Source organism: Sipha flava, unplaced genomic scaffold, assembly GCF_003268045.1.
Source record: "Sipha flava isolate LNK unplaced genomic scaffold, YSA_version1 168_pilon_pilon, whole genome shotgun sequence".
Taxonomy (NCBI): domain Eukaryota; kingdom Metazoa; phylum Arthropoda; class Insecta; order Hemiptera; family Aphididae; genus Sipha; species Sipha flava.
In genome coordinates, this window is record NW_020271871.1 from 365,315 (window position 1) to 509,493 (window position 144,179).

At 27.7% G+C, this 144,179-nt stretch overlaps 6 protein-coding genes across 9 annotated transcripts; 2 read left to right on the forward strand and 4 right to left on the reverse strand.

Annotated features, from left to right (window-relative positions):
- Nucleotides 1-2,009: 2,009 nt before the first annotated feature.
- LOC112679819 (peptidyl-prolyl cis-trans isomerase CYP95-like) lies at nt 2,010-113,345 on the reverse strand. 4 transcript variants are annotated; one of them, XR_003148258.1, is made up of 7 exons: nt 112,855-113,345; nt 76,486-77,492; nt 41,166-41,305; nt 38,773-38,935; nt 20,941-21,000; nt 12,982-14,320; nt 2,010-2,034 (listed from the first exon to the last, which is right to left on the reverse strand). XR_003148258.1 is itself a non-coding variant. In XM_025549739.1 (7 exons), the coding sequence occupies exons 3-7, from the start codon at nt 77,447-77,449 to the stop codon at nt 13,887-13,889; spliced, it is 1,761 nt and encodes a 586-aa protein (XP_025405524.1). In that variant the 5' UTR covers nt 77,450-77,492; nt 112,855-113,009; nt 113,129-113,345; the 3' UTR covers nt 10,102-13,886. The 4 variants fall into 4 exon arrangements, 3 of the variants coding, with proteins under 3 accessions (XP_025405524.1, XP_025405525.1, XP_025405526.1); XM_025549739.1 differs by lacking the exon at nt 2,010-2,034 and having other exon boundaries at nt 10,102-14,320; nt 112,855-113,009; nt 113,129-113,345; XM_025549740.1 differs by lacking the exon at nt 2,010-2,034 and having other exon boundaries at nt 10,102-14,320; nt 112,855-113,009; nt 113,125-113,345.
- LOC112679813 (putative nuclease HARBI1) lies at nt 106,455-106,901 on the forward strand. The gene has a single exon (XM_025549732.1). It carries the CDS (start codon nt 106,455-106,457, stop codon nt 106,899-106,901), a length of 447 nt encoding a protein of 148 aa, XP_025405517.1.
- Nucleotides 113,346-123,823: 10,478 nt separating the features above from the next.
- On the reverse strand, nt 123,824-125,833 carry LOC112679803 (piggyBac transposable element-derived protein 3-like). Its single transcript, XM_025549724.1, has 2 exons — nt 124,005-125,833; nt 123,824-123,929 (listed from the first exon to the last, which is right to left on the reverse strand). Exon 1 carries the CDS (start codon nt 125,603-125,605, stop codon nt 124,592-124,594), a length of 1,014 nt encoding a protein of 337 aa, XP_025405509.1. The 5' UTR covers nt 125,606-125,833; the 3' UTR covers nt 123,824-123,929; nt 124,005-124,591.
- Nucleotides 125,834-126,548: 715 nt separating this feature from the next.
- Nucleotides 126,549-134,947, reverse strand: LOC112679785 (RNA polymerase-associated protein CTR9 homolog). Its single transcript, XM_025549700.1, has 20 exons — nt 134,636-134,947; nt 133,532-133,630; nt 133,206-133,445; nt 132,570-133,142; nt 132,375-132,494; nt 132,156-132,287; nt 131,911-132,089; nt 131,633-131,841; nt 131,385-131,566; nt 131,139-131,319; nt 130,321-130,469; nt 130,127-130,243; nt 129,895-130,040; nt 129,386-129,823; nt 129,190-129,301; nt 128,993-129,120; nt 128,868-128,900; nt 128,361-128,783; nt 127,015-127,102; nt 126,549-126,657 (listed from the first exon to the last, which is right to left on the reverse strand). Exons 1-19 carry the CDS (start codon nt 134,675-134,677, stop codon nt 127,060-127,062), a joined length of 3,546 nt encoding a protein of 1,181 aa, XP_025405485.1. The 5' UTR covers nt 134,678-134,947; the 3' UTR covers nt 126,549-126,657; nt 127,015-127,059.
- Nucleotides 134,948-135,084: 137 nt separating this feature from the next.
- On the forward strand, nt 135,085-135,932 carry LOC112679787 (mitochondrial import inner membrane translocase subunit Tim29). Its single transcript, XM_025549701.1, has one exon. The coding sequence runs from the start codon at nt 135,239-135,241 to the stop codon at nt 135,857-135,859; it is 621 nt and encodes a 206-aa protein (XP_025405486.1). The 5' UTR covers nt 135,085-135,238; the 3' UTR covers nt 135,860-135,932.
- A 1,440-nt stretch (nt 135,933-137,372) lies between these two features.
- On the reverse strand, nt 137,373-138,683 carry LOC112679790 (probable low affinity copper uptake protein 2). The gene is made up of 4 exons (XM_025549705.1): nt 138,207-138,683; nt 137,957-138,131; nt 137,668-137,894; nt 137,373-137,592 (listed from the first exon to the last, which is right to left on the reverse strand). Exons 1-4 carry the CDS (start codon nt 138,277-138,279, stop codon nt 137,495-137,497), a joined length of 573 nt encoding a protein of 190 aa, XP_025405490.1. The 5' UTR covers nt 138,280-138,683; the 3' UTR covers nt 137,373-137,494.
- Nucleotides 138,684-144,179: the final 5,496 nt, after the last annotated feature.

A 144,179-nucleotide genomic window follows, 5' to 3' on the forward strand; every position in this document is an offset into this window, starting at 1 on the left:
GCATCATTACTTCATTCACTTTGCTGGGAAATTGCGAATGACAAAAATAGGGGTTGTGTGCGAATGAACATACTTAAATTTTCACGTCACCCATAAGGAGATCATTTTTTTTAGTATGGAATTAAGAGCTAATTTTTTTTTTTTAATATTTTTTATAAAATTAATCTACTACAAAAGGCTCCCATAGGATTTCTTAAAATTATGTAATGTAGGTTATACATTACATGAACAATTTAAAATTCCGGTCAATAAATACAATTAAGATCCATAAACTACATAATAAATAAATTATAAGTGCAAATCAGTATCTTCATGGTTTTATAATTCATTATTTTAATGAATATGTTCATATGTTTAATAAATATTTATATTTGTGCATATACTCAAGGGATCTTGAAATATTTATTATAAAGCTTATAATAACAAATGTGCATTTAATATTATAAAAATTAACCGTATAATTCATGTATTGTTGTCTATATTTTTTTTTTAATTTCATAATTTTTCCAAAACACTTACTTATTGTTCATACAAAATAGTTATAGGAACTTACCGTAACGAGGTTTGATTTGATTTGATTTTATAATCGATCGTTAACTCATCAATAATGCACCATACATTTACATGCATCAATTATCTTTAGAAGAAATATACACAATATTTCGTAAGTACATATTGTATATAATATTGTATTGAAAAACGATTTTCAATGATTTCATTGAATGAACAGATAAATTATTTCATCCATCGTCTGTAAATATTTAAAAAGGCTTTTTAAATTCTTATAAAAAATGAAAAAGAACTTAATTTATAAATGAAATGCAGTTGATTAAAAATAATGCATTTATTTTATACCGCCATTCTAATATAAGTTTGGAACTCGATTGATATTTTGTTCTACAACTAATTCGGTCAAAAAATTGTATTGTAGTAATATTTTTAATATGAAATTAATATTTGAACCAAAATATTTTGTTCGTATGATATTTAATGAAAATCGATATTTAAATCGATTACCATAGTTTAAAAAACAATTTTATTACCAACACATTGTACTTTTTGGGTTTTGATCTGAAATAAGAACATAAAAGCAGTGAAATAAAACAGTATAATATATTTATTTAACATAAAATACATAACTATTTAAATGTAGTATAATAATATTTCAAACTAAGTATAATAATTTATTTGTATAACATAACTTATTTATCAATAAAATGTCATGAATATATAAACTATATAATACATATTTATTTTTAATAGTAATAGATAAATTTTCGATAAAAATGTAATTTGCTGTGGTCACATTGAATTCTTTAATAGTTCCATAAATTATAAATACATGAATATAATGAATAAATGTATTAATTGTATCCTTTATATTGCATTTGGTGTCATAATAATCATATTACAATCATCTAAGATGAGAATAATTTACTGTTCAAAATATTAATTTACTAGTCTCAACAATAAAAAAAATATATTGTAAAATTTTATCAAGTTAAAAGTTAGAAATTAAAGTTAAAATCTTATCTTACAATAGTTAAATTATTATAAACATGGAATAGAATATAGGTACATATTTTTATATAAAAGTAACTAAATTTAATAATCACAATAATTTATTATTTTGAAATAATAAAAATTCAAAATAATATAATATACAGCTACAATTATTCATACATTTTTTACAAATTAAATATTTAACCCCTTAACATTATTTTTAATATAATAGTAAAATATTTTAGCAAAATTTGACCATTTTAATTGATGAAGTTTAAAATATTTCATTTTCTACTTAATACAGCCAAGAAAGTTTAATTGTTTTAACATCAACTTCTAAATATTATAATCATCAAATTGTACATCGATTACTTAATCAAGTATAATAATATAATTTAACGTAAGACGTTATAAATATAGGTAGGTACAATTTAATATAAATTTAAGATTCAATATTAAAGTCATATAATATATTAATATATAATATAAATATTATTTCCGTGTTTTTTATGATGAATAAAAACGTATGGACTGCAACAAGTAATTTCAATAAATAATAAATTAATAAATTAATATAATGTTTCATTTGATTTTATTTAGAAGGACCAATTATTTTTTATTCGTCCAAAATAGTATTGGCAACCATAATAATATATTTTATTATTACTGTCTATTATAACTGTTATTAGTCTATTATGGCAATGTCATGTAAACAGATGAATACATTATTTTTCTGATTAGTATTTTTTACGAAATATTTTTACACTACGATAATATTAATAAGATAAAACTTTTTTTATATTTTTGAGTATCGGTCGATTTTTTTTTTTTTTTTTTTAAGTATAAATTCTACTGCACTTAACCTAAACGGTACATTTTTCTGTACACAACTTAATTCTACTAATGGTGCAAAAGTTGATTAACGATTATTTCATTTTCTAGTAGCCCGACCTAACCTAACCTGACCTATAACATTCTGTTAAAATAATGTAAATGCAGTCAGTATTGTCTTACCAACCCTCGTTAATATTATAATATACATCATATCGTGGAGTTATTTTGTGAAAATGAATTTGTAGAAAAAAAAATTACCACGTGACGAAAAACAAATGTATCATAACTCTATAACGGCTAAAAATTAAAAACTATTTTACATACTCCGTAGTTCTGCAAATAAGCACAAACTTGACGTAGTGATGCATCAGTTCAAGCTAAAAACAACAACTGTTATCGAACATAATCTTATTATAGTGACGTAGATATAATGCTATGACTATAGTTTAATCGTATATTTCAATTTTTTATTAATTTTTTCAATTTTTTCATATTTTTTTTTCGTAATATGTATATAATTATTAATATGTCATTTTATTAATTATTTTTAATTATTTTTAATTAATTATTATTAATCGGTCATTTTGATATACCACTAAGTGAACGCACGACGCGGGTCATAACGTAGCCATGACGCACAGATACACCCCAAAGTTGGCTCCGTCGCGCTCCGTTTAGAACTACTGCGGACGGTAGCTAGTGTTTGTACGCAAACTGACATTATATGCGCACAGGGAGCAGTTTCGTTTGAAAACTAAAGTTCCCTCCCTCCCATCGGTCGGTGCGCACAGTTAACGTGTACGTTACAATATTACCACGATTACATTTCAACCGAAAGAGGAGGACCGTCTCAAGGATTTTCGGGGCCAGGGGCAAATTAATTTGAGGGGTCTTCGACCATAATAATAAGATATGATAAACATAACACTCACTGAGAATAACAAAATTCTTGCAATCGTATTTTTTTAAACCTTAACCAATCAAACTCATTTAAATTCGTGTACTGTAATTACATACTTACATAATACATAGAATTTAACATTATTTATAATTTAGGCTGAGGTCATACTATGCGTTTTCTGCCGCATGTGTTTTGTCACATGCGTTATTGCCGCACCGTCCATGACTGTCATACTATGGCGTTTTGTAAACTCATGAAAGCATTGATAAGTGATAATAATAAACATTAAACAGCTGTTACAATATTTTTAACCGCCATGATACCATGTTTTAAAATTATTGTTAATTGTATTCTATGTCTATTATACCATATAGGTAAGTACCATCAATACAATTTTCAATTATTATCGTAACATACTTACGGGCTACGAAATTAATATATTATTCATTATAATTTAAAAAATTGTTTGATTTATTTTTATTCTTTAATGATTATTCAAATAAAACCATCAAACAAAATAGTTGGCAAAATATTGGAGAGGTTATGATTGACGGATTTTCCGAATATTCGCCAAATGAAAAGGAAAAACATAGTAAGTTACTCAAACATTCGGTGCACAGCTCTTATCGAGCACACATGTTTATTAAACGTCCGTGATTTTTTTTATGTTTCACTTATACAACTTTGTCGATTTTAACAAAATTAATACCGTTGAAAAGGGGAAAAAAAAGACGAATCACTAGTATTTCAGGTCTTACCCACTACGGGGGTCTGTGCAGCCCCAAGGTAAGAAAAATCACATTTTTAATTACCGTTGCACAAAATGTCTAACCAAAATAATACGCTGCCGCGCTCGTTATCTAACCAAAATAACACGTCACTGTGCTCGCCACCACAAAAGAAGTGGCAATCAAATAATTAAACAAAACGAAATAATAAACACCGACCCGGACGATTTATCATCTGTTGATTGGACATTGGTAATGTCTCCTTACTCCCAAAAACGTCAGCACATTCCATCACCTATTATGTCTCCCAAAACCAAACAAAGCAATACATCAAGTCAGTTTACAACAAAAAATCGTAACGCCTCACTTTCTGAAAACTTATCTACTCAGGAAATGGATACTGATCAAGCGTCTGAATTACCAAATACCAAACCACAATTACCATCTCCAATTTTTATCAAATCTGAATTAAACTACAAAAATTTCTATGACGCTATCAAACTATTAATCGGTCCCGAAGAATTCTTTTGCAAAAGTCTTATCAATAACCTAAAACTTCAAACAAAATCGGCTGATTCATTCCGAAAAGAAACTAAACTGCTCAATGAAAAAGGAGTTGATTTTCACACTTATCAAGTTAAACAAGATAAACCATACAGAGTCGTTTTTCGGAACTTACATCATACCACGCCTATCGATTTTATTATCCAAGAATTAAATGAAAACGGATTCACTGCAAGACAAGTTGTAAATGTAAAAAATAAAATAACAAAACTACCGTTACCCCTATTTTTCATAGACCTTGAACCTGACCAAAATAACAAAGAAATATTTAAATTAACTTCAATATGCTACACCAAAATTAAAGTTGAAGAGCCATACCCCCGACGCCAAATAATACAATGTCTTAGATGTCAAGATTTTGGTCACTCGAGAACATACTGTAATCACGCACCTCGATGCGTGAAATGTGGGGAAAACCACAATACTTCTGCCTGTTTAAAACCCATCGACCAACCACCAAAATGCGCACTATGCGAAGGACAACACCCAGCAAGTTATTGAGGTTGCATTGTGTATAAAAATCTACAACAAAGACACCAGAAAAATAAAAATAAAATTAACCAAGATTTCCAATCTGATATTAAATTATTAAGTAACAATAATCCCATACCTGTTAAAGAGGTCTATTGCACCACCTCAAATGAAAATATTAATACTAATAATCAGCCTCACACTCAATCATACGCAGATGCCTCTCGTCAATTTAATAATACAAAAATCCATGAACAAACCACAAATTATTTTTCCAAACAGCTCACCTCATTCCTAGATGATTTTAAATTAATTATTAATCCACTTATTTCACTTCTCACAACGGTTATCAACAAACTTTTAATAAAAAAAAATAAATAATTCCACCCAATCCCATCCCTCATTAAACATTTTACTCTGGAACGCAAACGGTGCCATTCAACACAAACATGAACTTCATAACTTATTATTCGAAGAAAAAATTGATATATTCCAAACTCGACTCCCATAAAAATCCTCTTATAAAAAAATGTGTCCTCTCACGTTCTACCTGGAAACCCAAAACGACGTTTAAAAAGGAACTGGTCTCGTGACCTATTATAATAAATTGCCAAATTACAAATTATGAGGGTGTTGCCAATGGGCCTCTTACCCAACCATGCTATTCATGCCATTTTTATTCATAATATTTATCATATTTAATTATTGTTTTTGTTTTTATGTACAGATTGTAAATTTCTTTAAAATAAAAAAAAAAAAAAAGTTATTCAAAACTCGTGTTATATTATTTACTTTATTACATTATTTATCAAATTGCTGTAATTATTGTTAAGAAATACAAGACAAAGATTGGTATGAATTAAAAACAAATTCCTAACTATAATCATTGTTCTTTGATAAAAAACAGCGCCACAGCGGGAATAAGCAACACAAAAATTTATTTTGGTGCCAAACTGGAGCGTCAAAACGCATAGTATGACAGCTTTCATTAAAAATAATGTGTTTCGTCTATGTAGCCAAAACGCGTATGATTGCGGTTGAGCGTTTTCGACCGAACCTGCTCTGTCAAATGCGGCAACCGGTCCAACGCAACGCATAGTATGATTGGTATCGAAGAAATGTATGGTTCTGTTTGATGCGGTGACCGCACGCGTTTAAAACAATAAAAACGCTGCGGTAGAAAACGCATAGTATGACCCCGGCCTTAATTGTTCGATGTAATCGGACAAGTCGCTACACGCTCATACGCGCGCGACTTTAATCGTCAACACGCAGCGTGTTTAATTTCTCAGTGTAATCGAGGCTATATTATCAATTATTATACACCAAAACTTTATGGGGGGCCCCCTAAAACATATTCCAACAACGGGGCCTGAAGCGAAATGGTCCCGTTGCATCCCCTCTCTGAACGGTCCTGGAGAGAGGTCAGTTGGAATGCCGAAAACCCTTGACGGAATCATGATCTTACAATACGATACTTTCGATCACGCGTTGTCATTAGCTTGGGAAATCGCAATAACATCGTATCTGTACCGATCGGTACGTGACAAGAATTCCCGGGGAGCGTTTATTCTCTCGCTACATTTTAAATTTTTCGCAGCGATCTGTGTCGCAAAACGACGGTAAACACTGTGACGAACATTGACGTAAACATCGATACTCCGACGTAATAATCGTAATGTCACTGATAACGTCCTGTGTGTAGGCAAAATGTTGACTCACTTTGTAATTTTCGCCAAGTCGAATACTATTCCTAACGCTCAATCGGATATGTTTTACTACGTGTATTTATCTACACGCTCAGTATGCAAACAATTTAATATGAACACGCATGGATAGTATAGCAATGGTACTACTGCAACATTTAGAAACCTAAAGAGATATCGAAATAGATATAAAATAAAGTTTTAAGCGTATCAGTTAATCTTGATTTGATTTTCAGATCACGTTCAGAAACATTTTAAATCGTTGATATATTTAATGTTTAAAAACTTTCAATTATTATGAAACATTAATCAGTGGTAACAGTACCCAAATAACCCTATCAGATATTAAAAATATCTTTCATTATACGATATCCGGAGATTCTTTTCGAGAACGATTTGCAATCAAGATTAATACGTGTTCAACCTTAATCAGCTTAGTTGAACTATATCAGTAGCGACAGTGATAATTACGTTTTTTTTCACTTCAAAATGTGTAAGCTTTTAGGGAAATATTTACTCGTATATCTGGACGATATACATGATTGTGATAATATGAAACCGCAGTAATTAGGTTACGGTCGCATTTCAAATGAAATCGATATGACTTAAATAATAAACATTTAATTTTTTTTATACTCTGATCGTGTGATATAAGCATAGATTATGTTTTAACATTGTTATACACAACACAAAGGTTAAAAGGCCACAAGTTTTATGGGTATGAAAAAGTTATAGAAAAATCACATAACTAAATATAATATGTAATAATTTCTCATTTTAATGAACTTTTAAAGGATAATTTAGTAATAATTATAATAATTACTTGAAACAATATTGTTACCCAATAAAATATGTAAAATATCCATTTATTATATTATGTGTAATTTGTAAAAATATCACATAGTCATTTCATTACAGATAAAATGCATGAACAATGAGTATTATGAAATATTAACCTATACTATGAGTGTATAAAATAATACAATATTATATATATGTATATACGAAATAAATTATGTATGTTTTATGAAGATAAACGGAAAGAAAACAAAATATATTTTATATAATATCTTTACGTGGTTTTAGTACAATATCATATTGAAATAAATATGACTGATATTTATGTTTAATATTTACTTATATGACAAAATATAATATAGAAGTTAAATGGAAAAAACGAACCACAGGAGAATAGTATTGATTAAAAAAATAATCTAGGTATTTTTTGGTGGCATACCTATTTTTATATATATATATATATAAATATATATATATTTTATAATATGATATGGATAAAATTGGTCTAGGAATTTTTATACAAAATATTATATTTCTATAAACGCCATTTAAATAAATATAATATCTACAACTTTGGTCCCAGAGATCAAATAATTATGTAAATTATGTTTTCTATGTTCAACAAACAAAAATATTTAAAATTAAGATATCTAAGTATAGAATTTCAATAAAAATCTAAAAATAATAAGCGCATAATATGGTCAATAAAGACAAAATTTTAAATCAAGTGCATTTTCAACTTTATTTTAGTCTTAGGAAGATCAAAGGATAAATAATAGTAATTAATAATTGTTATAACATTAATACAATAAGTTTTAATTTTACCGAGTTACTATAAGTTAAAAGTTATATGATTCAATCATACATGTTTCATTAACATTATTTATCATAAATACTGGTTAATTTGGCTCTTTAAATCTTAATTTATATTTTCACTTCCATGTTGACGTTTCTGATCAAGTAGTTTTTAATTTTCTAATATTGGTTGTAATGGTTGATAACATTAGTGAGTAAAGTGAAAATAGAAGTGTCCGCAGAAGAAACATTCGAGAGAAAATTGAAACAAATAGTTGAAGATACCTATAAAATTCCGGAGGACGACAAAACAGAAGGATTTACCGATTAAATTCGAACAATAATTCATTGTTAGTGTCCATGACCACCAGAAAGGCGTTAAAGTTAATTGCAAACTTTAAAATCAGTAAAGCGAATAAATAAAATCATTGTCACATCTTATGGATGGCGAGAAGCTTTTGACAGAGGAATTCCGAAAAATAAAAAACTTAGTAAGTATTAACGAATGAACGAGATATTTGTAAAATTGGATTGCCTGGTTGTAAAATGTCAATGTTTAGATCAGGGATACGAGGAAATTTACACAATACTATTAGTGTCGATTTCAAAAGTTTTCCTTCGTGGGTTGAATTCTAATGTTATTTTTTTTTCTTCTTATTTACAGACCATATCCCTTGTCAATTCGTGACATTTCTGTAGTAGGACAATTGAATTATACATTTTACTACCAAAACTAAAACTTTCGAGGATAACAATTTTATTTAAGATAGAGTAAAACAATGTTTGACAAAATAATACACGTTCGAACGAGATTTTTGAATATTATAAAAATACTGATGAATTTTCCCTCGCAATGAGCGTTATGTATTTCAATATCGATAAAATATACAATATTTATATTTGTACATGAAATTGATTTCAATATTTACGTTTCGAATACAATTTTATAACCGAATACATATATTTACATAAATATAAATTATTGGGAACAGTGAGATATTACAAACAACACAGTTTTACTCGTACAATGAACTCGATAAAACGAAATCAATACTGAGAAGGTAAAATCGTTCAACTAAAAATAAAATAAATCATTTGTGATGTTCTGTGAAACCAATTGAAACGAAATTATTATAAAACTACAAAACTAATACACTTTATGAATTAATTTGCGAATCTAGAAAATATCAGCTCGTACCTCGTTTTGCTTTAATACATCTTTAGTAAAAATATTTAGTAGGACTTACATCGTAACTTTATTCTATATGTCGTGGTCGTAACGGTCAAATAATATAATATTCATATTATTAAGTAGCGTTTAAAGGGCCAAACATCGATTGCCGGCGTTTGAATGCATTATTATTTATTAGTTACGCGGTCGTAGTAAATAGCTTGTTCTACTTTATTAAAAATAAAAGTCATATTCCCCGATAGACTTGATAAAAAATATATTTTTGAATGGTGTACACTGAATTCGTTGACGATAATTCGCGAGACCAGTAACTTACGCACTTGAGTGCCAACTGCAACGACTTAATAATACGTACATGTCATTCCAAGACCTTTCAAAAAGCTTTTGGCCACTACGTTTTCATATTGAATGTACAGCTGTTTTTATTACTTTACACCGGACATTGTTGTAATATTTAATACAAGTATTTAATTTAGTAAGTAATTTAGAATATTGTAAATTGATAACCCTGGGCCTCCACACGAGTTTTCTCAGTGAGGCCCAGTAATCTTTTTGATTTCAAATAAAAAAAAAAAAAAAAAAAAAAAAAAAAAAGTATAAAATGCAATGGTGATGATTTTGTAGTAGGTAAATAATCAAAAACATCTATGTTAATAAAGGCTAATTGAAGTTTTTTAAGTAAAACGAACGTAAACGGAACGTAAATTAGTATTACTATGAGACAATAGCGCATGCAAGATATTATTCCCCGGAAGACTTGTGCTCGTGGTAATTTCATTAAGAAAAATCTTAATTTTAGAACGATATATGCAAAAATGTTTATGTAAAAAAAATGTTTAACAGCAACATTTTTAGTGTTGAAAATATTGAAGTCTATGTACGTTTTAATTTGTTTAATTTTAAACAGAATGTTCACGAAGGGAGTTTTTGAGGAGTAGGAATTGAAGGTTGTGGTTTTGGGTGTATGACTGCTACACATAGGTTAATGTTAAAAAGTCATAGTAATAATAAAATAATCATAATCAAAAACCAAAACGTTTCACAACATGCGTCGTAGATAAATTTTGATACATCTGCTTGATTAATTTTAAGACAGAATAATAAATTTTAATTATAGCATACTTTCGTTACTTCAAATCACGCATGACGTGTAGTTATAATTAGTTTTTGAAACTTTCTCAAAATCTACATGTTAAGTGCAATACAAAATAATTCTATACTCGGATAGTTTTAGTGCGTCGTACGGAAAGTTAAAATAAAAATGGGAAACGGTTTCCAATTGAAATTTAACGACAAATTGAAATTATCTATACAAAAATATATACTACATTTGCTTACTTCAATATGCGATCTACGAACAATCATCTATCCAGGTATAGTTGAATCCATAATTAAGAAGTACATATAATTAAATATCATTAATTTAGTTAGATTAACATTAACTCGATTGATGATTCATAATTTAAACCTTTGTATAACCATTTACACACATTAAATACTCGTTTGTTATGTGGGTAGTTTTATTTTAAGTAATAACAATAATTTATAACCAACTCGAAACCCATTCTAATTTATCATGATATATACTTTTATTCATAGACATATATTCATAACACATATACACGTATAAATATATTAAATGCTTATGTATATACATTACAACAATAATTATAAATTCTAAGTAGTATTAAAGCCTCGGGAAGTATACGATATTACAATTTTAAGTGCACAGACACAACGATCGCACCATTCATAGATGGATACATTTAATATGACAATATAAAAAGCTTCAAAATGTGTAATAATAATTAAAATAGAGATTAGATTATAGTATTATTATTTTTTAAACTACTTATTTCAACTACGTACATACGTAGCGTGAATGTAAAACTTATGCTTACAATTTTTTATTTTATTTTTTTTGTGAGCAAAATTGATTATTTTTACGATTTTATGATTTTTTTTTGAAAATTATATCGAAGTATTTTTATGCTATCCTGAAAGTTGTTATTAAGTATTTGTAAGAAAATTAACGTACATTTGACTTCTGATAATTAAATTTCCAAATATTGTGGTTTTAAGCAAATTTGAAAAAAAAAGTAAAGAAATTAAAGTATTAGTACCTACGTATATTTCACTAACTCTAAACTCTTGATTGATTATCAATGAAACTCAGCCCCACATATCATACTTTATCGAATTTAATGATATAACCATGTATAATAACAGTAATATAATACTTGCTTCAATATAAGTATAATCTTTACCTATATTTACATTCAAAGTAATAAAATTTAAATTTAAACCATTTTATTTAATACCACAATCCAATATATAAAATGTAATATAATGTAATTATAATGAAGTTATTAATCAATATGAAAAAATATGAAATGTCATTTTCAGCATAACGCTGAAACGTAATGCAACGTTTTTTTAGTGTTTTGGTTCGTTCGACACGTTTTACGTACCGAACTTCCAAGTGAAATCTCAAGGATTTAAAAATGGGTAAGATCTTTAAGATCTCAACGAATAAAAAGCGAATGTAGACAATAAAAAAAACAGTAATGAAGATAATGGAGCATGACGAATGAGAAAACTAATGAATGGAGATTTGCTTGCACGCAATCTCACAGATAAATACGGTCACACTTGGAGATATTCTACATATAAATTTATATAACTTTGTAATGACGATCAAACTCGAATAGGAATAAGAACTTAGTCCATTAGTGACTCGAGTACCGACGGCGAAACATATATTCGTACTTGTAAAACTGTGGTTCAGAATTTCAAAATTGTCTTTTGTCTCGCCGCACGAACATTTGTCTGCAACCGAGTCTTCATTATGATGTGCACGACGCGCGTAACTTTTATTTCTAGGGTTAAGACTACTTGTATTTGCATGTTTTTTTTTTTTCAGTACGATATTCTACAGGTAAAACACGTATGAATTTCGTATAAATTTCATTCGTTTGACGTAAACGCTATTTTGTAATTCTTAAAAATGCTTAATTTTATTAAATTAATTACGAAAGAAATAAAATATCGATAAATATTTATTTTTCCGATTACAAACGAAGAAATAGCCCGAGAGTTAATTGTGATCGATATGTCTTGTCTTTAATTTTATTCATCTTTAAGAATCTATTTGGCAGTGAATGAGTAACAGTAGAGTTTTTGTCAACTTTTCCCTATTCATATTAACATGTACGAAGAAGACGAAAAAAAAAAAAAAAAAGACGTGATATTCGTTTTACTATTGAGAAAATATGTATTTTTAAATGATATCTTTATCACGTCTCGTTTTCTATACATTCATATCGCACGCTCTTTAAGTATTAAAATTATCAATCAAACCATCTGTTTTTGTTTGCATACCTAAATCTTCGTTCCGATAATGCATATTTAAAACGGTATTACCGTGCAGTGTTAATGCGCAACGGATCTCGAACTGTCACTAAGTTATCATATTGACTGATAGATTACCTGACAATGTTGATATTCGATGTAGATTGCGCGTGGGATGCATCGCGAAACGCATACATGTGTACACGAGTATTGTTATATTTACGGCAATCTGATGGTACACCATTACCTGCATGGCGAATACGGTAAATCGTGTTTCCTGTTGAACAAAAAAACAAAGGGCAAAACAATACGGTATGGCGTTTCGGAGATCGATCGATCACGATGCGATTGCATGACTTAAGCGTGTGGTCGACGTAAGGACGTGGACCGGCGTTCCGCGTGAAACGCGCGATTGGAAATCGAATAGATATGTCGAACTTGACGCTGACGTCGGCACGACCGTCAAACACAAGGAAGATAGAGAGGCGTTTGGATATGAAAACAAAAACGATCGAACACCGAACCGGGGACAAGGGTGAGTCGTATCTTTGGGTCGAGCTACGGAATGTATAGTGAAGCATTAGCGATATGATCCAATTGACACGAACGCGCATGCGCGTTTGTTGTTCGGAACGTTTATGATAGTTCGGGGGTAGGTCCCGGGAACGGGCGACGGAATAGGAGCTTCGCGCACCGATCGCGCATGATATTTGACGGTCTCCGGATCCTGGTGAAAAGGTAACCGTGTCCGGGGGTGGAGGGAAGGGTAGTTGAACCGGTCGGCGGTGGAGCGGACGCACAAACCGGAACCAACGTTCTCCGAAGGGACGACTGCGGAAGAGCGGCAAGGCGGAGGGTGGTGGCGGAAGAGGTTAGTGCGGGCGAGTCGATCACAAGGCCACGTCGCGGCCGAATCGGTATTCGTCGGCGGGCCGGGTGACGCTGATGTGTATGGCGCTGTACGGCATTATGCTGGTGACGGTCATGCGCCGGCCGCCATGGTGTCCGTGCGCGCACCCGCACGCCGCGGTGGTGGCCGTATGCTATTTGAACCGGAGCGCGCACTGCTGGAACACCAGCACGGCCACGACGGCCGCGAGCACGGCCGCAGCGGCCGCGTACACCAGCACCAGGTGTACCAGGCTGGTGACGTACAGCGTGCGGTTGCACCACACGTTCGGCTCGTACAGCGACGACGGCTCCGAGTCGGGCCAGTACACGGACAGGATCCAGTAGTTGCCGAGCGCGAACCAGCCGGCCAGAAACGCGGTGAGCCCGACGGCGGCGATCCGCGAGCCCATCGACGACACCATGTCCTCGCGCGTGCCCATGTCCGGCCGCCGGCGCCTGTTGTACCGCAGCGACTTCACTTGCCGGCACAGCAGCCACACCATCTTGATCGTGCCGAATATGCCGCCCACGATCATGTACACCGGTATATGCGGCTCCCGCGGGCAGTCGCGCACGAACTGGACACCTGCAACATACGCGCGCGCGCGCGCCCCGAAACGGGCACGGCGGCGATCGTTTAGTATCATTAGGGTGGTAACACTTCACGAAATTAATTTTTTTTCAAATATTTAATTGAAAACGTTCACCAACGCTCTTCAACATTGCGTCGGAGGAGGTCGTTATAAATGCATTAAACACAGGTATAGGAGTCAAATCGCAAGAACCTAAGACTGTCAAACTAATAGCATACGCCGATGACGTAGTTTTACAGTCCGAATCTGATAGCGACCTACAGAGTATGGGCAGAATCTCTCATGGACGAAAGCAAACTAATGGGCTTGACCGTGAACGAAGAAAAAACAAAAAAGTACATGGTATTGTCACGGAAAAATAATACACATAATAATTTGATAGTAAGAAATATGGAATTTGAATTGGTCGGAAATTTCAAGTGTCTAGGGCTGGAATTGATCGTGTCGGGCAATAACCACAAGGGAATAAAAAACAGAATAAACTCAGCTAACAAGTGCTTCTTTGGACTAAAAACAATATTAAAATCTAAACTAGTTTCAATCAAATCTAAACTAACCCTATACAAAGTAATGATACGTCCGATAGCGCTATATGCGTGTGAAACGTGGGCCACGACCAAAACAGTCGAGCAAAACCTAGCAAGATTTGAAAGAAAGGTGTTACGGCAAATTTTTGGCCCCAGAAGAAACCAAAACACGGGAGAATATGAACGAAGAAAGAATGAATAGGTGATAAATATGTTAGATGATTCGGACATAATAGCTACTATGAAAATCAAAAGGATAAGCTGGGCAGGGCATATATGGCGAGGCCGAGAGCAGACAATTGGTCAAGTCACCTACTGGAAGCCGAAGAGCGAAAGACCACTCGGCCGCCCAAGACAAAGATGGGTAGATAGGGTCCATAAAGACTTGGATGTGCTGGGAATCTTGAACGGCGAAGAGCTAGCCACGGTTAGAGATAGATGGAGGGAAGTGGTGGTTGCGGCGAAGGACCTGAACGGTCTATATTAAGCCAAGAGAAAAAAAAAAATTTAATTGAAAAATTTCAATGAATAGTAAAAAATAATAAATTCGACTTATAGAGGTTCGAGTTATCGAGGTTCCACTGCATTTCGTTAACCTTGGTTGATACGTATAAATTATAACTGATAAGAAATTCATTATCAATATTTTCTGTGTATAATCAATATAATATTTCTAATCATCTATAACCGAACACGTTTTGAAGAAGAAAAAATATTTTTCAATATTTCAAGAAGAGTGAAATTTTAAATTTTAAAATACTTCACAAGAAATATTTCAAGTGAAAGGTGGACCACCCCTACTTGAGCCGTGTAAAAACTAAAAATATGAATGAGCAAAGAGTTTACTAAAAATCGTTTTGGTGATAGTTTTATGTCAAAAATGTTTATCGTTCACAAAAATGTTTGTTCATATAAGTTTGATTATTAATTAAGTTTGAATAAAAAACAAATTTTTGTTTTAATTTTTTTATCGATACTTATATTTCTATTTTATGCCATTGTGGTATTATGTATATAGAATTTAAAATTACTTCTCGTGTATCAAGTAATAGGAAAAAATAAATGGGATATGTGTGCAAATTGTAAGTATATGCAAAATATTTTCACAACCCCCCACCCCCTCCCGTTGTGGCTTCTCAAAAACCGCCACTGTAGGGTCTGTTCGTTCTCGGCGTCACAAATACGCACTCTCTCAGTCCGTCTCTCACCAGCCCGAATAAGTGTAACAAATGTCAATAACATGTACTGTGTAAACAAACGATTACAAAAGTAGTTACAAAATCATGTAATATAAATTTAAAGATCTGAGTCAAACTTTTTATTCGTTTTCGGTATTTCTAACAACGAGGCTCTGTGTTCGCGGTTGTACGCCTACGATACTGACGTCCAACATTAAATATTACTATGCAGATGAACGTGGCTAACAATAATTGTCATTGATTCATCATGTTTCTTATCGTAATGTTTGAGTATTTATTTGCGCTCTTAGCACAAGGCTGCCAGGTTTCATATATTTTGTTTATTACTCACGAGAACTAGCTTTATAGTTTAAACCTTCGTGGTTTAATATTAATGTTAATTTTTTTTTTTGTTTTATTATTATTTTTTTTTATTTTATTCTTTACGTAAATATCACAAACTAAATGAAAATTTAAGTTCAAAGATGTATCAAAAATATTTATTATTTAAAGAAATTTTCCTTGGATGTCGTTTACATTTTTTATAACTGATCCAATTAATTATTCAATGAAAATATTTTTTTAAATTATTTATTTGTTTTTTTTTTCATGTTTTCATGACAGATTATAAAACTCATTTTAAGATTTTTTCGATCATTAAATACCGCATAATTCAATACTTTAAACGGTATAATATCTGAAACCTAGAGAGTATTAAGTAATATAATATTTTTAGTATTAATTATTGGTACAAGTTCAAATCGGTGACTGTGCTTTAAAATACAGCAAGCCACCATATCCTATTCGGTCATAATTTTTAGGTCATCAGTGAAAAGAAAAAAATGATAACTAAGAATTAGAGTATTTAAATAATTAATGAACGATAAATATTGCAAAGGTAATCTCTTAAGACACTGAATAAAAACGATACGTGGTATAAAATTTGGACTTGCTAAGTGCTATGTTCGTCGGATGAAAATTATGATCGACCAAATTCAATTTTAAGATTATTGTCTACTTGTTTCCTTTTTCCACAATATATAATATTTATTAATATTAAATTTATAATTATTAATTTGTAATCTATATAATTACTATATTGATAAATTAAAAAGTAATTATTATTTGCTGTTCTGTATTATAACCCATAAAAAAATAACAAATGATAAATAAATTATATATTATATGGTAAGTATATACTCGTATAATGTTTGGTATGGTACTCCTTAACCTATTGGTAATGCAATTTAAATTAATTGGTCGCGTTAATGGAAAATTGTGTAAACAAAAAAATAAAATACTGACAAATGCGTTTAAAACGGAAATTAATTTTCTTAAAGGATTAGCGGTTTTTTAACAATTATTGTTCGTAAAATTTTTATTTCCGTGTTATTATTATTAACAAACGTATTTTTCAGAAATAAGGAATTATAAATTTAGAATAGAAATCGAGAAAATGAGTCGTGCATAGTATAGTTACTGAATTTATAGTGTTACGTAATAAAAGATTCAATTGAATTTCAGTTGTTGCTGTTGCAAGGAAATAAGGTAAGGTTAGAGTAAAGCATAACCGCTGCAATACGGAGGCAACAATGGATTGGTATAAAACTGTAATGGTTAGAAAAACTTTTTAATGAAAACACGACGAGTCACTAATGCTAGAGTGGTACATTATAGGGTAAAATATATTACACTAGAAGATTAAATGAATTTCTCTTCAACGACGAGAATTACAACTGCCACCCAATGGCGTCGAGCTGATGTTTCATCGTTAAAATAACAGTAAAAAAAAGCATAATACTCTATATTTTAGTGAATATAACAAGAAAAATCAAACATCGTCACGATATATCTAAAGAAATTATTACAATTATACACGAAAAATTATACATTTAAATTTGAGTATCGAGTTTGACATTTTAATGTGCATTCATACTTTATACACGTGATGCAGCCTATTTCTATTAAACATATACGTATACGGATCATATCGGGTGTGTGTATGTGGTGAGTGTGTTTTTGAAAAATCATTGACAACACTTCGCTTTGATACTTTTAGTGGTGCCCATACAGATTACCTGTACCTCTTGGTAAAAAAAAACTGCATATGCTCTCGTGGGAGTGTGTGCATGGGTGAGTTGGTGGGTATATAGTTGGATAACTTGGATTCCAAACATTATGGAGTATGGTAAGCAAAAATAACAAACATTATATCTATATGCAATTGAGTTTAGGTATCTTAATTATTATTTTAATTTTAAGAGTTAATTACAGTCATAGACAACAATATAAACGAACGATTTTTTTTTAAATAAAAAAAAAAAAAATGTGTGAGCGGGTGGTTAACTTTTGTTTGTTGTATGTGCTCTCATCAAACTACTTCTGTGCACCACTGGATACTTTCGTTTGGAAAAATAAAGTGTTTTTAACATTTGAGTCATCGTTTTTTAGCTGACATTACCGCGAGTTGGAGTTATTGATGTTGAATTGATTATTGAAAGCATCCGGTAATTAATCTACAAACTTGGAAAATATAATTTCACCGAATGTAACAGTGTACGATACACCATTCATTCGATCGTATGCTTGGTTCAATGTTATGATCGGCACAATGTTTCTTAACGGAAAAATACGTTATTTATAAACGTAAATAATGTTGTCATTGTGCGTGAATTTGTGTCAGCACTATCACTGTTGTCGAGTATATTATATTATGGAAGGTAGTTCGGATATCGCTAAAACGACAACCAAAGTCAAAAATATCAAAATCAAGAAGCATAAAAGTTCATAAATCCAAAACAAAAGTGCTTTCATTACCGTTGCGCGATCACTGACAATGCGATAAACGATAAAACTTAGAACGATTATTAGTCATCTCTCCGTGGGTATATATATAGTTTGTTGTTTTTGTCCATAACAGTCGTAACCATAAAAGTGTCAGAAATCTTGGTATTTTTATTCGACGCTTAGTCTTTGTTTGTCAACGTCACGTTAACTTTAAATTGTTGAACCCTCTTAACTTTAATCAATAAGATTAAAATGTCGGCTGATGATGCGATTAAGAATAAACCTCATCCAAAGTCTTCACATATAATTATTGTTCAGTGCGACAAATCATGAGTAAAGGTTTTTTGATTTAATGGAACTGAAAATCAATAATTTCCCTTTGAGGTTTAGTATTACCCAACAAAATACGAGCGAAGAAAAGGTAAACATTTAGAAAACATTTTATGATGATATTATTTTATGTAAATATAAACTAACGGTGGTTTTATTATTTAAAACAATTGACATTTACTTATTAATTCTATAAAATTAGTCTTAACTAATTGATATTCAGCTTCATAGTATATTTCTTATTGTACATTACGTATTTTTGATATAATTTACAGTTTAAAGTAGGGGTCTCCAACCTACAGTCCATCAAATTTTTTAATCAGGGCCGCCAAGTTTACTAGTATTATGTCAATATTATTCCAAATCTGAAAAAATGTGCTAGTGAAATGATTTCAATATTTAACTCCGCTTACTTATGTAAACAGACATTTTCAAAAATGAAATACGTCAAATCAAAGCAGAGAACTCACTTAAAGAACAAAGTATAATCAATTTTTAGATGACTAAAAATAAAATTCTAATTTATTTAAGAAGTAAAATGGTTGGCAATTTTTGATTATGAATTATGGTCCAGCTTGGAATATTTTGAAAACCAACTACACGTATGGTATTATGGATATCGTGTAATAATGATTACCGTAAAAATAATATATTTTTATAACCTATTAACGTGGTTTTTAATTTTTTTTATTAATTTTTTTTTTTTTTTTTTTTTTTTAATTAAACTTCTCTTTTAGAAATATGTTTTAAGCATGTTGAGCTATTACTGTTTTCGTATTAAAAATATTAATAATACAGCTTTGTGCATTGCACTAACAATTCAACTTTTTCCGGTTATGAGTTATATATGTTGCTTAAGAAAATCACAAATAATTATTTAAGTATAGAATTTTAAAATCGACTGAATTAAACAACTGCTATACTTATCTATATATACATTTGCTAACTATGAATCCGTATTTGTATAATTATAAACGCGTAAACGCTTAAGAGTAAATTGTAAATTAAGCAGTAGCCTGTGCGTCGCATATAATATAAATTATACTATATAAACAACCATTAACTAGATATTTGAATTGTATAAGTTCATCGATAAATATTAAAAACTTAAGCAGTTTATAATAACTTTTTCTTACCTTCAGAATTTAAACTACAAACGGTAGATATAACTTAGTAAGTTTATGCAAACATATTATAAAATGTCATGAATTTATTATGTTGCTAAAGTTTTCACAAATAAGCATATACGAGAACAATATTATAAATATATGACACAAAACAATATCACCACATTTAAAGAAACATTGAATATGATTTAAATTCGAGATAAAACCGAATTCTATTATATAACAATATTATTGTATCAAAAAAAGAATTCAGATGTGTTTCATTAGTACTTACGATTGTTTTTATTATTATAATTTATATAAATATTTCTATAAATATTAAAATACCTATCAATAAAAAGTAACGATAAAAATAATGTAGAACATCATTAGTATGATATTATTTTAATTGATAAATCGTAAGATTTCTGTAAATTTTCTTAAGATTTTATTGTGTCAACAAATAATAATCAAAATATTTAATATTCGTAAATTACAGAGTTCAAATTTCAAATTGACTAATTCTTTTATACATAGTCAAATATAGAATAAACTTAAGATTTATAATGATGTATTTGCATATCAAATTGATGTAATGTTAGCATAATGTGATTGTTAACCACAGATTCAGCTCTTACAAAGTTAATTTTATTTAATATTATAAAAAATATAAAACAAAACTTACCAACAACGAACATGATTAAAGGCACCACTGTTAGAATGGACAAAATTACTGTCACTATCACTGAAATCATATAAAAATACAAATCTATAACTATAAATGATTAATTAATAAGATATAAAAAATGTTAACAATAAATATTTAAAATATACATTTCAAAATTAAAATATTATCCGGTTATAATGTACTTAATGTAATCTACCACTTTCATATTAACTAAGATTTTTTTTTCCGTATACTTAACTTTTTTTTATTAAAAGTTAAAGAAATAATTATATTCATCATTATTAGTATTTTATTTTTATTTCTTTATTTTTTTATTTTTATATAATAAATAGGTATATTCTATAGTTCTGTTTTATTTATTTTTAAAAATCTTAAACAAAATTATATTACATTTCAATAAATCATATCTTTGAATATTTACAAGGAATTTATATTCAATTTTTGGCTTCATTTTTAGTTTTTCTCGAGTTTGAGTTTTAATTTTACGACTTACTTCTAACATAAATTTTATTTCGTTTAACATTGAAACACATTTTAAAATAACTACGTTTAAGTCGTTTAATTTGTAGTCAATTGAAATACTTTAAATTCGCTATGTTTATTTTATGGTCAATTGCAACTGGAATAAATCTAAAAGTTCGATAACAATTTAAAAATCATAATAGTACGATCATGTATTAAAAATACTGAGCGAAGAAATTACTTTTACAGTGACAAATTTGTTTCAACTCAGCTAACATTGATTAGAAGCAGTACTATAGACTTTTATAGACCAATGTGTTTCGACTGAACCATATCAACTGGACAGGTAGGTATATAGGAAGCGAAGGAGAATGTTAATACAGAAACTTATTAGTGGAACGTTGAATTAAGTACAGTAAATTTAATATTACAATGATTTGTTTATTTGCCATGATATATTACTAAGTAGTCATTTATAAGTTGTTAGCAAATTTTTGGACTATTTACAATCGACCATTGAAAATTTGATTCAAAAAAAAAAAAGTTACAAACCAAATCAAATCGACTACAATTAGCAACGAATAATAATACACAGAAAATGTACATTACAAATTCTGCTTACGAAACAGTAACCGATTCTGGTATAATATTGAAAGTCACTAGTGAAAGATCAAACGATCAATGGATTTGTCGCAAAGATAATTTTTAAATCACATAAAAGTGTTTAACATGCAGTCAGTTCGCGATCTATTAGAAAATCACAACAATTTTGACTTGAACTGCCAAGGAATGACTGATTTGAATCTGGCCATGGAAGCCAATTGCGAGAAAATGGTGGATCTATTGTTATACAGCCATGGGCTCGAAATTGGAGATTCTTTGATGCATGCTATTCGCGAAAACCAGTATTTTATTACTGTCAAACTTCTCGATATTCTACAATCGGAAAACCGGAAAAACGTCTAATTGGATACGAGTGTTCCACTGAATTCTCACAGCATCTCACGCCTCTTATGTTGGTGACTTAATGTAAACATGTGAAAATTATGAGACTGTTGCTGAAATATAGTCATACAAAATCATTACCTCATAAACCACAGTATTTATCCAAAGAGGTCAGTTCGGTTAACTATATTCATTAATAATTTTATTGTATTTATTTTACGTGTGTAGATCTGCAAGTCGTTGGTTCAACTCGATTACGGTCTTGGGGCAATTGAGTTTAAACTATCCGTGTTCCTAACACTCACCAATCCGTCACAAAAACCAATTTTCACAGCATTCCAGTTTAGCAAGATACTGCAAAATCACGGAAACGTGGACCGAATATTTAAATCCGACGATGAACAGCTGAATTATAGACCCGAACGTTTGCTGTCCAATTGATTGGTTTGTTTCGGTCTTCTAATGAAGTGGAACAAATACTCACCAGGCAAGAGGATATATTATTTTTAGCACTTTTTCATCCCACCGACTAGTAATAGCAATGGACATAAAGAAAAAAAAATATTTTGTGGCTCACGCTTACGTACAAAAAACACTGAAGACATCATGGTCTGATAATTGGTTCGAATGGAGACGATACCAGTGCAGTGCACAAGATTTTTTCATTATACTCCTACGGATGATTTTACTACCGATGATATATTTCATATGCTTGATATCACCGTTATCAAAGAAAGATCGTCACTACATACTACCTGTGAACCGAATGATTAACTATTTATAATCGTATACCTTTTTGCTGATAATTCTAACACATGAAAATAATCTGGACAAGGCAGGATCTATGAAAGATTCATTGGACTTAATTTTAAAAATGCAATCGTTATTAACGTATTTTCGTTTATAGTTCACGCAGTAAAACTGGTAATAGTTCAGGAATCCAAAAGGTATTTCACCTTGTTGTGGAATATTTATGATTGCCTGCAACTATATTGTTCACGACGTTTGTCTGTTGATGGACAATCAATTTAAATTTGCGAGCCGAAGACAATGATCTATATGAAACATTAGAATGCAAATACTGGCAGCCCTTGGATACGAGACTGGTCGCCAAAAGGTTGCTTGTTGTGGCCACTGTCATGTCATACTTACGATTGTTATTCTTGTGCCAGCTTAGTTATGCTCTGGGTCCTATGCAAGTGTCACTAAGAAAAATGACGACTGACTTTGCTCGTTTCACAATACTATTTGGCATCATCGTTTTGGCTTTCACTGCCAAGTTGTTTAGATTTTACGCGTACAACAACGGCATGACGAAAATCAATCCGGTCACCAACTCTAAAATCACGCAAGAAGACTCGTTCATTCACATTTTTTCCTCCTCGAAAACCCTGTTCTAGGACATATTTTGCATGACGTCATTCACCGCCCGATCGGTGGTAATCGAGACAACAATAAACGATGACAACAATGAAGAAATTGTGGCTAATAATTATTATTTCAGCCATTGGAACATTTTTATTTTCGTTGTTTGAAACTATTTCTATCATTTTATGTTGAATATGCTAATAGCTACAATTACCAACACTTTTCATAGGGTAACCGAAAACTCATATATAGAATGGGTGTTCGATAGAACACAAGTATTTTTGTCATTTTCTATGCACACTGAACTATCGCTACCCCTGAATTTTATACCTACCCTTGACTATAGTATAGACGTGTTCAATGTATGCAAAATTGTTGTAAGGCCAATGCAACTGGTATTGTCAATTTAATATTATCAAAAAGATATCACACGAAATCAAATTCTGAAGAATATTGTTATGGAATATTAATGACTAAACTCATCAAAAAATATTTTCGGGATAAACTGACCAGTGATTATGTTAGAAAATACAACCTTATTTTAATTAATACTTTTATATTTTTTTCCTGAATTTATTTTGTTACTAAAATATATATCATATATATTTCATAAATATAATGTGTTGATATATCTTGTTCCGTTTATTATGTTATAATCATATTCATATATTATATTCGCATTTATTACAAATCTGTAAACGTAATATGTAAATCATTCGAGTTTATTTTATTGATTTTTACTGATCAGATTTTGCAATATCTTTCGTACGTATTATTATGATGATTCAACACATTTTATAAGAAATACGAATATAGACAAGCAATATTGTATACTTTGCCGATAGCTTTGAATGAATTACAAATGCTAATTGTATAGTCCTCCGAGAGCGATTTGAATTGTCCTCTAGACAGGTGTGTTTACGGTTTGGTAGTTGAAATCCTTCTTAGGTTAATTTATCGGAGAAACTAATAAAATATGTTCCACAACATCTAATCGTGAGAACAATGTCGTGAAATCACGTGGGATTTCATACTATATTTGTTAGTAGCAATTAATCTCTAGCGCGTAGAAGATTTACGAAAGATGTTGAAATAGTTATTCTGATTACTGTGCGCAGTATATGCGTATTAATAATAATATAGTATTTTAAAGATGCGCCTCTAAATATGACACATGTGTTACAGTGTGTCAATTAAAATAACGCTTACCATCATGGGATTCATATTTTGATTTTTTTAATTATAATAGTTCAATCAGAAAATAATATATACTCGTGTGTATAGATATCTTGTGTTCGAGTATTTTATTTTTAACTACCTACTTAAATTATATTATTATTAAAAAACAAAATTTAAGTAAATAATTCTGTATTAAATTTAATTGCAGCTACAAGTATCATCATAAATATTGAAATTCCATTAGTATGTTTTATTTTCAGAAGTATTAAATCTATTTTTCAACAGTTAATAATAAAAGTATATACTATTATTTAGATTCATGACTGAAGATGATTATATTTTTACTGAATAATTTCAGTATTCCTTAACTACTTTTCCAGTAATTCCTTTTTCCTTATATGTAAAAGTAATGTTTAAATTAAACCATTAAACATAAACGTCAACATTTTTTAATAAGTATTTTGATCCATGATATTTATTAAAATACAAATTATAAATTTGACATTATAATATAAACATATTTTCTGATCATTAAACATGTTTGTTCTCTTGTATACTGATTTTTCAGTGCATTAAATATGTTTATTTCCGTATTATTAAAACTGTTTTTCTTTTCTTGGAATTTGTATTCATCCTGAACGTATACTAGTTAAAAATCTTATTTTTATTTCATATTAAAACCATTTTAGATTCTGATTAAAACGAGTGATGTATTGGCTGTACAATAATGTTTTTGTTTTCCTGTGATTAAACTTTTTGATAGTAAAACTCCTTTTAAAGTTTCGTGCAGTATCTTCTTAGACTGGAAATCGTACAGGAAAAGTTCTTTAAAGAGGACTTTTCGACTTTGTAAGTAGATGGTTTTTTCAAAGCTATGGGAAATTGAATATAAACTTATAAAAACTCATTCGTATACGATTTTTAAAAAAAAAGTAAGAATCTTAAATTTATATTGCTTCAAGTATTTTTGATAAAATAGGTAACTTGTGTTGAATTGTTATACTTATTATACTTTCTTTTATTCAGACATGCTTATTTCACTAACTTTTCCATCGATACCGAATATAATCACGCTACGTAGTAACATTTACTTAGTTAAAATAAAATAGTAAAAGTAACTTATGGTAAAATTGTTTTAATATTTTAAAAGCCTTGAGTTTTTATTTAAATTCTCAACAATATTATATATTTGAATATTAATAAATTATAAAAATAAATAACAATATTTATCTTACAATGAGCCGATTCTACCACTAATAAATAAAGTATTATAACTATTATATTAGTATTAGATATCTATTGGATAAAGTTATCAATGACATTTATCTTATTGATAAATAATATGATTTACAACTTATACTTAGGCAGTGAATTAATTATTGCCCACTGGATAAGTACATTTTATTTGGTCTTTTCATGATATTGTTGTATTATCAATAACTAATATTATTATTTATCGATAACAATCGAAATGTTTTGCACTATCGTCCATTGGTATAATTGTTAACTTCATTTCAGAAAATTATTTTTAAATTATACATTTGAAATACTAATTAATACTAGTTTATAATTTAATTTATTTTATATAGAATTAGATAGTATAATAAAATGTCTAAAATTAAATACTAAGATAAATGGTGTTTAAAAAATTTTGCTAGTCATGGAGTAAATAAATTGATAAGTTTGATTGAAAAGCACAAAAATGTTCTGGAATTATAATACTATAATACAGAGCGGTCTTCGAGCTTCAGTAACCGTTCGAATAATTTTATAATTTTACAAGCCGACGTTTTACTGGCACCTACAAAGTCTCCAGCTGCAAGTCAAATTGTCCTTAATGTATTGAACCGAAGTTTTAATAACAATTTCGTTCTAGGCATTATAACTAAGGTGACCATATGAGTACGTTCCGTTTTGAACGGGACCGTACCGTTTTCCCCTGAAAAACTTTCAGGATACTAAAATGTCCCGTTTTCAGAAAATCGTACAAAGTAACGATAATCGATTTTAATTTGTCGATGAATTATTATTTCTATCATATTTAACTAGGATGTGTGCATAAAAGAGTAATGTGTATATACAGTATTACTGACTGAACGGCCACGGGGTTGTGTGATATATGTTGGAATATAAATACATTTATAAAATATAAAAATACCTATTGCAGTGAATGATGTATCAATATATAGGTTATCAATATCAGGTACGAACCTGATGTGTCTTAATACCACCATACCAGCGATAACAAAAAAAATATTTTTCATAGTTCATAATATCAGTATTACAGTAATCGTCGACCGTTTTCTTTACTTCGACGCTTTTTTCCATAAAAAAAAAATATTGTTTTAATAAAATTTAATTTTTTTGTCCCTTAAAACTATAAGAGTACGTAATTCTGTTAATAATTATTAAATAAAAAATGTATATACAATCAAAATGTATTTATTCTTTTTGTCCTGTTTGGACTAGAAAAATATACAGTCACCTTAGTTATGATACGGCTTCTGAAAAAAAAGAGAAATATTATAGTTGTATAGTTTAGAACATCATAGCCTATAGGCTACAATTACCTGTTCGTTTTTTACTTCAAATTCAATTCTAAATAAAAGTTCTAAAATTATATTTATTTTTAATATAAATCTTATAAAAATTCGTCATCAACCCACATTTCTAAATCCTCCATTCGATTTCAAAATACACGTTATTTTCGTATTTTCGGTACACCGTCAATATTAAATTCATATTCATTCAATATATAAAGACAAAATAACAAAACAATTTTTATTTTGAATTTAAAATAGATTGGTAGGAAAACAACAAAATTCGTAAAATAACTTAATATCTGATAATAATACATTCAGTAGTAAAACACTTTACAAGTTACCAATAACTTTACCAATATCATTAAGGATCAGGCGCGTATCCAAAATTTTATTTCGGTAGGGGCTGATCAAAATTTATAAACATAGTTATATTATATGACTCATATAGTAAAACAAAAAAATAAAATTTTATGATTTAAATGTACTACAATCTATACAATGTATTTAGCTAGTAAGTACTAAATAATAAGTTTTAAACGTTTGGCTCGTCCACTATTAGCAAATTTGTCAAAAACTATAACATCAATTATAAAAATATTTCTATGAATATTTAATAATTCAAAACAACGTGACGATTCTCTGAAGTCAAGTTTCTCAAATATGTTTTTAACCTTCGCAGCGTTGAAAAACTGCGTTCAGCAGATGCAGTTAACACAGCAAGTATGGCAAGTATTTTCAGCGCTTGGTAGAGATAAGGGTAAAATGTTTTATCACAGGAAATTAAAGCGTCTATGGAGGTAGAAGGTCTTGATGATCCATAAATCATGCCATATTATGCATTGAGCTCCAGCCCTTTACTGATCATCGATTGTTATCGACAGGTTTATAAATAGTTTCTATGATTCTCAGTATTACTTCCTGTGGTAAATTTTATCTATGAGCTGTAAGCTTAACAGAATAAAAATACGAATTTAAAATCAATAAAATGAAATCTAAGACTTTTGCAGCGGGTTTCATTGACAATGAAAATAGTTTTTAGATTTTCTTATAATTTCGGGGGGGGGGGGGCTACAGCCCACTAAGCCCCCCCATATATACACCTCTGTTAGAGATATATAGACATTGTAGAATAGTATTAACTTAGATGTCCTACGGATAACTTTAACTATGACTTATTCATAGATGTGTAGAACCAACCTAAAATAGAATCTATCATGTATTCAAAATAATCACATCTACCCTTATGCCAAGAAAGTGTATCTATTTCATCTGCAAATATTTAATTATTATATACCAAATACTTTACTGTACATTACTTCTAAATGTTGTGTAATTATAACAGATATTGTGCAAATAAAAACTATAAGTTTCAATGAGTTTGTTTATTTAAAGTATTATTATTAAGAGTATTATTTAAAACCGATTACAATATATTTTAATTTAACTAGGTCATAGACTATTATATAAGTAGGTACTCTTAAAACTATTTCAATACCGAACTATATAAAATTAATCGTGATTTATTAAAACAAATAATAATATAATTTAATATAATACAAATCTTAATATATTTTTGTACATTATATATTTTTTTAAATTATTTAAAATTCTACATATGGTTTATCTACATGTAAAATCAAACTTTTATTAGAAAATGCTACTTACGGGTGTTTGTTAATATTATACTAGGAATATCAAATATTATATAATTATAACCAAGGCTCATAAGTTTATGCATTTGCATATCAATCTTGCAAAGTTATATTTAATGCTAGATGAGATAGAAATCCATTCCAAGTTACCACGGTTAAATATGTGAAATCTTATTTTGCATGTTTTTGCATATTTGGCATGTTTTTGTATATTTAGCATATTTATGCATATTTCTATTTTATCGGGCATATTATACAACATTCTATTAGAATCTATCAAAAATCTAAATAGAAAATATATATATAATTAAAAATAGAAATTGTATTATTTTTCCTTATCTTATCTTCTTGATACTTATACATTTAATTAATAATGAATAAATTTGTTTCAAATGTTTCAGATTTAAAATTAATTACTGACAAAGACGTACATTATACGCAGTTCATTAAGGCTCATGAATAGTATTAAATAGTATTTAAAATCTATTTTTTAAAATTGTAACTTATAGCTATAAAAAAAATGAATGGATAATTCATATTATTTAAAAAATTATTTAAGATTTTTTTAAGTAAGCATTTTTTTAGGGTATGAACTTACGAACCCTGATTATAATTGTTTTATATTAACTATAAATGATGTGCATGTTATGCCCTAGATATATAAACCATAATGTAATATATTATTATTAAAACCAAATATTTGGGTATTTAGTCATTATACGATTTATACAGAAGCAATTGTAATCAATAATAATTATTGTTTTCAAAAATATATTTTCTTGTGCATAATTTAAAATAAATTAGGATTTAATCATAAACTTAAGTATTTTATATAAAAATGTTAAATCAACTGTATTATTTTTAAAAGTAAGTAGCAAATCCCTAATATATTTTTATAAAAATAATAATAAAATATGTTTCTGAACCCATATTTTACAACTTGGCTTGATTAAATACGTTTTATAAGAAATTAGTTAAATTTATTTGTATATTAATTTTCAGCTAAATCAACATATAAAACTTACAATTGATATCGTGATTTGTTTTTAAAAATATTATTTATATAATTGAGATCATAAAACAAACATATTTCTGTTCTTTGTTAAAGTACTATTTTTACACCACAATACTGAATCATATTTTTGTTATTATTGATATTGTTCCCTTTTTAAACATATTTATCCCTTTAATGTTTATATTCATACAAATTTAAATATCTACGAACGTTGATTTGCATTTCCAGTATTTTTTAATTTTCAATTATTTACCTTCGATGTCAAACGACATATAAAATGTTTGACAGTTAAATGAAATTATTAAAAAAAAAAAATTTAAAATAGATACTATGAAAATTATTAAATGCAATATTTCATCCACCTGTGAATACTTGATGTATGTGTTAAATGGCTTAATTCGTCGATAATTCGTCGACTATTATCTTTTATCAGTCCAAGTGCAATTCGACCATTTATTTATAGGTAATGAGTGCAATTCGACTATCCTGATCAAAACAATCAGTTTTTTTTCACTAGTAATATTAACAATATCAAACCGTTTAAATTGCCGATAGTGAACTGTTTTTTTTTTCACATTAACAGATTTAGCTACTTTAACTTCTCTTAAAAATATATTATATTTTTCCTCAGTTAAATAAAAATTATTTCTGACATATTTTAACTCCACAACACCATTTAAAATTTCATAAAATCGTATTGTAAGTGACATATTGAATACTGTGTATACTCTTAATACTAACCGTGACAATTGTAAAACGAATACTGCTCGTAAAATTACTTCCTGCAATTGGCCTCGTTATCAATTTGTTAAATTAATTTTCTATTAAATCTGTTCCAAATCTTAATAATTGAAGACACAATGATTAAAACTGTTATTATAATTCGTATCACAGTCAAAAATTAAATTAAAACTATTGATATCAACACAAATGCACAAGAATAAATACAAGTAAAAATTATCACAGAATTAGAAAAAATATATAATTTCGGACTTTTATAATCATTGATTGTTAATCCTAAGATTTACCAAAACTCATTGGTAAAAGTCCGAACTGCTAAAATCATTCGGGGTTTGATCATGCAATAATGTATATCCTAGGTTTTACCAATTGTTCGAATTTCGGACATTTACCGATCACAGTAGGTAAAACCTAAAATTTACAGGTAAATCCTAGGTTTCACCAGTATTCGTACTATTACCGTAACATATATATAAAATTTTACTGCACTCGTAAATTATCGTGAAAATCGTAAACAATTTAAATATTCTTTTTTTTTTGGTTTACAAATAATCGTTGTATTATATTTAAGTTGTTCGCATTAATTTAATTAAGTTTTTGGCAGTTTGACAGATTCTTAACTCAAAAATTAAAGTAAATTTTGTAAATTGTAATAATTAAATTTAAACTGATCCAAATCGATATTTTACTTCGTCTTAACTTAAGACTTGACAAGTTAAATGTTATTTTTGTTCAAGATAAACTTTTTAAATTGACGACTTAAATAACTTAGTTAATTTTTTTCCTAAACTCATCCTATTTTGATCAAATATACGACCAATCTAATTTATTTAATTTATAATTTATAATAAAATCAATAAAAAACAAATCACTAACTAAACGAACGCGGTAAATTGTTTATATAAAGTCATATTTTAACAAGTACTTTTTGTACATACAATTCTGCAACATAAATATTTTTATAAATAACTTATTCATAATTAACGATATTATATTTATTACAAAAATTGGTTATTATTGATTTCAGAAAAATAATACTGAAAAAAAACTACATTATGCAAAATTTCAGACCGTATAATATTGAAGACATGGTTTCAAGGTTGAAGCATTTCGCAAATTAAAATTGTAATAATATAAATTTCGAATCGAATTTAGGAAAAATTAATTATTTTAAAAATCCATTGAAACATACAATATATGTTACAAACAACTTTTGTTGGCAACTTTTGAAGAATGGCTGAATTTTGATAAATTTGGTGATGGAAAAATTAATTAATTTTTTTTCCAGGTAAATCAGATTACAAATCCAAATCTGAATCATTTCTATTTTATAATAATTATTTAAATGAAAGGTTTTCTAATGAATGTCAATTTCATAACTACGTTTTAAGTGTTTATTAATTCCACATATATTATTAAAGGAAAATTATACAAGTGATATATTTCCTTTCAAAGACATAATTTCAAGAATATTTTTTTTGCTTTCCAGCTTCAAATTGTTCTGCTAAAAGTTATTTCTCAGTATTAAAATGTATTAAAAATTACTTACGACCTCAATTAACAGAGGATTGTTTAAACAGTTTTTTATTGTAAACATTGAAAATTAATTTACGAAAAAATTGAATATGCAGATATAATTAATGAATTTGCATGTATAAAATCCTGTCCTTTTTTTTTTTTTTTAAGTTTATATTTGATTTTATTGTTCGATTTTTGTAAATTTTAATTTTTCCATGACCAAAGTTATAAATCATAAATATTTGGGATATTTTTATTATAAGTTTTATTATTTTTTTCTCTAATAATGGATATTGTTCATGTCTTATGTTAATTGTGTTTTTTCATAAATTAAGTATCTAAATTTTAACAATAAATGGTACAGAATAAAATTTTAGGGATGAGTGTGGCAAAAAATATTAACCCTGAGCCATAAATATTTGAAATACATTCCTGGGTATAAGGGTACGGTGTTCGCATCGTTATACTAACCAATATTTGATGTTTTGCAGAGTTAGAATTATTTTCTCGAACAGTTCAAGAAAAAATGCAACCTATGAACTTCTATTAGTTCTATTGCTAATGCACGGTATACACAAATCAATAATTTAAGACGCCATGATTGACATATATGAACATTTACCAGACAACCTTTAATATTTTTAGAGGGAACGACGAACGTTAAATAGCGAAAACTTGAATGATTTCGAGTTCAAAACAATTCAACACGCGGTCTGCAAATATTCTAATTCGAACACGTATACGACTCGCGTAAATATTATAAAAATTTTCCCGCGTATAAATAGAAAATAAAATACGGTGAAATACTTTGTTTTGTTGAAAATCGATTGGTATAAACGCGCGGAATTATTATCGCGCCACCGTTTAACGATACTTGAAATGCTCTCACGGTTAACTGTATCAAAATTTACATATAAATCATACATTTTATCATATATACTTTGTGACAATATTGTATGGCTTAGCGAACAGCATATTGTACTTTACGTGCTATTCGATGAACAGTGGTGGTGGCGGCAACTGTATAGCTTAAACGATAATGCAGATAATTCGAGAGTTTCTGTTTGGTTGGTGAACGAATGGAGAGGAATGCATTGAGAACCTTTATTCACGGAAAACTATTGCATTATTATTATTGAATCGAACCGTTGGACGGTTTGCGAGTGTCGGCTCTTCGAAAACTGTATACGTGGTACACATAACACACGAGTATAATGTAAGTGTTACGTTGTACAGGCACTAAACAAGTTACTGTTTCCCCTCCTATTTTTCCAGAAATGTATAAGCACTGTTTGAAATATAATAGGGTATTAAACTTATTCTTTCTTGTATTCCAAAATAGATGGTAGCGATAGATATATTATCTTTTAAATTTAGTAATTATTTTCAATAGTTGATTTTTATCGGTAAAATTTAATTGAATCCTACAATACTTTTGGGTTGTCAGAGTTGAGTCCAACCAATATTTAATATAAATTTTTAGTTCACATCCTAAATAGTTGCTGATAAAAATTTAAATGTTACTAATTTTGAAGATTCAAATCTGCAAATTAGTTTATTTGAATATTTGTTTATGTTTCTATAAAAATTGTTTTTATTCCAATTTTATTTTACATGGTTTTGTTGATTTACTTTGCAATGTATGTACTTTTAGCTGTATTCTTATAAAAGTGTCAATAAGAATAAAAATATTTGGATATCATGACTGAAAATATAAATTTTATTTTGCATGAAAACTTTCGCAACTGTTAGTTAGACCGATTTGTGAAAATTACTTCAAATTTTGGGGAGGAAACTGTGCATCACCATCGTCAACGTAATTATTTAAAATATAAACTTTTAATTTGTTCGTCATCACGTAGTTTTATTGTCATCAAATCTTCTGTGAAGCATTAAACTATGTCATTTTTGTTTAAGATTGGTAATCCAAAATAATACTTGAGATATATAGTTTTCTTAGAATTACTATATACTTGTATTCCTTAGATAGACTCAACTTGTGAATTGTTCGGCACCAACCTTGCTTCAAATTAAATCGATAACATTCTAACGTCGGTTAAAATTTGTTTAATTGCACTGTAAGTTCTAATTTCAAAATGTACGTACTCTTTTAAAGAGAGAAATGTCAAACTTGGCGATGTAAAATAATTAATAATATATTGAAAAGCATTAACACATAACTATTGATCCCTTGACGAATATTATCTTATTAATGAATAACCGATATAAAATGATGTGCGAGGTTTAATATCGTTACTGACTTACGTTATCTTATCCAAACGGACTCAATTCGAAGACATTAAGATAATAAAAATGACTTAATTCAAACATATAAAAGAAATTCAATTCAATGCTATCCGTATTTATTTAGTATGCAGTATAAATACGTTGGCAAGGAATTGTGTGGCAAAACCTTGGCAAGACTTTTATAGAAAATATTTAGTTATATAAACTTTTTTTTATTCAATCGATTAAAATAATAGAGGTTAAACTAGAAACACATGTTCTATTTATTAAACAAAAAAGCATACACTTTTGACCTCCTACCCTTAAAATTAAGTATGCAGTATGTAGATTAAAATGTAGGATTTATAGCTGGAGCTCAAGACATGCGGCAAATACATCAAAATAAGATTATCCAGTTCAACATCAGAAGCATATTCATCTATTGTACTCTGTTGAATTTTATCGTCAAGACGTTAGTCCGAAAAAACTGTGAATTAAAAGCTTTTATAGTTGAAAGCCATTTTTATTCATTATAAACTTTAAAACCGAGGTTAATTTTTAAGTAAAACGGTAAACTCAGTTGTTATTACCGCGGAATACATGCAATAATTTCATGTTAAATTCTAAACTATATTAAGCGTAAAGCATTGGTTATTCATGTAGGAACTACGTTTATATCAACATAACAATAACAACAGCGTAATAACTTGGTCCGTTATTTTAGGGCCCTGTTCCGGAGCCTACGACCAGATTTTTCTAGATTTTTCGGTTGTTTTCGTGAATTATTCGCTGTGGACAAGATTGTCCGCGTGGTCCAACAAGCCGCAAATCAAACGCCTAGTCGGATGTGTATAGGGCGATAGGAGGAAGAGGGTGGATAAAATAAGCGTATTTCAACCCATATAATAATGCGTATAACCACCGATCAAAACCGTACGACGTGCCGCGGGCAAACAGCACATTTCGCCGTGTAGCAATTTTATAGGATTTCGTTCGGACGAGTCTGTGGCGTGAAAACGTTCGCAAGTTCAGGTGTACGTGTCGCAGTGAACGGTACGGTGGGGGACCATCAGTAGTCGCGGTACACAAACGTGACAGGAATGCTGCGCGACGACGCAATCGAAATTATTAATGTCGACATGAACAAACAAATAAACGCGGGAGGCTGGACGTAATGACCGAATTTTTCGTTTGAAAATCTCGCGTTCGCATTTTTCCCGAGAACTCGGCCATTCGGGTCTGACTACCACCGACGGTGACAATGGTAATAATACGCAGTGCATAGCACGACCCTTACGACACGCCGTTCCGTCGGCAGGACCTGCACGCAGGGCCATGGAGAGAGAAATCCGGGCCCAGGGGTAAATTTTTAGGTATATCTTAATTTTTTCTGCAGTGTTCGTTAAATTTTGATCATTAATTGTGTTCAATTTTTGATCATTTGTAGTCCCTAATTTTCGGACCCTCTCAAAAATTCTGGACCGGAGGAAACCATCCCTTTTCCCCTTCTTCTCGTCAGGCCTGCCTGCACGACGGGATCGAATCGTTACGAGAGTGCTTACGGATTTCTCCGGTCGTCGGTTGACGGTTTTTGAACGCCGAGGAACAAAGAAGACGTTCAATAGTTGTTCGAGTGTGAGACGGTACGCGTTTTCCGGGTACATCACGCTGGCAACATCACGCTAACGGGAGTGTCGGACTTCCGAATAATGCTACTCTTCTGTTCGTGTTCCGAATACGCGTTTGAAACGCTTTTCTTACGCTGGATACGCGTTCGAATAAATATAGGACTCGAAATAGAATTCGAATTACTTTTATCCCCGAGCGCACTGTTTTTTTTCGGACGCACTTTACAAATCTACCGGATGACAAGTACCTAATGTTGTTTTTATGAAATCAGTGGATATAAAGTTCTTTCGTTGGTGTTAAATTTAATAATGATAACGACTTTTTTTTAACATTTTTTTTTTTTTTTTGCGAATTTCGGCAACCACTAAATCTGATTTATTAAAACAATCTGACAAATGATTATTATTATTATAGGTACCTGCCATACACTTGATAGAACATCAGTCCTAATTTTTTTTTTATTTTCAAATAAATATTTATAATAAACTTGGTAATGAAGGTAATGAATTTAAAACCAAATTAAAGCAATACAAAATAAACGCTCGCCATTTTTTTTTATTTTTTTTACCACGTTAACCATAAATCTAGCTCAGTACGTAAAATTAAAGGGAATTGTAGATGTGAAAATACGAACACAAAAGTTCATTCTCAATTTAATGTGAAATAGAAAATATTTCGCGGGTAAAAATCCATAAAAGTAAATTTTTCTCGAATAACTTTATACTTGTAAATGGATCCAAGACTCGCGTTTGGTTGCGGGGTAAATATATCAAAGACCGATCGTACGATTCGACGTTAATGATTGAAAAACAACAACAAGGCATAAAATGGATGATTGTTATTAATCATAATAACAACAGTAATAATATGCAAACATTGAATTTACAAGGCGCCTCAGAATAATAATAAATTAACCAGTGTTTATAACATAAATCACCACCAGAAGCTGATCATGGACTTTTTACAATAATAACAATAATAATCTGTCAGTCAATTGTATACAGTACACAGAAATATAGTTTAAGGAGAGCGTGTTATTCTTGTAAAGGTGGGTGCGAGGTCTTATACAATTGTGCCAGGGTCTGAGATTTTGTCACCACGCCACTGACTATATTCCATCTTAAATTAATCTCTTTTGTTTATATTTAATTTCTGAAAATATACAATCAAGGTTCAATGAAGCAAAACAAAATTACATGGATAATTGTTTTATATAAAAATTAAACTTAATGTCTTACTTAATGTAAACTTAATAAATTTCTGTATAAAATTAACTTAAATTAAAACGTTATTACATTAAAAAAATAACTTATTAAATTAAAAGTTAATTCCAAAATAAAGTAACGAATAATAAACTCAGTTTATATTAACTTAACATAATAATTTAATTTTGAATTTAAATTTTTAACTCGTTATTGCTCAACCTTGGTAACTACATAACAAATAAAAAAAAAATGTCGACTTTTTGGGTTTTTAAAGTGGAACATTCAATAACCAGAAAACTTGTGGGAATGGTGCATTATTATTCTAATTCTATTCAAATCCAGATCATGGATATTATCACGTCTGTTACTCGGGTGCGACATTATGATGCATTGAACACTATATCGTTTTAATATATTTTAATATTGATTAAGTCCGACAGTCATTACCAATTGATCTATGAGTGTTTTAATCTTTGCCGAAGCTACTGGACTCTCACCATAATTGTAATTTTTTCCAGACAGTAAATGTCTTATTACCATTACAAACATTTCACATATTCGTTGTGATAATATATACGTTTAAATATTATTCAAAGTCTAGACTCTAAACTATAAACAACGTCGTAATATTATATGACGTGGTGGCTGTAAAATTGTAATACACGAAAACACTTTCGGAATATTGTGTAACTATTCTATACGAATAAAATATAATTTTGAAATGTCAAACACTGTATGTACGGAGTATAGAAAGTAGTAGAATATTTTAAAAATAAAAACTAAATAAAAAAACTTTCCAGGCGTACATTAGGTACATATTGCACAGTACACCCGTAAGAGTAGTAACTTTTTTTCCATATTATTTCAGTACAAACTTATTGTAAACATATTATTTGTATACAAACATATACACGAGATTATTAATTATTTTTGTTCGCTCGTGTGTACGCGCCTTTTAGACGTTGGGCTCGATCGCTTGATGATTCAATATTTTATTATGATTTTTATTTTCGTATTTATAAACGCACGATGGGCATAAATTAAATTTAAAGTTGTTTCAATTTACATCATAACAAAAATCGGTTTTAAGAAGCTACAAAAAAATGAATGACAACATTTAGAATTAAATACTGTTATAAGTCTATATGATACAATTGTTTTTCATACAAAACTTCGAGAGGAAACTAAAAAAAAATCATAAACATTAAATTTATTATCAAGAGTCAATATTCGGTTTAATATCAGTATCGGTTTTAAGATCCCTAAAGGATGGTTCATTTATCGATATAAAAATATTTTCTGTAAATATATTGGTGGTTTGTGTGGGCACATTAAAATTCACTCACCCGTTCTGTGTATGATGCTCAGCGCTTTAATAATAAAATCGAATATGCCTGTCGATTCCATGTTGGCGTGGTTCAATTGATATGTCAACGAACCATAGACGGTTAGGCCACTGTCGCAAGGCTTCACATGCTCGCACAGACGTTTCCTCTCGTCACCGGAAACCTGCGGAAACATGAACTTAAGAATGTATAAACCAATAGAACACATCATTGTCAAATTCCATTTATCATAGAAATATATTATAAAGCGATAAAAGTAAATATTATATTACAATAACGGAGAAAAGTAGGGCATTACATTTATAATATTTCAAGTTCCACACTAGCCACTCCACAATCCAACAAGTTCATACGTTAATTGACAAAATCGCTTCCTCATTCGAAAAGAAAAAATATTGTTCAGGAGTTTTCCTGGATATAGCGCGAGCCCTTTAATACAATTTGGTACAACCACCTGCTATTCAAACTAAATTTTTTTCTCCCTGATATTCTCTACCTAATAATTCGCTCATATCTAGAAAATCGTTCCTTTTCTGTGTGTCAAGGAAATCATTAATTTTCCTTTTTTCATATCCAAACAGAAATACTTCAATGTAGTAATTTACATTAAAAATATGGCTAAATTATCTATATTCTGATATTAGTTTTCAAATGCAAAAATGAAAATTTAACACTAAACTTATCATTATTTTTTTTTATTATTAGTTGTAATGTGTTCCTTAATTTAAATAAATCCATTATTTCTCTTCTTATCGTGTAACATTTGTTTTTAGGATCTTTTTATAATATTAAATATAATTATTAATTTTTATAAATTTAATAATATATAATAAAAATATTTCTTTGTGTTCGTATAAAATTCTATAAAGCTGTCTTAAATTTATAACAAAATAAAAGTAAATATCGTTTAATTTATTCAGACGAAATAATTAAGCATGATTGTTGTACATAAAATCTCAATATTTTTGTACTTATTAAAGTCATAGTTATCAAAACATCAATTTCACGTAGATCTATTCAAATACAAATATTTGGTGTCTTCAAAACGTATGTTCTTTTAATAATTGAAAATTTAAGTTATTCTGATTCAATATGATTATAATTATAAGAATAATACCAAAATAATCACTTATCGGGTACATAAAAATTGTATTAAATTACCAAACTCACCAAGAAAAATTTTAAATTATAATATTTTCATTTTTTTTTTTTTTTTTTTTTTTAATGTAATCATGTAATGATAATGATTACCAATAATTTATCAATAAATATCATTAAAATTATGTTATAAATGAGCGATAACATCGATGACTGGCTAAAGTGAGGGTCACACATTGTTTACAAAGAATAATATTTCACCACCCAACAAGCAAAAAATAAATTGCAAAATACATTTAAGGTTAATGGCATTTTACGGTGACATTAAATAATAATTAAAAAAAAAAAAAAACTGTATTTCTTTGTTAAAAATAAACCTTTATCCATGAGAATTGGATGAATTAATTTTTTGAAGATAATTTTTCTTTGGCGTATAATAATAACATATTTGTAATGAAAATAATGTTAAACTGATATATTTTAACACTCGTTAAATAAATTAAAATAGGAAACAAAAATTTAAATAATTAACCTTATTGATGTTTGAATGAAAACATATTAAAAAATATAATAGTCGTCAACCATAAACCAATTTCTCAACAGCTTCTTCTGAATCATATGATAGATAAAAACTATTACTATTTTTTAAAAGCCATTGATTTACCTCTTAATTCAAGATATTTCCGTCGGTTTCTAACGAAAATGATTTCCATAATTAATAAATAGAATAACTTTTGTTAAATATTTTGTTAATATTCAATTAATTCGTTGTGGTGTTTACACGATTTCTCAATCAGTGCAGTATTCAGGGATAATGGTTTCATACAATTTCAATTCTATTGGTTGTCATTGTGATAGAATATATGTATTATGCCAAAATTAAATCTAAATCGTTTTTCTAAAGATATGATCAAAGGATTTTTCTTGAAAAATGACAGTAAACGGAACGTAGTATAGCCCGTCAAACCTTCCGACAGATCAATTGTTATGCTGTCCAGGAGCAATTGAGCTGAAACCGAAAGAAAATAACTTCTATAAATAATTACAACTGAATATTGGAATGACAAGGTGATTTTATTCTAAATGTTGTTTTATGTGAATGTTTCTCGGAATTAAAATTAACGAAAGTTAAAAGATTATATTATTAAGAAGTAAATTATGAAGTTTCTACTTTGCTTAATATTAATACCCGTAATACTATTCCTACAAAATGTTCTCAATAAATTAAACATAAATATACCATTACATAATAAAATAAAATGATTATTAAAGAACTTAAAATTCAAAAAACCAACCGATATTCTTACTTGGCTCACACTACTGCTAGCTCTCCTTGAATCATCGGGAAACCCCTGTTTTTGTGAATACTGTGCGTTCTTATGTGGTGATGAACTTCTTTGAGTATCTTTCAGAGTGCCTTTTGGAGATCCACTTCCTAAAAAAAATTAGATCAATTATATTAACTTTATTAATGTCTTGAGCTATATTAATATCTAAAATGTATAGAACATAATATTATTTTCTTATATATCTTACAATGTACAATGCAAGTTTAAAAATATAAAATTTATTATATTGTATTCATTTATTTATATTTTTATATTTTTATATTTTTATTTTCTATATGAGTATTAATCTTATAAAAGCAAATAGTATTGTAAAATTAATTTATCTTGATCGATTTGCATTTCAGGTAAAATTTAGTAATCATGAAAACAATTTTTAAATAACTTAATATTTGTTGCTCTAAATCAAAAATTATTATTAGAGTTTGGGAATTTCAATTCTCTTATATAATAATATAGTGAATATGCGTTTTTTTTCATGATTCAAACTGATCATAAAAACTTTTAGATTATTACATAACTAATAACAGCATAAACACTGTAGTAAATATATTTCATAAAAATTTAAATTGAAAATCTATATTAATACTACTACTGTTTATACTGCTACTAATATAATTTAATAAAACAATTATTTTTTGATTGCATTGTCATGTAATTATTAAACATTTGTACTTAGTGCAATACAAGTTATTATTTTGTGTAACTATCATTGATAATAGAACTCAATATGTACCTATCTCTATGAGTCATGTACTCATAAATGATATATTATGTTGATAAAATTAGAATAAAAATCGTTATAATGTATCTACGTGTATACAACGAAACAAAACGCTCAAAATAAGCAAAATAACTCATTTTGCTCGAACTCTTCGTTTTACGGAACGTTTTTATACTAAATCCTATTTCAATGCTTAATGTTATTATAAGTTCGAAATCATTGTTTATGACAGTATAATTATAATATCCTGATAACATTAGATATTATGGATGTAAAATATTTCATGTATAAAAAACACACATAACCATGAAGTTTCCAACAAAAACAGGTAAAAGAGGCCATAATGTTTCATTTATATATAAGTAAATATTCGATTTTAAATTCATAGAATATTTTTGAATTATTATTGTATACTTATGCAGTTTATTATTGTAAATATTTTCGTAAACATTTTATATTTCACATAATTATTACCCGAAAACGTATATAAATCGTAGTATCCATAATTATGCATTATTTATTCCTTCGAATACAACTAAGATGCTGTATTTTTCTTGAAGAATAATTGTCAACATAAAAATATGAAAAATTACGTTTAAACATATCGTATGTAAGGTACACATGGGTACATTTTAGTTTTGATTGATAGGAGGTAAAATATAAATGATACGAGAAAAAACACGTAAATTATGTTCTAGGCGATTTAACAGTTAAAAATGTTGATAATAAATTCAAAGTACATTTTTTAAGACAATAAAAAATATTAAAAAAAAAACTTAAAAAATTATTTCCCTCAGTAAAGGTAATGTTTGTTCAATACTTATCTCAATACCAAATTTTCAGTTTTCTTTGATATTTGACATATTATGATTGATATAAAAAAAAAATAAAAAAAAATAAAAAAAACATAAAAATATTTGAATAAATATTAAATTAATCTTCTATTTAAAAATGTATAAAAATACATAATTAAATTAATAGGTAACTACAAATTTATAAAGTTGAAACAACATAATGATATTATAATTTGAAAGTGACAATAAATTGAAATACAACATTTATCAAGAAAACAGATAATGTTTTAAACATGTTTATGAACTACAGAAATATTTTTTTTAAATATATTTTGTAAAACAATGAAAGATAAATGTATATGTTTATATATTATAATTGATATTATTAAATTATTGTATATCATACATTTAAGGGTCCATTAATAAGAAAAAAATGAAATGTATTGAGTAAGTTGAATATTGATATTGAATTTTGTATTTCCTACTTTTAAAATAACAGTTATATTAATAATTTATTTTTCATTGATCAAAAATGTAAGATCTATTCTTTAATTGATTTAAAACTAAGATAATTAAAAGAATGCCGACTAAAATATTTTAAGTTTAATAGTACTTATATCTACATTATTATTTTGCAGGAAAATTGCTACAAAAGTTTCTCAGAACTTTAAAGATAAACTGTAAATTAAACATAGGATGATACTGTAAAAAATGATATTGACATTTTCAAGCATTTTAATAACTCCTGGTCGGAAAATCACCACATATTTTTTTAATAAAATTGATTTTGGATTTATTTTTGCTATTCAGAAAATAATAAACTTCTTTGATATTTAATTTTTTTTTCCTATTTATAATTATGTACCATTTTTAATATTGATGTTGAAATATATTAATGCAGTAGCGTTAACATTTTTCTTTTATTAAAAAAATTAAAAAATTGAAAAGAAGTAAAGTGGTTTTGATTTTAAGAACCCTTCATAAGTATTTTTTATTTTTTCCTTAGCAAACGAATATTAATTGATTAATATAAAAATAATTTAATAAATATTAGTTATTTTTAATTTTCACAGACAGCAACTATCTTTACTACGTACAAAAAAAATAAATGAGTAGTCAACCGGGTGAATTTGAAATTCACTAATAAATCAGAACCTTCATTATAATTTCAATACAAGATAAAAAATAAAAAAAAACAAAGATCAGGAAACACGCGAATAATTTAATCGATTTTGCTATTCATAATTATTATGTACAGTATGTATTTAAAAAACTTAATATTGGAGTAAAATCAACATGAAATATGATTTTGAGTAAATTTAAAGTTCATTTTTAATTAATTGTTTCCTTTGTAGTACAAGCGATTTAAATATACAATATAATTTACATTTTAATAAGAAAAATTTATCAAAATAACTATTGACAGTAATGAATGTGTTTGATGTCTAATATATTAAATTAATAAAACCAAGTTAAAATAACATTAGTTTAATAAAATAACAAAAGTCTAAAATTGTCAGAAATGTCTAAGACTTTGAATATTAACCGAATGTCAAAGACGAAAATTAGAGACATAGTATAGAAAAGTACATTATTTCCATAAAAATAAATACATTGAATGTATAATATAATACATTGCTGCTTTATATTTGTTATTATATTTTAAAACAAATACTGTGATAAATAAGGTGATAAATAAGGTATTAATAATGCTTACATATTTTATTTTATTATTCTAATGAACTTTTTAGTTTATAATATGTTTAAAATAAATTAAATCATTTATAGCTGATGATGTCTTTAGTTTTTCTTAAGTTTCTGCCTCTATGGTCAATAGCGACAGGTCTGACAGGTGTTTATGTCCCATCAAAGTTCTTAGGTAATTTTTTATCAGTTTCAATTTTGAAAAACTTCTTTCAGCAATTGCGGTTGTAACTGGAAGGGTCAAGAATAAAAAGCATGCTGTTATTACCTCCGGAAAACTTTTTATTTATAAACGGGCATGGTCGGATCGGACTTTTAAAAAAAAACTACACACGGGCCTGATCGTTTCAACCAAAAGTAGACCTTTCCCTTTTTCACCAAAAGTGTATCTTTCCCTTTTCCACCAATATCCGTTTCCACCAAATGAGATAGAATACCTATACTTTTCATGAGTTTTTTCGGATTGATGTAAAACATATATAAATATACACACTATATATAATCAATGTATATTGTACTTTTATGGTATTTAATTGTATGTTAAACCGTTATTGTATTTATGTATGTGCTTTTATGTCGATTAATCATGATAATATCTAAATAATCAAATAATTTATGAACAAGTGAAATTATGGCACAGTTACAACTGGGTTTGTGTTAAAATAAAACGTAAATTTTAAAATTTATAATTCAATGATGGCTTAAGTTATCGAAAGTAAACGTGGAAATAAAACACTAATGCTAAAGAACTTTAAATTTTTCATTTGATCAATTAACAAATATCAACTAATTTTATATATAATTACAATTTACATAACTAAGGTATCTTATACCATAATATATATTTTTTTTCGCATTTTTATATCTGACCATTTTTTTAAATAAAATTTAACGTTTTCCAACCTATGTTGTATATATTAAAATATAATCGAATATAATAATGTATAATATTATATTATATTATAATGCCTTACATTTATTGAATTAATAGTATAAGTTAAATAAAATTATTACTGTGCTATAGCTTTTAATTTAATCGTAGCATACAATTGTTTTGGTAAAAACATGATCAATATCTCATTTGGTAGAAATGGATATTGGTGGAAAAGGGAAGATACACTTTTGGTGGAAACGGGTATTGATGGAAAAGGGAAAGGTTTACTTTAGGTGGAAACGGGAATCAGCCGATCCTATAGGTAAGTAAGAGTTCAGTTTTTTTTGTTTTGAGGTATGGAACCCTAAAAACAATATTCACCCTTCGTTACAGGTAGATAAGATAAATGGGTTGGGTAATACTCACCTTTGCAATCTAAATCACTTACAGGAGCTGGTGTCTGAAAAAATGAAGACATTTTGGGCACTTTTTTTATGACCTCCTCCCTTTTTGTTTACTTTTTCTTTTCGTAACTCCCCTGGGATAATCTCTTTTCCTTTCACTCATTGTTTTTTACAAATCGCTACTAATACTACTAAACCAGAAGAACAATTGTTTGTATTGTATTACAATGTAATGCACAATTAAATAAAACGCGTCAAACACTGCTCTCCGTGGTTTATCATCGTATCGTATGTACATCGAATCAGGGCCGGATTAAAGGGGGGGGGCAGAGGGGCATCTGCACCCGGGCGCAAGATTTTAAAGGCGCAAAGTTTTGAAATATTGTAGGTACCATTTAGAGTGAAAAAACTATTAGCGATTACGACAGTGTACACGGCGCGCAAATTCACATACGCGTTTCCACGAATTTACCGATATCTGAAATACAGTCACAGTGTCCACGCAATAATAATAATAATTATTAAAGGACTATATAATATAGATAACATTTCCACCGACAACTGCGACCGATTATTCAAACGTATAAAAATATATTATAAATTATATTTTTATTTACTTACATAGTTAATCCCAGTATTTTATATATCATTTTTATAAATTAATTAAAATTAAATTAAATCATGATTACAAAATTGTTATTTTAATAAATGTATTTACATTGTTTATTGTTTAGGTATATAGTAATATTAAAAAGATTGTTATCATATAATTTTAATATATTTCTAATATTATTTAATAAATGCCAAATTATAGTAAAACAATGTTATGTTTATGTATTATTAAAAAGTAGTTCTTAATTTTAGGTAGGTTTGCCCCGGGGCGCAGAATATCTTAATCCGGCCCTGCATCGAATATTGTGGGATTCCCCCGTTGAAGTAAATTACTTAAACGAGGAAATCCCGCAGCTCGCGATAACCGATATAGGATGTTGCCAACTTTTGAACGCACGCTTTATGGGGGAAAAAAAGAAATTGCTTTTTTTGACTATTGTCATTTCTGAAATAAAAAAAAATTTGGCAAGTTTTTATTAATTAATACGGCAGATACAGCGGTAGCTACGCCCCTGAATATATGGCTATAATAATGACAGAACTTCTTTAATAGTATTAAACCGAATGATTGTATAATTTATGAAAAATAAGTGTCCTTAATCATTGGATGCTCATTATTTTTATTGAATTATAGACTATGGACATAATTATGTTCTATTTTCAGTAATATACTTCACCGCAGTTTTAACGCTGTTGGTAAATTAAAGTAACTAAAACATCGGTAGTAAAAGTTTGGTTTTATAGACAAATATTATGAAAAGCGTAACTTTGATTAATAGAAACTACTGGACCATCGCCTAATTATTTTAGAAATTTAAAATTTAAGAGAACACACATTTTTTGATTAAATAATTCTAATCACGACGTGATTTCCTCTGAACTTTTATTATTTTTTGTATGAACAGTAATGATCTAATCATCTAATTAATCTATTAATAATCTTAATAATCTCGAACAGTAATCAACATTCTAAAATCAATTTCATATCTGAACATTATTTCACTATGTATCAATAACATTATTCATATTACAAATGGATTCATTGTAATTATATATAATGCAGGATAATGAGTTGAAACAAAAAATTTTATTTATATTGTAATTAAATGCCCTAACTCTTTCCAAAAGAACTATACTGTTAGAATCCATTAAACAAAAATGGTTATTATACATATATGTTACGGCTAGTCAGGACCGGATTTAGGGGAGGGCTGAGTTGGCTGCAGCTCAGGGGTAACCAAGCGATAGCCTAGGGGCCTCCGCAATTTTATATTTAAATTAGGATACAGAAAAAATATTTTATTTATATTTACACATTTTAATTAAATAATATTGAACTTTATTTGGACATTTCAAAAATGTAATTTTACTAACTAATAAATAATAAAAATAACTAAATAATAAATGTATTCGCGTTTATTGATAATGAACGGTGTCTAAAAATCTAGATAAGATAGGTTTTTATGCCGTCCGTGTGCACCTTCGATTGTAAGAATATTAATAAATGTGTTTCTAAATATACATGCGTGGGTCTGGAATTATGCGCCAAAATGTAGTAAACACGATGGTTAATGACAATAATTTACCGTCAGAATTATGAGATTAGTTTTTGGATATAGCATAAAATACACATTACAGACCATCCGTCTATAGGTAAATTATCGTTATTTGTTCGTTACACTTATTGCAATTCAGACGTTTGTTAATATTAGTTGTGTATACCTACAACAGTTACAGACTCCAGTAGTTGTTTCTTATATTATAAGTTATTAACCAATGAATAGTGTTATAATTTAAAAATTGAAGAAGATCGTTATAAATTAAAGCGATTTTATATGAGTGGTGCAGATTTAAACGTAAATTGGCAAAAGAAAAAGTTAAAAAAAAATACAGAAATAATTTCAAAAACTAGGCGAATGACAGTTTTTCATAACACAGCCTAATATAACATCTTCATCTGAGGTTAGTTCAAAGTTTAACAATTACTATGTGAAGAATAAATATTACTTTTAATATTATGTATTTTATATATTTAATATTTAGCCCTTTCAGTCCCCATGTACATTGTAATTAGGGATATGTAGTTCATGAGCTAGTCGACTCAGTACGTCAAATCTTAAAAATAAACTGGACGAGTCGAATCAGTTTTACAAGAGTTGGAAACTCGGTGACTCAGTTAAACTCATAACTTACAACTGTACTACTGTAGTTACACGACTCTCGACTCTTAACTCCCTTGATAACGGTTTGCGAATCCAAACTGAAAATGTAATACCAACTTAAACAATAGTTTCCCTCGGTTTTGGTTTTTAATATTTCTATTGTTTCTTAAAACAAGATTTCTGACTTTCTGAGAAAAATTCGTAACGTTGTACGCTTATAGTCATAATTAGTTTCATATGCGATAAGCTATTCACGAATATGGACTGTGAACTTGTGAGTGGAATCAAGAGTCGAGACTTGAAGAGTTGATTAGAGTAGTGGTAATCTGATTCAAAAAAAGAGTTGAAGAGTTGAGAGTTGACTCTTTGATTCGACTCATTACATTGAACTGAGTTGAAAGATTCAATTTAGCAGAATGAATTGGAATTCACATCCCTAATTGTAATGTACATACATTTTTATATTTAATAGTAAATTAATGATAAGAGCTACACGCTTGTTTGAAATGTCTATAAACTGATAATGTTAAGACACTATTGAAGCAGGTATAATCGTCCGCCATTTTGCGACAAATGATTACCAATTATTGCTATCAAAACATACAGAATACAGATATTACAGATACGTTTTCGTTAGTAAAACTAAAAAATTTATATGATTTACACCGACACATTTTATTTACATTACATTACACTACATTACATTTAAAAACTAATTAAGTTTGATATATATATATATAATTTTTAAATCCTATCGTGAATATAATTTGTATAATATATCACCTAAGATGGGTAGTTGTACAGCAGTAAACTGTTCGAATTTAATTTGTAAAGGTTTTCGTCTTTTTCGGTTACCAAGAGACCCTAAAAGACGAAAACTTGGATACAAAATTATCACCGTGACAAATGGCAGCCTACAAATTCATCTGAGTTGTGTGAAGTAAGTATTAGATTAAACTTAAGAAGCATTAATCATAATGTATTTATACAATTTATTAATGTTAATATTTTTTGTCGTTTTCTCTAGAACATAGTTATTATTTATTATTTTATATTTTTTAGGTATTCCAATAGATCCATTTCGAAGAAGGTCAATTCGAACAACATCGTCTGGATGGTGTTAAAAAACTAAAACCAAATACTTTACCAACATTGTTTGATATACCAAATGCACCTCGCTTATTGGAAACTGAAAAAGACGAAAACCTTTACAAAGTGAAATCGAACAGTTTATCGCTATACAACCACCCATTTCTTATAGAATTTTATGGTTTCACGCACAATATATAAATCAAAATCATATAATAAGACGTTCAGCTGAATGGGCTGAATCTGTTATCACTATGTATCAATTGTCGCAAAATGGTGGACGATCATACTCACCTTTTATAGTGCCTTAGTAATGTTTTAGATCAGGATAAACTATAATATTTCAGACAAGTGTTTCCAACAATACAAAATACAACTAGAAAGGGGAAAAAATTTGATAATCACATCGCAATTATACCTATTTCCATATGTTTTTTCTCACCTAAATGTTTACGATAATGTAAAATCATACGTATTTTTATTATCAATTACGGACATGATTATTGAGACATTCCCACCGGTTTCATTATCTTACATGCAAAATTACAGCATGTGTATGTGGTGGTATGTATGTATATTGGGACGCACCGGTTCAGCGCGACGGTACGCTATGCTTTTGTTGTCCCGCGTTCGGTGCGTTACAGTGTGTGCAGTTTTCTACTGTTTGAATATTTTGTGCGTCATTGTATTGCAATTATTTATTGGCTATCATATTTTTAAAATGAGTAAGCTCACTCGCACAGAGCTTATTGATTTATTGGATGGAAATATCTCTGAACCAAGTGACATAGAAAGTGATACAGTTAGTGTTGAAAAGATAGAAGAAATATTGGCTAATTTCGATGAGAGTGAAAATTTTGAATTGCCTGATTACAATGAAATCGAAAATTGAAATGGCATTCCAGAAGTTGTTGTCCCCGGATAGTTTAACATTGAAAAAAAATATGAAATGGCTATACAAAAACCTTTTTGGCCCTCTAAAGTAAATTTAAATGAAAACTACTAAATATGATTATAAATGTTATTTAATAAGTAAAAAAATATATTTTCTTGTTTATGTGTAAGGGGCTCCCACAATGCATTCCATCCAGAGGCCACTATATACCTTAATCCGCCCCTGCGGATAGTTTTAGGAGTATGGCTAAACTTAAGTTTAGCCAGCTAATCACAAGTTTAGCCACTGCGTTTGGCTAATATCTAAATTTCAAACATTATCCACTAATATTTAACATTATCCAGATGCATATGGCTAATGTCTAAATGACATTATCCATACAAATAATTAAACGGTTTATGTCATATAAAAATTATTTCATCTCTTTTCTTATTCAATAATATTTAATAATATCATAAATTATGGAATATTTTTAATAATAATTTTTAATAATAGAGTACAATTATTATTAAGAATTATTTAGTCAATGATAATATGTACCTATTTTTATTGTATAGATTTACGGCCACTTTTCATGACAATGGTAATGTAATTCATGAGTGACATGACTATTTTTACTCAATAGTCTGAAGACGGTTGAATACTTTTCCCTAGAACGGTGGGACACCTATCAATAGTTAATAACGAGATAAATATTATGATCTCATCTAAAAATTCTTCGAAATTTTTATTTTTATATTTTTTTGAAATTCCATAAACTTATTATCGAATGCGATATTTTACGAAAATATTTTTCTGGTCTTGAAGATCAAAATTAAATTAATTGGGATAAATGAAAAAATACGTTAATTTCAAGTTAATTTATTAGCTATGAAATAAGTTAAGTTAATAAGTTAATTTAACTTAACTTTGAACTTATTAACTCCTAGAATTGAAAACAAGATATACCTACATAGTACTACAAGCTGGTATCTTAACTTCTTACAAACTTGAGTCGGTAATTACGGTAAATCATTACGGACTGTGTCTATTGAGCACACACTATTGTATGCAACTGCATGCATATGAATTTTGCAATCAATATCAATTTTAAAATAATATCAAAATACACACAACTGTGTAAAATATTTATATTATTGAAAATATTTTACTTACAACGTGCATGGCTCACGTCTATACAACTACCCAAAATATCAATATTCATGAAAAATTACAATTTCAAAATATTGTATTATTATTGTAAATAGTTTTAAATTTTTAATTTATCTATGGCTAATGTTATTAAGTCATTAGCCAATAACGATTGGATAATGTTGGTTTTATTGGCTAGTGTTAAGATTATCCATTTGTTTTTGGTGGCTGAAGTCCAAAATTTTGACATTAGCCAAAAGCATTGTTTAAACTTAAGATTAGCCTTCCTTCGGACACTAGCAGTAACATATATACATATATTGATATTTTTTTAATGAAGAAGATGGAACTCATTTTACGCAGTCTGAACATTTAAATAGACATTATGAAGTATAAATTATTCAGGAAAAATGATTAACCTTTTAGCTTTTAAATGGTACGTAATATCGCACCTTTAAGGTAGTGTAACTATCTAGATATCAAGAGTGAACCTGTAAGGCATGCGTGCCGAAAATGACACGTTGGCTGAATTTCAACAGCACGCGAGAGCAGAACAGTTAAAAAGTAGATTGAATTAAAACACCTTGAATTCAAATTTCTGTTGCAAAATAATTTGTTTCAAGAATATTAACATAAATACGCAAACTATGCTAACTCTGACACATTTTGAAAATGTTGATTGCATCATTTTAACAAGTGACAGAAAAAAAGTTTCGCTGCTTTTGTTGAACTAGATGTACTGTATACTATAATATTACGAAATATTTTATATAAAATTAAAATTAAATTACATTGACTTCGATAGTCAAGTTTTAACTACTCACTTACAATTATTAACTTTTCTTGCGTGCAATGCTATCGACCTTTAATTTTAAAACAGGACGTTAGTAGTGTTACATCGTAATGAAAATCATTCAAAAATTTATTGCTACCGTTTTCTTCAAATATTAATATTTCTTGCGCAATACGGGTTGATTGTATGTTCAACAACATGATATACTGTATAACATTATTGGAGAGTTTGTACATTAATTATGTTATTCGATAAACGTGTCGTTTTAATTGAATATTACATATTATATACTTATTGTTGTCAAATGCAATTTAAATATTATGATAAATTCAAATATTCCATTCTAAAGACTATTTCGTATAATTTAAAACATAATAAAATACAATTCTTAAATTTAGTAAGTATAATATAATATGATAAAATGTTTACTAAATTTTAAATATTCCTAATAAAAATAAAGTGTCATATAATCTAAATTCTTTAAGATAAATATGTTTTAAAGCATAAGAAAAAAATACCAAAAAAATATTTTAATACAAACAATAGTCCATATAAATTTTTCTGACGCCCTCCCTGTAACATAATTTCGAACGGGTTTATACGAATCCATTTTTTACAGTCCACAGACAAAGAATATAAAATACGTAGAATCTTAAGAACACTGACTAGTGCAAATTGCAAACATTTAAATAAGTATGATATGAAATATTTCATCCAGAATTTTACTCCTTTAATAACTGTGGTTAAAAAAAAAAATAAACTGAAAAAAATGAACAAAATCTTTAATTACTTAATATAATTATATTATATTATATAATTATCTTAAATTACTATACAATTCTTAGTGCATGGTTTTAAATTTGTACAGGTAGAAAAATTAATGAATATATAATTTTTAAATTTAGATGAAAGTGTTTAAAGCTGAAATTCCACTGGTCCAACAATTATTTAAATATTCATCTTTGTTTAATATTTGGAATTGTAACGAGTGAATTATAATAAATAAACACCATGTTTTACATAGAATTATGCAAACCTATAAATAATTTATTACAGTTTAATGCTGTTAACCAAAAACAATTTTGTGATTGGAATGGGATACACATTTCCCTGTTCATGGCACTGTGTTATAGTATACATATATATATATATATATATATGTATATGTATACATAATATATATATATATATATATACATAAATATAGTTATAATGATATGACGTAGGCATCACGCATTCATGAACAGCACTTTATAAATATGCTGTATTTATACCAAAGAAAAAAAATAACCATTATTTTTAATCTTTCTGTTTTTTTTTATAAATCATCACAATTGATGATAAAAATAACGTAGTCATTCAGTTTAAAGTCTCCGATTTGTTTTTTCTCTCGTCAGCATAAATTAAAAAATAACTAAATTATAAAATCATAAAATTAATTTATACTTTCGGCTATTGAGCAAGAGATATTTTTTTCTCATTTTGGTGACTTCTAGTTATCCTTTGTATGCTTGTCTGTTTTTGTATAACATCAATATTAAATGATTAAATCGCTATCGCACAAATTAAAAAACTATTCTTGATACTTGATATTTTTATTGTTGTTTTATTTTCCTAAAGAATGTTCTGATATCCACTGTTATTTTGTCGGAAATGTATTTGAAAATGAATTTTTGTTAAATTACAAATATAACTAAAATCGTTAATCTAAGTTCAGGATGATTTCCAATAAATGATTTGTAGTATATTTTTTCGATAAAAATTTGACTATCACTGATGAATCCTTATAACTCTAGGACATCCAATCGTTTCAGAACAGTGAACTACAACTTGAACTTTTATAGTTATGAATATTTTATGAGTTTTTAAATGTTATAAACCGTTATTGAAATCTAACCAGTGATTATCTTCTGATGGTAAGTATTTTTGTTTTTCAAAATTAAAATAGGAAACCAAACCTATTTTTTTAAAAATTGATACCTGGTAAATTATATGAACTATAATAATTGAAACACAAAAAATAAGATGGTCCAAATGAGAATTGTTTTTTTATTTTGAAATTCTGTTAGAGGGGGAGGGCTGTATGGTTATACAAATCTTCGTTTAAAAACATTACCTAATAGGAACCGCATAAAAATGCTTTAAGAATATTCATATCAACAAAATTCGAAATATTATTTGTATTACTAATACTATGAACTATTGCCAATAGTGTAAAAAGTATGTCGCGACAATGTTAAAAGTTAGTGCTGCAAGCCTTAAAAATTTAGGATAAAAATAGGAATAAGTGGGATAAAATAAAGTGATTGATTACTCTTATGGTATCTTGGACCTTAGCTCTGGATTTTGAGTCTCCTGTATTTTTTTCTTTCTTTTTTAATAATACTGATATTTAATAGTCTGAAGAGAAATTACCCTAAAAAATAATTTCATAATTTTTTTATGTTCAATAAATAATCAATGAATAAAAAAATGTACATTAACACTGTAATTTATAAATTTCATCAACAAATAATATTATTATATATTTTTGATTGCAACCTCACCCGGTCAATGGCTATCGATTTATTTTGATAGTCCTACTTTTAATATATATATTTGAATATAGTTAAAGCTTTTATGCATAAAAAATATCTGTTTTATGATTGAGCATTTTTATTCATTTTTTTTTTTTTTTTTTTTTTTTGTGAGTTTTATCAGTCACCGTCAATTTCTTAGACGCAAAGTAAATAATTATTATTCAAAGCATAAGTTCAAAACCTCAATTATTGAACTGGATGCTTTAACTTGGCGATCGCCGTTGATGATTCTTGTACAATTTCGGTAAAAGGATTTTCACTCTTTTGATCATAAAGTTTACTAATTCGTGAACATTAACATCGAATCAACGGCATAACAAGGTTAAAATATTGTTAAAAATATATTTATCTACAGTTACTTTTTGACTCACTAGGGGTTAGACTTAAATTGATTCATAATTATTTTAATAATTTAATACTTACTTATACATTTACTTTTACTAAAAATAATTAAAATACTGTAGAATTTGAGTCTTTATAATGAGTTTTAGATGAAGGAATCTATTTAAACAAGCTAAATTACTTGGTTTTATTCATGAAAATTAATTTTTATCTTAAGTTAGATTACTATAGATACTATATAAGTTACCAAAAAAAAAAACTAATCTTAATTTCGTAAATCTCATCGTAAGTTTCATTATATTAGTTTATTGATATTATGAGCAACAAACAAACGCCTTTTTACTACATTATCTGAGCCGTCCATGAAATATATTTATAAAAACTTTGGTTTTTCTGGATCACTGAGCAATAAAGAACCTGCCAAATGTTAAACTTGATCTTAAACTTAAAATGTCTAAGTTTCCATGCTTAATTTCTATTGCACGAAACGATGTAATTTAGAAATTCGAACTATACACATGACTTTTTGAATCGATGAAAACAATTTAAGATAATTTTTAAGAGTGCAGTTAGACTGTATCAGCCATGTCTTCTAAAAAAACGTTTCCTTCTAAACAGTAAAAACAGTAAAGGTTTGATAATTTATAGTTGTCAATTTTTTAACTATGGTGATTTTTTTTTTAAAAAATTGAATAAGTTGATTAAGATTTTCTATAAAATCTTCCAACAATCCTAAAATTGCTTTTTCTTCAGTTTGTTCGATGAAATTATACTATCACCGGGTTGTCACGTGTTCTTTACAACTAGCAATAAAATAGATTTCGAAAATCATCATGTCATTAACAAGTATTGTCATCAACAACCCAATCTTATGATTTCAAAAATACTTCCATCGGATGTAAGATCGCAAATGTTGGTTACCCCAAATTTCGTTATTTGTAATCAAGAAGTATTTTTGTATGTCTTGCACAAAAATAATTTTAAGTCACTGATTGGTCAACAAGAATTTATTATAAACGTCTTGGCAAAGTTAAAAGATGTAACAGTACAACTTTTCTTGATACGTAACACATGACTTGTGTTTCATTGTTGAATTTTAACGCCTGGCAAAATTGGCATAATTTTTCCTTTGTACTAATAGCAAGAATAGGTAGATTAATTAATGCCTGATGTATATTCAAATCCAATACGAACAAATTATGCACATGTTAATGCGCGACTAGTTTACATTCTCTCTCGATCTTGTGCTCATAATATGGCTATGTACTGATCACGTAGTACCCTTGGTCTTAATATTATTTGTGTACGATTCTCTCTCTTATTCTAATTATTTAAGCTGTAATTCTTTTCGTGATTTGATTGAAGTTCTCTTTCAACACATTCACGTCATGCTTTTCTGATAATCCGATAAGCAAAAATTAATTTTTATTGGTGGTATTAAAATAAAATGGGAATCATAGAATGAAAAGCAAAAAAAAAAAAATAATACTTATACGTTTTTGATAGTACAGTTTATTGTTACCGAAATAATAATAAAAGTGTCAATAAATTAATTCCAATACTATCTGTTTTCTTGAATTCGGCGTTTCCATTATTTTCCTATTGACTTCCTAGTGTAATACATACAACTATACCTAAACATACAGATAGTTCTTACAAATGAATATCTAATACAGAGATCAACAAAAACGGTGAATATCGTTTTTGTATAAGAGAGTCGCTTTTAGATATTATTTTCAGTAAAACAGACACATTCACTACTTTCAAAGTGCACACTGAGGTGTGTGACGATTTTGTTCCTTTTGGTTATTTTGGTTGTTATAACAACAACAAAACAACGTTTGCCTGTTCGGGCTTCATCATATGAAGTGATGCTTCCTTTTTCTATTTTTGCAACAAAATATTGCCTATGTCCTTCTCCAAAGTCTAATCTATCACTGTTCAAAATGTCAACAAAATCGGTTAAGTAGTTTTGGAATCCATTGGACACAAACTGTCGAACACATCATATATTATAATATAGTAACAAATGTTTGATTTATTTAGTTGACTTTCTAAAATTTTCTTTTTTACAAATATTGTCCAAAAAATTACGAATACAGAAAAAAAAAATCAGTTTAATCGATCAAGCCGTATTCAAGTTATTATCTTACATACACGGAAATTAATTTATACGGATATATGTTATATTACGGTTCTAAAACCGATTGTGTATGTAAAATGTTGTCTAAAAACTTGATAGTTAGATTTCATAGCATCACGTTATTTATAATTTAAATTATGTACAATTCTTAATGACAACCTTTATAACAGTTAAAAACCGTATTATTAATATATCACTGACTACATAAAAAAAAAAAAAAACAAATAATCTAAATAAAAATATCAGCTATTATTTATTGATGTGTTATTTTATGAACATTTTTCCAGCAACATTTTAAAGTATTGTTTAATTGATTTTAAAAGTAGTTTTACTTATAATATACAGCATACCTAATATAATGACATATTTGAAATAAAAGTTGGTCAAAATTAAATCAATTATATAATTATAATCAACATTTACATTTTCACTTGTGATTCTTTCGTCACATGTTTATTGTGTTTGTTTGATGAATGGTTTATAATTCGATTTCTTTACAATAACATATTGTATTGATCAAAATAATCGTGAAAAAATAATTTTTTTCTATTTTAATCAAATACTTTCATGTACAACTCAGTTATAAGTTACAACAAGCCGTATATAAAAGACCGAATGCAAACAATACTTAGTATAGAATTTTGGACTTATAATTTTTTTGTGTATGGTTAATTATCTACATTTGTGGTAGACAGCATTATAGTAAAAGGTTTTTTTTTTTTTAATTTTATTTTTACTCTCGTCAACATGGGCCTGAAACTGTGAGAGATTTTCGAGTGTCCAATTCTAAGTCTAGTTATTATGATTTTAAATTTTCTGTGAATTTTGATAGGAAACGTCCGATTTTCAATGTTATGCTTCATATAATTTAATTTAGTGTTATAAGATGTCCACTTCTGAGAACATCTTTGTTGAAATTTCTTTGTTATAAGCGTTTGTATGCCACTGAAATAAATAATTTGTGTGGACGATGATAGATTGCAGTTTTGACTGCGAGATCAGCAAGTTCGTTTTCTTTTATGTTAGAATATCCGGGAATTCAGAAAAGTTTGATATTCAAGTTATTATAGTATTGTAAAATATAGATTTTGTTTTGAATATGTAGGCCAATGCCTGATGGGTTCTATGAGTTTTTTATATTATTGATAGCACTAAGGAAGTGAGTAAAGATAATAGTGCCTTGTATGTGATAATCAATTATTATCTCGAGCGCTTTTAATATGGAAATGGACTCTGTTGTGAAAACTGAGTAGGAGCTGGGAAGTTTGTACATGAATTCCGCATTATTCCAAATTATTGCAGCGCCAACCCCGTCTTGGCTTTTGGAAGCATCCGTGTAAATTTTTTCACTTATGTTGTTTTAAATTATGTAAAAATATTGTTTTTTGTAGATAGAAGAGGGTATGTCGTCTTTTTTGAATATAGAAAGTTCAGTGTTGGTTTCGATGAGATTTTTCCATTGGAGGGTCAGAGTAGAAGTAATATTGAGTACTTTAGAAATATCAAGATTGTTCTCCTGGAGTAGTGTTGGCAACATTTGAAATATTGGTTTGAAGTCAAGAGTAGGAAGGGTACTTGGTAGTTTTAATTCGTGATTTAATGTTATTTTAAGTTTTCTTATGTCAAGTGGATGGGTATAAGTAAGGTTATAGATACTGGGTATTGGATTTAATCGATAGGTGCCGATTGAAATGCGAAGTTCTGAGTTGTATTTGATACCTATTAATTTATGTGCCGTTGTCCAAAAGAAAGATCCATAGTCGAGTGGGATGACATTTTTATAATATTGAGACTTGGAGACATTGAGTTTTTCAAGGTGTTGATGGTGATCATGATTCTTGATAACTGGGAATTCTTTAGAGGAAGCTGTGTGGGGCCTAGAAAATAGGGCACAATTAGCCAGTAGGAAGTGATCTTTAGTGCATTCCTTTGACGGATAATCTTCACCAAATTTAACGCAGCGAGGCTTATACACGCAGTTATTCTTTGTACGTCCTAATGATCGACATTTATGACACTGAGAAGGTCCATGGTTCACTTAAAATAATTTTAATAGTTTTTAAATTGAGATATTCACTAAATTTTTTTTAAACATTTCACATGAAACATGAAAACCACATATACTGCTGATAATTAATATGTTCATTACATGAACACTCAGCTTGAAGTAAATATTCCGATTATAAATAGTTCGATTACCCCCTCATAAAATTATTATGTAAAAAAATACGAATACGGACAAACAATAATAATGTAATATCTATTTGGAATAGAATTAATTTATACACACCCATTAGGGTGGTTCTTAAAATTTAACTTTTAAAATATTATTGGGGCACCTTGTCGTTTTGTTCTACATGACATTAATGTACTGTAGAAAAAGTTTTAGATGTATTGATTAAGTTTTAAAGGTCGCTACTAGGAGATAAAATAATGCTTCAATTACGCCAAAAATATGTATAATCGATAATTTCTATAGACTCGTAAAGATAGCAAGAAACATATTTTATTACGGGCATCTTGGTCACAAATTCATAATCAGTTGACATTGTTATTGCATTTATGTTTAATGTTCAAAATTGTTGTAATTTTTATATTTATTTATTTTGTGCTAAATTAATTTTTTTAACGTTAATTTTGCAGTTAATTAAGTTTATTAACACGTGTATTATGCCAACTAGTATTAATACAGTGGTTTTGACGAGACAAACAGCATTTAATTGAAACTAAATTACCTTCAGAAAAAGAGGTAATGAGTTTATTTTTCTATCATAAGAATATTATTAATATAATATTGGGATTCTGCTCGGATTACTGCTGTTGCTGTTATGACAATTTGGGGTAAGGTTAGAATACCCACAATGCTTCAGAAACATATTGTAAATAAAATTAAAATTATATTTAATGAATGGCAAAAACTAAAAAAAAAAATAAAGAAAATAAAGAAAAGCGATCCAAAGGGTTAGAAGAAAAAGAGAACAATTGGCAGAAGAATCTCGATGAACTCTTTGATGTAGCCCATGCTGATGACTTAAATATAATTAGTATTAAGGAAGATAAAAAATTTCTTCTTTTGCAACGGAAAGAAAGGCGTCCAGGTAAAATAGGAAATATTGATAAAAAACTTGCAAAAAAGGAAGCTGAGATTAAGAAGAAAAATGATAATATAAAAAAAAAAGACAAATGAAAGAAGACGAAAAAAATAAATCACTTACTAGGCAATCCCACATGTTTTTATCTTCCAGCTCGAATAATGATGATAGTGACTTATCTGACGGAAATACTCCTACTGTTGACGAATCGTCAATTCATAAATCACCACCGAAAAAGAGAGGTAGAAAAAAACTTATTGACAGGAATTTGGTTGTTAGTTTCGATATTGCAAAATTAAGTGATCGAAAAGCTGCAGTAGTACTCACAAATATTATCAAGCGACTTGGTAATGATTAGACTTAGGGACTTATAGCTTAAAAAAATACACAAATATGCATGAAAATATGCTTCTAAAATCATTATAATATGCATTTATATGCATTAAAAAAAAAAAGAAAAATGACCATATATACACAAAATAAGACGTGTCCATCGGATGTAAATGTATCTTTAAACTCCGAAACAAAACTTCGTAGTCGGCTACTCGTAGGCTGTTGTACTTTCAGCATTACACAATGTTACAAAAAATACGCGTACAACGTTCTACGTTTAATTCGACGTTATGTGATTGCGAGACGCAAAAACAACAATGGATAATAATCGACTGAACTAAACACTAAACAAATAATCTATTATTCTTTATTGACTATTATCTTTATTAACGGGTTATACGGTCGATATGGGTTTATAGTATCATTTATACTTACACAAAAATTATAACGAGATATGAGAGGTAGTTTGCAGATATATATTACATATCATATATATACATATTATTGGAAGTATTAAATTCTCTTAGTACATTTATTTTTTTTCTCGATCGGTTGAAATATGTATATACAGTTATATGTATTTATAGTTTTTAATTTTAAATTTTAAATATTTGCCAAAATATATAAATATAGTATAGACAAGATATAGCTGAAACAATGAAGAATGTTTTTATACCAGAAGTTCCACTAACTATTCACTATTTACACAAAAATTATTGAGGATATAATTGGACATGAAACCGTAGACCGTCTTCCAATTTTAGTATCTGGTAAGAGTGTTGACCAACTTCTTGCTATTCCAAAACTAATATCCGGAACAGGACAATCAAAATCTTCTGCAGTATATGAAACTACATCATCTTGGGGGTTTTGTGATAAAATTAAATGTATGAGCTTTGACACTAGTGCAGATATTACTGGACTGAGAAATGGGGCATGTATTCTACTTGAGCAAAACATGGACAAAGACTTGTTATGGTTGGCCTGTCGTCATCATATCATGAAGATCATGTTAGAAACAGTTGTTGTTCATGCTATTGGGTGTTCATCAGGACCAGATATATTATTGTTTAAAAGATTTAAAAACTGTTGGAATTCAATTCAATCAGAACATTATGAAACTTTCATATCCGATGCTTCTACTTCGAATAAAATCGAAAATATTTCTTCAGATACAATTATTTTTGCTTCAAAACAACTCGATGAGTTTCAACCAAGAGATGATTATTAAGAATTATTAAACCTATGTATTATTTTCTTGGGAGGAGTTTCTAAAAAAGGTATATTTTTTATATCCGCTGGTGGACTTCATCGTGCTCGATGGATGGCAAAAGCCATATATTCCTTAAAAATGTATTTATTTAAAGGATAATTTAAACTGACGAAAAAAGAATATGTAAGAATTTGTGACATTTGTATTTTTACAGTAAAAATATACATAAAATATTGGTTTAAAGCTGCTTTAGCGATTTACTCACCTATAAATGACCTAAAATTATTAAAAGATTTAAAGAAATACGAAGGTTAGTAAAAGTAATGATTTCTAAAAAAACCATGAAAAAATTCCTTGGCCATCTTTGGTACTTATCAGAAAATCTGATCGCATTCGCTTTTTTTGACGAGAATGTTTCTTCCTAATCAAAAAGAAACATCGTTGTTGCTATGCAAAATGAAGGAACGAAGCACCCAATGAAACGCATAAGTTTAGATATTGTTTTAAGAAAACACTTAGAAGATTTTGTGACCGACAACACTCGCAAATTCTTTGACATATTAGGAATTTCGTCTCAGTTTTTTAATAAAGATGTCAACCATTGAGATGAAGACGATGATTATAAAAAAGTAAAGTAATTGTTCAGTTAAAGAGAGTTGTCAACGATATTGCAGAGAAAGGAGTGGCTTTAATAGAAGAATATAACAAATTACACACCACAAATGAAAAACAAAAACAGTTCCTTTTGTTACTTATAAAACAGCTCAGGCAAAAATATCCTTACAGAAAAAAATCTACTTTAATATTATAATAATATAAATTATACTTATATAATCTAATTAAATAAATAGTTAATTAAAATTATAATATTTACATTATATATAAAAAATATACTAGATAATAAAATATATATACAATAATTTTTTTTCGAAATGTATCCATTTTTAACTCCTGGTAGTGATCTTTAAAATAAATTCAAAAAAAAAATCCCATATAATAGTATCTCCTTGGTAGGTATAAAACAATTACGAGGTGTCCTCAAAAAAATTGAATAAAATATTTTTTTGTCCATACAAGCATCACCTTAATGCCCATTATGTTTTAAATAAAATGATATATTGACATACCATCGGAACTTTTTTAAACACTTGAACGTTATTTTTGCATACATAATTAATAAAAGGATGTCCACGGAAATATTTTTAAAATTTGATATGCATACGCATTATTACAATGACTAAATTAATTTTAAAATAATTATTCTTGTTTTTAAACACAAGAAATATTTGAAATATTTGAATATTATAAAAATAGTTTTTGAAGATTAATGAAACTTAAATGTATATCATAATCAAATAATAACATAAAACAGTAATATACCAAATACTTTCTACGTGAATAATATTTTAATATTTTTTTTTATACATTTTGTGAATTGTACATCAAACATTTAATGCAAACATTAAACATAATCATTACATATGTTCTTTTAATGAAGATAAATGCATTTTTTCATGTGTTGTGAATTATAATATAAAATAATAATTAGAATTGAAATGATAAAAAAATTAAAATTTACTCAATACATGTGTTTTTAAAACAATTACTGATATGAAAACTACTATTGATCTTTAATTTATTTAGCAGAACTCGCAAAACTCTAACATCCGCAACTTTATGTTCTACATACAACTTAGTCACGCAAAGTCCCGCAGTGTCTATTTTAAGTTGGTTTTACATTATTTTTCGTAGCTATTTCTTAAATTACATTCTGAAAGGTCAACATACAATTCAATTTTTTAATTTATTAATGAATCGTACTGCAATATTACACGGGTCATCACTCTCCTTATATTTACTTAATCATAATTATTTTTGGGTTCATAATAAACAAACATTTTATTAAAAACCAACGTAAACTAATCATGTTGTCATATTAAATAAGTCCCAAGGGATTTTTGTTGTGTTTCTACACATTCATCTGTGGTCAATGGAATAGTTAACCTCTTGTCAACGGACAAAATATTTTTGGGTATTGTTCTACTATACTAATAAATAGTATAATTTTTTTTGATAAATTCGACAGTTACTCAAATATATAGAATATTCAAAATTTATCGTAGTTCTATAACTCTGTATATGGTCGTCATGTACTTTCTACTATTTTCATGAGACTCTTAATTCAAAATGTAACAGAGTGCAATTATACATTATAGTTTATTTATCACAACAACACTTAAAAATTATTAAACATTCACATTAAAACTGGGAAAAAATGTCAAACAATTAATTATTTAGAACAATTAATAAATAAATTTAAATATATTTAATACTAACCATAAAAAATAAAATAAAGTTATTTAAAACAAATATATATTATATTAGCATATGGCATCGGCATAACACAAAAATAAATAAATAAATTAATAAATACATAGATATTTATGTAACAAATAAAAAGTACAAAAAAGTTCTTCGTAACTAAAAATAACAATCTACAGTTGAACATCTAAGTTGGCCAACCATTCAGCTGCGGCACTTTCACCTAAATGAATTCCAAGCACCCCTACATTATATTTCTTCAGTTGACAGGATTATAAGATATGTCTCACCGTCTGAAGTTCTCCGTAGTCACAAAGTGGGGACTCAATCATCCCCCACTTATGAAGCAAGTAATTGCACCTACCCTGCTCAATTCTAATTCTGTTAGATGTTGTCCAAATTGTGCGTGGAAGTTAAAAACTTGGTAGTTTCTTATGGAGTTTTTTATGAGTACTTATTTGTTGGCTGAGGCTACCATCCACTGCATTAACTATTGTTTCTCCATATCCAATTCAATATCAAGAAATTCCCAGACAGAGTTTTTTGATTTCAATCCTTTAGCTGATTGATTGAAGATATCTGCGTGAGCTAAGACGTTAGATTTTGCTTTAATCTTAAGTATTAGGGAACAGGTTGCTACTTTTCTTCTTTAGTTAATTAGTGCAATGTGCGCTAAGACTAGTAACTAATAAGTTTATGTACTTTTTACAGTACCTGAAATTATCCTCATTGTTTGATTCATCTGTGGGTCGATTTTCTTAGAATACGAGCTTCTTGACCATGTGGGAGCTCAGTACTCGGTTATACTGTAGACTAGAGCCAGAGCTGATGTTCTTAGTGTGTTTGCTTTATATTCCCAACGTGTTCCTGTCAGTTTAGAAATTATATTATTCCGTGTTTTTTATTTATCTTTAAAGGCTTCTACTAAGTGTTGTTTGTAAGTCAAAGTCCTGTTGAGTTTTACTCCCAGATATCTAGGAAAATTATCATTAGGAATGCGGGTTCCATTCGCTATAACTTGTAATTTAGTACTAGCCTCGTGGTTATTAAGGTAAAAGGCAATAGCTGCCGATTTACTGACATTTAAGATAAGGTGCCAGGTTTTGAAATATTTTTGAAGTATCACAATATCCTTTTCAAGAATTCTTTCTACTTCAGCAAGAGTTGTGCAACTAACCTTGTGCAACTAAGCCCACGTCATCCACATAGATAAACTTCCTAGATGTGGCATTGAAAATGTCTGCTGTATAGGACACATTAAAGAAAAGAGGGGATAAGACTGAGTCCTGTGGCAAACCATTTTGTATCACTCTTTTCTTGCCTATTTCACCATTAAAGTGTACTTTGAAATTTCTATCCGATAATATCGGAGACCGTTTTTCCACACCAAATCATAGGCAGATAATAGATCAAGAAAGACCGCCTCTGATTTTAGCTTGTTTTGAAACCCATTCGCAATATGCGTGGTTAGTGACAAAACTTGTTCACTGCAGCTTCTATCTCTGACAAAACCAGCTTGATCCTTTGGCATAATCTTTTCTAGTTTACTGTAAATCTGCTTAAAAAAATTCTTCCAAAGGCCTTGCAGACTACTAAAAGCAGTGATATTGGCCTATGGTTTTTAGGTTCATTGTCTGGTTTGTTAGGTTTAAGGATTGCAATAATTTTAGCCTCATGCCATTTTTTGGGGATTCTACACTTATTAACAATTGAAGTTCATAAATTCGCAAGCCACGTTTTATCTTTATTGCCTAAGTTCTTTAAAAATGCTGGTAAGATGCCACCAGTTCCAGCAGCCTTCCAATTTTTATTTTGAGTAACACTGATACTAATAATTGCTGACGAGTGCTGCATATCTAAAAGATAAATGTGGTACGTCAAATTTATCCGTTGCCTCTGGAAGAATATCATCGTGATTGCTGAGTAATAATTGTGTTTTCGATGTAGCACTACTTTTAGGGTCGTGTTTTTATTATTATTTTTAATATTACTATGACATTACTGTTGACTAAATCCTAATGGAAAAAAACTATTTATTTATTATTATTCTAACGTTTCAACCATTTAGATTATTATCAATATGTCAGCATGTAACTGGACCTATTAAATTTAATATTATTCATGCATTTTAATTTTAATATTAATTACAGTTTAAATTATTCATCATAATATACATATATAATAACCACCTAAATTGATACACACGCAGGTACACTATCGTTGGGTAAACATTTTTTATCTAAGTGAAGGTCAAAATAATTATTTTACCATTATTGTAATTTCGTTATATCGTAAAATGGATATAATCAATACGACGTATGGATAAAATGCAAATATATGATTTCCGTGATACAAATGCGAAAAAAACAAACACTGTGGCTGTGGCTACCTGAATATTGGAGTATAATTATATAATGCACATAATTGTATATGTATTTATTTAGTGGGAAATTGAGAAATGGAATCATACATGTACCAAAATATCTGTAACATAATTTTTTTCAGACCAAAATTCCAAACAGATATAATCACACAAATAAAATTAAACCAGAAAATATATTATTTTTCAAATATATTCACAATTTCTAATTAATTATAAACTTATGTGACTTATTTTTGTGCTGGGCCCAAGGAGATTTTGTATTCATAATACACTTCATATAATTAAATATTAATTAATATACTTTAGATTTTAATAAAAAGATTTAAATTAAAATAATAGTTTCAATAGCTAAAATTAAAAAACACACATTTTGATTTGTATCAAATATTTTTTATGCAACGGAATACAATTTTAAATATTATTGATTTAGTTGTTTTCGTGAATAAACTTTTCGTAGTATTTAAAATATTATTTTTTTCAACAACTTTTAGTATTTATAAGTTCAAGTTATATTAAGAAGAAAAAAAACAGTATTTAATACGTATTTTCTGAATATGAAATAAATCATACAATATACTCATAAATATCTACAATTGATATTGAAAAAAATTTTTTTTCATATAATCTATTTACTATTTAAAATTGAAAATAAATCAAATAAAAGTAAAAAAAGAAAATAGAATCCTTTTTAATTTAATCATTAAAATTATTCAGAGTACATTATTCTTTTAATTGTACTTCAAATTTTAAAAAATATGTATAGTATCAAGCTGATGCATGACGTGATAAGTTTTTACTTACAGTTATTAGTAATAACTTATTAATAAAAAAAGGTTTAAAAAGTGTACACTACATACACATATATTATGTTTCTATTTTGCTCTATTATAAAAAATAATAATTAAACATAATAAGTTAATTTGATCTTTTAAAATATACCTACTGTTAGAAATAGTGTTACCTAAAATATATATAGAAGATAATGCAAAATAATAGTCAAATGGTAAATATTTTATACTATTTAGTTGTTACAAGATGTTTTAATGACAGTATTATAACATCTTATTATACTATCTCTATTATATCTATATTATACTATCTTAAGTAAATAGATAACTATGGGTAAATTACTGAGAGATTACATGCGACATTAAAATAGGTAGTTTTTGGCAGCAAGAAGTTAACAAATGTAAATTCTTGATAAGTAGTGTGTCATTCTTTGGGTTTTATTCTGATAAAGAAGATTTGCATATTCATGAAAATAGAATTAAGGCCATTCTGAAAGTTCAAATTCTTATAGGTTTACAAAGTTAATAGCTTTTTTGGTCTTAGTTAATTACTATGAATATTTATTTGCAAATAATATGTCTAAAGTTTATAGACCATTTTACGGATTTAATGAAAAATAATATTAAATTAATTCAAAGATAAGAACAGAACGAGGCTTTAATATTATTAAAACCTATCCACTTTCTATTACCTTTCTAAATATTTTACATTATGAGTTAGAATTAGAATAAATAAGAGCTTGTGACGTAGTTTAGTACATTTTTTAGATGGACTATCCTGTTCCGTGTAAAACCCTGCACTATCATTTTAATAGCCCATTGCAAATGATAAAAGAACTGTATGTGCCTTAGTATGTGCCGTTAAGCATTTTCATTAACATTCATACGGTAAATACTTAACTTAGAAAATATTTAAAACACACACTAACATTTGATTACAATCTACGAAGAAAACTAAAGTATTTCATTCATGGCTACCTACAACGTTAATATTTTATCCAGAGTATTTGAGAATACCTTATTGTATGTGAAAATGGTAAAAACTATTATGTTGATACATTATTTTTATTCTAGATACAATAGTACTCATAGTTAAAAAAAAATATGTTTTAAACAAATAAATCATTAGTACCACAAATTAAAAATAAAACATTAAATAAGTCGCATGCTATCCATAACATTTTATCAAAGAAAAAAATTTAATAACTCCAGCCATATATTGACTTTAAGGGTAAGGTTAAAAAAAATTAAAACTAATGCTTATAAGAAAACATATAATTTAAATAAAAAGTTCGTCTCTTATTTAAATTCAGTTCTAATAGATAATGTCCTCACAATTAATTTCTACATTAAATATTGTTTTCTTACAGTTGTATAATCAAGTGTAATATTTTAAAAATACAGCATTGAAAATGTCATGTAATTTAATTGTTAATTTATAAAATCTATAATTTACATATTATTCGGTTAAATACTAAAAATTATTTTATATTAAACTATCATTTACTGTCAACATTTATATTAATATTGTGGTCATTCCTAGTTTAAATAATAAATATAATTTTTCTATGATTAATATATAAAATACTCTTAAAACAATAATTATAATAATTATTATAATAAACCGAATTGAATAACCATACTATTTAGTGATAAAGATTTATAATATTTATTATATTATATAATAATGTTTTGAACTTAATTAATATTGATATAATTAGTTAACAATATTCTTATTACGTATAAGATAATGTTTTAATAGCTAACTAATAATACATATATTAAACTGTGTTTATATTACATTAAAACTTGAATTTTTGTACTTTTAATTTTTACTCGTAAATTTGAATTTTAAACAAGCATATTTAAATTAAATCACATAATTTATGTATAATCGACATCAATAGAATGTATAACTAAAAAAACTTTAAAATTTATCCACTTAAACAAGACGTCAAAACCTACAAATAAGTATCTTTAATATGTATATTGAATTTGTGTTAACCTTGCGCGTTATCTTTTAAATATTAAAATGTTTATAATATTTATATATTTTGAACTATTTTTAAATCATTTTATATTATTAATTATTTCAAACTCTGAAAAAAGTAAAAATTTTCTTATTAAAAATAAAAGTATTTTATTAATGAAATAATAAAAAATGTAATTCAAAATTATTTAATGATTAATACTCGTAAATTAATTAATAAATACGTAAATAAATATTTTATAAATAGAATCGCAATTTTATTAACTTTATAGATAGATTCCTGACGATGAATTTTTAATTTGAAACCAGTCTTACTTTACAAATATAATAATACTACAATCTAAGCATTTATTTATTTCTATATATTAACTATTTGTTTAATTATTTATATTTTAAAATATTATTCTTATTATAATTTATTTAAATAATATTTAACTTTCAAATCAATGTTTTTTTAAAAAATAAAAGTTATAATTTTTAAGCTGGATAAAAAGGTTTTACACTTAAAAATCACTCTCCAAAATTTCGGTCGAAAAATACTCTGAGGTGTGTTTATATTGTATTCATTAGTTGGAGCAGTTCATTATTGAGTATTAAATTATAATCAAGAATAAGAATAGAAAATAAACAAAGAATAAAAATTATAAATTTTATAGGAATTATCCGATATTATATTTAATGACACGATTAATAATTATATAGCATTTTATTTTTTTATTTTTGTTTTTATAGTTGCCGTCAAACATTATTATTACTCACCAGATATACTGTTAGATATTTCAAATATAAAATTAATAAAAAAAACAGTTCTATATAAAGACGATTACTATTGATAGTTGAGTTATATAGTATAGCAATTAATAATTAAAGATTAAATAATAATATATCAAGAAACAAATAATGAAGTTGAGATCTAAGAAATATTTTAGAGAAGTATGACGATTAAATAAAGAAAATAAATAAATAAAAAAAAACGAGTAAATAAAGTGTAAATAAATTACAAATTATAAAAAAGTTAAAATGGAACGGTATTTAATAGAATATGGAATAAGGGTTTTGAGGTTTGAAGAATATACGAGTACAGTGGCACATATTTCATTAATAAATTAATTGAAATTCTCACAATGACTATGTGGACAAAATATAAAAAAATTTATCCGTAAATTAAACAAATATGACACTGTTAAGTAGTGCATGAATACTTCTATTTGATTTACCACTTATTATAGATGTGTTAATTCTTAACTTTGAAAGTCTGCAAATAGTAATGCCAATTGAAAAATCAATGTTTTATTTACATTATGTACACAGGTACTTTTTTAGCAAACGTATTAAAAATGATAATATGGCTAAAAGTGGGATTATAAAGTTTTCTATAATCATAACTTAATAATAAAATTGTGGAATTTGTATTTATCCAGCATCTGCCTCATGTTGGATAAGTGTTCCTGTGCTATGATCACAAGTAATGACGATGTTCATTTTTTCATGATAGGTTTTCAGATTAAAGCGTTTAAAAATTCGATAAAAATCATTTGTGCATGTGAATAGTGTGACTTTAATTTAAACACAAATAAGTAAAAAATATTTTATATGATGAATTATATTTCAGATATATTATTAAAAGTAGCTAACGTAAATATCAATTATTCGTAGATAATAATAGTATGAATTAATAAATATGTCAAAGGTATTTTCACTAACATTGTCTACTGTCCTAAACTATAAATATTATATCAAATGGACAATAATATAATGAAACGGTAACACGACATTGACGTTTTTTTTATCTTTTTTTCATCACTAATGTTTTGTTAAGATATTCTCGGTGTGATAATTAGCATATACATACTACATGCTTAAATGAAATCTTTTGCTTGATTTAAAGAAATAGATGAACGCAATTATTTTTGAAGGTTGATATCACCCATCTAAACTAAGATGAAAAATGTATAACTTATTGCCTCGTATAAAATACATTTCATGAGAACAATAACGTTCATAAAACTATGAAATACGTTTGAAAAAACATAAATATATCAATTTAATAAAAATATAGATATGAAGTATCTATATAGTTTAAAATAAATAAATATTTTGTTTACCCCCACAACGTCACACACGTAGGATTCTAAACAACTCGTGAAAATAAAATACTCTTGTAAACTCTACCTCTGCGGGCAATGTAATAATTGTTGTCTTCTGTTAAATAAAAATAAATTGGTATATACGAGTAAATCTTTAGAAATAAGTGCCAAGCTATTTGTAATCACGAATTACATATGATGAAAACTCACTAGGGAGTAAGGTACAAACAAGAGATGAAAAAAATTGGCACAACTGAAAACATTAACAAGATTTTCTTATAGAAAATTTACCATAAAATTCTTTTTAATCAAACTGTGTTTACTAGTATCTATCTGAAATCAAGTGAACAATTATTAAATAGAGTCCGAGTATATATATCTTTATATCTTTTCGAGATGAATTCTTTGCTTCATCTTTAGATTTAAATTTGAAGTAATCAAATACAAAATCATAATCTCATAAGTATTGAATTAAATATTCAAAATCTAATATTATTTAAATAAATTTTATTTTACGTTCAAGATAATAAAAAAAATACTAGAAACCTTAATCTGTTTTGTATATAGTGTTAACTTTTACCTGCAAAAAAATTATACTCAGTGCCTGTTATAAAATGTATAAATTCATTGAGCAATAGTTAACCTACATAAAATCATAATGTATACCATTATAATTCATTATTAATTTCGGCTCTAGACAAGATAAAAAAACTATGCAGGTGTTCAAAAATATTGTATGAAGTCCAATTGTAACGACCTAATAGAATGATTTACACTGTAAATTAAACACCTTTATTTTTTAACCTCTAGTAAAACTAGGAATGTATTGGTTTAACCATAATAAAAAATATTATATAGTTGTTAGTTAAAACTTTAAAGGATCATTTTACGAACTATCCAACATTTTCTTAACAATTACAAAAAACGGTGAAATTGATGATATATTAATTTTCAGAAAATCGAATTTTTATTTTCATTGTAACTCTAACAATAATAATCATAGTGACTTGAAATGTTCAAAGAATTCTTATATTGCAGATTTTTTATTGTAAAATTATATTATTAAAAATTCAATCTACCTTATTAAGAAATTTAATTCTATACTACTATACCAACAATTTTTAGAAGTATAATCTGATCTATCGATCTCTTTCGTTCAAAATCTTTTGGGAGTAATGCCACATTGATTTCAAATTTATAAATCCAGTAAAGTAATATCATTCTTCTGTCCCCGTAATCTCACCCGACCTAAGAGATTCGCATGTTATTAAAATATAAAACTTATTTTTAATGAAAATAATTAATAATCCTTTCTTAAGTCTAATCTTAATGGTACACTAAATTCTAATCAGAATAAATGAAGCGCTCATAAGTATCCAATTTATATGTTACATTTTTTTTTCATTTTTCTAGAAATTCAAAATATTTTTGAAATTTATAGACCATCAGAAATAAGGTTTAACTTATCAAATAGTTAATAATAACAAATACTCTATACGTATCATTTAATATGTATTGTTTTGTAGGAAAATTTTTTGCAAGCGTTAAAAGATACCTTCCGAGATAAATATATGCTTAATTTGATCTAAGTAATCAGAATTCAAATAATTAGGACTTGCATCGATTTACCACCAAAAATATATACAATCGATAACACAATTCGAAAAACACATATTGAACACTATTGAGTACCATGTTTGATCCCCTGATTCGTCAATACCAATTTGCAATTGTGTATAAAGTGAATAAACTCCATTTCAAATTCTAGCTTATATCTAAGTTACAATAGTATATAGATATTGTGTATACTACAATATATGTTATTCTTCCACTGTATACATTATTGTGGTATTGTTGTATAAATCGGTATAATCGTTTTTACTCAAAAAGATAGACCATTAAATATATTTTGACTTAATTTATGTATACAAAGAACAATTATACACCACTAATCATATTGGTAACTAATACGAATTCATATTACTTGTTCCATTTGTAGTCTGTCTTTGTAATGTTTATAATTACGTCATTTTTGACAAATATGTGGATTATGCACAAATTAAGATTATAAAAACAATAAAATTTTCCAACCTATTGTACAAAAGTAATTTAGAACTTATATAAAAACATATATTTTATAACATTGTATACAAAAATTTTGTAGTTATTTACCTAAGTTTTTAATACTTTATTTGTGATACTAATGTAAAAATTTCAAATTATATATATTTATATATATATATATTTGATATAGTATCATAAAATAAATGTAATTTAGAAAATATTTATTTTTCTTGTACGTTATACAAAATCATATACGAGCAACTGTATAACTAACTGTAATTAATATAATTTTTTTTTATATAAATATTTTATACCTCCTATCTTGTAGCGTTTTATATAAACTTAAATGGAAACAATTCGTATAGGATGGATGACAAATAGTCAACGATAAATGATAATCAAACTTGTAATAAGTTATCGATGTCTATAGTTTATAGGAAATGTATTAGGTTATGGTCGTTTAATGCAAAAATCCAAATGGTACGAAAAATATCAAAGAATAAAAAACTTAATGATAAAACAAGGAGTGCACAAATTTAGTGAATTACCTACATTGTCAAAACCTTTCAAAATATTCAACTATACAGGAACATATAATAAATGGTCATTTTCCTATTAGATTTTTGATCATTGTTCATATAACATTTGAACATGTAAAATGACAACTTTTTGTCAATAAACACCGTCCCAACCAGATTTTCACTCCAACATAGTTAAATAATATTGTATGCAAAATACTTAATAATTTTCATACGTTACGTTTTTCTATAAATAGTATTTTCAATGAATATTTTCACCATATATTAAAATTGTATTGAGGAAAAACATATGAAAGCTATATTTCTAAAAAATGCAAGCTTCCTACTTAAAAATAAAATCAATACATTTGAAAATACCTTGCGAAAGCATATCCTCTCCACTCTACCTTATCAAATACGACAGTTATGACGTAAAAATTATTAATTTAAAAACTTCCCATTATAATTATATATATTAAAGTCTAGTATAGTTTGAAATCCAATATTCTGAAAGCAAAAAAATTCAATAGTAGCCACTTATAAGTTAAAAAAAAAAAAATCTATCCAGCTAGTATTATGATATAATTTATATGCTCTTTTATAAATAAAGTGAAAACAACTTTACAGAGATTAACCGATTATAAAATGGCGTGTATTCTTTATATTTGATCATAACTCGTTTCCGGTTTCTTTTTATACTTCGTAGTAAAAGAGCTTATTAACTAATACTAATATCCCCTATAAACGCCCCTTAAGTCATTGCATATAAAAATGCAAACCTGAAGCCACGTGAACGGATATCCTTGCGGTAAAGACTATAATACGAATACACACGTGCGCGTCATTTCCGGAAATCGTTCAACCGTGTAATGGCCATAGGTAATACTGTTACATTGTTATCTACACATAAAATACATTGCAATTTCTTTTAAATGCGATATATTTAATTAATTGAATCGAAAACGAACAAAACGCATTTCATTTAAAACATCACGTACATACTCGGGAATATATAATTATAAATATAATAACTATATATAATATTATACGTCGTGACATTATACCGATGTAATATACTCAATTATATACAAAATAAAATCATAAATTTTATTATTTAGGTAGTAATATAACTTTCTCATAGGCCCCAACGGTTAAAGATTTCTTCCGTTAATTTAGTATTTGTAAAACTATAAATCATACTAATTGACATAAGAAAAATTAAACATGTATCTTAATTTATTAAACGCATTGAGAATTCAAAAATTGATCCTTTCAAAACTCCAAGATCATCAAATTTAATTTAAATATATAAGAAGACTCTCCAAAATATAATACAATTTAATTTATTATTTTAAAATTAGAAAGTTTATTTTAATGTTTTACGTTAATTTGTATTTTCTACTTTAGAATGTTATCAAGGTTGTAAATTTCAAATTAATTTCTACAACTTCAAATAATCTTAATTTATTTTTACTCTATACACCAAAATACAGCTTTAGAAAATATTCATAATTACTAGACTAATGTACAGGGATGGATTAAGAAATATTGTGCTCCGGGGCGTGTTTAAACCTCCTTAAGATTCAGAACTATTTTTTTATAAACATGAAATTATTTTACTATAGTTTGATATTTATTAATTGTATTCTGTAATGGAAGGTAAGTAGATTATTATAAAGCCCCTTTCCCCTTAAAAATTGTTCAATTGTTCTTATCTATACCTCGCTTAGTTAATATTTTAATTGCCATATATTTTATTAAAAGTCATAAGAAAAATAATGAAGTAATATGTTACGAATATTTTTAATTTAACTTTATAGTAAATTTTACTATTCATCAAAATTAAATTTGATACCATATTTTTATAATTAAAATTTATTTTTTTAGACATTTTAAATAATTTGTAAAATTATTCATATTTTCAATTATACAGTAATACTCCTATTTAGCGAATTATTTTTGAGAATTTATGATCATCATTGTTAAACAAAAGATAATTCTCTTTAACAAATTTCACCATAGTATATTTTTTTTCTTTTTTTGTTCCCCGTGATACTTTGTAATTTACAATTAGGTATTGCATTGTTATAAATATTTTGTTTTTCTTTCATTTTTTAAATAATATTTATTTTATATTTATAGTCAAATGGATCATTAATGTTGCGATATATTTAAAAAAAAAAAAAAAAGTGATTTTTGAATATTTATTTTATTTTTATTTAAAATAACTTACCCGGCTCCTTTGAATTTCGAGTAGATTTCAACTGTGGATCAAAATGAACACACGATACTGAACTAATGCTTCCTCTCGGAGTTCTTCCCAAAGAAGCTGAATCAGCCATCGGTATGCTACTCCTAGCTGACCGACTCATATTATATGCACCTTCTGACGCTACGCTACCTCTAGGACTTTTCCCGGGGTCCGGTATCAGGCTACCCCTAGGACTACGGCTTGTGTCAGGTGTTACTGCCAAACTACCTCGAGGACTACGATTTAAATCGTACGCTATGCTTCCTCTGGGTGATCGACTAGGTTCCGGCACTAAGCTATTTTTTGGACTTCTTGCCGTGTCCAAGCCGGCTGTACTCGACCTCGGACTCCGGTTAAAGCTCTCCACGTCTAGCCGCAATCCGGATCTCAATTCTGAATAATCATCTTCTGGCACCATGCTGCCTCTTGGACTCCTCGGACTCCTTGGATCAGGGTGCTCACACGTGAGGCTATGTCTTGGACTCCGGTTGACTTCAACTTCTAGCCTCGACGGACTAGACCGTGTATACGAATCTTGTTGTTCTTCTGGTAACAATCGCGGTGGTTTTCTGTGGTCAGCTGGTACCAAACTGGCTCGCGGGCTTCGTGACATTTCTGGAACCAGACTGTTTCTAGGACTTTTGTCGATGTACTGTACCTTAGTTTCAGATACAAAACTTGGCCTGGGGCTTCGTTTATGCGTATATTCAAAGAATTCTTCCTCAGGTGATATTCTAGTCCGTTGCCGCATTTCGAAACCATCCGATGGTGATGTGGCCGCAATACTAGCTCTTCTGTGTTGCCCACTGTGTTGTGGCGATGACTGCTGTCGTCCGCCTTCCGTAAGCCTCGTCGACTGATTTTCCAGATTGAAAGCGACGCTTGTCCGACGTGTATCATTGTTGATTGCACGTCTTTTTCTAGATGAGGGTGATCTCTGAAGCATTTTGTCATCTAAACCATCAGTAACTAGATGCACGAATAGCCACCTAATTTTTCAAAAACAGAAAAAAAACAATCAAGATTAATATAATACAAATACGTATAAATACATTATGTTAAAACAAACAATGCATTATGTCTTAAGGCCTAGAAGTATACTACTATAATTGCAATAAAATATAAAATACTCAAAATTAAAGAAATAAATCATATAATATGTTTAGAGGTGTCAACAAATATAAGTACTGTTTTTCTATTTATTACATACCAATAGATTTTTTTAAATAACCTGTAATAATATTGCATTTTATGATTAAATTATTTAAAAAGTTAAAATGTGATTACAGCTTCTAACAAAACTATATACCAGGTACATAAGTAGTTATATCGATTAAAAGACACTAAGACGGTAAGACATTTAAAGAAAAATAGTAATAAAATCAAATGTATTTATTAAATTTAAAAAAATAATATGATAATTATATTATACTATTTATTTGTGCTTATGAATGCATACATTCATCATTAAAGCACTCGGATAGTCACTCATCCTAGGTATAGAAACGTCAAACGCAACTAAACCGCAGCATCAATTGCCTATACATGGCTAACAAATATGACACATCATGCCTTGTTCATAGACTTTCAATAAAATCCAACAAATTCATTCAGTTCTTCAAACCAATAAATATAAATAGCTTGCTTTAATAATGATACCTATTAATATCAAAATAACCATTAAACGCAATACTAACAATATTAGCACAGAAAAAACAATGAAATAATCTGTTTCCGAAATAAAATCTGTGTTTTTTCATAAAACTTGATGTAAATCACTAACCGGGAAATCAAAAGAAGGATAATATCAAAGAAAAAATATCCAATTCTTTGAGATAAAAAAATAAGAATACTTCAAAAAGAATACGGTAATATAAATAAATATAAACCGTTTACGAAGATGTTGTTTTACATGACATTTGTACGACCAACAATTTATGCTCCCAGTAGTAGGCTTATAGTTGTATCAGCAAGTACGATAAATTGAATAAAACGATAATTTATTTTATTGATTCTATAAATATAATAAATTTACTATTTATTATTATTTATTATTAATTATTTATTTAATTTATAATAAATTAAATATATATAAATAAAAAAGTTCTTAGCTTAAAAAAATATAAAAACAGATTTAATCATTTAAATTATTAATTATTTAAGATTAAATATTGTTTATTACTTTTAAAAATTGTCAATTTTTATGAATTCATAGAACTCGACTTTATATAGTAAGTGGTCATGTGAGTATTTGTCTTCTTTAACAATACATACTCTCCATGATTTCTATCTCCCATTATAAATATTTACATTTCTACATAAATAATTATCTATACTTTACATTCATAACTCCAATTATCTCAGTTATCATAAAGACTCCCTATGCTCATCTTACTACCATTTTATAGATTTAATTTAAAAAAATTAATGTATTTACTACCCCCAACTACACATTACACTGGTGTGTTATAATTATGTGCTTTTTAAATTAAATTAGTGTGTGTTACTATCAAATACATTTTAGTTATTTATTTTAATACGAGACATGTTTTTTAAATCAAGTGATTAAATTAAAATAATTAATCACACGACTTTTTCTTCTTAATTAATTATTACATAATTAGTTATAAGTTATACTCTTATGTCCTATCATTCAAAATAGTATTAAAAAATATCTATTGGAAAACGATTTAAACTTTAAAATAACAATAATATAATCAGGCAGGTAGGTATAGGTAGTACATTCAATTATAAAATACAAATTGTGTAGGCAAAAATTAGTTACCAAATAATATAAAAATATACTACGCATGGCCACGTAAGAAATTATATCATCACCAACTTAATTATTATCATTTTAATAATTATAATGTTGTAATTAATTATTAATACCACTAAATAATGTAATTTCGTAGAAATGATTCATAGAAAATCATAAAAATGTCTTCAAAAATCGTTTAGTATCAGTATTATATAGTTTAACGTCAATATTTTAAAAAATAACATTTAAATATAGCTTTTATATTTTTGGTTGAAATATTTTTAAAAAATTTAGAAACATAAATAAACATGTTACGATTTTTTTACTATCCAAATCTGAATAAATCAATCAGCTTTATTATTTTTAGAAATAATCATTAAACAAATAATTGTTATTAATTAAATCATGTATTAAGAGTAAAATAATTTAAATTGATTGTCGCCTTAAACAGGGTAAATGACCAAAAAGCTTACAAACGTCGACCTCTAACATCAAATCAACTGTATACTTTCCATACCTATCACGTATTCATCCTTGTCACCAGTGGCATAAGAAAAAAATTTGGGCCCCTCGCAAAAATTAAAAATAAGCCCCTAAAATTTTGTTTAGGTAGGTATATTAATTTAAAAAAATAATCTGATATAGGTAAATCACTTATTTTAATTCAAATGATGTTATGATATGATAAAAAATAACATTATTTATTTAATATTACACAATTATTACTTAATGTATATATAACTAAATTTTACTGAATTATTTTATTTAAATTTCTGCGATCTTCTAGCAGTGGCAGTTCTTGAAAAGCCACAAGGGGGAGGCGAAAATATTTTGCATATATTTACAATTTGCATACATATCCTATTTATTTTTTTCTATTGTTTGATACATGAGAAATAATTTTAAGTTCTATAAACTTTATGCCACAATGGCATAACATAAAAATATAGGTATCAATAAAAAAATTAAAACAAAAATTATTTTTTACTCAAACTTCAAATTCAAACAGTCAAATTTCTATAAGAGCAAACACTTTTCTAAACAGTAAACGGTTTTGGCATAAAATTATCGATAAGACCTTTATATTTTTAGTTTTACATAGCTCAAGAGGGGATGGCGATCCACCTATCCCCCTCCCCCGTAAAACCGTCAGTCTTCTAATATTTTTCCGAGCAAACTTATCAACTAACATATTTATGTCTAAACTGCGCATTCTTTCGTTTTCAATACTTGATACACTTAAATCTGATAAACGTTGTTTTGCCATAATGATTCTTAAATAAATCTTAATAAGTTTTAATTTAGAGAACCAACGTTCTGCTGTAGCTGATGTTATTGGTATAGTAAGAAATAATTTTAAAACGATGGCTACTTCCGGAATACTTGGTAACATGCAATTATTTTGAACAATCAATAATTCAGCTAATTCTTTGATGCTAGAAACTTCTTTTATATTGTTAAATAGCATCCTTCTGAATAAAAGTATTTACTGTAGACAAATCTGATAGCTGATATAGACAAATAATTTGAATACTCTTTCACTAAGTATTAGCAAAATGGGTCAGTTCTGTATCTGAGTATAATGCTACATTTTTGGGAAAAATTAATTTAAACATATCCACAATATTATTCATACTTATAGAATGTGTACGAAGTTGTGAAATTTTAATGTCTATATTTATGTTAAATACATTGATTTTGAAATTATTTTCGGGATCGGTTAATTATTGGTCATTACAGTGTTCGTCAAAAAAATTTTTTGATTGTCTGTTTCTTTTTTCGAAAAGGATGTATTTATGCTCCATTTATCTGCAATCATAATTGCTTCAAATTTTATTTGTATTAAATTTATATTTAAAAGAAAATCCCACCTTTTTATACCTGAACTAAAAAATGTATAAAGTTGTTGTATATTATTAAAAAATATCTGAACCGGTTGAACGCAAACTGCATCTTTCAGTACTAAATTTAAATTGTTAGCGGCACAATGAACACAAACAGCATTCGGTTTTCCTTCACAAATTTATTTTTGCAAGCCATTGTATACGACACTCATTACGTTAGCCCTGTCATATCTTTGACCTCTAGATTTATTTATTTGTATATTGTTTACTTCAAAAGACTTCATTATTGCATCTTCCATTTCTTTAACGCTCTGGTCTGAACATATTTCGTATAATAGATTATTATAAATCTAGATTAACACTAATTAAATTTGAAAAAAAGCAATTATTCAATTTTTTTTTCATGGGAATTAAATTTACTTTAACTAAAGGCCCCAAAATACCGTGGGCTCCCCAGCAATGTGGGGTCTGCGGGCCCCCAATTACACTACTGCTTGTCGCACATTATTCTAAAACTAACCCATGTTCTATGATTTGCTCAATTGTTTATTTAATTTTATTCTAACAACTGTCTAGTAATTTATTTATCATTCTTACGTTGTTCAACTATATTTTTGTGCTTGAATTAACTTGGCATATAAAAAAATTAATAATAAAATACAAAAATTACATCTCGTAATTCACAATTATTTTCATACTTTATAGTTATTCAAAGAAGTATTATACTATTTCTATAATATTTCATGATAAATATAATAATGTTATACTGAAGCCTCATAATTTATAAAATAATTTATTGTTTTTAAAATTAAATTAAAATTATTTTTATTAAGTGTAGGAATAACAAATAATTAAATAAATATGTTTAGGTTTTGAAATAAACATTAATATTACTTTTTCCCATTTATATAAGCTATTCAACTGCTTCACCAAAATTATCATACCTCTTCTTCCTTCTATGTCTCATTATACTTTTTCATTATTTTTATCCTTAGAATTTAAATATCACTTTTGAATCCATCCACCCAATCTCAATAGTTTCTGTTTCTGTTTTCGTAACCGGCCTTCTAGACCATAGTTCCTCCAAGTCTATAGCTAATAAACTCAAAAGTTCAGTTTTTAAGAGAATAAAGGATAATTTTTTTTTTATTTAAAACAAATTAATATATGAAAGATGTAATAGAAATAGACAATAATAATTATAATTGTGTTCAGTAATAAACATGCTTTTATTAACAACACAATAATATTATAAAATTAACATTTATAAGTCTAAATCAACTTTTTAACTAATGAAAATTTCACAAAGAAACAATAAAATCTTGAAAATAAAGTTTTATGTTATTTTTTTGTGTTTACACTGAGGTCACAAGTCCAACATTATTACTTCATTAATTTTTCATTGTATTGTGTCGCTTCCCTGCTGTTAAACAAATTGCTACACCACTCAGCAACTTAGTAATTCAACATTATTATATAAAGGCTGCTGACAGAACCCTCAACAGTTGTTGACATATCAAAAAATCAAAATTAAGTTGCTTACATGTATATTTTTTCAAAGAATTATCATGACTGTATCATTCGCTATACTGTTAAATATTATCATTAATCTACATTTATTAATAATTGGTTCTTTTACAATTAGATATGTAAATTTTAAATATCTTTAAATACAAAAATAAGTCACAAACTAATGAGATTTTCTATTAAGTTTTTATATATTTTAATAGAAAAAATTCAAAAAATATATTAATTTAGGACATTATAAAGAAAACTTACACATACATCTGAATATTTTAAGTATACGAAAGAATCTAATATTTTAATTTTTGTAATTCTCTCTTTACTTCTAAAAATAACCATGTTACTCATAAATAGTTATCATAGGTAGACTTAAAAAATACAGACTATAAATCAAAGGATAAATTTTTTAACAATATTGTGGTTAAATGCTCTGCATTTATATAAAGAAAAAAAACAAAGAATTAATTTTTTCTATTTAACTTGCTCTTCTGAGAAATCGAGAGTAATATGAAACAGAGCAATTTTGATTATCACAAAGGTAGTCAAAATTGTAGTAATCATGACATTGTCTAAAGTAAATCATCAATAAGCCATAATAACGTAAGAGCAATCAATTAAGTCTCAGAAGGAACTCATTATAAAAGCTATTTCTGTGCTGTATACAGTAAACGGTCATATTATGACAATTTTTGTACCAGTAAGTCTTGGTAACCTTTGCTTCAACTATCATTAGTTAACACTTATAAAGTATGTTTCTACTATTTTTATTGATAACGATTAAACTAGTTAGTCTAGACTATAGTATTATTTATATATTTATTCGTAGTTAAAACATATTATACTATGTTTTACTAGAAAATAGAACATTGTTCTAGTGTTCTTTACAGGGACCAGAACCGTAATCGAAAATAATCGTCACTGAAACCAGTTAACCTTTAAAATTTAAAAACCGGAACCTTTATTTCCAAAAATGAAAAATCGTAACCGCAACTGTAACCTTAATTATAAAAGTATTAATTTAGTCAGTTATTTAGACTAGTAAAACTATGGTAATGACTATTTTGTTTGTCCATTTATCGGTTCAAAAAAATAAAAGTCAAATCTTTTTATGTTTTTATTATTTTGGGTTGTAAACTGTAGTAATATAATGCATATAAGTAAATTTGTATTATTATTATTATTATTATTATTATTATTATTGTATGTTTATTAATATATTACAATTTACATTGGTATATCATCTATCTTGTCTATTAAGTATTAAATATAATTAAATTTTATAAAAAAAATTGTAGCTACAACAGTATCCAGTATCAACTTTGATTCCTAATTAAAATTAAATTTTAAATTAAAGATATTTATTTCGTCAAATCATAATATTTCACAATATTACAAAATATTTTACAAATTCTTACTATGAGTTGGAATAAGATAACTTAAGCTAACTCAAAGAAATATAATAGGCTGATATAATATATATATATACATATATATTTAATATGTTTGTAATTATTTTTTTTTCAACTATTTATAGTACCTTCTATTTTCAAGAAATAAAACAATTATAATTTAAATAAGAATAAATAAATAATTTCATATTATTTTTTAATAAATGTCTAATAATTAGGATTTACCAAAACTGACCGGTTATAGCACCTTTACTCTTTTAAAAAACCGAAACCTAAACCGGAACCCTTAAAAAATTAACTCAACAACCAAAACCGAAACCCGAATCGAAAAAACCTATAGGTTCTAGTCCTGGTTCTTTTTATTGATCAAAACTATTGTCCAATAAAGTACAAATAAAAATTAATTAATTTTCAAACATTTTTCTACCAAATCGTTAAGGTTGTATATTCTAAATGCCTGTAAATATCAGTTAATTATTATTAAGTATTGATAAAACTATTTATCTAAATGGGTACATCTTAATTAAAATTATTAAAATCCAGTGCTATACATTTAACCTTTAAAAATGATCATCTTCTATAAATAATTTTTGGTGATCAGTCTTTTAAAGCGTATTAGTTCAGTTTAAAATGTCGACTATAAGAATTAAAATACTAGCAAAGTATAATGTATTCAAAAAAAAATAATACATATATATATAAATATACAAAGGCATAATTATACATGTTTTTATATATAATCATTTATTGTATAATTCATTCATTGTATAATGAAATAAATATATTTTATTTAATTTATATTTGAGATTTCCAAACATGAAGTTTGATATTAACTATTTGACTAAGGACATATAGATAATATAAATAAATAGTTTATAGGTTTTAAACTTTATTGATACTTAGATAATAAAAATAATAGTCTAATAAATAATAAGTCTACAGTATTAATTGAATTTAAATTATAAATATATACAATATATTGAAAAATGTATATTTTATATGTATATGTTACGGTAAATGATGTGGTAAAAGATGTCATTCCCCGGTAAATGACATCATTTACCTAAAAATTGGTAAACGTTGTAAATGCAGACATTCTCCGGTTATTGTCGTCAATCACCAGTTTAATTGGAGAATGATGTTTAATACTTTTATAAACGAAAATCCCAACTAGCAATAACGTCGATAACCCGAGTAATAATGTGAGATATTCTTTTAGTTTATTAGTTAGTATCGATGGATATATTATAGCGAGTTGTCTTTGCTACGAATGTGTGTTTTATAATATTATTTGTAAAAATTTGTGACAGAAATGACAGAATATGGGGTGTTGAAACACAAATATACACGAGCACAAATTTCTCCATGTAAAGAAAAATTTCTAAAGCTAGATGAAGCCATGAAAAAAAATTAAAGACAGGGAAGTAACATAAAGAGAAGCAGCAGGACATGGAATAGCTGGCCATCAAGGATTTAATCGATGCAACTGTAAAACTGGTTGTGGTACAAAAAAATGTGCTTGCAATGCAGTGGAAATGTTGTGCAGTTTAAAATGTCATAGTAACCAAAATTGTACAAATAAATAATTTTTTAATATGCACGTATTTTGTTATTTTATTATTTTTTTATTTTAACAATAAATCATTATTATAAATAGTACCTATTGTAAAAAAAATCAGTGTATTATTTGAGATTTATCATCATTTACCACTAGTTTTGGTAAATGACATCAATGACCGATGAAAGATGTACATTTGAATTTAAAATCTGGTTTTTTACATTATTTACCTACATAATCGAATTATTTTAGTAAAAGACGTCATTCACCGAAGAATGACGACATTCGCCAATATTCATCTTTTACCGTAACATATATACATATATATATATATATATATCCCTTTGGAAATGCTAGCAATCAATAGACTATATTCCTCATTCAATATAAATCAAAAAATAAATAAAACATAGATATGATATGTTACAAATATATTTTGGCTAAATAAAAGTAATTTAAATAATTATAACTGCCATATGCAATAAATAAAAATGTCTTTAAATAATACATAATAATAATTTACAGTTCACCAAGATTCACAGACATTAAATGATTATAGGTCATATAGTATGTCTCTCTATCTCTCTCTCCTTCACCCTCTATCTGTTTATCTATCTATTTATCCATCTATATATCTCTATCTTTCTTTCACTTTGTCCAGTAAAGCATTTAAATTCAAAAGAGTAATGTGGCGACGCCCCTGTATGGTGATGACGGTCGCGATGGCCGCAAGAAAATCACGTCGAAACGTTAATTAAAACGACAACACTGTCAATGCTAAATTCAACCACGCTTCACACGTCATTACATTTACTCTATTGTTGATTTAACACTATTCGCCGCATCGATTTCCTGTCATTCCACTGTTTTGTTTTCTGATAGAGGTGTTTAGTGTTCAATATTGAAAGTTGCTAAATATAAAAATACATTAACATATTAATTACAAATGGTCGACAGTTATTTAATTTAGTAATAATAGTATATTATTTTCATTTCGGTCAATAGTTATATAGTATATAATAAATAATGATTCTCATAAGATTACCATAAAATGATGAAAACATTAAGAATTAAATTAGTGTTATTTATATTATAGTTATTATGAGAAAAAATAATACAATTTAAATATATAAATAAATAGTTATGTGCAAATAAATAAATAGATACATAAAATTAGTAGTGTGGAGTTTTAAAATATGTGTATTTTACAACCGTTTTCGAATTAAAAATATATCTGTTCTGTACTGTTTTCGTGACTTCGGCCTTCTAGACCATGTCGTTCAATAGATTTGCCTCTACATTTCCCTATCCAATGCTAAATCCTTCCAATCCATCCCTGGTCTCTCTTTCTCTATATCTTCTTTTACTTTATCTTCCCAGCGTAATCTCGACCTTCCAAGTGGTCGTTTTTCTTGTGGTAAATTCTCCTCTACTATTTTTACTAATGCTCCTGATTTTCGCCAAGAATGACCTGCCCACTTCAATATTCTTTTGGTAATATCTTCTTTAATGCTTGGCCTTTGATATAAAACCTGAAGTTCTTTGTTCTCGCATATTCTTCATTCGCGTGTTGATTCGTTTTTACATGGTCCATAAATTGTCCTCGATACTTTTCTTTCAAACACTAATAGATAAAAATTTATTATTAAATAAAGTCACAAACTCAAAAAATCGCGAAAAAATATGAAAAATAAATGAAGGAATACACTGAGAAAAATTTGTATTATATTTATTTCCACCCATAAACTATCTATTTATATATTTAATTATGAGCATTAACCACTTTCAAATTTTTATTTTATTAATAAAATTTAAATAACATCAAACTGTAAACGTGAACTCAAATAAAGTCTATAAAAACTGAAATATGAACAATATGGAGCATAATTCTTATTTTTGTTATATAGACTCTATTTGAGTTCACGTTTACAGTTTGATATCATTTAAATTTTATTAATAAAATAAAAATTTGGAAGTGGTTAATGCTCATAATTAAATATATAAATAAATATTTTATAGTTGGAAATAAATATAATACAAATTTTTCTCAATGTATTCCTTCATTTATTTTTTCATATTTTTCGCGATTTTTTGAGTTTGTGATTTTATTTTACTAATGCCAATTTACAGGACATTGCATATAATTCTGAAGGTACTCATGAATAAATTCCATTCTACAAAATAATAAAACCCAAAAAGAAAAACATTTTTATAAAAATTATATTTTATTCTAAGTATGTTTAGAAATACCTACGTAAAGTAATGATTTTATTAAATTAACATTTATGCTATGAATTTCTTATTAAATTTACGTATTTAGAACTCCTTTAAGTTGTTTAAAAACTAATACAAATAAGATATAAGCAATAATACATTTTACATTCTCAATAAAATTTTATTATAACTTCATCCAATTCACTAAATATTTTAACTAAGGAATGTGCATACAAAAATCTCATATTATTTATAATAAATAATTTAACTTAATCTAGAAAATATTTTTTTGACAGTATATTTTGTTTCATTAACGATTTTATAACCGATTTTATATATTTTTAGTAGTTGGCTTCTTTTGTAGTATTAACAACAGGTATAATTATTTTCCAGCTAAATTATTCATAAGCTTATACAATAGTCAAAAAACCAAAATATTAGATGCTTATACTTAACTACATATTACAAAAATAATTCAAACTGAATGTAACTCATTCAAAAATAATGTAAATGAAATAACTTCAAAATAACAACAAATTTCATTGTATTTTAAAAAACATTTCGTAAAATTATATTATATGAATAAATTTATCAAAACATCTAAAATGTTATGGTATTATATTATCATCATTAAACTTACGCTATAAAGTTCTTTAAACATAATAATACATTTACAAGTATTACAATACGCTGAATGAATGAAAAATCATTAAAATTTAAACTGAAATAAACTAATTAATAATAGTCTACTATAATATTTTGAATAATCACCATTTCTCAAAATTTCTTTTAAAAATATATGTTTACTCTATCTGTGAAAAAATAATATTTAGTTTCTTTTAAGTTTGGGTGATTTTCTAAAAACCTCCATCCACTATAATATTAACTTTTAATATAAGCTATACAATTGTGATTATCATATCAAATAATACATTATACTAGTAACTATTATAGAATCAATATGGTCATGTTTTTCAAAAGTACTAATATCTAATTAATATATGAAACAAAAATTGCATTTTAATGCAATACGTAATACGTAATATAACGAATTTATTTTTAAACATGGTTTATCAATAGTGGGTAATTTGGCTTAAGTGTTACTACAACGAGGACGGATCGACTTCTATATTAATTATGCAGTATTCTTCTCTTATGTATTCTTACGTATACTTATGTATAACCAATAACAGTATATATGATTTTTTAAAAATTTCGTATAATAAATATATACCATTATTTTATTTAATAATAATTTTGATAAGTGTACACAAGATTATCGTTGTTATTTATTTTAATAATACAACACATTTGAGACATGGAGATATTTCTATACAATATGATTTATTATTTTCTTTTATCGATTAAAATAAATAATGTCATAAGATTTTCTCATTTATTTATGGTTTTATATTTTTAAGTACCGCTAATCAGCAATGTATTTATCATTATTACATGAATTCCATATTATAAGTTATTCGCCTACGTGTAGTCCTTTTTAGCTAAAACAAGAATATACAGTATTATTTTATTTAATAATATTTGATGTCAAAGTATTTAATTATTGTAGTTAAATGCACAATTTTCTTTTAATATTTAATGTTAATATTAATATTTAAGCATTTAACATACTGCATAATGTATTGAATATTTTATTATTTGCTTTTAATTTAATATTATATATAAAAGCCAGTTTTTCAATATGTAAGATAGTTTAAAAATCATTAAATTATTAAAATCGTTGAACTTTTAGTTTATAAATGTATACCAAGTGATTAAAAAAACTATAATAACACTTCAAAATGTCATAGTTTTCAAACATCATTGCCAATTAAAATCAGCTTTTTCTTAGTCGGAACAAAAATATATAAATATTTCTTTAGATTTAATGTGGATCCACTATTTTGGCTCATTATCATCAAGTATTTAAATTATGATTTTGAACATCGAAAATGAAATTCCCATTAATATAGGGACGATAATTGTGCGCAATTATTGCGATCACCAATATGTAGTATATAATATATGTATACTACATATATTATATCAAATACATATACATGTGTTATATACTTCATATATTATGTCAAAGTCCCAAAATCATCTAAGCAGTGGCGCATTGCAAGTAAGATGTACCACTGAATTAACCATGGGATCAACAGTTAACTTCTAATGAATTAATAGAACCCAGGAGGACTCACAAAACTGATTTAGATAAGAAAATTAATTTAATGAATATTCTACATGTGTTGAAAAAAATATTTAAATTTGCTAAAAAGGAAAACTACTGCTGTTCGGGTTTTATTATAATCTGAGATATTGAAGAAAATTCAAATTTCAAACCTACGGCACTATTTAGTTGGAAGTTCAACGTACAGCTTTTTAATAAAATTTGAATGTATAAGTACCATAAAAGTTTTTACTCGTTAAAAACATAATTAATTTCGTTTTACACAATCTTTATTTACTCATATAAAATATATATACGTGTATTTGTATTATATTAAGTTAATTTGGTGAATTTCTACCTCGTTACTCACAATCCTCATATTATGATTATTATGTGTATTGAAAAACTAAGAAAGAATAATTGATTTCAATATAAATCACAGTCATCCGTCATTATTTTTAGAACGAATCATTGCAAATAACTGTTGAATTAAGCTAAAACTAAATATTATATATATATATATATATAATATATATTATAATTTGGTCGTAATAACTTGTACAATTCTTTACTCCTAAAAATTATTTCTATCAGTAACGAAAATAATAACTTTTAAAAGTGACCAATTTGAATCGCAAGTGTTATAGAGCTTGTAGATGCATAAAAAATGTAAAAGAGCAAATATGAGAGCTTATGACAGGATACCAATTTCATAAAGCAAATGCAAACAATGTGCAATGGTTACACAAAAATTACTATACTTCACCAACAAATTGAGCATGAATAATACTTCAAAAATAATTTTCTTGATTTTCTAAAAATCAGTCAAGCGCCATAAAAAAAAAAAATAAAAAAATATAATTTTAAAATGAATATTAACTGGTCTGTTATACTGGCTGTAGGGTAAATCAAATTCTGCTTATAAATTTATTTTTCTGTTATATTTTTAACTATTTTTTTTTTTTTTATGTAAAATCACAGATTTTTATTAAAAATAGTTATTGTGGTTGGCTTCGATTTATATTTCCCAGGTTGAAAAATATTACTAACCCACCTCTGATGCAACAAATAATTATGTAGTCAATGCTTATTTTTACGTATATACATATTTTAATTGTTTTACGCACTTAAAAATTCTAAAGAAGTTTTATAAATTATATAAGCTGAAAAGATAGCCAAACTTTTGTTAAGACTATAAAATAAAAGATAAAAAAGATTTAAAATAATTCTGATTTTCTACCTACATTTTCTTAAGTATATAAATGCTTTTTTGTATTATTTTATTTTCGGAATTATATTTTTTAAATTATAATATTTAATACAAAATAAACTTGTAATTGATTTATTAAAAATAAAAACAATTATTTAGTTATATATTATACTAGCCAAGAAAAATAATATCTATAACTTATAGTATTAAATTAAAAATCACCAACTATTGTTTAAAAAGTGATGTGCGAGACAGATTTTATCGTCAAGCACGGTTTCTGTCTGTTGACCGACAATTTAATTGCCGGAAGGTCTTACAAAATAAACTTTGTTTATTGAATGAATGGAAAAATTTTAATAAAATGAGGTTTTTTTTAAAAAAAACAAATTTTTACATTTTAGAACCGTACCGAAAAAAAATAATATTATCCATTCTTCCATATATATGTTAACTTATTCATTTTTATTATAATAAATCTTATACAAGAATCCTCATTAATATACATACAATTATAAGCCACCATTTCTTTATTAATTTAATCAAATTAACAGATGCTCATACACATAACACACAACAGTTAACAAATATCAATCAATACATGTCAAAACATTCAATTTATTTATAAAAAAAATATTCAGTAAATATTGTTCATTCATTTAATTAAAAGGGTTATATTATAAACATTACTATAAAATAATGATCAAATTGAACATTGCACGTATAGATAACCAAAATATGTAAACTATAAGTAGTATGCAGTTTGATATCGTTATCGATATGTTATTTTATATACAGACATGTTACAGTTCCTTTATTTCCTTCTCTTTAAATATTAATAAGTAATAATAACTTAAATTTTACATAATACGTATTTTAATATATGTTTTATCGATTTATATTAAGGCGTTAAAAACCGTTATTTAATACGAAAATATCCATTAGATTGTGTACACTTTGCCTATTTAACTACTTGATGTATATAATTGCGTTTTTCATAATTATTTATTACTATATATCAGTAGTATCCAATAAGATGATTGCGACATGTATTCGTGTTGATTTTACTCTCTTTCATTTTTTTTCAGAAAAAAAATTAAGTATTCATTTTGTAAATTTTATATTTTTGTTTAACCCATGAATATAAAAATTAAATTAATAATGATTAATTAAGGCAATATATAATAATAAATAATTATGAAAAACGAAATTATACACTGAGGTCGAGTAGCTGTGTAGATGTGCGTATGTAATCTAATGAATATTCCTTATTAAAAAATGGTATTTATTACGATCATATCAATTTATGAAAAATATATAAAAATATGTATTATGTAAAATTTAAAAATTTAAGTTATTATTACTTATTAATATTTTAAATAGAAGAAATAAAACAAGTGTAACATACTATATAACATGTGTGTAGGTATATAAAAGATATTGTTGCTTTTTTTTTTGTGGTCGATCGTAACGGGTTACAACTCATTTGCGCAAATTTACCTTTTTTACAACTCCTTTGCGCACAATTTGTGAACAATAGAAACCTTTTTTCAAAGAAATATATCCACGTATAGGGTGTACATAACCTGTGTACCTACCTCCAAATTTTCGAATTGGTTATAACCTGGGCTGTGGACCAACAATTTTTTTCATTATTATACTCTACAACATTTTCCTTCACCCTTTATAAGGCTTAGGACTTTATGTCTATATTCATATTGTGGTTTTTATATACTTGCGGGTTTAAAAATGTTGTTTGAGTTATTTAATTTAGCATTCTTTAGCAAGCCACCGTTATTTATAATTTGTTCAATTAAAAATAATTTTATTTACAATTACAATAATTTGTTTACAATTAAGTCCTTAAAATAATTTTGAGTACATACTAATTATATATTGGTACGCGTTTGCATTAAATATGTTAAAATGTCAACTTTTTTAGATTTATAATCAGAGTATATTTTTTTATATAATTTTGTTTTTTTTTAATATTTCTTAATAATATTTTCTTAATAGAATTTTCTTTAGTTTTTTTTAATTAATTAGTTTTTAAATTAGTATCGACTTGAATTTCCATAAGTATTTGAATGATTTGGTAAATATGAGGATGTGAGTATAAAATTGACTATTGAAGTGCATGTGAAAGTTTTCAGCTCCGTTCGTTGTTCTTGGGCTATTGTTTGGTTCACTAGCCCATAATTCTGGCTCAAAATCAAAATCAACAGCAATATAATTTTTTAATTTATAATCTGGAAAATCCATACTTATGTTACATGGAGTTATTGAAATTATTTTAGTAAATGCGTCCGAAACGCCATTAGGGTCCAAATATGGTAAACCGAAAATATATTTAAGCCACCTTCCTACTTCAGAATCATTTGAGTATTCTTTAAATAAACTTTTATTTTTCTGCAAACGTCTGAACCAACTTTGTTCTAAATGGAATTTACAGCAAACTATTTTACACTGTGAAAAACTCTGAAGAACAGCATTGTATGCAGCTTTTTAAAAATCTGCTTGAAATATTTTTACACTTAAGTTTTTTCCTAATAACTGCATTGACAAGTTCATTATGGTTTTCCACATGGACGCATATGTTGATGCATGTTTATTTTTTAAAAAACAGTATACTACTGATAAATAATAATAATTTGTATAAGCATGTATTGTATGAAATTTTTTGGCGCATAAGTAAAAGTTCCATCACCAAACACGTGTTCATTATTAGAAAGCATTTCCAAGTTATTTTTACAAGTAAATAAAATAATAAAATTATCATCGCTTGAAAAATAAAATTGATTAAGTACCTTTATACAACAACGTTTGTTTCATTTCTAAAAGTTGCTTTAAAGACTCGTCATAGTTTGATGGTAGTGTGGGAAAATGTTTTTTCGTACATCATATATTGAACGACGTATCAGCTTCAAATCACCATGTTCCATGTTCTCAGCAACGTTACTATTTTTTAACTCTTGGTGTATTTATTTGTTTGGACGAGTATGTAGATCATTTTCTACCTTTCTTTTTAACGAGCTCCTTACAATATCTCTAGATATAATTTGATCTCAATATACCTCATGGTTATGCTCTGAACTTTTAGATTGGTCAACAATTTGGTCATTGTTATTGCTTAAAATTACACTAGCATTACAAAGTTTATTAGTACACTGAAAATTGAAATTTCCATTTTTTAATTTCTTATACTCTCGAAATTTAAAATTATGCAACACTATACAACGTTTTACTCTCCGTGTTAAAAAAAATAGCGTTCATCATTATTTCGCCAAAACTGGAGACTAAACGAAAATTAACAGATTTGTTATAACTTATAAGAAATAATTTAACAAAAATAGTTTTAGATTAGAAATAAAGCAATAAAGATTAAAGCTTATCCCACACGACTTATTTAATGAGTGAGCACAGAAATTGCGATTATAAGATCCCTATTACAGATAGATGACAATTGATGGGAAACCATGATTGAAAATAATCATTATACTTTAAAACACCCTGTATACCCAAAACCGTACCTACAAGCAAGTTTCCATTGTTCACAATTTTTTGCGCAAACGAGTTGTCATAAATTTAATAAATATATTAATATGTGCGCAAACGAGTCCTAACCATCGTGACGACATAGAAAAATTCAGAAATCGATCACAATGCTTTTAAAGTTGGCGATCTCTGCTATGTATAAGAACTATAGCTATTATTACTATACTATACTATTGTTAGTATTATATTTTATATTCATGGGTTGAATTAAGATAAAAAATTTACAAAAAAAAATATATATTTTTTTTTCTGAAAAAATCTGAAATCGATCTGTCACCGATCCCTGTTGTAATAGCTACTGACAGCTACTATATAATATCCTATAAATTCTATAGAATCGTGAATAAATGTATTATAATTTTTTTTCTCATTACAGTCATAAAAATTAACAATATAAATAAATAAAAATATAATTGTTATTTATATTTTTACTCAGTCTTTAGTAGAAATTGTCACTATTTAATAGTATAACCTAAATATAAAAATAAAATGCATTTAAAATGAAAAAATTAAGTAAATGCTTGCCTTAAAAAAAAAAATTGTTGATTAATTTAATTAAATCCGAAAATGTACTTATCCGGTAGATGCGATGAATGACACATGCAAATATCTAAAGGCCCTACACTCAGATTTACATAATTTCTATCATAGTTCAAAAAAATGTTTAATGATTTATAAATTTAATAACTGACGAAAGAAGTTAAAATAATATGTTCGTAACTTTTTATCAAAACTTAACACATATCAGTTTGCATTTTTTTTATTTACTTTATTATAATTATAAATCTTCCATTCAAATCCTTGTGGAATACTCCGCAAAATGTTGTTATCATTGACTTTTAATTCAACAAATAACAAAACAAAAAAGGATATTCATCTACAAACAATAAGAAAGAAATTTTAAGTATGATTTGGAAAACAAACATTTACTTGAGAAACACTTTTTGGTAACATAATTTGAACTCCGACATCTACTCACAGTTAAATTTTCTACAATTAATAGGTTATTCTAGATGATAGGTTATTTTGTACGCCAAAGACGTAATCATTTTCATCACTTAAGTTTGCAATTGCATTAAACATAGGTATATATAATATTCATCTAAACTTTTATAACATCATCATACTACTTTTGATTTCAACAGACGATATTTTCATAAATTATTATAATATTGGAAAGTTCGATCTCTTGTTGTACTCTTCGATCATAAACCTTTACGCTCCATGCTCAGATCATTCGACCATCTTGCTCAAAATAGATTTCCAGAATCTGTCCAACCAATAAACGCACCACCGTTAGATTTCCAAATCAACTGGGGAAATTTCCAAAAATCAATCCTACATAAAACTAGTCTAAAAGTCCGGCTGAAAACCACAGCTGACATTGATGACGCAGTGAATCTTTTAATATCCAACATCCAAACCTCAGCATAGGAATTAACACTACCATCGATACCAAATATCAAAGACAATTATATAATTATATTATAATTATACTATTATCTATAATGAACAAACTCTACCTGTCGTACCATACATTCGATACCCAGGCATCACCATTGACCAACGTTTTACCTGGGCTTCACATTTACGCAACAAGCTCTAATCCCTAAATGATCATATTCGTCTTCTCAATACTCTCCTAACTTCCCATCATATCAAATTATCTATTAAAGTACTTATCTACAAACTCTTCTTAAAACCAATTTGGACGTACGTAATCTAATTATGGGGCTTCGCAATACCTGAAAATATCAACCGTATCCATGGTTTCCAGTACAAAATCTTCCATACTATAACCAAAGCACCCTTCTACGTGTCAAATCAATCCTTACATAATTATCTTGCCATCTTTCCTGTCAACGATGTAGCTAAGACCTTTTACAAGCGTTTTTTACAAGCGTTAACTTTAACTTACAAAACCATACAAATCCTTTAATCAAAGATCTTGTGTTTAAAAATATACACGGTAATCCACAAAAAAGGTTGAAAAGGCGATGGTATAGGGACTTATTAGACCAGTGGTTCCCAACCAGTATGCTGCGGCACATCAGTGTACAACGAGCGCCCTTTAAATGTGCCACGATAAATCTATAAATTGTTTTATAAGTATGTATTTACCAGCTTAGTATTGATATTCGAAATGAAAACTTATCAAACCAATTGTAGATACATATAATATTATTTATTGTAAGTATGCCCGTCGCAGCTTTCTTGATCGATTGATTGTATTAATATATTTCACAATAAATAACCCTCTAATAGAGTAGACTGTAAATAATATACATATATATATATATATATAAAATATGGTTCACATAAAATATGGATTGGTGTGCCACGAAAATTTTGTTGGAGATGAAGTGTGCCGCATTGATAAATAGGTTGAAAACCACTGGTCTAGACCAATCTAGTAAATCAACCCAAAAAATATTATCTTTGTTCTTTTTTTTTTATATTTAGTTTTGTTTATTTTTATTTATTTATTTATTTTTTCTTATAATTTTTTCTCTTAACATGGTTTGATTCTAACATTTTTTTAACTGTGAAAATACCTTCACTAGAAGGTAATTTTAATCCGTCCTTCATATCAAACAAATAATATCTCATCAAATTCACTTATTATTCAAGCTATGTACTCGCAACCGATTATGAATACAAAATAAAGTAAAATAAAAAGAAAAAAAGTTTGATCTCTTTTTATATAATTATATAGAATATGAACGATTTCACTAAGTAGATGTAACACATTTAGTAAGTTGATAGGATATCAATATTAAACAACGAATCTATAAAAGAATAAATAGCATTGATTTTGAGCCCTGAGCATTCACAAAAACATATTTCTTTATTCAGATATAATTATATATAATTATAAACGTTTCTATGATTTAACGCATTCAAGATAATTGTTGAAACTGTGGTTTAAATAGACAATAACCAATTTCAAAAACTTTGTTCTAAAATTGTTGCAATGATATTTAATAAACTTAAAAATGTCGAGTTGTGCCACTTTATTTGCTATCGATATTATGTTCGCGAAACGAATTAAAAATTATTTTTTATTTTTTCGTGAAAAATATTATAGCTTAAAATAATATATTTCACAATTAAATTAAATTTTAATAACGGTAACTTTATAGTATAATAATTATATTATTGATTAAGTTCTTAAATTAATATCAAGTTTAAATATGAGAACACAATTATACTACAATAATTTTTCTTGGACTATGTCACGTAAATTATATTTCAACCATAATATTATACTGTACAAAAATGTACATCAGCTAGTCGTTTTATCACTTATTATGGATAATGATATATTCATTAAAAAACAAAATTCTTTAAAAACATAAACATAAGAAAAAAGTTATATTTTAATTTAATTAAAAGTTGTATAATTTTTAAACCTTTGTAATAACGGTTTTAATTTTTGGCTTTAGTGAAGCAAGAATATTTTAAAGAAAAGTATATAAAAATATTTGAAGAATAATTATACCAAATAAAATATTCAATGTTTAAAATATATTATATTAAATAATTTAATGAATTAAATTATTGATTCCGAATTTATACTTGTTATATAACTAATATCGATTACTTATATCGGACAATGATATAAATACAAGTATATTACTTCGCTATAAAAGTAAAAATAAAATATTGAGTAATACTTTGGCGATATTATTTAAGTAACACAGAAATCCAATATTCGATAAGGTGTCCAGTATAATTATCACATGATATTTTTTTCTTTTGACTATACAAATATAAATCATACATTTAATTGGATATCATTATTAATACCATAATAAAACATTTTTATTCCATGAAATTGCACTTTACATTTTAAACATTTTGAAAATAAGTCGAGTAAAAAATAATCAATTTTATTTTTTAAAAGAATAACATATTATCTTAAAAAAACGTATGGTGATCCACTCTAAGTAAAGTCTTATTCCGAAAAACGTACCACTCTATTTTCAAAGTAAATGACTGTACGTATAAGGTGATAACATTTTTTTTTTTTTTAGAAAGAAATATTTTGATAATAAAAATCTAAAGTACTTCAAATTCTTTTTAAAACACAGTTTTATCACAACGTTTTTCATGTCATTCAATGTAAATAAATAATATAAATAATACAGGAACATATTTTTTGTGCTTTGCTTAATCATTCGATAAGAGCATTGAAACATTATTTTGACAATCGGATGTATAAAAAAAAAATGTTTATGTACGTAATAAATCAGTATTTTTATTTTATTTTAGGCTTTTAAAGACATGATTAAATCCACCTATTTGAACAAGACATTTATTGATAATTCCAAATCGGTGGAAACGAAAACATATGACAACATTTTCATCCAAAGACTTCAAAATTAAAATAACTGACATAAACTACGACAGTAAAAATGTAAAATTTAGGGGCATTTTTTAGATTCTGTACGATTATTTTTAATAGTATTACCTAATTTATTTAGAAAATATTTGACTCAATACTCAACAACATTTATATTAGTAACACTTTATTCAAATTTCAAATGAATTATTAATATTTAATTTTATATTTTATATTTCTAACATATAAATTATTAATGTAATAAATAGTATTTAAACCTAAGGGAAACTTTAAAAATACAATAGGATGCAGTGAAAATATTTTATTAAATTTATAATAAACAATTTTTACTCTTTGATATAATAAAATATACTTATAATACTTAAAATTCTAATTTATAAATGAGATAAAAAATAATGAATAACCAGGCATAAAATATACTATAACAAAAAATAAATGTATTTTCAACTAATTATTAAACACATGAATTTCTCCTTTACAATTTTTTTCATTTTTTTTCGAGTCAAATAATGTATAAATAAATAATAATTTATTCAAAATGTTCGCTGTTCGTAAACATATTTTAAAATAAAATATAATCCTACAAATATACAGAGTTACCATATATTTTTCACCTTCAATTTGAAATTCAAATTCAAATTTTGAATAGGCTTAAATATTATATTCTCAAACTTTTTATTTTCATGTTGTGTATATAACTCTATATATAAGAACAAAACATGCAACTTAAAAATTATTTAACTAGATACAACAAAAAGCAACTCAAAAATACTCACTATAATATTCTGAATGTACTTCAAAAAACTGATAACTATGACTGAGAGTGACAGAAAAATACTTCTCTGTAGGTTTTTAGACTTATTAGAAAAATCATTTATTTGTAAGAAATATATATGCTTATAAAATATTCAATCGGTGTACAACTATATTTATTAGTTCTCACAGAATAAGTTTAACTGACTTATGAAAAATAATTTGTTTAACACTTAGAGAGTACTATTTTATGAATAACAAACAAATGTTTGTATCAAATGGTTGTTTAATTTTAGGAGCATATTAATTTATATTTATATAAATATTTATAGAATTAAAATTAACATATATAACGATTTAATTATGACGCTTTGTTCATTAACATTTTTGTAAAATATAAACTTTCAAACGAGACCTTTTTTTTAAGTAATCATATTTCCCTCCATACAACTAAATCAATGAGGTTAAATCAATGAAATTGTACTTGAAAGTTCACCAGCAGCATGTTCTGTTTTTAAGTTTTTTCCGTTTTTTAAGGTATTATAATTTCCGACTATTTATTAATATCAACAATAATATTAAAGGCACATTTGTGCAAAGAAAAAAAATAGAACAAAAATTATATACTCGTACATAATATACGAATACATGGTAGGTATTTCATTCACTTTACAAGGACACGTGTACCTACACTGTGTGTATGTATGTATACATCAAATGTAGAATTAAAACTATTCAAATAACATATCACCCTCCTTACCCGAGGGAAAACGTAGAAATAAAAAAACCATGTTTCTCTTTTATAGATGTGTACACACTGCTCAAACAGCTTGTGGACGACTACGGGGTCGATTCTAATGACCAATTTGTCGAAAGACAAAGAAAAAAAACTATAACCAGTACCTACGAATGTTGAAGCAAACAAAGTACGGAAAACAGTTCGTTCGGAAAAGTATACTCGGTATAAATACAATATTCATTCACTCGTTTCGGAAAAATACATAAAACATATAATATAATATAACCTTTGCACTATTGTATTATATATTATGTTTTCTGAATCCGATATTACACACATCATCTGATATCACTCATCAATAGTACAACCTTCCTCATGTGCCCAGACCTAAACGGTTTCACATTTTCACGGTAAATCGGCAAATGCAGTTTCTCGGGATTTCATTTTCCCTCGGTGACATTCGTGATATCAACACGCTAGTAAATGAGGGGATGTGTATATGTACCGTACTCAAAAAACTGCTGTAGTATTCACCTGCTACGGTTTTTTTTTCAAATACACTTACTCTGTAACATGTGTCCCATAATCCATGGATTTCTAGGTAAACCGGATTCAAATCTCGACTCACACAATGTTTATAATGATTCCATCATAATATCTTATACAGTATCTACTTCAATTCCAAACCTACATTTTTTTACATTTATTTTCTAATAACTCATAACATATTTATCAAAGTTATTTTTTTTTCTTATTTTAAATATTTTGAAATTAAAATAAAAGCGGTCATGTTTAATTTAAAAGGTCATTTAAATATTACGACAGCATCCTAAAACCACGGAAAAAACAATTCTTATAATTTATCGTTATTAATTAAATAGTTTCAATCAATGAACTCGCTCGATTGATCTAGTACAATTGCTATTCAAGTATGAATTCAACATAATATATTAAAATACAAATATACTAAATTTGTCGATTAAGTATAACTATTAACCATATGGTTTGGAAAACTAACGAAAAGCTATGTATACTATGCAATTTTATTCACCACTTACAATCAAAAGATTTAATTCTTTTCATTTTTTTTTTTTCTATTTTGCAAAGGTTTTAACTTTTAAAGTTGAATTTAAATTCCAACTAGTTCACCACATTATTGTTAAAGTTTTGAAAGCACTCTCAGAAAGGTCACATTTATTTATTGTATATATCGTAATCCAAACAGTAGCCACAAGTTATTCTATGCTTTCATTTTCTTTTTAATCGTTAACGACAAATAAACTCACTTCACCTGACCATTTGAGTCCATTAACCGAATGAATCAATAAGGCGAATGACCAAAAAAAATTTAAAAAATGCTTAAAATTAAAAAAGTTAATAACTTAAAAAATATTTATGAAAATTCAATGTGTGCATAAAAATAAAAATCTAGTTACGCTTTAAAAATAAAATAATAAAATATATATGTAAAATCTAATTAGTTTTTTGATAAAAATACATCCAGGGTTGATTGGATTTTCTTTTCTTCGACCAACTTAATAATCATATCTGCATAGGATTTATGTGGCTTGATACGTCAAAATCACCACTTTGCTGAATCCCTCTATGTAGAATTTGTTTAGTTGATGGTGGTTTCTCATAAGGTTCCTCTTCCTGACTACCACCAGCCACATTTTGTTTTGGCCATTTTGACTGTATTTCACCACATATTTCTTCCTCGGTTCCGAGTTCAGTATTTTAGACTTCTTTTTCAATATCAATCCTTACTGGTACCAACTTATAACAGCATTTATAATACATTAGTTCAATGTACCTGTATGTACATATTTTCTTAATCTATCTAATTTTCAAATGACCCTATTAACCGGAGTGTGAGTCGAATAGACGAATTTTTGTCTATGTGTACTCGTATATGTATATGTATGTGTTTATGTGCAAATTTGGACCAGCCATTTTGAGTCTATTAGGCGAATGAGTCAATTAACTGTGAGTCCAATAAGCGGCGACCATTGTACTAATAATGTATGGATTTTCATCAAAACTAAATTAAACCACACTCGCAATAAATTGTTTACGTCTTACGTATAGTGCCGGCTAATAATTTTTGTAAACATTGAAAATGGGCTTAGTTTTTCTATTTCGTTTTAAATTTACTCATACATCAATGTTGATGAGATGCAGGAGCAACAAATTGAACATGATTGTGGAATCGATAACATATTACAACATTTTCACGACCATTAAATAAAAAACCTTAAAAGCCTTCATCTACGCGTAACACATTAGAAATATTATATATTGGGCCATGACCTCGGATCTCTTTATAATAATGTCGCACCACTTAAACACAATATGCTTTTAGTACAGTCGCGTGAGAAAAATCAAAACACGAATTTAACCGATCCATAATTAATATCTAACTACGCGACGTTCCGCTTCTGTAATGATCGCGGTAAAATATTTCGCAGTTCTATAAATTATTCGTTTGATGTCTGAGACGCAGTGTTTATAAAACACTGCGAACACGGGATGGCATTCGCGCGTCACACCACCCGCTTTATTTATTTATATCGTGTTAGGCTGCAGTACACTGGAATACAATAGATTAACATAAAATAGAACTCACAGTAAACATTTAAAAATAGATTAAATAAAACAAATAAAATAAAAATAAAAATAAAATAAAATTATAATATTATAGGTATACACGAACTATAGTGTAGTGAATAGACCGTTTATTGGTAACTTCTTTAGTATTTTGAGTTTCCGCTATCAGAATTTGTCATATACCATTCGACTAGTACTTAGCCATGTCTATTGCTTTCTGGTTTGCCACCGCGAGGTCTTTTTCGCTGCAAGTAATTGGGCATTCACGATATATCAGTAGGTGATCCATTGTCTTTTCCTCGCCGCACTCACATAGCGCCGGTGAGTCTTTTAGATAGCCCCATTTTTTTCAGATTGGCTTTACAGCGTTCTACTTTTGTTCATAGTCGGTTTAGGCTTCTCCATACTATCCAACTATTGTTGTATCCGGGAGCGAGGTTTTCCGTTGGCATTATCCATGCTGTTTCGTCTCCCATTTTTTCCGTCCATCTCTCGACTCTCTCATCTTTGGGGTTACTCGTAATCCATTTTGTTCTTTTCATAAAACTATTTCTTGACTTAAGTCGGCATTTGCCTTCTTGCAGTCCATGCATTATGTACTGGTCATCATTCGTCACTTTTGTTTGCTCCCGTTCGGCTTATACGGACCGTCAAATTTCAGGTGGGGCTATTCCAAATAGGGTATACAGTTTATTTACTGGTATATTTGTTAAGCATCCTGTGATTAGTCGACATGTCTCATTCAGAGCTATGCCTATTTGTTTTGTGTGTGCAGGGCTTCCCCACACTTGACTTGCTAAATCGCAGGTTGAGAAACAAAGTGTTAAAGCTGTAACTCTCAATGCATGCGATTTGGCACCCCACGCGGATCCGACCAGCTTACGCAATAACCTATTCCTCGTATTGATTTTCATTTTCGTTTTTTCACAGTGTACTTTGTATGTTGGTGATCTATCTAGAACTACGCCTAGGTTAGAAAATCTAACAAAATTGAAAATACGATACGGTTTTATGCGAAAACGTATGATAATTATACGCACAAGGAATAAATTATTAATATTGTAATTAAAATGATATAATTTTTGGTGCCAACTCCTCGTGAACCATACAAACTTTTTCATAATATTTTTTCACATACTAACACGTATACAAAACAACGTGGCGATGTGCCAAAACACGTCCACAAAAATCATTAGACCAATCAATAAAAGGTCAAAATTTACGTATAAATCGTTCATAGGTTTTCAAAACATCCATATATACATACATTATTAATTCTTCATATTATATTTGCGATTCTATTCGATTTGATGTGTCACAAAGTTCAGAATTCGTCACGTGAACAGAATATTATGTAAAGACACACCCGGTGATTTTCCTTGTGTGCCTTTCGACTTGTACATTTTATCATGCTAAATAATATACGAGTTCAAGTCTCAATAATCGCCGTGGTCAGTGTAAACGGATTATAATAAGCGAGTGGTTTTTTCGTGTACGATCGTCGTTTCAATTAATACACATAATTCGAATACGAGTACAGGAAATATTATAGATGTGATTCAATGATGAAATGTGTTACTATCAGCGAATATACTCACAGTAAAAAGAAAGCAATATTAAAAGATTCTCAGATTTCCAAAATTAAAATACGCGATTAATGTCGATACACTTCTGTCTATAATAACCCATTAAAAATGATTGGAATGAAAGAGTTTACACAATTCGCTCACTCATAACTTTTAATATTTTAACAATATACCAAATTTCTTCTCACGCATATTTTACACCGATCTTAATTCGATATATTCATTACACAAAATTATCACTATTATCACCTTTACACGTTATTATTTGTTCATCTTGCCTTATATAATATAACTTTAAATAAATTATTCTTAACAAAAATACAAATAAAACAAACATAAAATTAAACGAATTTATGCTATTCAATCATAAGACCTAAAAAAAATCATATACAGTTAATTATTCTGGTTACAAAACGAGACATTTTAAGTAAATAAAGGATATTTTCACTATTTCATACATTACTCAACTAAACCCATATTTAGTTGATATAAGAAAAACATTTTTATAGTATAAATTATCTATAAGAATCATCATTAGTAAATCTGCATCAAAAAACTTAAAAACTAAACTATACTTACTTTGACCAGAAATATGATAAATTTTTATTCTTAAAATCGAAATTCATACACTTAATATAGTTTATTATACACTGTTTATCAAGATAACATACCCAATAATATTCCTGTATACCTATACTATCCTCGATAATAGTTTATTTTAAAATAAATTAAATTTTATGACTTTACTCTTATTATAAACCTTGAGAAACACGAAGAATTTTATGAGTTTAAAATTTTTTTTCTCCTCTCTTTTTTATAAATGTTAATCTTTATAACAATTTAATACAAGTCACTTTTTAAACCAAAATCAAGATAGAATGGAACAAGTTGGCACTACCAACTTGACGCGTCCAACTGGACACCATCAGCTTGGCGCAAGAAGTAGTGGAGTCCAGGGGCCTGTTCCACCAATACACTTTGCAACTTTTCACCAAAAAGTGAAAATGAAAAATGAAAAATGCAAACTTAAGAATAAAATTTTCACCACTTTTCATTATGTTTTCTATGTTTTCATTTCAAAATTATATTTTTTGATGAAAAGCTTTAAGACTTTTCATTAAACATTGATAAAAAATGCAGACAAATTTTACTCTATAAAAATGTACAAAGTTATAATTTTTTTTTTTTAATAATTAAATTTATCAAGATTCACTTGAGTCTTTAGTAGTACTTAATCTCAACTAAAATTAAGTAGCATTTTCAATTATTTTACGATTAGAATGGCTCATAAATGATGATATTTATGATGAAAGGCGATCTTAGCCAGTATATAGAGATCGAGTGTACTTCGAATTATGTGACCGTCAGTACCGTCAATGTTTCAGACTAACAAAAAATCAAATAGCGTTTATTTTAAGTAAGATTGGATCTATTCTAACTCATACGAGTAAACGGAATAAAGCAATCACCACAGAACATCAACTATTGACGACATTGACTAGCTCGGAAATGGTGCACAACAACATGGTATAGGAGCTACACGTGGAATATCAACTTCATCTGTCAGTAGATGTGTTCAAAGGGTTATTAATGCAGTTTTTACCCACATGTTTTCAAATATTGTTAAGTGGCCTAATAATCCCATTAAAATACCTACGATGTTCCTTGACAAAGGTGGTTTTCCATGTATAGCTGGCTGTATTGTTGGCACGTTAGTAAATATTGATGCACCAAGTATAAACGAAGAACAATTTATAGATAGACATGGCAAACATTCAATCAATGTGACAATGGTTTGTGGTCCAAACCATGTATTTTATGCATTATATGCAAAGTGGCCTGGAAGCGTACACGATGCCAGAGTATTAAGAAACACTAGTATATTTGTTACTTTTGAGAGTGGTTGGCAACCATTTCCTGGGGCAGTCCTATTAGGAGATAATGCATATGCATTGAAAGAATGGCTTATTCCGCCACGTCATCAAAACTCGAATGATGAAATCGAACAACGGTTCAACCGCAAACACAAATTTACACGTCGATTAATAGAGTGTAGTTGTGGAATTCTTAAAGAAAGATTTCCATGTTTGAACTATTGTTTGTAGAGTTGAAACTGTCGAACTGTATTTCTTTTCTCGGATTGCTTTTAATAATGCCAATTTATTTTGATTTTTTAGTTATTTCGTCATTTTAGCAAAACATAAAATTTAAAATTGAGTAGGTATAAAAACGCTTGACGATTGACGAGCAAGTTTAAAAATTAAAATCGAAGTATCGAACGATGATGAAAATATAATAAAAATATAAAATGTAACATAATGATAAAAAGCGATAACAGCTATTAGATAATATGATAAGAAATTGAAAAGTGGTTACGTAATTTTCAAAACGTTAACACATTTGAAAAGTTTACAATTCTCGTATATGGAATGAAAAGACTTTGCATTTTGCATTTTTCAGAAATTGAGAAGTGCAAAGTGAAAAGTTGCAAAGTGTATTGGTGGAACAGACCCCAGGACATTTGAATTAATCAATGATCTACATTATCATTATTATTATTATTATTATTATTATTATTATTATTATTCTAATTTTATATTTACAACAATTTAATTTATTTTAATATACAAATGCGTTTGATAACTATATGCAATCTCTTTTAGGTATTCAACAGTATCTCTGTGGTGATACTCTCGAGTAACCATTAAAATAGGTCAATCATCATCCCTGTACTTTTTTAATTTTAATGTTGAATTATGTCCTGCAACAAGGCGTTCATAGTAGATTTTACGATTGGTTTGCACTTTTTGTTAGCCGTCTATAACCTTCTAGATTGTATACTCGTAATAATTTAATAAATATTTTCTTTTCGTTAAAAAATAAATATTGATTATACAACACAATTTTCTTGCCCACTTGTCTAACGTTCACTCGGCTCGCACCTACTTGTCCTCATGACTAGTTAGCCACATCGAGTTGGCTTTGCCCAATTGGTCGAGTCTACCTATTCCAGACTAAAATCAGGATACGGATAACACTTTAGATTACTTTAAATTTTTATTTTTTCGATTTACTCAATAATGCTCCAAATTATAAGGAAAAACTAAATCAAAACCTTGAAATAATTTTATTTTTTATTCCACAACCATTTATATTTATTTTGATTAAAACTAATAGGTTTTTTTTTACTACTGGGTTCACATTAAGAGTAATAACGTACTGGGTAGCTAATCTATTGAATAGCTAGTTTTTACAAACAGTCGTCCGACGCGCAACGGTCGTCGAGTCATCAGTCGTCCGTCGTAGTAATCCATCTGACACGTACAATCGATCGAAACAGACGTAGAAGAGGCTGTCACTGTTTACCTTTTGTCTCGTAAGAAACGCAGAGTAAAAAAAAAACTATTGGATTCATCTCCTATTTTTGGAACGGCACTCAAAGGGCTTGTTTCGAAATTATTTTAAGAATCTTCGAAGTTATCCGGTACGTTTTTTATATTATACAACAATTTCAGTGCAATCATTCTTCGAGAAATTTCGTGGTGACCATACAGAGAGAGACGTGAAAAATGCAAAATACACCTGACTGCGTCGACTAGTGCGCGGATACTAGGCCATGCATACTTTCGTTGTCTTGCTTTGGCCAAGCCCAACCAGTTGGCTGCCGTGCCATCGTGCACGTTTTACTGGCTACCGCAGCCTGGATTCATTGGCTGCTTAGTGCGCGGCCTCCAACAAGCAATCATGTGTGGGATAGAATGCCTAGTACATTACAGCGCTAATACATGACTTGGATTATTCATGCCTTAGTTAACCCTAAATATAAAATTATTCTAAAACTTTGTATTTTGTAACTCTTTGAAACTAGTGTCTTAAATAATTCTACCATTTCATTTGTGTTGGCATTGGTAAAACTTCGATTAAATGTAATAGCTTCTCTATGAAAGGAAAAACTTAAATAAGAGTAAGTATTCTAATTAATTTTTCTGTGTAGGCTAGAAACCATCACATTATAACGTGTAACGAATAAATAAAATAGAAATGGTCTTTGTGAAGAAGTTCAATATTTATGATGCGAATCAACTGAAAAATCTTACATATTATTGCAACCAGTTATTAGCTGATCAAAATTTTGTTTGATTAATAATATCTTTTAAATTATTTTTATTTCACATATAAATTTTAATTAACTCTATTAGTCACAAAAGCATTATATAAATAATATTTTCTGAAAACTTTAACATCGTATTCTTGTTTGAATAATACTATAATTCAATTTTCCTAGGACAAAGATATTTTGTCAAGTTTAAATCATAATGAAATTATTTATTAAGTAGCAACTAAAAATTAATTTCTTCGTCACTGTTAACCTTTATTAGATTTTATTCTTACGTTAGATTTAAATTAGGTCAGGTTGGCAAAGTTATATTTTATACACTTATGGAATTTTTATAAAAATTAAATAGTATTACATTAAACCACAAACAAAAGTTTAATTTAAGTAAATAGTGTTATTAAAATACAGAAAATATTAAGATAATTCAATTAATAGACAAATATGATACGGATAATTTTTCGTTAAGTATTATTTTCTTCTTCGACTCGGATATTAAAAGTCGAAAAAACAATTTTTTCATCAATTTTATTCTTATATATGTATATATTTAATTTCAAACAACTTTTTTTTGTACAGAATCAATATTTCAATAACAAGTTTATGAGATAAAACATTTTTAACTCATTTTTGTAATATGTATTTTACATCTTATAATAGTTATTTCAATCAAACTGGACAAAATATTTTGCAACATTGCATATTTACGAGAAACAAATAAAATATTTCTGTATAAAAATTAGTTCTTGTCATTTTTAGTTTAATAATTTTTATGTAAATATTTTTTATTTATTTTCTTATCTGATCATAACCGTTGATTATATAGTATATTTAATTTGAACGGTTAGCATGATCAAAAAATATATTATATAATCAATTTAAACCTCATATGGACATTTGGATTGAATTTATTTTGAACGCATCAATCACACATTCACAGACGATATTAAATTTTTAGATAAAATAACAAGAATAAAAATGCTAGTTTCATTAGTGAATCATATCCAAATTATTCAATTAAAATAGTTTTCTGTGTATATTTTGTTTTTACCATAACTACAGAATTTAAAATAAATTTAAAATGTTAATACAAGATCGACTTCGAAGTGCCACACATATAGATAATTTTTATTATGAAATATTACCAACATTATAAAAAACAACATATATAGGTAGATTTGAGATAAAACTAAGGTAGGGAAATGGGATATCTACCTCAAACATAGTTAATACCCTACCAAAAACGCCAAGAAATGTAAATTCGTCCATCAATCTATGTGTAACCAAATATTTATCCATGACTATACATTTCTAATATATCGCAGACAGGCACAATTTTTGTTAACATTTTACTATAAGATAACATAAATGCTTATTAGAATATCTTCGGTGAACACTTTCAATTATATTACCTAAATCCTAAACCTGTTACCAAAAATGAATAAGGCCGGATTGGAGAACGTGTCAGATTATCATAAGGGCAGATTACTGATCTTCATTGCTTATGTATCAATGATGTAGTACTAGACCAGAATATCGAAATACATTCCGAATCTTTATCTTAAAAATTAATATCTAAGCTATAGATACACGAGATAATGAACTCAGTTGTGGATCGATTTCTTAATATTCCATCTTAAATAAACATCCCTATACATGAATTCGTTTCACCGAAAATTGTACACGGAAAACTATTAATATCAATATAATACAAAGGTAGAAAATCATAAAAATTCATAATTTTACTGTTTTAAACAAACAGACGGTGTTACTATGTAATATGTAATGTAAAAAAATAAGACTACTAATTTATTGATTTTCGAAAATAAATCCTGGCCTTCATACTCTTCCGACATTGATATAATTTTATAAAAAATTTTGAAACAATAACGTCCAATTGATAGTTATATATATATATATATATAAGAAATACAGAAATAACAAACAAAAAGAAAATATTGTAAAACGAAAATATCGGAGTATTAAAAATCATCGAGGTTCCAAAATCACATTAAGATAAAACTAAAATATTTCGATAAGGTATCGCGAAATAATGAAAACTATAACACGGATTATTCTTTCCTTTCACTATTCAAACGATATTATTGAAAAGTATTATTACTAAATGAAACATTTTTACAGCCAAGCTCTCATCAACTATTGGGTGGAAAAAACATTTAAATACAAAATTGAATTTATTTACGAAACGTTCAAATTTATTTGTTTACCAAAGCTTATCAATTTGTTCTATGCAAACATTTTATACCCATTTATACGAATGGAATTAATATGGTCTCATATAATTATTTTACATTTTATTACTAACAACGGATTAATGCAATGTGTAGAATGAAATATTACGTAGGGTAAAATATTACACAACAGTATTTTACGGCTGCCGTATCCCGTAAGAAAAAAATGCGTATCATTTTTTTTTTTTTTAATTTTATACGTTATGTTTTTTATTTAATTTCAAAATGATCGTAAAATAATGAATGTATTAATAATAAAGATGGTGCTCTCATTTAATTCTTTAATGCCGTAAATATTTATGTATTTTCTATCGTTTACTCGTTTACATATTCTGTCCACGCAAACAAGCCTATATAACGTGAATACCCGCTTTGGGTAATGTTGAGTTCAATTAAAAAAAAAAAAAAAAAAAAACTTAGACATAAAAAATTATTAATTAAAGTAAAAAGGTATAAACATTATTGTTTGCAACACTGAAATTTAGAACATCTGAGTTTATTACTTAAAGAAAAACGCACCATTGCTCAATGTACTTTAACAATTTTTGTTTGATCATTGATGTGTTTGACATATGTAATAAATATATAATAAATAATAATAACAATATAATAATTGATATATAATAATATAACTCTCCGAATAGCGAGAATACATTACTAATTGTAAGTGTGTGCCCAAAAACCAAAGACGAATTAAAATATTTCTGTTGTGGCTATCATTCAAATAATTCCACTGGTAAAAAAATTAAGAATAGTTGTAAAAATAAACAACATGTTTTGTAACACTCCCGTTTTACGCTAATTAAATGCTGGTTTTTATTAAATACTCGTATAATATACAAATAAACCATCCTACCGTTAAATATTTCCTCAGGAAATACTATAATTCTGAAACGGCTCTAATTAGAAAGAAAGGGATTTTAAGCCTCCTTCTTCTCCATTCACCACTGCTACAGCTTACAGAAGCTGTCGTTCGTTTAAACCGTTGTTATAATTTGAAAACATATCAAAATTGCTTGTAAGGTGTAATGTAACGATGAGGTACGCAGGTTTTAAAAACCATATTCACATAAAATATATGGTTGGACTTAAGATTAAGCGCTGAGATATTTATCCCTTTCCCCCATGAATACGCTTGTCCGCATATGTAAATATAACACAAGTCACGGTACCGTTTTTTATTCCGTACAATGTACCACTACGCCACGTATAATACGTGCGCATAGAAACCGCCAGGAATTCTGTTAGGAGGGTGCATCATGCATAGTATATACGCTTATGTCTAAATAATACTTAAATCATTTAAGGGAAATACGTAGGAATATTTTTTCAAATTGAATAACATTACAAAATAATTTTCGTTTTTTTCGATGGTCACTAGAAAAGTAATGATATCCTCTACTTATCCTACAAATGTTATTTTTTTAAAATCCAAAAGGGTGCAAGTGCATCCCACTGTAACCTTCTCGTGGCGCCCATGTACGTGCGTATGTTATTTTCGAGCCTTCTCCGACGCTTTTAGTATACGCCACGGAAGGGGGGTGGGGGAGGTAAGTAGGGGGTTAGAGGTCAAAACTGGGCGCGTTGTTTTAATTTTTCAATTTTTCGGATCTGGTGGTCATGTTCCTGCTGTCACGCCACCGTGCACCGGAAACAATTAATCAAATAAAATATTTTAAATGTATTGCTTACCTCTAAGTGTTCACCACCACGAAAAACACCGTCAACTCCGCCGCCGCCACAAGTGGAACTCCTCGTTTTCCGTGCCGTCCGCCACACGGTTTGACGACGCGCGAGCACGCACCATGCACGAAACTCATGGGTGGTCGACTAACGGTTTCGAAAACCTAAGCAAATGCCGTTTTCGTTAGAACTTGTTTCGCTCGCTCGTTCACTCGCGCCGTGTCGTCGTCACAACTCAAGCTAAGTCGGCAACGAATATACATATAATTATATAAATACCTACGCAGTGATCGCCAGTGAATCGATTGGTTTTTGTTTGAAAAATAGCGAGACGGAAAAATTATATTTTGTTGACTTTCGTTTTTTTTTTTTTTTTATCGCGTATTGTTTACGCTTTTCCAAAGCATCGGTGGACACTGTTGTACGCGAACGGGACGTTTGCGATTCGCGCGCGACGAGAGCACGACGACGATTGCACCGCGGCGCGCGTGTTTCGCGGCTAAAGCGGACGGGAAAACTGACTGTGATATACCGAGAGACTGGTAGCGGGAAAATCGGCGGTTTCCCCGCAGGTCACGTGACAAGCGTTTCTTTCTTTCACCTCCCCCCCCCATGCCCGTCCCCGACTTTTACGACACGATTGCATGACCACCACCACCATCTCCACCACCGTGGTCACGTCGTGTGATGTTGTTTTTGTTTCACTTTTTACATTTTTTTTGTTTTCCCGTTTCACGTTTTTCGAAAAAAAAAAAAAAAATCACACCGCTGACCGAGCAATACAGGCCACTGAGTTAAATACACATCGGGTTTGCTGGGTGGATCAAACAATATAAACGATGAAGTGCCACATTTAAAAGGATGCAAATAATAATCATTAAAACGACCGATAAATACAGTTTTATAATACTCACTCTTTTCCGAGACTTTATTGTATTATAAAAATATACGATCTTCGATACATATTACTTTTCTAAACTTTCCAGACTTTTTACGCCGAGTCCACGGTATAGATCCCTTGTGTACGCGGTACGCCACAGAGCAACAACAGACAATTAGTCTTGACACCCAGTGGACAATCATGGATTGTTTTAAGTTTTACATGGCATTGCAGTAACTTCATCCCCGAGGAAGTCGGGGTGATGAGACGATCGAAATCCTCCCTCCCTCCGTGCGTAGTGTGATGTATATATATAATTTTTTTACAGAACATCGATAAAAAAACAATCTTAATAAATATTTCAATATTACAAGTTTTACTTTTTTGTTACTTACAGTAATATTTATAATGATACAAACTATGATTGTGGATAAAATGTTATTTTTAACCGTTATTCAAACAAAATTATTCGTTGTAAAACACAAATATTGTGTACATTTTGTAGTTCTGTTTATATATTTCTTATATTGTGTAGTGTTGCACCAATATGTTTTGTTATGATATATCACATATATTACGATGAATAATAATAATAAAAGAAGCGGATCGGGCAGTCTTGCCTCGTAGAATAATGAACACCAAAAAATAAGTGCCATCAATACTACAAAAAATACTGAAGTAGTTTCCAGTGAAGTACAGTGTATTTTAGCCGATAAATATAGTAAATTGGTATGTACTATATTTATCGGCTAAAATACACATACATTTCAAGAGTATAAATATTAAGTATTGAGTTTTATGATTACTTAGATAGAACAAAATGTAATGATTATAATAAAATTAAACTTTTAGAGTTATCTATTATTTTTTGAAATTATTTTATTTATTATAGTGTACACATTAAAAAAGGCAAGGAGAAGAAGATTTTTTAATAAAACATTTTTTGGATATTTAATTAGCTTGTTTATTCAAAAAAAAAAGGGAAGATAGCATCTTTTGTAATACTATTTATTATTTGCCAATAAAAGTATTAAAGACAAATATATAACACTAAAAAGTTTTGTTACTGTTCCACTTGATAGAATACTAAGAGAAAAAAATTATCTCACTGAACATAACATGTGTACCATATAAATGCGGTTTCAACGAGCAATGATTTTTTTTAATTTATTTAAAAAATCCAAAAAAATAAACGATTAAAATAGTAAATACAAGAAAAATAAAACAAGCAGAAGAAAATCGTTAAAAGCAGTAAAACTAATCATTGGAACAGCTGTACTTTGTGAATGTCAAAATATATATATCACTTAAAGGAAACCCTTATAAAGGTGATTTAAGCTTAAAAAACAAAAAAGATTATTACATTGAAAAAAAAATTTATAATAAATTTGTAAATTGAACTAGTATTCATTTGTAGCTTAACCTTCAATCTATTCTTCTAATGTAAATTGAAAAACTTTTTTATTTTTTTTGTCTAGAATTTTTTTAGTAACAAAAGTATATGATCTCGTAATCTAAGAATAATATTCAAGTGTCGTAAAAAATATAATATTTTTACCGTATAAGTAACAAAAGGGTATTTTATTATGTATGAAATGACATCTTTACATTAAAAAAATCCAGATGCGTGCCAGCTAGGATTGCCTAAATATTTTAAAAATTTCATAATTTATATTGCAATATCAAGTCTCAATTTTTAAATGCAACCTTTAAATTTAATTTCTTGGGAAAATTATTTTTAAGGAAATACGTCTAGGTATAAGTAAATCTTATCCTTACTCAATTAAACAATATATTAATTATAAGTTTTGAAAATTATACTGAATATATTAGAGTTATGTTCCTTGCCAATCTAAACTATAAATAAATATAATTAGCATAGTATATAATACTAGTGTTAAATAAATCGACATATTCTTTAAAACAATAATCTTTTTAAGAATCCAAAACTGAAACTATTAATTGTTAATTTATAACTGAAATTTGGTACTATTTTTTTAATGATAAAGAATAGGAATATTTTAATTATAAAAATACAGAGTATAGTTTGTAGTTAAAAGTTTGAAAAAGTATAAAAAGATTTTTATCTTAAATACTAATATTTCATGAGAAAAAAATAGAGAAAAATCACCCTATACATATAAATTACACTATGATATATGATGTAATATATCTGCTTCAAAGCCGTCCCGAAGATGAAAATCAAGGGGGGGAGGGGTGAATAATATGAAAAATGCCGACTACAATTTTTTTACTCAATGTATGTAGTATAATAAACTATATGTAGTCGTATTTTTACTTTTTAACATGTACATATGTGTCAGTGTCACACATTCTTAAAATTGACAATTTAATTATATACCTATATATAAAATAATATTTTATATTGTATAATAAGTAATTATATAAATTTTATTTATATATACACTGTATTACGAAATATGTAATATTTGTTTTCCGTAAATAAAATTAGGTCCTTCTAGGCTATAATGAAACAAGTCCGACTGCGACTGGTGCTTTTGTTGAAGGGAGGCGAGACACCCCCCAAGACCCCCCTTTGAGACGACCCTGATCTGCTTATCACTTGTCAGTACATGTGCGTAAAGAGCCTATTTAAAAGTTATTTATGTATATATATATATATATATATATATATATATATATATATGGTATTTTATACATTTCTCATCAAGCCAGTAATCTTGGCAGTATTTTAGAAGTGTCCACATGGCAGCTCTTTACGGTCATGTCGATTGTTGTGCACAACTTAAGTGATTGCATTGATAGACTAATAAGTGGGCGGTTTCAAGTAGAAATATTTGACTCAAGAAATTCTTAACTTGGCATCGTCCTTGCTGATAGCTGTATTCAAACCCGTCGTAAGATATTTTTCACCCTAATTGTATTGCCGCTCTTTATTAAGGACATTACAAATTGAATTTCACAATATGCTGCACAACATTCACAGTCACATCGAGCCAGTGAAGCTAATATGATAATAATTTAGATTTATAACAGCAATTATCGTCGTCTGCTGTCGATGTTTATCTAATTTTGCCAATTCGATTTCTTTAAAACGGTTTGCCTCCCTCCCTAAAGCAACGCATTCCTTGCTCGTATCCTAAAGACGGGCCTGACCGTTAGTGATGGGTCGTCCATGAACGAATCGTTCCTTCGGAATTGAAACGAATCGGAACGATTGCCCCTACTCGATTCTTTTAGATACAATATTCCTACCGATCAATTTTTCTACATTTGTATTTAGTACGATACGAGTATTATCACAGAATAAAACACTTTATTAATAACTAATAAAAGCAAGTTCAAACGCGCACTTAGCGGTATTGCACCTTTATTTTACAGTTGTCGGCCGCTTGAGTACAACGCCATTGTTAAGACAGTGAAGGCAGCGCTATCTGAAGGAGTTGACAGTAATTAGGTTCGATGCCGGTACACGAAAAGTAATGTAAACAAAAATTACCGAAAGGAACGAATCATTTGGAATCATTCCTTTTGTGGACCTGGAACGTTTCATTAAAAGGTACGAAATATCCCATCGTTACTGACCACAGGCACAGTGAAAACGGAATCGCATAGGACCAACAAAAAAATTCTGCTTCATTCAATAAAACGGAAAAATTCCGGATATTCAATTATCCTTTTATACTTATATCGATCAGTTGATATTTTTCATAGACACTTATATTTTGGCATTTTGATATTTAATTCGATGAACGGAAGATAAAATTAAAAGTGTACGTGCGACTGTTGGTGTATGACTGTTTCATAGTTCTCGTATAAAGAAGAAAGTTCGTATCGTTTATGCGATAATATGCATTGTACTCGTATGTACATATATTGTACGAATATTATGGAAAATTTTATCTCTATTATCTATCACCATCTAACGATGTATGTACTATATTTTATATACCTTATTTTTGGTTTGTAGTACACACGCGCATCATTTTTCCGGCTAATACAAGGTTTTTACTTGCATGGGACTTACAAAATCGTTCCGTTTCCGCGTTAAGAAAGTTCCGTTTCAGGTTCAATGTCTATATAAAACTATAGGAACGTGCTGGGACCATAGAAAAATTCCGTATTGGATAGTTTTCCGTTTTATTCAGTGTCTGCTTTAGACAGTTTTCACTGTACTTAAAAATATTTGCTCACACACACTTCTCTTGGTGACATCAAGTACAATTTTTAAATACAATATTTACAATGACTTTACCATTAAATGCATTATCTCTAATATTTTTACTCATTTTGATAACTGAATTAGGTTGTTAAATTAATAATCGAATAAATAACAAAAAATTAAAACGTAATATAAATAATAATCATGCTGTGATTGATGCAGGACCATGGGTGATCAATTATCAAGAACCAAAAACAACATCATCTACGCTATGTAATAAAAACGATTTGGACTTCCGGAACTAAACCTTAAAATAAAAATAAAATCCGTAATTCACAATTAATGCGCATGTAATATAAAATATATCAAAATATGTATAAAGTGAAATCGAAATTCAAGTAGGAAAAATGTATTTATTTCCGACTGTCTCTTGATTTTTATCAACTCTTGAGATCTATTTATATATTTTTAGTTAATATTACTATGTAAAACACATGAATATTAAAAACGTTTAAAGCTGTCATTGCATGGGGCCTAAGAAATATTTTGTTGTGTAAAGAAGATTCCGTCTTATGCAGTACTTACATAGTCTTATGTATAGTTAAATATTTTATTTTAAAAATTAATTTATTCTTAACTAAAATAAAATTAATTTTTCAAGTTATTTTATTTTATTATTATGAGACAAATTTTGGGTTATTTTTTGCAAACATTTTCCATCATTTTTAGACAATTTATTCATACTTTATAGTCATTTTTAAAAGTTTTTTTTAGATTATCAACATTCAATCCCTAGTAATAAATTTAGTTAAATTGTAAATTTAAAAAAAAAGGTAAAATGCTCTTTCCAAGTAGTAGTCCAAGGTTAGTGTCATGCATAAAATATTGATATTAAATATTATCCTTATATTACTTGATAGATGATACAGTGCAATATTAATATACTCAACCCTCATTATTATAAATGTTATACAATATGTTAATACGGTGGGTCTCCATGTATTTAAGGTATGAACATTCTCACCAGTAAAGGGATAAACATGAGAGATATATGACCTTTGCATAGCTTAAATGAATTGAGGATACATGTAATATTGTAATATTCCAGTTGCGCAGGGCAACCCCTGCCCCCTCCAGTAAATAAGAACATAAACATTTCATACGATTTAATTAAACGCTTGTTTTAGGTACCTTTTAATAATAATTAGCTATAATTTGTTATAAGACATCATCAATCAAATGGATCAACTATTTTATAGTTATACGCCTGTGTACAAAACAACAAAAGTTAACGCAGAGGATGAAAAGATTTAGATAAAAGACCTAGAAAATTAGATCTTATTTCTTAAATTACGAGTATACGTTATACATTTTTAATGTGATTATTAATGAATTATTAATTTAAAAAAAAATGTATTTTCAAATAATTAAACCTAATTTGTTTCAAATTATCCTTGGTATTTATTATATTATAAATTTGAACTTTATTGAATGGTATACCTATTTAAAAAAAAAAAAAAAAAAAAAAAAAAACATAATACCGTATGGAAGTAACATAAATACTCTTCCTCGTTACATATTTAACCCAATAAAAAAATTCACACTTCTCTAAGAAAAAAACCAAAACCATGCAATTTAATATTATCGCGATTTATAATATTGTTTAAAGCTTATATTTATTGATTTTTAATATCTTGTTTTGCGCAAGGAGAAAACTAAAATCTGTGTATAACCTGATGAATTACTATAAATGCTTTCTATTGACACCACAATTACAAATAAATAAAACAATTAATAATTACTTACTCAGACATTATAATATCTACCTTGATAAAAGTTTAATCAAAAAAATCTAATAACCTAAATGGACACCAATAGTATTATATTATTAACAACATTTTTTCAACAAAAAAAATTGAATTTTTATAGCTTATAAAGAATAAAACCAAAAAGAAATACTTTTTTGATAATGAAAAAATTACATTATATGAAAACCCTTGAAAAAAAATAGGAAAAGCCAAAAAAAATAGTATCTGAGCAACACTGATACATATAATATATTTTATACCTTAAACGAATTTTATTTAATTTTAAAATATTAATATCTAAATGACACGACACAGTGATGTCCGGTTACATTTCTGGGGTACAAACAAAATATAATGAAGTAAATTCAAGCATAACATACACTGTTATGCACACTGTCTTAATTTAGTTCTCATTGATGCTTGTACGAAAAAATTATATAATTGTATTTGACTTTTTTGGAGTAATACAATTAACTTATTGAATTATTGAAGGAAGTGCCCGAACACCATGCAGCAGTTTTAGAACAAATATCACCTTTTATCAACGCATCGTTAAAAAAAATTAATCTCTGTCTACAACAAGATGGGCATGTCGGTCTGAGGCAATGTCAGCTTTAAAACATAGTTATTTAGCCATTTTACAAGTACATGAAAATATTGTAAATTAAACTAAATAACCGGATGTTAGAGCTAACGGAACTGGTTTATTGTTTTAACTCAAAATTTTTCAGTTAATTTTGGTACTTGAAATGACAAATCCAATTCTATAAATTATAAATAAAATAAAGAAATAATTACAGTGTGGAAATATGATTTATCTTCAGCAATGTATTATATTAAAGCTCTTCAAACAGTGCTTAATTGAAAACGGAAATGAAAACACATTTAAAACTGTTTGATACTTGTACTTATACTATGTATGAAAAATTTTATATTTTTCATCTTATCAGAATGTAAATAAATTTTGAACCAAATTATTAAGTAGTATAGTTTTCACATAGGGGCTTTAAGATTAAAGGTAAACATTTTCCTAAGCTAGTTAAAGGTATAGTGAATATTGAAAGGTATTTACTTTTTTATAAATACTTTACTTCTATTGTAATGCATATTATCCCTTTCACGACGAACACACACATTTGTGTAGGTTAGCGTGTGCCTAATTAAAAACGAATATAAAATCATACAGTGATCAGTAGGGTCCGGATTTGTATGCACTTAAAAACCTTAAAATAGTATGCATTTATGCATCAAAAAACCTTTAAATATGCACTAGATATGCTCTTATTTTTTTTAAAAAATATGCAAAAATATGCTCTTACCCAAAATATATGCATTTATAATTTTTTTTTTAATTTTTTTCTTTATATATTAATAAATAATAATTATCACAACATAATCAAACAAACTTAATTTTTTTTATTACCGGCACTGCGACATCAACTTACAACATTAATTAAAGACAAAAAATGTTTAAAAAATTACATTAAATTAATAAAGTGCACTTTAGTTAAAAATAATAATAAAAAAAATGTATTTAATTCTTTTATACCAATGAAGACAATTTATATATATAAAAAAAACAATTTAAACAAATAAAAACATTTTAATTACCTAATAGATATAAATCGATATTTACTTTTTATAAAAAGAGTTAACAATAATATACTCTTCCATATGTTCAGGTGTCATATTTATTCTTCTATCACTTAATATATGTTTATATAGACTGAAGGATCTTTCCACATCTACTGACGTCAACGGTGCATATTTCATATTTGCCACAGAGCAAGGATTGAAATTTTCTGGAATCTGTATTTCATTGTTACCTGATATAACTAGTCCGATTTGTTCTAGTACTTGAAATCCTTTATTTTTTTGATATAACTGAGATATTTTATTTTTTATGATAGAACCTTTGTCACCTTGTATATTTGATAGTTCGGAAATTATATTTTTCGTAATCTCTAACGATTGTAGTAATGTCAATTTAGTATCTTCTAAGTTTGTGATTGCCCGAATAAGTCCAGAAAAGTTAATTTTTATAAATGTTAAATCATTTTTCACTGTAGTCAAATTGAACATTTTTTTACAATTATCTACACTTGCTGAAGAATCATTATCTAGTTTTTCTATTACACTTTTAATACCTTCATAGTTATTTGCATTAAATATAACTGCCTCTATCCATGTCCCCCATCTTGTAATAACTGGTTCCGGGGGCAATGGTAAACCAGGTAGCATTTCTTTATATAGTTGAATACGAGAAGGTGACTTTAAAAAAGATTTTTTTACATTGTTAATTAATTTATTTACATCGGGGAATAACTCTCTTACCTTTTCTGCTTCTCTGTTTAACATATGTGCTACGCATGTTACATGGATGATATTTGGGTAAAACACTTTTAATGCATCTCCAGTTTTAACCATATATGGCGCTGCATCTGATAAAAACAATCTTAGGTTTTCGTCATTTCCCCCAGCGGACCATAATATTTTTAAACTATCGTTAATAAAACGAGATACGGTAGAGTGATTTGTTTTTGGCAGTTCTTTACATGCTAATAGATAGGGTTGACTTGGTGTATCACATTCTAAAACGCCAACTAATAAATTTGGTATATAACGGCCGTTTGTATCAGTTGTTTCGTCAACAGCAATCCAAATATTTGAATTTCCAATAATTTCTCGGATTGCATTTATAACATTATTGTAACATGGACCAAGATAATTTTTTCTAAGTGTACTTTCATCGGGAATATACTTACCTGTGTACTTTTCCAAAAAATTCTTGAATTCGGGAATTTGAAGTTTATTCCATGGTATATTAGCGACTATCAAAGCTGAACAAAGATCCTCGTTAAAAAATGTTACCAGATTTAGGTTTTGCGTCCAATACAAATAATTGTTTTTTGTTATCATTTGCTTTACGATTTAAAGCACTTTTATGCAAAGCAGTATCAACGTGTTGTTGTATTTGAAATTTTTTGGTGCAAACGATTTTTTTGTCACACATTTGACAAAACACTACAGAACCGTCCGTAGTAAAAATTGTGTGGTCTGTTTTATTATACAATGCAATCCATTGTTTTATTAAAATTTGAATATTACTACGACTTTTCGGCATTTTAAAATTTACGAGTGTAAAAAAAAAATTATTAAAGAAATTTGTTTATATACGGAATGCGGATTACGAAATTATATTTATAGGCGATTACCGACTGGCGACTACAGCACGACGCGCGACGATTAAATACCAACTAAATGTAAAACAACAAGAGCCACGATGCAGCGTGTTTATCCAATATAAGACTTAAAATCACGATAATAATAATAATAATCATGCTAAAAATATAATTGTATGAAGGAAATTTATATATAACTGGTCTTCATTGTTGTCGATCGATGTGTTTCGATAAGCAAGATATGGTTTTAATACAAATTAAATATTTCCCCACAATACTTCATAAACTCATAAATCTAGTTTCTATAGTGAAATATAAATAAAATAACTATTATGTACCAAAATATGCTTTATTATGCCGAATTCTTCAAATATGCTCTCAACCTTAAAATATGCATTTATATGCAAAATAAACTTTTTTCTATAGATTCTCTGCTACACAAATCGTTCACATTTCTTACTCCCGTTGAACTGCATACACTCATTACAAATATGTAAATGCATAAAAATCCGGACCCTAGTGATCAGTTTTAAAACGATCCTACACAAATGTGCAGGTTTTTTTGGACCCTCTAAAAACCTGGATTTTTTTTTTTAATTTTTACAACTTTTTATTGTTAAAATGGAATCTGTATACAAACATGATAACGTTTTAAATAAAAAAAAAATTTTAAACCATTTGAAAATCTTAAAAATAAACCTACACATTTGTTTAGGTTCGTAGTTTATTATTGCTATTAATTACTACTCATATTTATCGTAAAAAGTTAAAGTTAATTTTATTTGAAATATTTTTAATCACATATTTTATGAAATATTAATTTTAGTCTTCTTTTTAGTAAGACATAAACATGTTAGAACTATTGGTAAAAAAAATTGTATAATAATAATAATAATAATAATTTATTTTATATGAAACATTCTAAAACAGTTGTTTTTAGGAGTAAGACACAAATAAACATTACATTTGCTACATCTGTTTCTGGTTCTGCTTTTACATCCCTCTCTTCTACAGTTACGAGCAGTGTTTAAACTGTCAGCTTCTGGCCAGTGATCATACGCATCATAACGCTAAATAAAATAAAATAATAATAATAAAATAAATAACATTTTTAATAAAAGACAGTATAGATTTAAATATTTCACCTTTTTTTCTGTTGGAATAGGTGCTCTAAAATTTTAAACTTTGTTTGGAGGTTCTTCATTTGCATCGATAGAATTTTCATCTTCATTTGGTCGTTTGTTGTTAATTGGTGTTGAGAGCCATTCTTTGGCGATATTGATTTTGAACTCCATTAAATCTTTTATGTTTTTTTTGGGAATTTGCATTTTAGTTGCGTCTTCTTTGTACTCCATCCAAGCATTAACTATTGCTAAGTCTATGAAGTGTATTGCAACTTTTACCGTTCACTTCTTCGATTTAAACCATGTGCGGTAAGCTTCTATTTGTTGATTGCACAAGTCAACGCCGCCCATATTTTTATTATATGATACTACTACTGCAGGACAAGGAACATTTATCTCTTTATTTTTGGTTTTACTCCACCTTTTAACTATTTTATGTGGTTCTGCACCTGTTGTTGTCGATACCGTTGTTACACATTTACTGCCTTTCCATTTAATGGCAGTTAATTTCTGATCAGCTCTTGTAAATTCCTCCCATACACCACGTTCAAATTTTTTGTCATTCGAAAAATGAACATTTTTCAAACGATTCTGCATGATTGTTCCCGTCACATAAATGGGACAGTTGTAAAATATCTATCAAAAAATAGTACTGATTCTTTAGGTATTGTTTTCGATAAATGTAGAATAACAGCGGGTCCTAATCCAAGAGAGCGGTCTTCAAAAGGAGTTTCAGTCCCTTGATATAGTTCAAAATCGAGGACCATTCCTGTAGTGGTCGTAATCACAAAGTTTTTAAGCCCGACGGGACGTGGTTTATTTTTTACGAATTGCCGATGAGGACACCTGCCAGTAAAAGGTATTAACTGTTCGTCTATAGAATATAAACCAATGGATCGAGGTATATTTCTACATGCATTTCGAACAAATTCGATCAACGGCTGAACTTTCCAAAATTTACTTTTGTTGTTTGGAAGACGGTTATTTACATCAACAAAATGTAAATGTGTGCGTATAGCTAGAAACCTATCTCTTGTGATTGCAGAAGATATGAGATCCAAAGCGATACCTCTCTGCCAGTACATAAAAAATCGAGGATATTTAATAATTCCCATCAATGCCTGGGCACCATAAAATACTTTTATTTCATTGGCAGTGGCTCTGAATTCTTTCCCCTTAGTACTAAATGCATACATGTTAGTATATAGCGCAGCTTCTTCGAAATGTAAATCTGGTAAATATTTTTCTACGTAACTAATATGTGAGCCTAATTCAATACAATTCCGAGGGCCATTAAATTCGGGTAGTGGTACACCCAGAAAAGGCATTTGGCTCCATCCAATATTTGGTGTTGATTGTGTACTAGTTTGGGTTGGTACTTCTATATTATTTGTATTTAAACTGACATCCAAATTATTATTATTATTACATTCGTTATTGGTTAATGTATCTTGGTCTTCGTCAGAATCTGATCCAGATAGATCCGATTGACCTGCATTTTTTTTAGGGAAAGGTTGCCACGTTATGTCAAAATCCGAATCATCACCACTAAAATCGTCTATTTCTGATTCTTCGTTCAAAGTGGTTAAAATATCGGTCGCATTCAACTTTGCACGACGCATTTTAACAAAAATATAAAACAAAATGCAAAGACACGAAAATGAATACTAACCTACACAATTGTGTAGGTTAACTTAAGCCGTGCGAACCGAAGGAACTACTAACGATAACTGTTTATGTTCTGAATTATAAAAATCGTCACCATGTACCGAAAAATATTATATAATAATGCCAACACAAATAACCGTTGGTAAATGATAATTTAATGTAATGAGGAATGGTATTGAATAGGCCAGACGAAAATTCCAAATAAATGATTATTTTTAGAAATATTAAATTCGTTTATTTTTGTACAGATAAGGAATATCCTACACAATCATGTGGTTAAGGTTTAAACGTTCTATCTACATTTTTTTAGTCTACATAATTTTAAGAAACCAACCACAAATTTGTGTAGGTTCGTTAATACCAATTACTAAAATCAATTAATCAAGCAGGACTAAAGATAGTATAGATTTATATACACAATTGTGTGTGCTAGTTGTAAAACATATTAAAACAAAAATTAAGGCTCGTCGTGAAAGGGTTATATATTAAAATGTAATTCTACTTAATATTATGAACATATAATATATAGACTATAAGTAAATTATACCAATTACTATACAGTGAAAATTACTTTATTTTTTAATAAATGCTAAATAAAATATACAAATGCCATACAAAACATAAATTGTGTACATAATTGATTATACTTAATGCTTTAATATTTTTTTATAATAGTTATTGATTAAAAAATAACCTCAATAGCATAATGAAAAATTAAAAACATTAAATTTAACACCAAGATAAACAAAAAATAAACAAATTAAGTATTATTATTACAGTAACTATATTAATTTCCCTATAGTTCAGTCTGTTATAATCTATCTAATAATTATCAAATGGAATAAAAAGAAAATACTACATTGCATGTACGCAACAAAAATTGTAAATATTGATAAAAGTTATAAATGTACATAAAATTGTTATATATAAAAAAAAAAAAAATCATACAATAAAATATCTTGAAAGTAGGTGACACAAAATCTTATGAATGAGAAATATTAATTTTCTGTAAATAATAATAAGATAAAAAAATTAAAAAATATTATAAATTAATTTGATTAAACAAAAATTAATAAAATGTAATTTAATAAGAAAATTTTATATTACAATATGTGTTATAATTGATGAATAACAAACCAATTTCATTTTTAGTAAAATTCTCACACAAGACATTATACTTTCACTTAAATTATTAAAAAAATTATTAAGATAAACAAGTGTGCATATTTATTAAACTAGAATTTCTTGAGTCTTTGATATAATTAAAAAACTGTGTTTTATAATCAAATCATAATTCTATTGTCCAGTAATAAGAATAAAATAAGACATAAATCATGATAAACAAAAATTATAAAACACTTACTCAATTTTCAAAAATTATAAGTAATCTAACATAATTTTGAGTTTTTTAAGCTGGTGAAGCAGAGCCTGATCTTGAACCTGATCCACTTCTGAAAAAAAAAATATTCGAAATACTTGACTGATTTAAAATATTTTATTTATCATTCAATCATAACTTTATAAAAACAAAACAGAAATACAAAATATAAAAAATTATTAGATACTTGAGCATCCAGTATTTTAACGATCTACATACTACTAAACCATTTAATGAACTTCAAAAGTAAAAATCTTAATAATAGATACCTATACAAAAGAGAGAAATCTTCGATAAAAATAATTGTAATTCAATTAAATATTTAAAAGAACATCAAAATAAGTAATATTTATATTTTATAATAAAATTGATTTATTCTATAAATTAACTATATTTTAGTGTAGGCTAACTACAATTTGTAATCTAGGGAATAAGAAGGAATAAGAAGTGATCAGATAAACACATTTTTAAAGAAAATACAATATAGCTAGAATGAAAATTAAATTATTAATTAATATATAAATTAATACATAATTCAGTATAACTCAGAAGTTATAGAAGTTAAAAAAGCATAATTCTTGCACTATGCTTAAAAAATGAATAACATATACAAAAAAAATTGTAAAACACACATATATATTTGATATTCAAAATGATAGATAAATATATAATAATTAAAAAAGTTCTTTTTTATGAGATATTTTTAAGAAAACAGCTTTTAAGAATCAAACCAGGATTAATTCATATTTAGAAAATATTAAATATGCATAATAGGTATGCATTTTTCACACAAAAATGAAAACTACACACTTTTTACATAAAACTGACAAAATAAGAAAAATGTACGTTATGAATTCTAGATTTTAAAACTTGTGGTACAAAATGAATTTCTAGATTGGTCTACTATAAATAAGAAATATACAGTAAAACATACAAATTTTCTATTTTTTTGTAATTTTGAAATGGTAAATATATGAAATTAAAACAAATTAAATTTCATTGAAACTTAAATTTGTCAATTGATGCAATAAGAATTCACACACAAAACAGTTTTAAATTTACCATACAGTTAACAAAATTATTTAAAATTTAATTTTAAATAATTGTCATAAATGAAATATATTACATTTTATTGCATAGATATAACTAAAAATTTTCTCAAAATCTCATAGAAAAAAAAAAAATTAAAAGCTGATTTTTAATTATTAAGTAGAGTAAAACTTTAAGCAAATTGAAAATGAAAATAATTCTGAAGAATTGTTGCTAATATTCTTAATTCCAACTACAAACATACAAAAAAATTAACTTTGTATTTGATTTAATAAACTTACCTTGATCTGGAAGATATGCTACCAGATTTAGACCTTGCAGGTGAATTGGAAGCAGACCTACTTCCTGAACGAGCTGGTGAATTAGAAACAGAACGACTACCAGATTTTGAACGAGCTGGTGATCTTGATACCGACTTAGATTTGCTATGAGATTGTGACCGTGATTTGGAACCAGATGCAGAGCGTGATCTTGAACGGCTATCTGATTGTGAATGACTACGTGAAGGAGAATGACTTCCTGAACGTGAACGACTACCAGAACGAGAACGGCTACCAGATCGAGATCGGCTAACTGAACGTGATCTGGACCTTGAACGACTCTGTGAAGCACTTTGAGATTTTGATCTAGATCTATGTGAACCGGAACGAGATCTTGAGGGACTTCTAGATTTACGACTCCCAGATCCAGAACGTGATCCAGAGCTAAAATTTCAGAGTACAATAAATAAATAAATACATACATTCATTTAGCACAAAGTTAACATAAAATAAAAAAAAATTACTAACCTTGATCGAGATCGACGGACATTCTTTGAACTACTGAAATATTGAATAATAATTTTAAATTAAGTATTAAACATAAAAATTACTACAAATATTAATCAACTATAATAATTAATTTTTATACTAACTGTCCAGAAATTCGTTTTTTTACTTCACCATCACTGCTATCATCTTCACTAGTTGATATAGTTGCCTTAGATACAACTCTAAGTTTCTGCTTCGACGATAACATAGGTCCTTTTTTATTGCTTGCAGACTAAACACAAAATGTTTAAGATATTAAAAAGTAGTATTATTCATACTAACATTAAAGTAAAAAACCTACCAAACGGCTTTTCTTAGTTGTAATTTTATCGCTACCACCAGATCCAGCCGATGCATTACTATCTCTCCTACGTTTAGATCCACCTTTTCTTTTCTTTTCTTTATCACCACCACTAAATTAAAATAGTAAATAATGAATCAATTGGAAATAAATAGTAACTAAATCAGTTATTAAATAATATGATAAAAATCAATACCTTTTTCTTGATTTATTTGATTTAGAAGGTCTAGGACTCTTATTGCCACCTTGATCAGATGCAATACTTCCACCAGAATCTGATCCATAATTTTCACGGCGTTTTCCTTTACCTTTAGGTTTTTCTAGTACTTGGTCGAAAACTAGTGCATTTTTGGTTTTTTCTCTATATTCTTGACGTTTCAACAACATTTCTTTCTTCTGTTCTTCTTGCCTTTGTAATGCCTTAACCTGTTCTTCAATTTGTTTAACTTTTAATGCTTCTCGTTCCTCTTCCTGTTTACGACGCATTTCACGTTCATCATTATCCATTTTCCGTGCCCGAGCCACATGGTATTGTGCTTGAGATAGTAAATCTTGACACTGTTTAGCTTCAATATCAGCTAAAGTCATATCATACCTCATGCGATCACCGTGAACCGATAAATATTGGAAATATCTATATAAACAAAATAATGTTAAAACATTTGTAATAAATAACAATAAATTATTCTTAGAAATTAATTATACTTGTATGATAATTCCAGTTCTTTTACAGCTTGAAGTACATTTTTTAAATTTGATTTTTCATCCTTTAATATCTGAGCAGCTAATTTTTGTAGAACAAAGGCAATATTGTAAATGATAACAGTGTCTTGAGGAGCAACCCTTCGAGCCTAATATTTAATTTAGTTTAAATTAATAATATGAGCAGCTTATAATAAGAATAATTACTAATTAATTTATAATTAAGGTAACTAACTTTCAAAAAAACAGTCTTTGCTTCTTTTAACTTTCCTGCTTTAAAATACGCACGTCCAAGGTATTGAAGAACTTCAACACTGTCATGTTTAAAAAACTTCTTCATACAATTTTCATACTAAAACAAATAACATTAAATATTTTTTATTTAATTAATATGTACAGTTTATTTAATCTGAATGAATTAGAATATACCATTTGAATAGCACTAATGTACTGCTTTTGTTCAATGTAAATATGAGCGATATTTAACCAAACATCACAAAAATCAGCAGTAGCTTCTCTTACTTGAGCAAATATATCTCTCGCTTCATTTATACAATGTTTGTGTGCCATGACACAACCTAAAATTAATACAAACACAAAAATTTTTTAACAACACGAGTTAAATTACATATAAGATCTTCAAACAAATATTTCTTTTATGATAAAATTAAACAAAAAATAAATTTCATGCATAAAATTTCTTTAATCTTTGTCCCAAGTCTATTTAAACAAACTTAATTACCTAAAAAAAAGTATCCAATATTGAAAGGTTTAAAAAAAAAATTGTGGTCTTATGTAAGAACCTACTGTAAATTGTGTTCATATGAATAATCTGCCAAATTGTTATGTTTTACTATATCATTTAACAACCATTATTATTAAAAAAATTAAATGTTTTTGTGCAAATTGTTTACACAAATATAGAATTTATTATATGAAAATCAGTAATAATACAAAATAAAAATACTAATTTCTAGTATTTCTATATTACTTGTTTCTTATAAAAATTATAGTATAGAAAATTAAAATTAAATATAATTCATAAATGCTTACTCCACTAAATTGCCTGATACGCATCATTAAACCACATGCAACATATACTTAAGTTAATCTTTACATATATTTTTTTTAATTTTATAACAAAAAATGTAATTAAAACTATTAATATTACTAAACTATTACTTCTATATTTATATAATTAGTTATGTACTAAGAACAATTTCTAATTCTAACCAATATTAACTTACCAATTCCATTAGCTGCCCAAATGTTTCTTGGATCGTTTTTCAATACTTTTGTAAAAAACTGTAAAGCTAAATCCTGATGTCTTTTTTCTTGTTCCTTATTTCTAGTTGGTTGATGTAAAGTTTGTAGCCAAACATTTCCCAAAGCAATTAATGAATATGAATCATTTAAAGTTGATGGATTCTTAAAAAAAAAAAAAACTCAAAATTATTATTTTAGGACAATATAATTTACATTTCGTAAAATACCTTAAGCACACGTTCAAATTTTTTTTGTCCAGGACCCCATTCCATTTTGGCTAAATGTAAATTTCCAAGTAACGACCAAGCATCAGGATGTTCATTATCAATACGCAAAGCTTCTTTGAACCAATCAGAAGCCTCATAAATCTGGTTGCGATCTCGAGCCATGCAGCCCAAACGCAAATAGCCTAAATGTATGTACAGTATAGTATTAAAGCAATTCAATAACATATGCACTAATATAATTAATATACAATCAATATAATTAGGATGCTCCTTGAGAATATCTTTGTACAATGTTTCAGCTCTCTGAAATTGACATTGGGCTTCAAAGATCCTGGCCAAATTATAAGTAGTTGTTACTGCTATTGAGTTATAATGCTGAGGGTCAGCTTCAACCATTTTTTTTGATAAACTCAAAGATTCTTCAAGCTTAAAACGAGATTCATCCAAATTCCCAAGCCTATAATAGAATAAAAAGCTATATTTTTGTCCAATATTAAAATATGTTTTTCTTTTACATAAGTCTTACCTATAATTTAATGCTGCAACATTATTCAGAATTTCAGGTGGAATATAATTATTTTCACTGCTATGTAATAAATCCATAGCTTTACCATATGCAGACAGTGATCCTTGCAAATCTGATTGTTCTAATATTTGAGCAAGTTCAATCCAAGCTTCTACATCTTCTGGAAAATGTTCTGTAACCTAAGATATAAAACAGTAAGTTCAATGTATAATTTGTTTCTTTTTTTTTAATTTCCAAAGAATACTTTTTTTTAAATGACTTTTGGCAATATCGCGTTTTTGTTGATTTTTTGAATCGGCATACAATGATCCCAGAATTTTCATTGCTTCATAATTACCTGGTTGAGCTTTCAGAACTTTTTCAAAGCATTGAGCAGCCTAGATTGATTAAAAATACACAAATATATTTAGACTGATTGTAATTTTAATAAAAATAAAAATAAATTTTGAATATATAAATATTACATTTTCCATGTCGCCTCCATAAATATACATTTGACCAAGTCCATAATGTGGAAGTACAAATGTAACTGGTGCAAACTGCGTAGCTTGATAATAATACTGAAATGCTTGATCATAATTATTCTAAAAGATATATGTTATAGATTTAGATTTATGAAATTTAATAAAGGACTGTAAATAAAATAAAAATTATTTTACCTGTACATGAAAAGCTCTTGCCATTTGATAACAACTTTCAGCTCTCATAGCTTCATTCTCTGTATTTTGTAATGCATGTCTAGCAAGTAGTTCAGATTTGGTATAATCTTTTTTAAAAAAAAAATGATTGGACAAATGATTTAATACCATTGGATTGGTTGTATCAATGGTATATGCTTTTGACAACATATTTACACCAAGTTTTATGTCACCAGGATTTTCACCGTTCAATTTCATTATTGCAAGGCCTACCAAAGCTCCCACACACTTAGGGTCCAACTGTAATGCACGTTCAAATGCTAATCTTGCTTTTTCTGTATTTCCTAACTTTAGAAAGCAGTGAGCCATGCCCAATCTAACATCAGCAGGACATTTGGGATTAGAACGTAATGCTTTTTTATAGTAAGCTAAAGCTCCTCTATAGTCTTTTCTGTTAAATGCAATACAGGCTTTTCCTAATTGAGCTGGTATATTATTGGACGATTGGTTCAAAACAAAATTGAATTGTGCATCTGCTTGTTCAATTTTATCACCTTCCAATAAACAGAAAAAAGCTCTGCCCAATAAGTGGTTCTACAAAATCAATATAATGTTAAAATCAATTTTAAAAACATTAAAATAAAATCATATTCTTACCGTATCGTACATAATAATCTTATCTGCTGTAGTATAAAGTTGTGTAGCCTTAGTAAAAAGTTCACGACGTTTGTCTTTACTCTTTTCTCTATTAGCTGTTTGAACATAATATGCTGCTAGCATATCTAAAGCTCTCATTTGATCTCTATCGCTATCTTTGTACTCTAAGCTGGCATTACTACGTGATGACTCTAACAATCTAACCAAAGCAGTTGAGTTACCTTTTTTATAATATTCCAGCTAAATATTATAAAAAAAAAAAAAAAAAAAAACCATTTTATTATATTAAAGCACTAGGTATTCAATAGTTTTTAAATAAAACATACAGCTAAATTGACCCAAATATTTAAATTAGAATGTTCAGATTTTAAAATTCCAAGAACTTCATCATAGTCAGGCAACTTGTCAAGTTGAATTTCGATCACCTAAAAAAAAACCCATAATCTTTTAAAATACAAAAGTATTAAATTTTTAAATAACAACTATCAAAAATAACAAATAAATGTCATTAAGTTGACTAAAAAATATCAACTTAAATTTTCTTACATATATAACTAAATTTTATGTAAGACAATTATAAACATAATAGCTTAAAATCTTGTTTTAAAATTAAAATGTTTGATAAGAGAAACATATTGTTATGGGCTACCATGTATAAATAAAAAATGTGTGTAACACAAAATTATATATATTGCGTATGACAGCATATTGTTATATTTAACTAATTGGTCGTGAGCCGAGTAATAATCGGAAGATGCGTCAAATATTAATCTATATTCCTAGAATATTATATTAGGAACAAGGCCTATAGCTGGATACTGCTAAAACAACAAGTCCTATGACGTCAATGGAACAATATACAAGAGGGACCAAAACAACCACAATTCAGATGAGTTCTAGTCACGGAACTAAAAGCATCTTCATGTCACTCGGTATCAGAATTTTGTTAAACACTTTGAATTATAAAATAAACATATTAAATGTATTAAAAAGTTAAAGTCTCATGTCTAATTAATTCAAATTAAATACATCTTCGACTACACAATTTAAAATCGAGCCGGTGGCACGTAACAATATAAAATATGCAAACTGAAATGTAAAATAATCAAAAACAGACTTTAGTACTCCAATTTGTTAAAAGTGTATTAAGTATTTCTATGCTGTATGAAATAAGATTAAAGTAATTCTGTCGTCATATTCCAATGTTCCTAAAGAAAATTAATGAAATTTATGTTGATTTTTGAATATTTATTATATTTTGAATATTGTGAATAAAAAAAAAATCACTACATCTATAAATAATACAACATATATTTCTCGAAATATATACAGCAAAAAGTAATCCATACGGAATTCGACCAGAATAAAAAATTTGTACTTAAGTGTCCACGCGAGAATAGTAAAGAGACGACAACTATAATGGTACATACCTCGTCCGAATCCTTTAACGGTATTTCAATGGAGTTCACCATATTGTGACAGGTCTCAAGAATCACGAGCAATCAAAACGATTAAAATGACAGCACTAATTCAATACCAATAATTTATGATCGATTGTACAGACATTTTGAAACGCAACAATGGTGTACCATAACACCGAAAAAACGAAAAATGAGCTACCCCGATACTTGACTAGTCGCATTCTATTGTTATTATCACGGTGCTGTTGCGGCTTTTGGTAACGGCGAGTACTGGCAACCTGCTGCCACGATGCCGTTACCAACATAAAAAGTCTACCATATAAGCTGATCGAACCTTGGACCAATATACTAGTTAGGTAGATCCATGAAAACTAGATATCTAGGTACCACGGCTACCATTAATTATAGATCTGTGGATTGTAAACCGAATCCTAAGTTACTATTTATCATGGTTATATAGAGTAGATAACCGTGCTACTAGTGATATGTAATCTGTAAATCGGAGTTATAAATGTTGTGATAAACTGATAAATCAAGAAACGAGAAAAGATTTAAATTATTGTTCAAATTCTAAAAGGGAGTTTAGACCGCCGTGGTGTGCCCATACCAGCCATGTTTACTGTCTGCCGATCGAGTAAACTGTACAGCACCGCCATAGGCAGCGGTTTGAAGCAACAGATTGCCGGTCGGTTCGCCTTCCCAGAACGTTTCCGCGGCACTTTTGTCGAGCGCTGGAAACAGTACTGGGAGAGTGTGGCCAAGGACTATTACGAAGCGACGATGAGCATCGGGACGTACATTAGAGAAAACCCGGTTAAAAGCTTACTGACAACAGCGATCGCTGGCTGCGCTTACTATTGCGCAGCAACCAATCCTGACGAACGCAGTTATAGGTCTGAGCTTCTCGATTGCGCCAACTCCATGCTATACATCCCACCAGCCGTACAAAACCCATCGGCCGTCCGACGATTGGAGTATTTGGAGCAATGCTACAACATGGGCGTCATCAAGCGTCTTAACTTACTGTTTTTCTCGATCATGTGGATTGATGAGTTTAATGAAAACGTACAAGCATACAAAGCCAATTGCAAATATTTAAAACCCTCAGTACTTTCAGTCCATGAGCGTGCTGTTGACTTTGGTTTCATCAATGTTTGGTGGAATCTTAGAAAAACAATGGTCGATTACGATATCAATCCGGAAGAATGGAAAGATTACAAAGGACCTGAGTAATGACAATCTAGATGTGTACAATTTTTTATTTAGTTACTTTATTAATTTAAATAAAATAATTTTTATTAAGGTCGATGCTTATAAATAAATGTAAAGATATATCCTTTCTTTCCTACTATAAACATAGATACATTGAAACCTCTTACACCCTGCTGTAGTTGTAAATGTCCTTTAGGAAAAATTTCACTAAATTAACTTATTATCTCTAAGGAACGGATTTTATTGTCAACACTTATGTTTATTGGAATGAAATATTTATTATTTGATAAAAATGTATATGATATGGATCATTCTAATTTAAGTAATCTCAATTTAATTTTATTTATTTGATAAATAATTACATATTTTAAAAATATTTAAGGAATATTTTATTCTTTTGTGTTTTAACCTGTTAGTTTTTAGTATTCTATTTCCACCATATATTTTACAACCAAATTATTACCACTTAACATCTTCAAACCTTAGACTAAGAGAATTTGAAGTTCTGAATTGTTTCAATAATTAAATATTAAAATTATGTTATTCTTTTATTCAAGTTTATATTATATTACTTATTACCTACTTTAAATTTTTGTTTACAAATTTTCATTTTTGTTTTATGATAAAATTTGTTTCCTAATTATCATTATTCTTAGTGTATTAAAACAATTTATTGATTAAATTGGTAGCATTTAAAATAAGTTGATCAATACAAATTGAAAATATAACAATTACAAATAACTATTTGTACAAGATGACCAGGGCTCATAACTTATAGCTCTAAAAAAGGTTGTTATAAGTGCTTAAATATGCTCTAAAAAGTATTCATATAAGCGCTTAAATATGCACTAAAAATACTAAAATATGAAAAAAAAACATTTGTACACAAAAATTATTATTTTATTATTATTATTTATTATATTATTTAAACTTCTATAATTAAAAAATTATACTTTGAAATATGAAACATAAAATTTTGTATGTAGCTTCTTGGTTATCTGAAACAAATTTATACCTCACATAGGTACCTCTAGGACCTCTCAAAAAAAAATATGCAAATTCTAGAAGTTATGAGCCCTGATAATGACTCTTTAGTAGGTAAATATAGATTTAAGTAAAATATATTATTTACTTAATCATAAGTCTATACTCTAAATTATATCAAATTTTTCTCCAAAATTAATAAAATATTCATATTGTATAAAATAATTACAATTGCATTTACAATTTTACAATTAGTCGAAAACAATTAAAATTTACTATTTCCTTATTCAAACTTAAATAACTTACAAGAAAATAAAACATCAGAATTATTTTGAATCAGATTAAAAAAAAAAATTATTAAATTGAAAATGTAATATGGTTTACCATATATTACTAAAGATTAAAACAATAACAAATCATTTTGATGGAAATAGTACACATTCAAAATTGAAGAGAATGAACAATAAATTCAATAGAAATAAATTGTAATGTCTAATATTATTATTGATTATAAATACTAATTAACAATTTCTTTGGATTTTCAATAAACATTTTAAGATTAATGGTAACTATTAAAATAAAAAAATATATCAATAATTTTAAACTTAAATTGTGTAGAAAATATGGTATTTTCTCAGAGTCTTTATAATAAAATACATAATTTCATAATAATTATGATATATTATGTACTTCCACTTGAACAGTAGAACTTGTACATGGTAAATCATCACTAATATCAGTACAAATACTATTTTCTGTAGTATCTTTTCCTATAAACAAAAAATGTTTTCAATATAAATAACATAATTTATATTCTATTATATATATCCTATTAATTTACATACTATTTGTATTAATTGTAGTACAATTTTTACATCTGACTGGGACGTCTTGGGATTTCATCAAATTTTTTGCCGACAAATGCATCATTGTCAATCCAAATAACCAGTATCCTAAGCCATATCCTCCGACGATAGCAAAAAATATATAGCCATTGAATGTCATAATGGCACACATCAAAATATAACCGATAAACATTTGAAACGTGTAAACTACCAGTGTCCTGACACAACTAGACACAAAACAGAATGATAAAATAAAATTATGTTTGTAGATAACAAGCATCAGACTTACTCAAATATTTTCATTGAAAATGTTACTGCAAACGTTTCTCTGTTGACATAATCTTTGCAATCTGGCTGGCTACAGCACAACAATCGCCTGTGGACTTTCATCATAAAATGCACAGTCTTCAGAGACTCAAACACAACAGCCAATGCTATCAAACCGACGCACACGGTTACCAGACCTGCCAAGTATAATCAATGAAAACATGAGGAGTTTCCTATCAGGTCTTAGGAAATGGAGTGAATGTAATGCTTACCAATAGTGGACTGCACGTTGAAATTTTTCACCAAAAATGGATCGATGTCAGTGCCGAACGTAAACGATGACATAATGGACTTGACACAACTTTGTCTTCTGTCTTCAGGGAGATGATGCTCGAACCTTCCACGTGACAGACATAATTTGAGACGCCATACAGTTGATGTCTACGAAATACGTATACTGAACTATGCCCAACTCTAATCAATCGGTACACGCCGCGATAATGTGTCTGAGCCGCGAGGCGTGTCGCCGACCGTGGATAATACGTAATTGCATAATAACGAGCACTATACCGCCTTTTCGGATATTACGCAGAATTATACACAAATAATGCGGTGTGTAGGAAAAAAAAAACCATTCTCCTTTCACACGTTAGTAGTAACTCACTACACCAAAAATTATGCGGTTGTTTTCGTCTGTATTTTGTGGACACAATATAGCGCGCTCGATAACCGTCGAACAGCATTGATAACAGACAACCCAGATAATACTAAATAATGCGTTGCTATTGTATTAAATTACAGTTGTTATATATATTTATTTGTGTACAATTAAAGAATTCCTAATTAATCACTATTTATTTTGTACATTGTTGGCAATGATTATATTATAACAATACGTTCTAGAAAATAATTCGACCAATACCATAATCTTGTTTCGCAAAACATTTGGAACATTAAATATTATGATTTTGTTATTGAATATTAAAGATAGGATAGTGAATATTAGCTTTTGTTTTGTATTTTTTAGAAATAAAAAGTTACCTTTACCTACAAAATATAAGAATATTTACCTAATTTGTTGTCAATTTAATAGGTAATTAGTTAAAAGCTAATATGAAATGATCTATAAGGTTTTAACTAGGTTAAAATATATAACAAGAGTTAGATTATTGTAATACAAAAATATCCGAAAATCAACCAAGAAAAGATTACAACGATTTATTAAATTTATCGATTATATTATATTGCTGGATGCTAAATCTTATTATGGTAATTATATTCGAGCTCCAAGTGTCTTTCATTATCCACGATGAATGGCGAAAGCAATATAAAGCTTAAAAATATTTTTGTATCAAAAAAACTATTAATTAACAGCCGACAAAAAAATTTAGAGTTTACGATGTTTGTATTTTTTTTTGAACGAATTTATATTAAATTTACGTTTTCTAAGACAAACGCTATTGAAGCTCCTCGACTAGATTTAGAATGCTTAAAAAGTCTTTACGCATATCGAAATATCAATTCAAATATAAGCGTAATAGGCTATACCCATGGGCGTAGCTAAAATTTGAATCAGGGGGGGAGCAAAAACATAAAGCGATTAGTAATTCAAATAATCTACAGATAGACCATTGGATAACACATAAAACGTCAAAACGATTACACGTGTAGATAACACTCGGTCCATTAAACTAATTTTAGACTTATATCTTATTTAATTTTTGATTCTAATGTAAAACTTACACGTTTGGTATAAACAAATATAATTCAGTTTGAGGCACAGGGGTGGGCAAGTGCCCCCCTGCCCCACCCTCGTTATGTCCATGCAGAAAAGTATTGTGACAATGTGAAGCATGCATTGCAAATAATGGTAATAACTTCGAGCAATTTATACGATGAATTGTAAAATTTAATCAAAACTCACCTGTGCAAAATTTTTATTGTTCAATAAAATCAAAATTTTGTTTTAAAACTGAATTTAAATAATAGAATATGTGTTTGTTTGTTTATGTGTTAGTTTTAATAAAACCAAAATTGTACCATTTACAAGAAAATTGAGTTAAAATTTCTGTAGAAGTAATGTAAATTACTTGTACTTATGATATTACACTTAATTTTTAAGAAAAATTCATACGAAATCACTTATAAAGTTGTAAAAATCTAAGTAGACTACAGAAAAATACGATAAATACAAATGTTATAAATTGAAAATTCAACTCATTCTCAATCAATAAATTTTGAATACAGAGCAAAACTTTAAAGGTCAAAGTTGCTTGAAAAAATTCACATAATTCAAATTTGAACTTAAAAATGGGGGGTTCCTTTAAAAAAAAAAAATTATTTTGTTGTGCATGTGCAAATTTTTTATTAAAAATTAACATTTATCAAAAATAAATGTAATTTTATGTCCTTTATGCATTACAAAAAACCCAAATTGCATACAAAGTCATGCGTTCGAAATATTTCGTGTTACCTTTCTCGTTGAACACACTGTATATAGTATATAATATAGTAGTAATAAAAGTAAATATATAATTAATTTCATTTACAATTTATAAAAATAGGTCAACTTTTTCTTTTTGTTCCGGGCCTAAAAAATTCTAAATCAGGCTTTGTGTATATACTTTTATATATTTCTATTTATGAACAAAGTTTACATAACTGCATATTTAATTTTTAATTTTTTAATTGACTATTTACTTCTGTTTCATATAGATCTTAATTTAAATTAGTTTCATTCTTAATGAATTCATGTGTCTATTATAATTGTTTGTAATAGAATAATACTAGTTATCTCTCTCGAATTAAAAACTAATCTGATTTAATAAGCTTAATAGATAATGAATGGAATTGTTTATTAAAATAAAGTAATGTTTAATTTTTATTACAATTTCCTATTAATTTTTCATCACTGATTATCAAAATTGGTTTACGATCGCATTCATATTCATAGGCAGTTATCAAAAACGTGCCATTTTAAAATTATACATATTTTAACTCCAAACGTACAATTTAGCAAAATGTGCAACTCATATGATTTTATTCTTATGAGAATACACTAAGTCACGAATACACCAGAACAAAGTTTGAAATGTCTTGGAACTTAAGCAAGAAACTCGTCGTTTCCTCGGCGAACTTGATGGGGCAATGTCTGATCAAATGATGGTAAATTATATGAAAAGAATAATCGTCATATGCCCGATATTGTTTTTCATTGTTAAAACTTCACTTCTCCTGAAGAGAGTGATATATTTGTGATGTTATTTAAAAAAAAAATAAATTAAATTTTTTAGCAGATTTAAATCCTGCGTTCCTTTTGAAATACCTTATATCAGCAGTTCCCAAACTTATTTTTCCGCGGTGCCTTTTTTTGGACTCAATTTAGTCACGGTGCCCTGCTGTGGATGATACAAAAGACAAGACAAAAAAAATACTCATTGATAACTAATTTTATTAATTTTATTAAAATTTAACTTGATTATAAATTAATGCATTTTTAAACCTAAAAATTAAATAAATAAAATTATTGTTATCATTATTATAATTATTACATAAAAATATTATAAGGTTAAAATGAGAATTTCCAAATATACAGTAGATAGTATTTCATTATTTGATATAAAGTTTTTACAAAAACAATAAGGAAAAAAATAAATCTAAACATTTTAAACTATTTGTGATGAATCGTAAACCACGGTACCCTTAAAAAGTACTCGCGGTACCCCTAGGGCACCATGGTGCACAGTTTGGGAACCGCTGCCTTATATAATCACTTTATTGTCTATCAGTTATAAGTTTTTATTTTTTTTAAATCATTCAGAAATTGTTTAGTTACATTTCTCTTTTTTTTTTTGTATACACTTCGAATAAAATACACACATATTTACGTAAATATTTTCCATTTATTTACTTATTTAATTCCATAAAAACTTAACTTCATATTTAATCATTAATTTAGGCTATTTGGTATGATTTTATGACTTATTTCATTGGTAGACAAATACTTCTTTTATTATTAAAAAAGATTGTTAAATTAATTTTTGAATTAATTAAAATAAAATGTGCATGTTCTATTTCTAATTACTACTTAGATTAAGAAAAAAAATACTATTTTCAAAGTCTGCATGTAAATAATATACATATATGAATAGACCTACACAAAACAACCAATTAGTGTTAAATTATAATACTTGAAATAACGAACCGTTGTCCGTTATCTTAACGACAATCCTATTTACAGACAAGTGTCAAAGTCTGTGACCCAGGGACGTCATTTCAACTTTTGAAAGGGTGGGGCAACTGATTAAATTTGCCGACTTTATAATATTTAAATAATTATGGTTACCTATATATTTAAATATTTAATATTAATGGACAATAGACTATCAATAAAATATTTTTTCGGAACAAAACATGTAAGGATTAGTAATGAATTATGATATCATGATGATAAATAAAAAACATAAAACGTTTCAATTTACCCAATTAAATAATAACATTAAAGATAGTAAAACATTAATTTATTTACTTATCCTATAGGCCAGAGGTCGCCAACCTTTTGGACCTCACGGACCATTAAAAACATACACTAAATTCTACGGACTACTTTTAGCTTAAAATAGTTTTCTATGTAAATACCGTTAAATAAATCGATGAGGCATTTTTTTTCGGTCATATTTAATTTGTTATTTTCATTGTTTGTTGCAATAGATCTATTATCTACATAATACCATGTCTAGGGTCTTCTTTTTTTGAGAAATAACGACAAAAAGATTCTGTAAGTAACGTAAAATTTTTCTCCAGACCACCTAAATTTTCTCGCGGACCACCAGTGTTCCACGGATCATTGACTGGTAACCGCTGCTATAAGCTATAAGTTACCCAGCAATAGGTTTAATGGAATACTTAATATAATAATAATTTACAGAACTTATTTATAAAAACATAAAATTATATCTAAAAATATAATGTACCGTAGTTTGGGATGAATAGGAACGATTTTAACAGTTTTTATATAATATGAGCAGGGCATCCGATTTCAATAATTGGTTTTTTAATATGCTGTTGCAGACGATAAAAAACATATTTGTTTATAAATAGAAAAAAGATTCTATTCTTGCCAATATAGAATAAGAAAGTACAACAATTTTAAGAGCTCAAAAGAGAATATGCACTCTAAAAAAATTTCGAATAGTAACCCTACCTTTATCTCTTACGTTATTCCTACAATAATCTGTAATATACACATACCTATTATATTATTTGTTTTAATATAATAACAATAAATAATAATAATAAACAAGGACCCTAGTCTGGAAATTTTCACATAGGCCTTCTATAATCAAGTTGTGCTATTGTAATAGGACCACTATAGAATAAAGATTAGACTAGATTTAGATTTGGGGATAGCGGCGTAGAGTGCTGTCATAGGGCAAAGTAAAGCAGTGCCCCGAGGCCTTAAAACACATAGGGTCTTGAAATCCTTGAGGAATTCTGAGACTATACTTCCTTAAAATAATTTAAAACGCTGTTAAATTAAATTCCTATATTATTTGTGGTAATACTAGTTAAAATCAGTATTAAAATGGAATAATAATTCATGCAATATGTTTTTTATAATATTAAATTGGATTTTCTTTTTACATTGTATATTTATTAATTATCTGTGGACTATTTTCGTTTATTGTTTTATAATAAGTATTCGAAAGAACAATGTGAAAACTTAAATTTTAGTACAGAGTTAGGAGAGAGTGTGGTAAGATGACGAACTTAAGGATTGATTAGTATTTACATTATTAAATAATTGTCGGAAAATCTTGAAATTTTGTATAAGCATTGTCTTAAATATGAAGAATAGCCTGTAATAATTTCAAGCTTTAATATTAAAGGGCTTATCACTTAAAAATTTTACAAAAAAAAAAAATTCTGAATTCGTCATCTTCCCCGTATTTGGGGAAAGTTGACTGTTGTATATTATTACATAGATAAATCAATGAAATATAGAATAAATATTTTGTATATTTAATGTATGATAATATTAAATATTTTATAATAAATTACTCAAGGTAAATTATTGGATATTATTTTTAAGTAGTATATTTATTTATTTAATTTTATTAAAATGTTTCATATAAATTGTATTCACAATAAAAGTTCAATTTCACAAAATAATACAAATTATTATTTGATTAAATAAAAATTATCATACAAATTTAAATAATACAATAACCTTTATTCAAAATTCA

Excerpts from the sequence above, each read along its gene's own strand:
- LOC112679819 (XM_025549739.1), bottom strand. The coding sequence starts at position 77,449 with ATGCTTCAGAGATCACCCTCATCTAGAAAAAGACGTGCAATCAACAAT. Across the intron at positions 21,001-38,772 it reads GAGCATCATACACAGAACGG|TGATAGTGACAGTAATTTTG; the intron begins GTGAGTGAATTT and ends ATATGATTTCAG. Across the intron at positions 14,321-20,940 it reads TTTAATCATGTTCGTTGTTG|GTGTCCAGTTCGTGCGCGAC; the intron begins GTAAGTTTTGTT and ends CGTATGTTGCAG.
- LOC112679813 (XM_025549732.1), top strand. The coding sequence starts at position 106,455 with ATGTTCCTTGACAAAGGTGGTTTTCCATGTATAGCTGGCTGTATTGTT.
- LOC112679803 (XM_025549724.1), bottom strand. The coding sequence starts at position 125,605 with ATGCGTCGTGCAAAGTTGAATGCGACCGATATTTTAACCACTTTGAAC.
- LOC112679785 (XM_025549700.1), bottom strand. The coding sequence starts at position 134,677 with ATGGTGAACTCCATTGAAATACCGTTAAAGGATTCGGACGAG. Across the intron at positions 130,470-131,138 it reads TTGGGCAGCTAATGGAATTG|GTTGTGTCATGGCACACAAA; the intron begins GTAAGTTAATAT and ends TATTAATTTTAG. Across the intron at positions 128,784-128,867 it reads GTCCGTCGATCTCGATCAAG|CTCTGGATCACGTTCTGGAT; the intron begins GTTAGTAATTTT and ends CTGAAATTTTAG.
- LOC112679787 (XM_025549701.1), top strand. The coding sequence starts at position 135,239 with ATGTTTACTGTCTGCCGATCGAGTAAACTGTACAGCACCGCCATAGGC.
- LOC112679790 (XM_025549705.1), bottom strand. The coding sequence starts at position 138,279 with ATGTCATCGTTTACGTTCGGCACTGACATCGATCCATTTTTGGTGAAA. Across the intron at positions 138,132-138,206 it reads CAACGTGCAGTCCACTATTG|GTCTGGTAACCGTGTGCGTC; the intron begins GTAAGCATTACA and ends TATACTTGGCAG. Across the intron at positions 137,895-137,956 it reads TTTTCAATGAAAATATTTGA|TTGTGTCAGGACACTGGTAG; the intron begins GTAAGTCTGATG and ends TTTTGTGTCTAG.